A 144,179-nucleotide genomic window follows, 5' to 3' on the forward strand; every position below is an offset into this window, starting at 1 on the left:
TTGGATAATGATGCCGGGTACTGCTTTCGGCCCCATCACACATCATTCAATCCTCTATTTTTCATAAAATTTTAACACTATAATTTATTACAGGACACGCGTAAGGATTCTCACAACTTTTCTTTAATGAACCAGGGTAGGGGTCATCTGCTTTATTAAAGTAGTGAGTGAAGGAAAAGCCTTATCACTGACAGACACAAATATTTACAAACACAGATATTTACACGGACTGTTGTGAATTTCTCTGATTGTTGAAGAGAGGCTTTATCTTCAATAAATTTTGTTTTTTTCCTCTGAGATGCCAATAATTGATGTAGTCAAATGGAGTGAGACTTCAATGCGGATTTACAAAATTTCAAAAGAAAATCTCTGAGACAAAGATACTTCCAAAATATTATGGTGTGTACTGGCTTTTTTTTTTTTTTTTTATCCATACATTCTATCTGAGAGATCGTCAAGATCGGCTGCTGAAAGTTGGTCGCAAATGTGACAACCCTCGCCTCTAATTAATGTTAAACTGTGACTGAGCATGATAAGTGATTGATAGGAATGATATCCTAAATCGATTGTATGAGTGTGTTGTTTTGAATGCATTTCTATCTGTTTGATTTCTGAATGAATCTGTTCATGTTTTAACTTTGAACTGCGAATTGAAGGTCTTATCGGCGACCGAACTAGAAATCGATTAGTGTTATATGCTAATTAGGATTTATGTGATTTTACGGTAGGTTTAATTAAAATTTGATTTGGAATAATTAAATTAGATTAAATGATGCTAAATCACATTGGTTTGAGTAAATTACACTTTTGCCACTTAGTGGCCTAATTCACTAACACTCCTTACACCTTAAATTTGTTGATGCACCACTTCTATTCATCTTCTTGACCCCAAAACCGTGAGCAAGAGAGGGAGAGTAGGAGAAGTTTGGTTTCAAACAGAATTAGCTTGGAAAATTAGAAGACTTGAAGAGTGATTGCAAAATTAGACTTCCATACTTGGAGTTCATGACCTAAGGTAGGGAATTCACCCTCTTGATTATGAATTTAAGTTGTTTCTTGCATGGTTCATGGTAAAATTTGGAGTTAAAGTCAAGAATTAATTTAAAGAGTTGAATTGAGAATTAATTCATGCATGCATATACATATTCTTGAGTTTTGAGGTTGGTTTCGTGAAAATTCTAACATGCATGTTCATATTTTGGTTGTAGTCCATGAATTCACCTTGATTTTGAGCTCAATCCTACATTTGATCATGATTTGGAGCATTGGAGTCCATTAGAACTCATGCATGTTATGTTCTTGCTTAGTTCATGAAAGTTTCTTTGAATTGTGTTCAATTGGCTTACCTTTGGGGTTGATTTTACAAAATTGATCTACAAAATATGTTGTAGTATGAGTTTTCAAGTGTTTTCTAGAAAATGGGCCCAAAAGGTTGAGTTTTGAAGTGTTGAATGCTTAGTTTGAGCTTGGGAGGCAAATCTGGAAATTTCAGATTTTGGTTTCTACGCTCGAGCGACCATCTTTTGTTCAGAGCTCCGCTCGAGCGAAGGAATGCTGGCTCGAGTGTAGATTGTAAGATCTCAGACGCACGCTCAACCGAAGGAACCTACGCTCGAGCGAGGATTGTGTCTCACGCTCGAGCGAGCATCGAGCGAGCGTCAAGCGGAGATTTTCAACATCCAGCACTTTTTGCATTTTTACAGACCGCTCGAGTGAGGAAGTCCACGCTCGAGCGACCCCTTTGTTTTGGCACGCTCGCTCGAGCGTATAAAGCCACGCTCAAGCGAGACCCCTGTTTCAACAAAATTTGAAAAGTGTTTTAAAGTGCATTTTGGCATCCTCATTCCATCCTAGGCATTCCTATGCCAAGTTTAAGGCATCTTAATGAGGATAATGTTATAGAACCACACCATGTATAGTTAGGGGCTAAGTTATTGATCCCGAGTGTGTGTTCGTTCTGTTACTCTGTAGGGTTGGCATCCGAGGACGCTCGTTAGCTTGTCTATAGACAGTGCTCTGTGACTAACAATGTTGTAAAGATATGTTCAATTATGATTATTTTCTGAATGATCAACTGTACTACTTACTGAAATGTTAGTGTTCAATGAATGAATGTTTGTCCTATTTGTAAACTATATTCGTGGCATCCATAGCAACTTACTGTTACTGTTACTGTTACTGTTACTGTTACTGCTACTGCTACAGAGATCTCTGTCGGCCCCAATGTTGGGACCACCACTGTTCACTGTTTGATGGCCATCAACTGACTGTTCGGTCTGTTAAGACCTACTGTACTGCTTTGCTATTGGATGTACCACATATGACTTTATGTTTCCTAAATGACTGTTATGGCATGAAATATGAGCCACTGATTGAATAACTGATATAATTGACTGTTTTAATTACTGAAAGGACATTCATTCTTAACCCCTTTACGCATATGTTATTCACTGGGCTTTAGCTCACTGTTTATATTTATATGTAGGTGTCCAGGTACCGGACCGATGCTAGGAGCGTCAGGTTAAGCTCCCATTTTGTCAAGCCAACCATTGTGCCTCACCTCGAGGTTCATAGTTCATTCAAGCCAAGGCTGCTTTGGGGTGTTCAAGACCACCCTTTTGTCTCTGTTTTGTAATAAATGTTTAAAACTTGACTGTATAGTTATAGTTAGGGATTTGGTCCCTGACATGGATGCTTGTGTATATGTCGCATGTACATATGTTTTGTTTATCAACATGACTTGTGCATGAAGTCTTTTTGCATTCAAACTGTCACAGCTCATTGGACATCTTTTATTTTCTGTTTTGGTTTCCGCCAGCCCCCTTTACTCTATATTACTGTCATTACCGTTAAGCAGGCCTTCGGTAATCACGGATTACTGGCCAGTTACGGTGCTAAACCCATAAGGGTGGGTTTGGATCGTGACAGTAAAAGTCATCCCCCATAGCTGGTTCATTTCCCCATTGGTTATCTTGGTCATTTTCTCCCATTAGTGGTGACTCATGAGAGACGCTATGCTGATAATTAGGATACTGACTTTCATCGACGAATGTTTCTTTGCTGAAGGGATAATATAGCGACCCCCATCTTTTCCCATTTGATTATTGTATCCGGACTTGGGTTCCGTTTATTCTGTCATTGTATATTTGTTGTTGTCGTCCTTTATTTTCTCATTTGGAGTTATAGGATGTGTTGGGCAGGTTTGTTTCAGGTTGGTTGGGTTCGTAAACCAAGTGTTGCTGTCCAGTTTTTGGGTTGGTCGCTCGAGCCAGGTTTTGGTCGCTCGAGCCAGGTTTGTTTTTGTGTCCTCTGGCTCGATCCAGATTTGCTTCGCTCGAGCGAGCGACTGAGTCTGGTATAGACCTGAGGGCAGTGCTTATTCGCTCAAGCGAGATTTTCTTCGCTCGAGCGAGCGAGGTGTATGTTTTCGAGTTCCTTGCTCGAGCGAGCATTCTGTCGCTCGAGCATGCTCCAGGGTTGCAGACCTGAAGCGTTGCATTCTTGGCTCGAGCGAGCTTTTCTTCGCTCGAGCGAGGTTTTCGTGTGTCTGGTCGCTCGAGCGACCAAGTCTTCGCTCGAGCGAGCCTGTCAGGTTTAAATAGGCAGAAGCATGTTTCAGATCAGTTTTTCATACACTTTCAGATTCCAAAACCCTAGTTACGAGTTCTCTCTCCCTCTACACACCTTCTCTCTTAGGATTGATCCACTTAGAGTGAGTTTCTACCTTAGATCCTTTATTAAAAAGATAGAGTGAGTTGAAGGCTTCCATTTAATCTGAACATTTAGTGATTTGGAGCACATTGGAATTTGGGTATTTATCTCTGTCTTCTCCATTCGGGTTATCTTCTTCGAGGTAGGGATTTCCTACTCCATGTTATAAGTTTTGTTCTAAGTTTTGGTATATTGATATGTTGGGGTTACTTTGATAATTTTGGGAAAAACCCTAGTTGTATTAATTAATTAATTTGTATAATTAATTTAAGGGAATTGGGGAATTTGGTTAAATTCATGAAATTGAGGAATTCATTGATTAAATGGTGTAGTTGGATAATTTAAATCACTCGCCTATTGAATTGTTCATATATTTATTTCCAAGTCTAGAAATAACTGTTTTGGGCTATCGGTGGAGGATAGTCGTGATTGTTGTAGACACTGCATGTGGATTAGGGATAACTGAAACTAATCATTGATTAAGTCATCAATTTTGACTGTTGAATTAATACAGACATTATGTGTATTGATTGTGTGTTGTATATGTTATGTGTTTACATACATTGTTTTGTGTGGGAGGAGATAGGGGATGTACTCCACGGTTTAGGGGAAGATAGGGGATGGACCTCTAAACCGGATTTTGTTTGGGAGGAGATAGGGGATGGACTCCATTAGCATCACTTTTATGTGTGCTTATTTATATTGAAGTGTTTTTATTGATACAGTACTAAAATGTGTATCAAATGGGAAGTATGAAGTTTTTTGATTTGAGCCTGAGTCTCATTTGTTTGTTGACATTGGAAGAATGTGAATATGATATATATAGTTCACTGTTGTAAGTTTGGCCAGGTTCTGAGCCATATTGATAATGTTGGAAAGTAAAACGTGTCTTAGACATTAGTGTCATGAAACTATATAATGATGTAATTGGTTATCTTGGTTAACCATCTATTGAATGCTATTGCTTTATTCAATGCTTATATTTGGTTTAGTATATATCTACTGGGCTGTGGCTCACCCTATATGGGAACATCATTTTCAGGTTCAGGTGATAAGCTACCTCCAAGAACTTAGCTTGGAAGGACTTGGATTTTGAAGATTATTTTCAGTTATTTGTTTTTCATTGTTAGTACATGTAAACACTCAAGCCTAGGGCTTTATTTGTATTTGAGTTAGAACTCATACTTTTGTGTCCAAGTGTTGGCTTGGAAAGATGTAAGCCTGTAGGGCATTTAATTTGATGTTACATGAAATGTTTTTATTTGGTAATACTCTGATGAATGAATTAATAAAGTGTTTTCTTTAAATAATGCATGTCAATGATATATATAATGGGTTAATTTTGAGGGCGTGACAGATAACCTGGGATAGCCAAGTTACAGTATATTTTCTGATTTCTATCTTCGCAAACTAGATGTCCATAATTTCCGTTATACGCTAATAGAGGATTATTAGTGAATTTCCTCCATTTATTGAGCTGATCTCTGAGTGAAAATTTTCTGCACGACCAGGGTCTTCGATTGAGAAGTCCTGGATACCCTAAAAATGTTGAGGTTCCTCTAAGGTACATTTTATGCTTAGCTGGGATGCATCTTATTCCTTTCCACTCTGGTAGCTTGCTATCAATTAATGCTTCTACATAGGGATGATGTTCTTCCATTACACAAAGGACTGCATGAGCAAGTTTATTTCCAAAACTATCTGTCTGATCTGGATTTGAGAAAATTATTCTAGAGACAAACCCATAATCTAACAATTATGAGGCTGTTAGATAATGCGTTTTGCTCCTAATCTCTGTCTCCAATGGTTCGAAGGTTGCTAGATTTATCTGGCAAAGACAGATGCTGAAATCTAGATTACACTGACATCAACCAAAACATTCTAGCTTGTCCATACATCTTTCCTCTTCTAAGCAGGGTTGCTCTTCATCTTCATAGAGATAAGTCCATTGATAAGCTATACCAGGGCATTGAACTCCTGCTATGGAGAGGTCTTGAAGAAACTGTTGTGTAGTGACTAACTCATTATTTCTGCTATCTTCGGCTAAGGTGTATATATAGGGTTTAAGGTCCTCTATTTCTTGGCTTTTCTCACAAAAAGATCGAATGACAACATGCCTGAAAAAATATATTCGAGCCCTCAATTGTTCAAATTCCTCACTGGTGAGTTGTCTGATTTCTAGGTTAGAAAAGGAGGCGGTTGCTTTTTCTGGAGCTAGTTTTTTAAGCTGGTTGGTTAGGGTTCGAATGGTTGCTCTCAATTGTTTTTCTTCGTCTCGGAGTTGGTCTAGCTCTTCACTGACCTTTTTGCCTTTAGCCATGATTTTATTGAAATTTCTAGTTAGGCCTTCACAATGTCTACACATTTGGGGAGAATTTTGAGAATCTATCTAAAGGTTAGTACTACTGCTTCCAATTATCTGGCATTTGGGGAGAATTTTGATAATCTATCTAAAGGTTAGTACTACTGCTTCCAATTATCTAGCAAATTGGAACTCCACTAGTAGCAAGAATGGTTGACTGCATCTTGCCCAATGTGTCCAGGTAATCTTTAGCTATTTGGCTGATAAAGTAACTGGTTCCTATTTGTCTTCGGGCATATGTACTGGTTAACTTGAAATCATAAAATCCTTTAAACTGAGGTATGGGAAAATTCTTAACTAAGGGTTCAACTTCTACTCAGTCATGGTAAATACCAGGCTTGGTTCCTTTAGCTACTACATAGAAAGAAAAGCTTTTGGACAAAGGTTTATTCTGGATATTTGAAAAATATATACTAAGAGAGTTTAAGGCTGACAGACGTTTAGCTGGGTAGTTATGACTATGCCAAAGGTTATCTAGAAGACACTGTTGAACTGGGTCTAGCTCAATTTCTGTTAACGGTCAAAATTTGTTTCTGCCTTCATGAATGGGAAGGGCAAATCCCCCAAAGTTCACGGTTTTATTGTTCTCCATTATCTGCTGGCGCATGATCTATTTGTTCTGATGTAATCCTACAATCTTTATTTTTTATATCTAAACTGGCTAAAACTTTATTTCTTTCCCAGTATTTCATGGGCTGTTCACCTAAAATTTCTGTTGTTTTAGCTAATCTTATTATTTTATCTAAATCATTTTCTGTTCTTCTGTACAGTGGTTTTTTCATTAATTTTCCTATTTTTGCGAAGATTAATTCTAGGTTAACAATTTGTTGAAAATCTTCTGGGTTCCAATAATTGCTATTTTCTTCAAAATCAAACTCTTCTAAATCTTCTAATTTTTAATTTTCTATGTCTAAATTTTCTAAAGAAGTATTTGCTATCTCATCAGGTATATACTTTTGGGCTAGCTCGGGAAAAATATTTCTACTAGGAAATAAAAAACTAGCGGGAACTAAATCTACCCCTATGGTACCACCACGCTTCGCACGCAACTCCGAGGAATAGGCAATGGTGCTAAGGGCATATGTTGTGGGTGAATGTACAGTTCGTTTGAAGAAGCCAATGTTATTTTGGCTGATAAACATGCCGCCCTGTAAACGAAGTATGAAATTAAGTCTTAAGATGAAAGGGTGATTTTGTCGAGTATTTCCAATCCAAACTTGAGGTAACGGGAACCATTCTATATGTTGAGTTTGAGAACCTATGTGATGAAAGCTAATTTGTGTTCTATTGATGCAATGTGTATATGTCTGTTTAGTGCCGTCGGCTATACTGACTAAAGCTGGGGTTGTTAAAGCTGTGCTCCATCCTGGTGGAACTATGTGTTGTTCAATATATGACTTACTGGCTCTTGTATCTATCATGGCATCTATACTAAGGGTTTTTTCTACAAATTTAATTACACAAGAGATCTCAACTAAATTTGGTTTGGGTATAACAGGATAATAAAAAGGTAAATATGTATTATCTGACGGTGTTTAGGAATACTGACTAAAGGGTTAAGAATCAACTAGGTTGACTAATTCTAAAGAATTCATATGTTCTTCGACAAGTTTATCTTTTAAAGGGTATTTATTGTGAAATTGTTCTAGCTGCTGTTTGAGCTGTCTATTTTCTACTTCTAAACATTCTATATCAAATTTAGTTTTAGTTTTTATCTCATGTATTTGAAGTTTCAGTTCTCTTACTTGTACTTCTAATTCTCTAATTGTTAGATGTAATTCTCGATTTTCTATACTATGATCTTTTAGCATCTCGTCGTTATTGCCTAATGTTATCTTGTGTGTCATGTTTAATTTTTCTAAACAAACTACACAATAGGTTATACTGCATAATAAACATTGAACTCTCTTATCTTTGGCTGGAAACCAATTACAATAACTGCATCTAGTGGTATCAAATCCTAGTCCTATTTGAAAATTATGCTGACATTCAGTATCTGCATTACATTCCATCATAAAGAAAGTGTCATGAGAAGAGGGTATTCCGATTTCTTGGTTAAGTTGTCCTAAAAGATTATCTACGTCTGTATCACTTTCTGAATCACTAACTGAACTTATGGCTTCTATTTGATATTCATAATTATTGACTATGCTATACACTTCTGAATCATCACTATTTATGCTAACTATATCTTCTTCTAAATCTTCTGTTATATGTAGTTTTTCTATCTGTTTATTAGTATTAGGCCTTTGTCTTTTTGGGCAAGCTTTTGCAAAATGATTGGGTTCTCCACATATAATACAATTGCATTTTTTACTGTTGGGTTTTCTAACATATCTTTGTTTTCTTTTATCTTTTTCTTATTTGGATAGTCGCTTATAATTTATCCTATTAAAAGTTCTACTTTTTCTAATGAATTTCTGTTTTTTCCATGGTTTTCTATATTTTTTCTTTCAATATTTTTCTTTTCTATATTTTCCATATCTTTTGTATTTTTTCCTATTATATTTATCGTCATATTGCTAAGGAGTATATATTACACTACTACAAAAATCATAATTTTGTTTTTTCAAATCTTTTTGTATTTTAACTTCTATACATTTTTCTTTAAGCTTGTGAAATGTATAAACTATTTTAGGTCCTATTCCTAAGGTTCCTCTTATTTTTACTTCCCCTGAGGCTATCTTTGCTTGTAAGTTGGCATAATAAATTGACCATTTATTTTCTATCTCTCTTCCTAGTTCTCCAGGTAATTTTCTAAAATATTTATTTCATATTTCTTCATCAAAACTTGTTCCAGTTCTAGCTGCTATGGCTAAGTATTCTTTTCTAAAAGGTACAATATATTTCTAACTTCTTAATGTTCTGATCTAGCTCAGTTAATGCTATGTTTTGAGTATAATCATTTCTTCTAGAAGGGTCATATCCTATAAGTATTTCTTTTATAAAACTAGTAAAATTCCATGGGTTATCTCCTAGTCCTTTAAGCTGTCTAATTGTCTCCTCATATTTTCCTTTAAACGTTAAATATATATTAAAGGCTAAATTTCCTAAAAGTGTTTCCATATATTCTCACATATAAGTTGATTCAAATGGATTACTCATCCATGCTTTTACCGCATCTTTTTCCCATTTTTCTATCACTTCTTGCCATATCTGAGGGTCGAATCTGGCTAAATCTAAAAGGGTTCCTTGGTTATTGGCTAGCTGTAATTGTATACTCATATCTGGTTGTCTATGCTTTCTATGAAATCTATAACTTTTATTTAGGTCTGCCTTACTACGCCCTGAACTGGCTAATGGTCTCCTTTCTCCTACTGCATAATATATTGGTTCTACTGGATCTTCTACTGTAGGTTGTGGGTTACTAATTCTTGTGCTTTCTTGTTCATATAAAAAGTATCTTCTAAATTAGATTGTTTTGGTATTCTAAATATCTTATCTTCTATGATGTCGTCTACATATTCTATATGAAATTCTTGATCTAAGAATGACACTGCTTCATCATGGGTATCTCATCTAGCTAAATATTCATAATATCTGGTGTCTAGTATTTTGTTCATATCGATTAGGGTGAAATTTTTCAAATCTATCTCGTCAATATTATATATCTTATTTTGTGATTTTTTTTTCCTCTGTCATTATATAAAGCTAATTTATGTCACTATGATTATCTTGATTTTCTTTCCTATCTATACTGCTAAATTCATCCTCTTCAGATTTTTCTGATGCTACATATGTATATTGAGTAAATGTTACTGCATAGTTTCCATCAACTTTTTGATATAATAAATTATCTTGAGGGGCTAACCTTTTTTGTCCTAGAAATCTCCAAAATTCAAATATAGTGCTGTATTTTCTTTAGAACTAAATTTTTTAGCTGGTAGTGCCTTTATTCCTTTTGCGCCTAATAACTTGACTATCTAATCATTTGTAAGTCTATAATGAGTATTACTTTATGAGACTGCTAAGCCTAAAAATCCTATGCAGACTAATAAATTCTTTTCTTCCTTTTTCATTCTGTATCATTTACTCTTTATTCCTATTTTTATCTTTTTATGAAAGGTCGAGGTTGGTAATAGAAAATCTGGTGTAAAATAGACTATTCCTCCTTTTGAATTCATGTCTAATTCATAGCTGCCTAAAATACTTTGTCTTACATCATTAAACCTATCATCATAAAGACATACAAAAACTTTAGTTCCTAAATTTTCTCTTGTTAAAGCCTTAACTCCTACCACAATTAATCCTAAGTGAGTCATTTTGAGGTGTTCTTTTACTGCATATTTATAGCTTTCTCTTTCTATTAAGTTTAGCTCTATTTTTTCATCTTCCTGGGTTACACTAATCATTTGTTCACCGTAGTGTTTAAATAGATATTGTTTTTTATGAACCTTACCTAGCTTATATACATATTTAGCTGGAATTGATTCTAGTTTTTCTTTCTTAAATTTTTCTATTTGTTGTTCTACATCTATAAATTCTTCCATTTTAACATCTTCATTTTCATTACGCTTTTTGCTACTACTTCCTTTTACTAGCTGTTTAAACATTTTTATTTTCTGTAAGTTCTACAGGCGGGTTTCTTTGGTAATTTGAGCTTTTCGAAATATCTAGCTATATCTTCTTCGTTTATCTGGGATTGAGGTTTGTTTGTTTGTCCTTCTACTCCTTTTCCTTTTTGAAGTATTATTCTTTCTAAAGAAGCTAAACGATTTTCTACACCGTGTAATTGTTCTGATAGTTCTTCAAATTTTTCACACAATCTGATTAGAAATAATATTTCTATATTATTTTGTCTTACTGATATTTTATCTGACTGATTTATTTCTTGATAGTTACTGATTCCTTCTGGGTTATTATGAAAGTCTTCTGCTTGTTTTAAAATAATCTGGTAGTCCCTATTAGTTTTTTTTATCACTACTCATGAACGAAGATCTTATTAGTTGTTCTAAAATTTCAAATTTCTGTTTTAAATTATCTTGAATTTGGTTGATTTGTTCTATTTGTTTAGCTATTTGATTTATCTGGCTATGAATTTTTTCAATTAGTTGTTTAAATTCTAACTCTATTTGTTTTGAGCTGCTAGTATTTATAGCTGAAATTAGAGTTTCCATTTCTAGCTTAGTGGAAAATTTTTCTAAATTTAAATCTGTTCGTTTTTTGTAAAATTGAACTACACTGGTCTTGAATATAATCTAATTTTTTATCTTGATCTTTAATTATACTGCGAGTATTACGAAGATGGTCTATAGATGAAGTAAAAAGAATACTAATTTTATCTACGTCCTTTTTAATGTTTTCTGCAAAATTAATCTGATGATCTATAATACTATTTAACTGAGAATTATGTTCACTATGGAGTTGATGTATAAAAGTACCTTCAAAATTACAACAAAATTTACTTTTATCTATGCTAAGACGGTGGTCATAATTGCCGAGTTCTAAATTTAAGTATTCTACTCTTTTCATACACAAAATTAAATCCTATTTTAAAATTGTCAAAAGCTACTATAATATGAAATTTATAACTAAATCGTCCAAAAATAAAAACTACTCTATTTCCATAAACAAAATGCATAAACTAAACTTAAGCTATCCTAAAACCGAACGCTGCTCTGATACTAATTTTTTGGGGTGATAAGTTAGTGGTCTACCACTATTTTGAAATTGGGCTGAGAATTATCTAATTAATTCTACAGTTATGCTAATAGGTCTTCAAGTTGTTGTATGGCTAGCTTTAAGGCTTATTGTTTTACAGTTATCTGTCTATTTATTTGAGAAATTTTTAAACTGTAATTTTCTAGGGATCTACCAGAAGCTAATGATAAGAGAAATTGATATCTTAATTTTTGATCTTCTAATTCTTTTATAAATTCAGTACTGATTTTGATTTTAATCCTAAGTTTTTCTTCTAAGGGCATAAAGTTTTGATTTTTAAATTCCTTTTATGGACAATATTTCCTTAATATTTCTACTCGGGTTGCTCTTCTTTTATTTTAAAATTCTTTTTCCTTGGCAAAACTATTTTTAGGCAATATTTGTTTTCATTACATGTACTCCCACCTTGAAGCTAAGTTTCGTTCAACATAGTATATTTTTATTTTCTATTCCTTACCTTTCCCCTTCTGCCGACAATTTGCCCTCAAATGCCTAACCACAGCTCACACGGACTTCTCAGCTAAGGTCATTCAGTAATAAAATAGAAAACAACAGATACTACGAAGATGAAAAGCATGTAATATTAATGAGCAAACAAGCATTCCATAAACTTAGTTTTTTCCCAAAAAAAAAAGTTTTAGAATAGAAGAGTTACCCTTTTAAAATATTTAAGGAAAAAGAGAGACTACTCACAGTTTATATTAATAAGGAATATACTTACAGAGATTATATTACAGACTTTGAAATTTTGAAAGACTTGGTAAACTTAGAGGTTTTTGAGAGAGGTTGGAAATTTTTACAAAGTAGAGTGAAGGGGAATTTTTCATTCTGCCTCTTCCGTTGGCATGAATGCCAATTTATACACGTGGTTGATAGATACATACAAATCTATACGTCAAAAGCTTGGACTCAAAAGTCTAAAGACTACTTAAGTCTAGGCCATAGATGTTATAAAAATTTCTATGCCATAAATGCATAGACTTTGACTCAAATCACTATTCTAGATATGGATAACAAAATTTTATCAATAAAAGATTAGGATAATGACATCGGGTATTGCTTTGGGCCCCATCGCATATCATTCAATCCTCTTTTTTGATAAAATTTTGACACTATAATTTATTACAAGACACGTGTAAGGATTTTCACAGCTTTTCTTTAATGGAGCAGGGTAGGGGTCATCTGCTCTATTAAAGTAGTGAGTGAAGGAAAAGCCTTACTACTGATAGACGCAAATAATTACAGACACAAATATTTACAGAATCTTTTGTCATTTCTTGGCGTGCATTTCTCTGATAGTTGAAGAGAGGCCTTATCTTCTACGAATTTTGTCTTTTTCTTCTGAGGTACCAATTATTGATGGAGATCCGCAGAGTGAATCTTCAAGGTAGATTTACAAAGGGTCAAAGGAAAATTTCTGAGTGTAGAAAACAAGGGCTTGTTAGGATACTTCCAAACTATTACAATAGTCTAATTATGGTGTGCATGGGGTTTTTCTTTTTTTTTTTTACCCGTACATTCTATCTGAGAGATCGCCAAGGTCTGCTGTTGAAAGCTGGTCGTAGAAGTCATCACCCATGGCTGATTCATTCCTCCATTGGTTATCTTGGTCAAAGATTAGCCCCTCAAGATAACTTATTATATCAAAAAGCAGATGGAAGTTATGCAGTAAGATTTACTCAATATACGTATGTAGCACCAGAAAAATTTGAGGATGATGAATTTAGCAGTATAGATAGGGAAGAAAATCAAGACAATCATAGTGACATAAATCAGCTTTATGTAATGACAGGGGAAAAAACAATATCACAAAATAAGATATATAATATTGACGAGATAGATTTGGAAAATTTCACCCTAACCGATATGAACAAAATACTGGACACCAAATATTATGAATATTTAGCTAGAGGAGATACCCATGATGAAGCAGTGTCATTCTTAGATCAAGAATTTCATACAGAATATGTAGACAACATCATAGAAGATAAAATACATCCTAGCAAGATATTTAGAATACCAAAACCATCTAATTTAGAATATACTTTTTATATGAACACAGAAAGCATAGGAACTAGTAACCCACAACCTACGGTAGAAGATCCAGTAGAACCAATGCATTATGCAGTAGGAGGAAGAAGACCATTAGCTAGTTCAGGGCGTAGTAAGGCAGACCCAAATAAAAGTTATAGATTTCATGGAAAGCATAGACAACCAGATATGAGTATACAATTACAGCCACCCAATAACCAAGGAACCCTTTTAGATTTAGCCAGATTCGACCCTCAAATATGGCAAGAAGTGATAGAAAAATGGGAAAAAGATGCGGTAAAAGTATGGATGAGTAATTCCTTTGAATCAACTGATATGTGGGAATATATGGAAACACTTTTAGGAGATTCAGCCTTTAATATATATTTAACGTTTAAAGGAAAATATGAGGAGAAAATTAGACAGCTTAAAGGACTAGGAGATAACCCATGGAATTTTGCTAGTTTTATAAAAGAAATACTTATAAGATATGACCATTCCATAAGAAATGATTATACTTAAAGCATACAATTAATTGAGTTAGAACCGATAATATGAGGAAGTTGGAAATATATTGTACCATTTAGTAAAGAATACTTAGCCATAGCAGCTAGAACTGGAAAAAGTTTTGATGAAGAAATAGGAAATAAATATTTTAGAAAATTACCCGGAGAAGTAAGGAGAGAGATAGAAAATAAATGGTCAATTTATTATACCAACTTACCAGCAAAGATAGCCTCCAGGGAAGTAAAAATAAAAGGAACTTTAGGAATAGGACCTAGAATAGTTTTTACATTTCATAGGTTCAGAGAAAAATGTATAGAAGCTAAAATACAGAAAGATTTGAAAAAACAAAGTTATGGATTTTGTAGCAATGTAATATACACTCCTCAGCAATATGAAGATAAATATAATAGGAAAAAATACAAAAAATATGGAAAATATAGAAAAGAAAAATATTGGAAGAAAAAATATAGAAAACCATGGAAAAAACAGAAATTCATTAGAAAAAGTAGAACTTTTAATAGGATAAATTATAAGCGACTATCTAAAGAAAAAAAAAGATAAAAGAAAACAAAGATTTGTTAGAAAACCCAACAATAAAAAATGCAATTGTTTTATATGTGGAAAACCCAATCATTTTGCAAAAGCCTGCCCAAAAGGACAAAGGCCTAATATTAATAAACAGATAGAAAGACCACATATAATAGAAGATTTAGAAGAAGATATAGTTAGCATAAATAGTGATGATTCGGAAGTGTATAGCATAGTCAGTAATTATGAATATCAAATAGAAGCCATGAGTTCAAATAGTGATTCAAAAAGTGATACAGACGTAGATAATCTTTTAGGACAACTTAACCAAGAAATCGGAATACCCTCTTCTCATGACACTTTCTTTATAATGGAATGTAATGCAAATACTAAATGTCATCATAATTTTCAAATAGGACTAGGATTTGATACCACTAGATGCAGTTATTGTAATTGGTTTCCAGTCATAGATAAGAGAGTTCAATGTTTATTATGAAGTATAACCTATTGTGTAGTTTGTCTAGAAAAATTAAGCATGACACACAATATAACATTAGGCAATAACAACGAGATGCTAGAAGATCATAGTATAGAAAATCGAGAATTACTTCTAACAATTAGAGAATTAGAAGTACAAGTAAGAGAACTGAAACTTCAAATACATGAGATAGAAACTAAAACTAATTTTGACATAGAATGTTTAGAAGTAGAAAATAGACAGCTCAAACAGCAGTAGAACAATTTCACAATAAATACCCTTTAAAAGATAAACTTGTCGAAGAACATATGAATTCTTTAGAATTAATCAACCTAGTTGTTTCTCAACCCTTTAGTCAGTATTCCCAAACACCGTCAGATAATACATATTTACCATTTAATTATCCTGTTATACCCAAGCCAAATTTAGTTGAGATCTCTTGTGTAATTAAATTTGCAGAAAAAACCCTTAGTATAGACACCATGATAGATACAGGAGCCAGTAAGTCATATATTGAACAACACATAGTTCCACCAGGATGGAGCACAACTTTAACAACCCCAGTTTTAGTCAGTATAGGCGACGACACTAAACAGACATATACACATTGCATCAATGGAGCACAAATTAGCTTTCATCACATAGGTTCCCAAACTCAACATAAAGAATAGTTCCCGTTACCTCAAGTTTGGATTGGAAATACTCGGCAAAATCACCCTTTCATCTTAGGATTTAACTTCACACTTAGTTTACAGGGCGGCATGTTTATTAGCCAAAACAATATTAGTTTCTTTAAACGAACTATACATACACCCACAGCATATGCCCTTAGCACCATTGCCCATTCATCAGAGTTGCGTGCGAAGCTTAGTGGTACCATAAGAGTAGATTTAGTTCCTGCTAGTTTTTTATTTCCTAGTAGAAATATTTTTCCCGAGCTAGCCCAAAAGTATATACCTGATGAGATAGCAAATACTTCTTTAGAAAATTTAGACATAGAAAATTATGAATTAGAAGATTTAGAAGAGTTTGATTTTGAAGAAAATAGCGACTATTGGAACCTAGAAGATGTTCAACAAATTGTTAACCTAGAATTAATCTTCGCAAAATAGGAAAATTAAAGAAAAAACCAGTGTACAGAAGAACAAAAAATGATTTAGATAAAATAATAAGATTAGCTGAAATAACAGAAACTTTAGGTGAACATCCCATGAAATACTGGGAAAGAAATAAAGTTTTAGCCAGTTTAGATATAAAAAATAAAGATTATAGGATTACATCAGCACAAATAGATCATACGCCAGCATATATAGAAGAATTTAGAACACAAATTAAGGAGTTATTAGATTTAAGAGTAATTAGACCTAGTAATAGCCCGCATGGGAGTGCCACATTCATAGTTAGAAATCATGCAGAAATAAAAAGAGGAAAAACTAGAATGGTTATAAATTATAAAAGATTAAATGACAATACAGAAGAGGATAAACATAATATACCACAGAAAGATCAGCTCATAAATAGAATACAAACAGCGAAAATATTTAGCAAATTTGATTGCAAGTCAAGATTTTGTGCAGATAATGGAGAACAGCAAAACGATGAACTTTGGGGGATTTGCTCTTCCTATTCATGAAGGCAGAAACAAATTCAGACCATTAACAGGAATTGAGCTAGACCCAGTTCAACAGTGTCTTCTAGATAACCTTTGGAACAGTCATAACCACCCAGCTAAACGCCTGTCAGCCTTAAACTCTCTCAGTATATATTTTTCAAAAATCCAAAATAAACCCTTGTCCAAAAGCTTTTCTTTTTATGCAGTAGCTAAAGGAACCAAGCTTGGTATTTACTATGACTGGGTAGAAGTTGAACCCTTAGTTAAAAATTTTCCCAGACCTCAGTTTAAAGGATTTTATGATTTCGAGTTAGCTAGTATAGATGCCTGAAGACAAATAGGAACCAGTTACTTTATCAACCAGATAGCTAAAGATTACCTGGACACATTGGGCAAGATGCAGTCAACCATTCTTGCTACTAGTGGAGTTTCAGTTAGCCAGATAATTGGAAGCAGTAGTACTAACCCTTAGATAGATTCTCAAAATTCTCCCCAAATGTGCAGACATTGTGAAGGCCTAACCAGAAATTTCAAGAAAATCATGGCTAAAAGGCAAAAAGGTCAGTGAAGAGCCAGACCAGCTTCGAGACGAAAAAAAACAATTGAGAGCAACCATTCGAACCCTAACCAACCAGCTTAAAAAATTAGCTCCAAAAAAAGCAACCGTCTCCTTTTCTAACTTAGAAATCAGACAACTCACCAGTGAGGAATTTGAACAATTGAGTGCTAGAATATATTTCTTCAGGCATTCTGTCATTCGATCTTTTTGTGAGAAAAGCCAAGAAATAGAGTACCTTAAACCCTATATATACACTTTAGTCGAAGATAGCAGAAATAATGAGTTAGTCACTACACAGCAGTTTCTTCAAGACCTCTCCATAGCAGGAGTTCAATGCCCTGGTATAGCTTATCAATGGACTTATCTCTACGAAGATGAAGAGTAGCCCTGCTTAGAAGAGGAAAGATGTATGGACAGGCTAGAATGTTTTGGTCGATGTTAGTGTAATCTAGATTTCAGCATTTGTCTTTGCCAGATAAATCTAGTAATTTTCGAACCATTGGAGATAGAGATTAGGGGCAAAACGCATTATCTAATAGCCTCACAATTGTTAGATTATGGGTTTGTCTCTAGAATAATTTTCTCAAATCCAGATCAGACAGAAAGTTTTGGAAATAAACTTGCTCATGTAGTCCTTTGTGTAATGGAAGAACATCATCCCTATGTAGAAGCATTAATTGATAGCAAGCTACCAGAGTGGAAAGGAATAAGATGCATCCCAGCTAAGTATAAAATGTACCTTAGAGGAACCTCAACATTTTCAGGGTATCTAGGACTTCTCAATTGAAGACCCTGGTCGTGTAGAAAATTTTCACTCAGAGATTAGCTCAATAAATGGAGGAAATTCACTAATAATCCTCTATTAGCGTATAATGGAAATTATGGACATCTAGTTTGCGAAGATAGGAATCAGAAGATATACTGTAACCTAGCTATCTCAAGTTATCCCTTCAGCAAAGAAACATTCATCAATGAAAGCCAATATCCCAACTATCAGCATAGCGTCTCTCATGAGTCACTACTATTGAGAGAAGATGACCATGATAATCAATGGGGGAATGAACTAGCCATGGGTGATGACTTCTACAACCAGCTTTCAGCAGCAGACCTTAACGGCCTGTCAGATAGAATGTACGGGTAAAAAAAATAAAAATAATAATAAAAATAAAAAAAGAATTCGGTTTAAAAATAATTTGAAACAAAGTAAGATAGGAAAAAACAAAAAAGCGAAGGATTGTGGCAGAACCGAACAGTCATAGTATAGCCGCCGTGGGCGGTTGCCACTCTGCAAATCGATTCGAAAGTTGCCTTCACTTCCATTGAAGGTGAACCTCCACTTCTCTCTTTATTATTATTATTATTATTATTATTATTATTATTATTATTATTAACTCCATGCCCTTGATGTCGATCAGTGAAATTCCAATTCTGATCTGTTAAACTTCAACACGCCTAGGTTTAGCATTGGCCTGTGATTCTGACAGCTATTGCTCTCATGATTTCAGCATAGTAAAAACTTGTAGTATTTATTTAGTTGTCTGCAATTTTATAAAAATTCACAATTTCCCAAAGACAGATTTTTGTCCTGGCCTTTGTGTTCTGTTGGTGGTGGATAATCGTGCACCGTTACCTTTGAATGCTAGTGAAATTATTAAAAAAAAAAAAAAAAAAAAAAAGAAGACAAATTTGTATGGAGTTGATACTGAAAGAGTTCTAGAAGAGAAGAATTGTATGTGCTTTTTTTTTTTTTTTTTTTTTCATGCAATGGATTGTGAGATGATTGGTTGTTAGGATCACACACTGAAGCAAAATTTGTGAACAGTCACAAAATATGTGGAACCCGTGGCAAGAAAATGGAAGTTAATCTTAATGGGGTAAAGGATTAAAATTCGTGCATTCAAATCTCATTCTTTCCAAGTTGTGGCTTAATATGTGGAACCCGTGTTTCATTCCTAGAAAATATTATTTCCAACAAAATTTTGACAAGAAATATCGGCATTCACTCTTTATATTTATTTTTATTTTACTTTATTTGTATTTTCTCAGCAGCCCAAAGGATCTTCTATCTTCACATAGCCTTTCTGGTGCCCCAACTTATGTTTTGTGATTGGTTAGTGTAATCATTTCTTAATCCATGGACATTGAAGCAGCTCCTAATTTGCCCTTGCCCGATGCATTTATCCATTTCCTCAATGAGAATGGACTGGATCCCTCAATCTATACAACGAGTGATCTGACCCCGCGTTATGTAAGGTATGGGGATTAATACCAAATTGTATTTATCTCAATACTAGTCTTTTTTGTTATTTACTTGACTACCACTATGTGGTTTCCTTCTGAAGTGGATACTTTTGGTACTGTTTTCATTGGAACAAAAAGAGTTTCACACGGTTTAAATGAAAAATTGGAGTCCCAAAGCAAAAAGAATTTGATGTGGGTGTTGTTTGTTCTTGTGTAAGGTTAAAACCTGGTTGTGAAGCTTATCTTGAAGAGATTGAAGCTGAGATCGAATGTAAGCTTGGGAAAGTAGCTTGGTTGCCCAATTTCTATTCTCTTCCACCTCATATTCAAATTGCTAACTCAAAAGCATATCAAGAAGGAAAGGTGAAAATTGAAGTTGTCTGCTCATGATATTAGTATAGATCAGTTTTAATGTCTATTAAATGTGGATAATTTTTTATTTATTTTTAGCTCATCTCAGTTTACTGGAATGATAACTCATTATGCTCCACAAAATGCATGTTTGACAGCCTAAATAATCAATGGTTTTGTTTGCAGTAGAAATTACTTGTTCATACTGAGTTTTTACATTAATATATGAACTATTAATTCATTCAACTTTTCTTCCTCATTGCTTCTGCTTTATTAAGTTTTAGTTTCCTTGTGGCTGTTGAGGGAAAAAAAGTTTTATCCTTGTAATCAACCTCCTTTGTCTATAGCATAGACTATATTGCAAAGTAGAGGAATAGATTGCTTTGTGCTCAAGTCACAGTTGTGTGCTTTCCCCCAGTAGCAGAATGCCAATTACTCTTTCTCTTTGTTTTTCCAGTTATTTGGCTTTTCAATATGGAAAAATATCTTTTTTAACCCCAAGGGGTTGGCCTAGTGGCAACGCCTTGGGTCTTGGGAGTGTGCCCCCTCCAAGGTTAAGAGATCGAAACTTTTTAGGTGTTAACAATTCCTTGGGGCCATCGAACTAGGGAAAAACCTTGAATTAACCGTGGTGCTCTTGAGGGAAACTTTTTGCTGAGGGCCTGTGCACTCCTGGAGTCTTGGGGATTTGTCAGGCTTTGATCTAGACACCTCGGTGCCAATGTAAAAAGAAAAAGAAAAAATATCTTTTAATTTTCTTTGCTTTTGTCAATCAGATTTATGGAATTGATGCGGCATCTGGAGCTGCTGTTTTAGCTTTGAATATATCTTTGGGAGATCACGTCCTTGATCTCTGCGCTGCTCCTGGTAAGTATGCTTCCAAAGGTAGTTTAATGGCCAATTGTTAAACTGTTTTAAGCATGCATTCTTGTTTGCTGATATTTGAGCTTAAATTCTAACACCAAAAATTATGAAAAGACAGAAAAATTCTGGTTGCCAAATTCCTCCAGCTATCCTTCATTGTTCAGTAAAGTTAACAGATGAACACAGATTCCACTAGCAATCCACTTGTGCTTGGAAAATTAATGTTACGCACAGCATGCTTAAAGAGAATTTGGATTTTCTTGCAAAGAAGTAGGTTCAATGAACTTGTCATGCAGGACTCTCTCTCTCTCTCTAAACTTTTCAAAACTTCACCAAAAATGGGTTTCCTAGTTAAGTTACAGTTTGATTCACATCAGGGCTTTTGTCTATATTAAAATATAGCTAGTAAACTTTCTTCTTAGTTAGAAGCATTTGAATATCATTGAATGAGAGTGCATTTTTTTTTATCAAACTAATTAATGCAGGGACATCTTGATATTTCTTTTGCTATCACGTGGGAATTATATTATTCACAAACATATCTGACTCAAATGTTTTGTCCCCAGAACTTTTTGACAAAATTTACCTAATTCTACTTTTCATTTACATTGCATGTTCAGGTGCTAAACTTTGTATGATATTGGACCTTCTTGGCAGTTCGGGTTCTGTCACTGGTGTTGATGTTGCAAGACACCGCTTAGCGGCTTGTAGAACTATGTTGCAGAAATACAGTCTTGGGGATCATTGTCGTCTCTTTGTTGCTGATGGAACAACATTCTCCCTGTTTCCCATCAGGGTCCACTCAGATTCTAAATCATGTAATAAATCTGTAAAGAAGCTACATTGGAAGTGCTTCGTTTGGCTAACTTATTTGTCATTGTTTTCCTGTTTTTGAAGTATTATCATTCTTTTTAGTATTAAACAGGTGAGTGTGGTTTGGAAGGAAAGTTGGATGTATACAAGGAGTGGACATCTAGGAGACCGTGGAAAGAAAGGAAAAGGGAAGCTAAAGCAAGAGCAAGTGTTGCTTCACAATTAGCCTCACGGATTCATGATCCAGAGCTTATATTTTATGGACGGAATTCTGGAGTGGTTGGGCTCAGTAAAAGTGAATTATATCAAACTTTGCATTGTAGTGAGGTTTTGCACTGTGGATATGACAAGGTAATTTATATTTTACCTTCATTTCTTTTTTTACTTGCCCCCCTTGAATATTGTTGCTTTCTGTAATTTCTGTTGATATTATCCAGTAACATTATTAACATAATTAAACATCCTCTGCATATTTTCTGTTGGTGTTTTACTTTAGGTTAGATTGATAGTGTTTTGTTTTATTTGTCTTCATTACATTCAGAAGCTAATAACTATTGTAACGTAAATTAGGTCCTCGTGGATGCAGAGTGCACACATGATGGGTCAATTAAACACATCCAGAAATTTGAACAATGGGGCTGGAAAACTCTCCAACATCGTGTGTTGAATGCTGAGAGAACTGATGACTTGACTGTCCTTCAGGTAACTAATTCATTTTTACCAACATTTCTAGCTACGTTTTGGTATCTTGTAGTTATGAACTTAAGGTCCTATTTATCCCAAAATGAGCTGGTTAACAAACCTGAGTCCACATGTGAGCTCATTTCTTTTTATATTTGGTTGGAATTTATGGACAATTTAGGTTTTAACTCTGAATTGTAGAGTGTGGCCTTAAGCACATCAATAGGTAACTAAAGGACATGATTTCTTAAAACTAATGTAAATAGGGCTTTTTGCAAAAAGCAAGCAACCGATCCATGTTGTTGGGCCGAACTAGTTGGAGTTGAGTTGACATTTAGTTTAGGATGATTTGGTAGCTTTGTCGAGAAGCCATTCCTAAGCATTTCTACTGACAAGTCAGAGTAGTTTTAAATTAAGTATAGACCTTTATTTTGGAAACTAGTACATTTTTTAAAAAAAAAAATTAAGGTTACATTTTGGAAACTAATACTTGAATCCATAAGCATTAAGTTCCTTGCAAATTTAAAGTCTTGCACATGTGCTGGCTACTTGATGGTTGCTAGGTACTGACTTACCATACTGTCGTTAAAGACTCTTTATCTCATTCTTTAAACTTTAGTCAAGATCTATGTTTGGCTCTTTTATACTTGTGTCCTTCAATAGGGTGGCGTTGTGTACTTGTGTTGGGTTCGGGTTACTGCATTGGTGCACTCCCTGGTGAACCCATGTTATGGTATTACCGAGAAGCTCTTGAATTATCTTGGTTTGACATTTAGGATTGTGAATAGAGATTTAGTTTTGTTGATTTGGCTACTTGCTCCAGGATATGTCTCTTTTTTGTTTTTTTGCTTCTTCGTTGTAGATTGGCATAGCATAGGGGAAGATTTTGTAGCTCTAGTAGTTTTCTCACAAATTTGTAATTGACTACCTCAACTAATACTTGTCTATACCTGTTTTTTTTTTTTTTTCAAATATATTTTTTTATAGAAGTTCAAACAAACAACTTAAGAAGCACGGACATGAACATAGGGCACAAACACAAACATGTTGACATGACATAATGATTGTTCACTTTTTACATTACAAATACATTTATATTTTATTACATCAAAATAGTAAGAAATCATTTTTGTCATTCTACATATTAGAAAAAAGTGTGAACAATGATATCTATTTTTAAAAAGCTCTATTCATAAACAAATTGGATGTTTTGGGCTTATACAATTTTTAAATTTTAAATATCTAAGTGAGGTGAGGTTAATAAGTCTAAATACACATTGTTTTTATTTTACTGTTGGATTTCAAGTCATTTATTTTTTTATTTTCTAAACTAGCAATATGTTTCATGTATGTCAAAGTGATGGACACATGCCCCCACCAAGTGTTCGAAGCATGTTCAGCTCTAAATATTTAAAAAGAATAAAAAATATTTGGATGCGTGTTTGACATGTGTCAAGGAGTTTTTGATGATAGTCAGTCTCTGACATGGACACATCTTCGTAGACGTGTCTATGTTTCTTAGCAAATAACAGGTGGTCTTTGGAATGATAATGGAAGATTTTGGCACATTGTTTTATTTACTTTTCATATCAGCAATTACAGCCTTAAAGTTGTTCCATGTAGTCCCAAGTGGTCTATGGCTTCCCCCTCTCTTTTCTTTCTTTCCTTCTTCATTATTTTCGATGGCCTTATCTTGCAGCTACAGCTTCTTACCAATGGTTTTAGATTGCTCAAAGTTGGGGGATCCCTTGTCTACAGCACTTGCAGGTAGGTGCATATATGTTGTATTTTCTAGGGTTTCGAATATTCTTTTCTTTTTTTCTTTTTCTTTTCTATTCTTTTCTTCTGCCTCCTCCCCCCCGGGTTAAAACAACTAATGTTTGCTTTGACTTGCTTTTACCTTCTGGTGGAATAGTTTAACAGTTGCTCAGAATGAAGATGTGGTAGAACAGTTTCTTTCAAAAAATGCTTCTGCTGGTAAGGGTCTTTGTGCATCTAAATTTAGCAGATAGTCTTTTTGTTGCATTGACCTTTGTTGTTGTTGAAATATTCCACGATTTTTTTTCTAACAACAATGCAAGGTTTTAAAAAGCGGCCGCAACCGTTACATAATGCCGTTACGTAACGGTTTTGGTGGTTACCGCCACCCGTTACGGCCACTTTTGTAGTGTGATTGAGATTCACAGGTGTGTCGGCCGTAGCGGTCGTAACGGTCCCGTAACAGCCTGTTACGCACCGTTACGTAACGGTTCCGAACTGTTTCTTTCGAAAAAACACACAAAAAAAGTTGAAAATGGGGGGAAGAGGGATAGAGAGAAGAGGGAAGACAAAGAGAGAAGATGGACGAGCAAAAGATAGAAAGAGAGAAGAGAGAAGATGAAGAACATATTATTGATTAATTGAAGCTGTAAGACCTATGCTATTCTATTCAGCTGCTATCACTCAACCATGTTGTTTGTGTGCATCTGTCTATATATTGTTTGAAAATAATAATAATAATAATAATAATAATAATAATAATAATAATAAGTGTGGTCATTGTCTATTTGGCTTGGTTAAAATATGTATATATATAAATTTAGGCTCTTATTTATTTTCTTACTTTTGTCATTATTTATCTTATATATAATAGTTAGTGATTGATTTTTTGTATAATATAAAGTCATTAATTATTAAAATAAAATGTAAAAAACTCAGTTTATAGTGATTTAAAAATATGAAATATATTGGATCATACTTAAAAATTTACAAAAATTGATCAATATTTATTTTAAACCTAATAAATATGACTATGGAAAAAAAATATGCGTATCGGTAAGTTTTTTTCAAATTGTGCGAAAAATAAAAAAATTCACGGTTCCGGTTATCACAACCGTTACGCTACGGCCTTTACACCCCGCAACCGCACTACTGCCACCGTTACGGCGACCGCAACCACTTTTCAGAACCTTACAACAATGCCTTTTCTAGAAACCTTAATGTTGTTTGACCTATGGTGGAAGGTTGGATGGAATTTTGTGAAAGGGACTTGGAATCTTGGAGGGGAAACAATACATGTATAAAATTATGATAAAACTAAAGGAACTTCTAAAATACCTTTTATTTTTGTTGGTAATTCATTAGCCTTAAGACTATAGGTATGAATGAGGATTGAAATGGTTTTGCTGCAATCTAATAGCTACGTTTCAAAGTTAATAAGGAAAGGGATAGCCCCACTAACTGACCCTTCACCATGTGACCTCCCCTGAGTGACGCCTGCAGTTCGTACCCCATCTGTTCCTCAATTGAATTTTGAAAAACCTGACCCATCTCTCCATGACCCACGTGGCCCTACCCCGCTTATACCCCCATCCCCCCTTTTCATGTGTCTGACAAAACCTCTACCCTGTGCCACCTCCTCCACTCCTGATCACTCTGCAACTGTATAATCTTCCAACAAAGCCAACCGAAGACATTTTCTTAGACTGAGATAGACCATAGCTCCTGTGATTGCCGCTGAGAGTTCTTCCCACTCTGATCAAATCCTTCGATGGGATCTTGATTCTGACCCCCACCTTAACATGACCTCATCTGAGACTGGTCTTGTTCCATCGTAGCTTCAATGGCTTCAAGGACAATTTGGGTAAATTGAAGTTCATGCATAAAAGCAACAAATTAGATGGTTTTCGTTCCTTCATCAAACTCATCCAATTGTGAGCAGGTTTATCTAACCTAATCCTTCAGTTTCAATTAAAGTGGTTGGAAGTTAGATCCCAAACCCTTGAATGAGGTAGTTAGTTGCAACCTGCAAACTGATACTTGTAAAAACCTCTCGTGGGACTAGGAATCAACCTCACACGCTCGAGCTCTATTCACTTCAATGATTGTCAATTCTTATCTTCTTTCAGTTTCAAAGATGAGCGTTCGTTATCATCATTTGTGTTTCTGTCTTAGGAGTGCAATATTATCTTTTTCTTTTTGCAGAGTTACTAGAGATAGATGCTGCCAAAATTTGGCCTTGCAAAAGCGGACGGGTGCCAAATACCTTGCGCTTTGATCCCATGACATCCCAAACTAGTGGGCTTTTTATTGCCAAGTTCACAAAACTGGCAATTTAATCTAAGGTTGGTTTTACTGCTCACTAAATTTGCAATTCCCACATGTTATTATTGGTGGGGATGCTGCCATTTGCCACTAAGGTTTGTCATTCAAGCCATAGGGAATACCCCTCCAGCTGTTGTTGAAAATGATAAAGATCTTATCCATGCTTTTATCAGGTGATATTGGACTGTGTACGAAGGATACCCCAGGCAACAGCAATGCTTGGTAAGTCTCATTTAGCTTATTTTGTTAAGAGTAGATTATGTTTTCTGTATGGGTTTGATTGACCACCATTAATGCACAGAACAGATAGAGACATATCATTGATGCCAAAAAAAACTGAAATATTTTTTTGGGGGCTTTTTTTTATGTTAAATTTCATTGATGGTTCATCACAGTTGATGTTCTCCCTCTCGCTTTGTTTTCCATGATTCAACTTCAGATGGGTTTATAAATGAGGGAGGTGAGTTTTTAAGTTTAATATGTGATCTAATGTCTAACACTCCTTACATAGACAACCCAAGGACCCACAAAATTCACCACAGCTTCCGTCCCTCATTCCCTCCCTCCCCAGGTCTGCCATCGCCACCCAAACCCTTGTCGCTTCCCTGCCAACCCTCCGTCACCTCCCTTCCTACCTCCTCAGCCCCGGTCAGTTGATGCTATTCTAAGAACTTTTATGTAAATTTTTTGCATAGAATAATTTAGCTAGTTGTTTATTGATTTCAAGTATGTCCTTAAAATATTATTGTAGATGAGACTGCTGCAAGGAGTTTCTATGCTGGCAGTGCTCAATACCACCATATGCCTCACCCGCACTTTCGGTCTCCAATAGGCTCATTATATATATACTAGTGAGAAAGCGGCCACTTATGCCTAGTACAATTAATTTTAATTTTTATATTTATTTTGTTTCATAAATAAAAATAATATATACAAATAAAATATTTCAAATGGAATTTCTTGTTTAAATATAATTAGTTTCTATAATAGATCATAACATTTATATTAATGATTTGGTTAAAATGTATATGTATATGTATATATAATTTATATTTGGGTAACAGTATTCACCGCTAAATGAGTGTTTGTTAATTTTCAAATAATAATTACAAAATTTATAATTTCAATGCACATTTAACATATTTTCATTATATATTTCTTATTTTAAATACATTTTCATACATCTTTTATACAAATTTCAATCTTAACCATAGCCTATTGGGTTGTCTTTGAAATTTGCCTTTATATTTTTAGAGAACTATAAGTATAAATAAAGTTAAAATGATCTAAGTTTTTCATGTATTTTAATTTAAATTTAAGGTTCCTTTAACATCAAATTTAGAGATTGCTCCACTTGTGCTAATCTAAATGTGATTACTTTGTAGGGTGTTGCAGTGCTTGAGACTCTTCTCTTATTTTTTATTCGAGTCTGTCTTTGGAAGTGTTTGCTCTAAGTGCTACTTCGAATGAGATTGTTGCCTTCGTTTTTTTATCTAGATTTGATATTGGCTTACTTTCCTTTTGATATTGGCTTTTTTTTGTCGTGAACCTGTGTATTTTTTATTTTATTAATATAATCTATTTTAACAGTTTTCAAAAAGAAAAAAAGTGTAAAACTCACTTGGCCCAAAAAAAAAAAAAAAAAAAAAAAAAAAACATTTTAAAATAATTACGACAAAAACTTACTTTTTCATAAAAAATAAATTTATTTGTCATACAAAATAATAATAATTATATGAATAAAAATAGTCTTGAAATATATGATTTCTTTTAGCTTAATTAGGTTTCAATATTTTAATTATGCCAATATAGGTCTCAACTTGTTTATTATTATAGGCAATTTAATGAAAATACTCTTACTCTCACTATCAATTGTAGACTATTAATTTTGTTATTAAGGTCTTGTTTGGTAGGTGATTTTTTTAGTCAAAAAGTCAAAAAGTAATTAAATAGTCAACAACCCATATTAAAAGATTAAAGATTTCTTTTTCTCTTTACTTTTTGCACATCTTTTCGTAAAAAGTCATACTAAACATACTAATTTTTTTTACAGCACATTTTAATAAAAAAGTCAAAAAATTACTAAAAAAGTCTGTTCCTAGACGAGGCCTAAATGGTCTTTATATTCGTTTAAAATAGGGCGCTTGGCCTAAAAATCCAAGCCCTGAAATAGTTTGCTCATAAGGACAAGTTTAGGCAAAAAGACTAAAATACCCACATATATATATTGTATCCCGTCTCTCTACAACCATTTCTCTCTCTCTCTCTCTCTATAAAATATGGCGTCTGTGAACCACCACCTCTCAGTCCACTCAGATCTCAGACCTCATGCTTTCCTACTCTGTCGTCGTCTACCGTCATCCCCCGTTGTTGCCCTAGATCTGCCGTCACCGCCGATCTGCCACCACCTCCACCTCCACCTCCCCCATCTGAACAACCACCACCTCTGCCCTCGTCGCCGCCGTGCGTTTCTCTCTCTCTCTCTCTCTCTCTCTCATCGGATCAACCTTCACTCGGACTCCACGACCCCAATCTGATCGAATCTGGACTCTTTCTCTTTCTCAACAGCAGAGGCGGAGGCGGAGGCGGAGGTGAGAGACTTGTGGTGGAGGTCGATTTGTGCGACTAGAGCTACCCCGATCTAATCAGATCTGGACTCCTTGTTCCAACAGCGGTAGATATTCTATATTTATATATATACTGATTATTTGTGTTTAGTTCAGCCATCTTTGCTTATAGTTCATTTGTACAGATAAAAGAATATTTTGACAGTCCATTTAGTGCAGAGAAATGTGTTTTGAAATGAGTTGAGAAAGGATTGTAAGATATATAGATATATACCTTCTGCCATAGAAGAAGATGAACAGGACTCCTTTGAGTTTGTTGAAAAGGTTGTTGACTCCGAGAAAAAAAGGCTAATTTTGTGCTTGTTAGAACACATTTAAAGACAATAACAGTGTGATTTGGGGTCGATGGTGGTGTTGGTGGTGATGCTCTTGTTATGGTGGGAGGGGATGAGTTTGAGATACTTTACCAAGAGCCTCCTGATAGCTACTTTGGTAAGTTCAAGTGCAACTGGGCTCTGCATTTTAGCGTCTTGATTTTCATTTATGCCTTCATGGTCTCTTCCTCTGTTCTTCTTCTTTTATTAATTATTTGAACTAGCATATTTCATTTCATTTAATTAACATTGGTTAGTTTGGTGGAACATTTGTGTTTTAGAGAGAGAGGAACATAGAGATATATATGATCATGATGTTGTGTTAAATTAGTTTTTTTTTAATTTTATTTTTGAGAATGCAGCAGGCAGGTAAACCACTTACTTTTCATTTCCAAAATCTTGATGAACATGGAATTCAAATGCGTTATGTTGCGCACAATAAAAATGCCAAGATATAGGGAAATTCTATGGGTTTGTTGCAATTATATGTTAATCTGAATATGAATTGCTGAACCTGTTGGGTATGGTGTCTCTCTTTTTGTTTTTTCTCACTATTTCAAAGGGGGAAAAAGGGAGGAAAAAGAGTATGCTTTTTTAGTTTTGATGGTGTGATTGTACAAGCGGTGTTTTTGATTCATCAAGGTATTCATTATGATTGTTCAAAAAAAAAAAAAAAAAAGGGTATTCATTATGAGTTTTTGTTTTGGACTGTTGAGGTTTGGTATTTGTTTATTTTAGAATAAGTTTGGTTCCTCATTTTCTTATTCCCCATTTGCAGGTCAATCACCACTAAATGAAGAGATTCTTCTTAATTCCTTCAAAGCCTGGATAGCAACAGTAGCTTGTTTTCTTTGTTGTTGTTGTTGTTAACAGATAATTTTGTTTCTTGTTTTTTGTTGAATAACATATGTTTATAGATATATATGTGTGTGTGTGTGTGTGTGTGTGTGTGTGTGAATGAGAGCTTCATACAGATAGGTAGCATTTTGAACAGTTAAAATTATAAGACCTTTATCTATCTATCTATCTATCTATCTATCATGTATGTGTGAGAATCTGAACAGATAAAAATAAAAAATTAAATAGAGACAAAATTGAAAGAAAAAAAAAAAAAAAAAAAAAAAAAACTGAACAGATAGAATTTAGGAAAAGAATTGAACAAATAATAAAATTTGGACTGAATTTGAATAGATAAGAAAAAAAAATTGAACAGACAATAAATTTTGGACAGATTTTTGAACTAGATAAGGTGGAAAATTGTACAGATTACGCAAAAAATTTAAACAGATAGCTAACGAAATTGAACAAATAATAAATAATTTGAACAAATAGTTAAAAAAAGTCAACAGTAAAATTAAGAGGTAAAATTAGAAATAAAATGTCCTGCGTTTGGTTGGAAGATTTAAGGAGAGATTTGGAAAGAGAGATGAAAAAGGTAGGTGAAATGTAAATAAAACATATTTAGATTTTACTTAGTTTTAGACATTTTTTTCTTTTGTCTTTTCAAATTCCTCCTTAAATCTCTCAATCAAACATAGGATTTGTCACCAAACTATTTTACAAATAATGAATTTTTCACCAATAAAAAATATCTATTGGACTTAATGTTTTATACCTTCTTTAGATTGGATTTTTTTTATAATTTTTTCTTTAAAATATTATGATTAAATTGACACATTTAAAATATTACAACCAAAATAATATAAAATACATATTTTGAATATAATTTATATATTTAATTCTAAATATCTATATGTATAATGATAATAAGACCTAGTTTGGAAAGACTAAATAAGTGTACTTTTTGATTTTTTATGAAATATGGGTTGGGTTTAGGTTGGGTTTGAAGTGATGTGTTAGAGAGGTGATGTGATTTAAATAAGGTGATGTGATTTAAATAGGATAGTGACTTTTTGACTTTTTATTTTTTTTCAATCATGTCAAATTTGACCTAAATTTGATTTTCTTTGTGACAGAAAAAAATGTGTGGTCTCAATGACAAACACAGTCCACAACGTACGGATGCAATGATGGGAAAAATAATTTTCCGTAATGGACAAAGGAAATAATGAGCTTCATGCTTTATGCACATGTTTGATTGAAGTATTAAATGGGAACCGATTGAAAAGGGCATATGTGGGGTTTATGGAAATATTAATAGGATAAATACTAGTGTAGTTTAGTTGAAGTTAGAAGAATTAATTAGAAAAAAGTTATAAACATTATAAATATTCATAAAAATTATAATTTTTTATTTGTGCTTTGCTTTTTAAAATTTACAATTGACTCATAATTTTTTCTTACTAATATGGTGTTTGATTGTGAGATAAGGGAGATGAGATTGAAGAGAGGAATAAATAATTTTCATAATATAATCCAATTCAGTGTTTGTTTTTTTACGGTGCTAAATTTTGGATAATTTTAGTAATGGTACGGAGAATTCAATAGGAAAAAAAATAAGGGGAGTAAATAATGTCATATTTAGGCTTCGTTTGAGAATAAGTTATTTTAATAATTTTTTAGTTTTTTATGAAAAGATGTGTAGAAAAGTAGAAAAAATGATATGACAATTTATAGTGATTTTTTGACTAAAATATATAATCCAATTTGGTGTTTGACTTTTTGCCTCCTTGATTTTTTGTCCATATAATTTTTTTTATCCAACACTAAAAAATAATTATATCTTTTTATTTCATCATAATCAAATATAATAGCTCAATCATTCTATTCAATTATGTATTATCCTTCATAACCCTATATATGATCTCATCATATATTAATCTCACAATATAACTTTATTCTTACAATCCTATCAATAATCTTATCGCATTTTATCTCATAATTTGTCATTCATGTAATTTCATAGTATAACTTTATTCTTATAATCTTATCAATAATCTCGTTATATCTAATCTCATAGTATAATTTTATCTCTCACAATCTTATCAATAATCTCATCGTATCTTATCTCATAAATAACTAATAATACTACAAATCAAACGGATTTATATAAATTGATAGATATTTATGATATTTTAATTTGGAAATTTATAGTATAAATAATATTAAATCAATTTTAACAATTTGTCTCAACATATGTAATAAAAGCTGTGGTCCTTACATCTGGTCTATCAATTAAAAGAAGCTAATGTTATGGATACCATATGCAGCTTATTGTATATTTTTATGATAAATGTTATGTATTTTTATAGTAAATATTTGGTTTTTTTTTTCATAAGAGTTATAACAATTTGTAGTTAAAAAATGAAAGAACTCATTTTGTGAAAGTGGTGCATATTTTTTATTTTTTTATTTTTGATGTTACATATTTTTTTAATCTAAATGTTTCTAATCATAAAATGTGTAACAATACCACAAAATGCATAATATTGGTATAAAGATTTGTAACTTTGTTTATGAACCATACATAAATTGTCATAACTTTTACAAAAAAAAATAATAATATTTATCACAAAAAATACGTAATATATATCACAAAAATATATATAAAAAATTATATATAGTACATACTCTTAGAAGGATGTATTCCATAGAATTTTCTATCACCAAAACAGTACATGATGGTAACACATAACATAAGGGTTAAAAAAAAAAACAGGGAAAAGGTAAATGAGGGCAAAAAAAAAAATAAATAAAATAAAATAATGATAAATGGTCATTTTCGGGGGACCAACGAAAAGAGATGCATCGCGGTTTTATTAATATTGATATGCATATAGATATGGATATAGTGCACGGATAATCACCGAGTGCCACTATTGCAGAGTACAGAACTTTTTTAAGGAAAATGTTTCATAGGTCAAATTTTGTGGCTCAAAAGTGGCTCAAATGGTCAAAACGACGTCGTTTTAACCATTTTTATGTTGTTCTGTACTCAAAACGACGTCGTTTTGGCCATTTGAGCCACTTTTGAGTCACAAAATTTGAGTTACGTAGCATTGTCGCTTTTTTAAATATATACATATTTTTTCTTTTGTGTGATGCATATATATATTGGTATATAGATAGTTTTTTAGCTTTTAACTTAGGTGGTATTTGATAAAATTAAAAATTAAAAATTAAGTATTAAAAATTGAAAGTTAAGTTTTTTAAGTTAAAAAATTATTTGATAAAAATTAAAGTGCTGAATTAAAAATAATTGATATATATAAAATTAAATTTAAAATTTATTATTTTTAAATTGCATATTTGAAATTTTATATTGTTATGGTGGCAGTGATGATGATATGATGGTGATGGTGGTAATGGTGCGGCAGCATTGCAGTAGTGTTGATAGAAGTAGTGATAGCGATTGTAGTGGTAATAAAATGATAGTAATATTTATAGCAATAATGGTAACAGTAATGAAAATAATGGTAGTAGTTGTGGTGGTGACGATGACATGGTGGTGGTGGTGGTTTAGTGGTGGTTTGGTGGCGGTGATAGCATGATGGTAGTGTTAGTAGTAATGGTAGTAGTAGTAGCGGCGGCGACGATAGTAGCGGTGGTAATAAGTTTATAATAATATATATCAATACTTATATTTAATTTTTATAAATGGAGTCAGAATTAAGTAAATTTAATATGACTTAATTTTTTTGTAAGTTTTATTTTACATTTTAAGAGATACTTAAATTTTTAAATGATATCAATTGTAGTTATTAAATAAGCTTAATTAATGATCACTTAATCAATTCAATTTTAAGTACTAAATCATGTTATCAAATCCTTTCTTATTCATACAATAACTACTATGGTTTTAATGGCACATACATAATGCGTGAATAGGAATGGCCATTTTAGTCCGATCTGCGAGACATGTCTGTACTTGCTCGAACGGAGCAGATTTTACCTTACCTGATACTTATGTGGGGGTGGGGATAGATTATATTTTGATCACTCGCAATGAGAGTGGGGTGGGGGCAGATATCGCCTCCGCCAATCCAACCTTGACCCAATATAATTAATAATATATATGTATATATAATATAATTAGCTATAAGAAAGAAATACTAAAAATCTGTAATTATGTTTAAATATAAATAAATAATAATTCTAAAAATATCACTGTTTATATATATAAAAAGAAGAGAAATTATTAATGTGTTAAAGATTTAATTTTTTTTTTAATTATTTGAAATATGATCAAATATCTGCGAGAATCAGATATCTACGGGGTAAGAATGTGATTGAAAAATTCTACCCGTGGGGCTTGAAACGAGGCAGGAGTGAGAATGATAAACCCGCCCTCTGGCCATACCTACCGTGCCTTTAATTTTCTAAGATTTTGTTTTTTATGGCTGACAGTTTTTTGATTGGAATATATAATAATATAAGGGATACGCGGGGGTCTATATGTTTAATTTTTTTTTATTAGATATATTGTCATCGTCTATTCCATAGTTAGGGGTGTAAAAATGATCCGAGGTCCATGGGCGGCCCGAAACCCGCGGCAGGCCTGGCCCGTTTCGGTCCAGTTAAGCCCGGGCCCGAGCCCAGCCCAGTACCTTGGGCCTGGGCCTTCCATTTTGGGGCCCGGCCCGGCCCGGCCCAAAAAATTTCGGGCCTTGCGGGCGGCCCAGCACGGCCCAACCATCAATCCCTCTCTCTACCAATGATCAAATTTCAAAAAATAAAAATAAAAAACAACTTACAATAGTTAAATAATTAAAAAAATAAAATAAAAGATTAATCTTATAAAAAAAAGAAAAAAGATTGATCTTATAAAAATAAAATAATTAAATAAATAAAAAGATTTATCTTATAAAAATAAAAGCATAAAAAAAATTAAATAAAAATTAATATAATTAAATAAATAACATTAATAATTTAAAAAATAAAACAAAAATTAATAATAATTTATTAAATTAAAATCAAATTACGAATTATTTAATGGAAAAGGATGATATGATGTATCACTGGCAGTGGCAGTGCACAGCAGCACAGTCTGTGTGTGTGGCTGGCATTATTTATTTATTTATTTTAATTTCTTACTTCATTGATTGTTTCATGGGAAAGTGCACCTAACCTGATGGGAAAGTACACCTAAGCCCACGTGAAAGAAAAATATATATATATATATACACTAAGTTGGAAGGTAATACTGGGCTTGTGGGGGCTCACCACGAGTCTCATTTTGATAATCCGAACCGTTCAATATGTAGAACTCTTCCATTACTATATGCCTGTAAAAAATTACGTTAATTGGATATCACTAACTACATGATCAAATCAATTTGGTATAAAAATGCATGGTGTTATAGTTAATGGTTGACAAAAAAAACTAATCCGATTAGATAGTTATAGATATCTGATCAACATGATTTTTTACGAACGTATAATACTGGACGAGTTGTACACATTGAACGGTTCCGATTAGCAAAACGGGGCCCGTGATGGCTCCCACTGGCCAAAGAGCACCGTACAGATGGTTGCTCGAAAAGGAGGCAACCATTTCCTAACCTAGCCTCAATTTTGAGCCGTTGCATTGCAAATTTGCATCTCCTTTACAACTCAAACGGATATATATAAAACGGTTAGAATTTAAACTAGTATAAATATATTTCACAACAAATCATTCTCTCTCTCTCTTCAACTTTCTCAACTCGCAATTAATTTTGAAGTGCCATCCCTAAGTGGCTATTGCAATTGTGCAACAAGAAACTTTTAGCAGAAGAAGAAAATTCCTATATTGCATTCGCCAGTCGGTAACATTAATTAGTTTAATTAAATTTATTAACTACTTATATTAATTATTTATGCACATATATTAATTATTATTTTTTACTGATTGAATTTACACATTATTTAAATTAATTGTTAATTCTTATATATTGTTTTACTTGCATTACTATGGATCCTAATATGCCTAATGTTTATGTCGATGTTGATACATATACTACACCACATGAATCTGTTGATTCTCCTTCTAATATCCCTTTTCCAACAGTTGCATCATCATCTAGGAGCATAAGTAGTAGTGTTTGGGAACGTTTTGAAAAAATATCTATAAATAATCCTGATGGCACAATTACATTTAAAGAAAAATGTAAATATTGTGCATGTTTACTTAGTGCTGCATCTGCAGGGAGTACTAGTCATTTAAAAAGGCATTCTGACAAACATTTACAAAGTAAACAACCTGATATTCGAAGTCAAATGCAATTAGGGGCTTCACATCCTTTTAGTACTAGCGAATGTCCTGATTTTACCGAAATGATTCACGAAAGTTTTGTACCGCAATATCAAAGTTTTTCAAGAAATACTACTAGAAACAGGATTTGAAAGAAATTTGAGGATATTAAAAGTGAATTATTTGATATCTTTAAAAATTTGAATGAAAGGGTTTGTTTAACATCTGATCTGTGGTCAAATAATGGTTTTGAATATCAATGTATCACTGCATATTTTATTGATAATGATTGGAAATTAAATAAGAGAATTATTTCATTTAAATTAATTGAACTTCCATACACTGGTCATTCGCTTGGTGTAGTGTCACGACCCAAACTCACCCCTATGGGTTTAGCACCGTAACCGGCTAGTAATCCGTGATTACCGAAGGCCTGCTTAACAGTAATGCCAGTAATACAGAGTAAAGGGGCTGGCAGAAGCCAAAACAGTAAATAAAAGACGTCTAATGAGCTGTGACAGTCTGAATGCAAAAAGACTCTTATGAACAAGTCACATTCGTAACCAAAACACATTTACATACCAGATATACATACATACAAGTTAGAGATTTAATCCCTATGCCATAACTATACAATAGGAGTCTATAACATCTATTACAAAACAGAGACAGAAGGGTGAATCTGAACACCCCAAAACAGCTGTAGCTTGAACGGACTTGGAACCTCAAGGCGAGGCACAAAGGTTGGCTTGACAGAACAAGAGCTAACTCGACGTTCCTAGCTCCGGTTTGGTGCCTGGACACCTATATATATATATATATATATAAACAGTGAGCTAAAGTCCAGTGAATAACAGTTATGTAAAGAGGCTAAGAATGAATGTCCTTTTAGTAATTAAACAGTCATATCAGTCACTTAGAAACCATAGCAGTCATATATGGTGCATCCCATAGCGAAACAGTACAGTAGGTCTTAACAGACCGAACAGTCAGTCGATGGCCATCATAACAGTAACAGTAGTGGTTTCAAACATGGGAACCGACAGAGATCTCTGTGTCAGTAGCAGTAACAGTACAGTAACAGTAAATTGCTATGGATGCCACGAATACAGTTTACAAATAGGACAAACATTCATTCATTAAACAATAACGTTTCAGTAAGCAGAACAGTTGATCAGTCAGAAAATAATCATAATTGAACATATCTTTACAACATTGTTACTCACAGAGCACTGGGCTATAAGCAGCTAGTGGGCGTCCTTGGGTGCCAACCCTACACAGTTACAGAATGAACACACACTAAGTTACACACTCGGGAATCAACAACTTAGTCCCTATCTTGACTCGGTGTGGTTCTACATCAATATCCTTATTAAGATGCCTTAAACATGGCCTAGGAATGCCCAGGACGGAAAGAGGATGCAAGGATGCACTTTAAAACATTTTTCAAAATTTGCTGAAACAGGGATCCATGCTCGAGCGTGGCTTTCTACGCTCGAGCGGACATGCAGACAAAGGAGCTCCGCTCGAGTGTGACTTCCTACGCTCGAGCGGACTGCAAAACTTCATGAAAAGTACTGGATGCATGCAATTCACGCTCGACGGACGCTCGATCCCCGCTCGAGCGTAAGACTCAGGTCCTCGCTCGAGCGTGAAGTCTTTCGCTCGAGCGTGAAGTCTTTCGCTCGAGCGAACTACAAAACACAAGAACTTCTGGGCATATGCATTTCACGCTCGAGCATGACTTTCCACGCTCGAGCGGAAGTGCATGTACTCAGAGTGCACACTCGAGCGTGAAGTCCTACGCTCGAGCGTGGGTCCAAAATCTGGAATTTCCAGATTGAACCTCAAGCATGAAATTCAACTTTTAAAGCTTCAAATTCGATCCCCTTGGGCTAATTTTCTGGAAAACTCTTGAAAACCTATAATACAACATGTTTCAAAGATCAATTTGTAAAATCAAAACCCATAGGTAAGTCAATTGAACACAAAAATTAAGTGTAAGCACGAAGAACATTGCAAGATCAAACATGCATGAGTTATCATGAACTCTAGTGTTTCAAAACAAGATCAAATGCAATGTTGAGCTCAAAATCACGATGAATTCATGGACCATAACAAAAATATGAACTTGCATGTGGAAATTCTCATGAAACAACTCCAAAATTCAAGAATATGCACATGCATGCAAGGATTAACTCTCAATACAACATTTTAAATCAATTCTTGACTTAGATCACTAATTTACCATGAACCATGCAAGAAACAATTTAACTACATAAACCAAAGGATGAATTCTCTACCTTAGGTCTTGAATTCCAAGTATTGAAGCTTCAATTACACAATCTCTCTTCAATTTCTCTTAAGTTCCAAGCCAAACTTTGTTGAATCAATTCTTTCCTTGCAATTCTCTCTCTCTCACATGTTTGGTCTCAAAGATGAAATGGATGGCATATCAAACATGAGTGAAGTAGAAAAAGAATGGTCTTGAATCAAGCCACTAAGTGGTAATTGTGTAAATATTGCAACTAATGTAATTTAACTTTATTTTATCTAATTTAATCGTCCCAAATCAAATTTTAATTAAACCTACCATAAAATCCTAATTAGCATATAACACAAATCAATATCAGATTCGGTCGCCGATAAGACCTTCAATCCGCAGTTCAAAGTTAAAATGTGAACAGATCAATCAATGGCAAACAGATAGAAAATGCAATTAAGGTAGCATACTCATGCACTCAGTTCAGAATTTCGGTCTGATCAATTACTTGTCATGCTTAATCAGAGATTAGCACTAATCAGAGGGTAGCACTAATCAGAGGTGAGGGTTGTCACATGTAGAAACAAGAAATGTATTATATAAGTGGGCTTTACAAAATAAAATATTTACGATTAGTGTAGATAATGCATCATATTATATTCAAACTGTAGCCCATTTAAAATCAACTTTACAATTACTTGTTGATGGTGATTTATTTCATGTTCGTTGTTGTGCCCATATTTTAAATTTGATTGTTAAAGAAGATATGCATGTATACGAAACTTCTGTACTTGTAATAAAAAATACAGTTGTTACTATTATGTCTTCTGGTAATCGAATTTCAGAATATAGAAAAATTTGTCAACGAGAAAATATGTCATTTAAAAAATTAATTTTAGATGTAGATAGTAGGTGGAATTCAACATATAATATGTTAAAAATAGCTTGTAAACAAAGAAGAGCAATAGATTTATTTTTTGCAACAACATCAATAAGAGGAGTACTGACACCTACTGAACTTAATTGGCGTCAAGTAGCCTTGTATAAAGATTTTTTAAAATTTTTCAATACTTCAACAAAATTATTTTCTTATATATATATTCCTACTTCACCATTTGTTTTACATATGCTAGCAGAAATAATTAAAATTTTCATAAAATATATGGGTAATGAACTTTAATGTAACCATTATTACTTCAATGAAAGAAAAATTTGATAATATTTTCATCCTTTGCCTCATCTATTAGGTTTAGCTATAATAATTGATCCTAGGTGTAAAGAAGTTGGTTTACAAGAATTTTTAGAGCATATTTTCGATGATCAAATATAGTTTGCCCCTATTATGCAAATATGCAACAGATTATTTCAAGAATACAGGGCAACTGCAGCTGTATCTGCATCTGTAAATACACCTACACACACTACACTAGCAGTCCAACAATCTTGAGGCGGGAGATTAAGTATTTTCACAGCAATAAAAAGTAGAAGAATATCTCAACATACAAGTGTAAGTAGTTCTGAACTGCAACGGTATTTGGAAAGCCCGTCAGTGGATGATTCCGATAATTTTGACATTTTGGAATGGTGGAAACAAAATGAATCTATGTGGCCTGTGCTTTCACAGATGGCCCGTGATATATTAACCGTTCCTATTTTTACAGTTGCTTCAGAAACAACTTTTAGTGTAGGTAGACGGGTGCTGAGTGACTACAGGAGCAGGCTTTCAGCCGAAATAGTTGAGGCATTAATGATATCCAGGGATCATATGCACGCGCTTACAAGAAGACAAAATTTTAGTGAAAGGAGCGAATTCAATATGATTTGGATGACATATCATCGGGCAACGCAACTGAAATGTCTGTCTCCTCCGATGATTGATCAACAATTTATTTTTTACTATTTCATTTCATTTTATTTTTTTCTTGGTTATTGTTTTTGTTTTTATTATTTTGTATTAGATTATTGAGGTTTATTGAGGTGAAGTATACTGCAAATGATTGGTAGGCTAGTAGGTGCCAACCTAGTTGGGATGTACTTGACCTATATTGATGCAATTGCTATACCATCATCAGTAATCTACACTTAATTTATTTAATCAATCATGCTACGTAGCTCGAATCCTCCTTTCCTCGATTCCCCCAAATTCAAAACGACGTTGTTTCGTCGTTTTGATTTTTTTTTTTTTTCAAAAACGCAGAAGAAGAAAAATGAAAAAAGAAGAAGAAGAAAGAAAAAGAACAAAGGAGGAGGAAGAGGAGAGTAGCAGAGAGAAAGAGAGAGAAAAAAAAATCATCAATAACAACATCATGATCATCATTTTCAGATCTTCATCAACATCATCATCAACAACCATTCAACACATTTTCATCATCAACAACAACATCTTCTTCATCATCATCATCATCAACAACCATTCAACACATTTTCATCATCAACAACAACATCTTCATCATCATCATCATCAACAACCATTCACCATCAACATCTTCATTAACATCACCATCATCATCATCAACACATTTTCAGAAAAAAAGGGGTTGCGATCAATTGATCGATCGATCGGCGACGGCTCCGATTGATCTGAAAAAAAAATTGGAGGCGGAGGCAGAGGCGGCGGCGATCAGTGATGGCGATCGACCCTCTCTCTCTCTCCATTCCCTCTTCCCCTCTCTTCTCTTTCTCTCCTTCTCTTTCTCTTTCTCTCCCTCTTCCTCTTCTTCTCTCCGTCTTTCTCTTTCTCTCCCTCTGTTTTAGACATAAGGAGAAAAAAAAAGAAAAAAAAAAAAGAACTGCCCAAAACAACGTCGTTTTAGGCAGTCGGGGGATACGGGAAAGAAAAATTCGGGGGGAAAATCATTTTCCTTTACTTAATAATATCAATTTTTGTAATATTTTATTTCATTTTGAAATAAAAATTATTCATTCAATAAATGTTATATAAATAATTTAATATTGTAATATTGAAAGTTTCAATTTAATATATATAAAATAATTCATTTCGAAAGAAAAAAAATTACATAATTATATACTTTTTTAGTTATAAGTTCACAATTAAAAAAATATAAGTTATATATAATTAAATTTAAATATCACTATAAAACATTACATAACCAAACAAAATATCTCATTAATCGTAATTAAAATACTTTAGTATAATTTTTTAAAATTTTTTATTTCTAATATTTAAAAAAAAAAAAGTCCGACTAGGCCCGGCCCGCAGGCCAAATTGGCATCAAATTGGCATGAGGATCTTGTGGAGCATCATCTTTTGGGACTTCATTTTCTGAATCTTCTGAAGCATTATCACTTCCCATTAAATTGGACTGCACCAGCACGGGTCACTGTATACTGATTAATAGGTGAACGGATTTTGATATCCATTTCATCTGCAAGGTAAACCTTAAAATGTTTGAAAATTTTTGTTAAGAGTGCCCCAAACAGTAATGACCGACCTGTGAATTGACCTTGATTTGCCAGTACCATTTCTTTCATAATTATGTAACACAAATCTACCTTCTGACCAACTTCAAAACAGTATAACAAATAGGCATTAAAATATGGGACTGCATCATGGTGTGCTTTTTTTGGAGTGACATTTTCTATAATCCACTGGTGGAGAATCCGAAGATGAGGTTTTAAATGTCTTGCTTGTAAACTAGTCCCAGTAAATCTATTCCGACAAATAGTAGTCAAGACATCAGTAGCATTACCAACGATATTAGCTAACTCACCCTCAGTCTGAAAATGAATATTTTCAACACCTAACTCAACTCCAACAATGCTTACCAAAGTAGGAATATCAAACTGTATACCTTTTCCTTTCACATACGACAAAAGAGTAAAATTTCCATCTTATTCCTGAGTAGCTCTTTGGTGAACATAAAATAGAGCTACCAACCGTGGATATACCTTTTGGGGAAAATTAATTAAGTTTTTCCATCACATTGCTTCAAGTTTACTAATTAATAGTGCATCATATTGAGATGGAAGATTTACCCTTCTCCCTGTTACAATCGGTCGGGCAGAAAAGTTTGGAAAGGCTAGTGCATGACTTTCAGTGAGAAAATCATCAGTAGGATATGACTGCATTTGAGGCTGTTGTTCTTCGCGTCGTGAAGGGTTGGAACTTTCACCAACTTGTGGTCTCGCTCTTTTAGTTCTAGGCATGATGTCAAAATCTGTTGAATTTCAAATGAATATACTTTTAATATTACAATGCATATTAAAATGGAAAAATATTACCATATTTCAGTATGCATACTAATCTAAAAATATCAGTAATCCTGAAAACATCCTATGCCAATACGCATATAATCAGGAATATAACATCATGGGAAAAAGCTGAATAAAATGGATGTAACTTAGAGCAGTGTAGAAGTGAGACTCAAATTCAGAAATCAGTCCTGGTTGACAGAAATCACTAGGAGTTAAGGAAATGAAATAAAAATAGCAGAAGGGAGACTGAAATTTGGGACAATATCAATCCCACATACACCAAAATTGATTTAAAATGTAACTTAGAGCAGTGTAAAAGTGCATCTAGTTGACAGACATTTTCCTCACTAGAATTTTATCCATGTTTCCCTTTTACACCTTTAGTTAAAATATTAAACATGAAGTGCATCTAGTTGAATAGTTTTATGTTTTAAAATATTAAACATGAAGTTTGATTCAAAAATGAATTTCATGCTCTTGAAAAAGTTAAAGTTGAACAAATTAAACATAGAATTAAACAAATACAGCATACACACTTCAAATATACAGCATACACACTGAAAGAAAGAAAGAGAAAAAAAAAAAATAAACAGGGCTAGTTGACCAACCGGTTGACCCGTGCCTTTTACACCTCTTTGGATGTTGCCCTGCCTTCTTGTTCTGGTCCTGCCTTTCCTGATTCAGATGTTTCCCTTGCTCAGTCTGTGGAATCACACTTATTCAGAGTTTGGGATTAGATTTTGGTTCAGCCGAATTTGAAGATAATGGATGGAGGAATACACTGACTGTGTTGTTAGAGGCAATCTGTGGACAGACAAGCAATGGTATTCAGTGAAGGTTGGCCATGTTTTTTGAGCTGATATAGAGGCTCCATTCTTGAGGTAGGTGGTGAGGATATTACTACTCAACAACTATATGCCGTATGAAAAATGAGGCATGGTAGATGGCATGCATTCAATGAATGGTAGGTGGTGTCTGTAAATTGAATGGTAGGTGTCATTGATAGGTGGTGTCTGTAAATTGAATGGTAGGTGTTGAGGAAATTACGTATGCAATGTGTGCATAAATAATTGAAGACATTATGATTTGCAGGTGGAATGAATTTATCTACTGACTAAATGAATGGATTATTATGTATTTTTTAACTATGTATGTTGAATGCATTTTAAGTGAGGTAATAAATGAATGGGAAGATCAATATCAGTAAATCAATGCCACATCAATAAATTTGAATAAATTTGTGGTATTATTAAATTACTTGTTGCTCAGTAATTGAAGATCAATAAATTTGTATCAACAATGCAGTAATTTAAGAATTGACCTTGAGTGAAGAATACATAAATGAGACATTATTAATAAACTATGATTATGCAGATCAACATTAGTAAAAGAAGACATTATGATTATGCAAGTCAACATCAATAATTGAACACATTATGATTATGCACATTTCCATCAGTAATTTAGTATATTATTATTAAAGTACCATTTAAGACATGATTATGAAATGTGCATAAATGGACATGGTATTATCATTTGTGGCACATCAACACAGAATTTAGGAAAATCATTTTTATTTTATTTAGTTCATATACTTAGTTCATACACTGCACAATTTTGAATATTAAAGATTGAATATGATAACAGGACATCATCACATAACTTCTGAATTACTTAGTTCATATACTGCATCATAATAAATATTACAAACAAGAGAACCTTCAATTCCAAACTATAAACCAAAATTACATGTATTGATGTGGTTAATTTAGTGTTCACCAAGAAGATACCACATATGTTCTACTAAATCATTACGGAGGGCATGATACGCATCCTTATCTCTAATACCTAAATGACGAGACAGAAATGATTGGAAGTCATTGGTAGGAGTAGAGGAAAGTTGCACTGGTGTGTTGGTTGATGCAATATCATAATTGAAATCAAGGTGCTCCTCCCTCTCATCTTCGACAATCATATTATATAATATGATGCAACTCTTCATTATGTTGTCAAGCATTTTCGAATCCCAATAACGTACAGCACCACGTATAATTGCGAATCGAGATTGAAGGACTCCGAATGCCCACTCTACATCTTTCCTGGCAGACTCTTGCATCATTGCAAAATGTTGTCTCTTTGCTCCTTGGGGAGAAGAAATTGTTTGAACCAATGTTGCCCATTGAGGGTATATACCGTCAGCAAGGTAATAACCCATATCGTAATTATGTCCATTAATTTTGTAATGGACAGGGGGAGCTTTACCTTGCGCAAGATTAGAAAATAAAGGCGATCAATCCAACACATTCAAGTCATTGTGTGAGCCAGGCATTCCAAAAAATGCATGCCAAATCCATAAGTCATAAGATGCTACTGCTTCAAGAATAATGGTTGGCTTTTTTTGATGGCCTACGTACTGACCTTGCCATGCCTTTGGACAATTTTTTCACTCCTAATGCATGCAATCTAAACTTCCCAACATGCCAGGAAACCCCCGAACCTCCCCAATAGCAAGTAATCTAGCAATGTTAGTTGGCGTCGGGGATCTCAGATATTCTTTTCCAAATATTTCAATCACTGAATTACAAAATTGTTGCAAACTTTGAATTGCAGTGCTTTCCCCAATACGAATGTAATCATCAACTGCATCTGCTGCGACACCATATGATAATATTCTCATCGCTGCAGTCATTTTTTGTAGGGGAGATAATCCAAGTACATAAGCTGCATCTTGTTTTTGAACAAAATATGAATTGTGTGTTTGAATTGCATTCAAAATGCGTAGATACAAAGGACGACGCATTCGAAAACGTCTCCGAAATATTGTAGGTGAATACACTGAATTTGCAGCAAAATAATCTGCGAACAATCTGTTATGACTCTGCCTTCTATCTCTGTGTATATATCTATGACCTACAACAGAACCACCTATCTTCTTTGATCTATCACTTGACTTAAGAATCTGAAACATACTAGTATTATTCTGCTCATAAGCTCCTACATGTGTGACGATATATTCATCATCAGACTCATCATCAGCGGAAGAGGAAGAAGAAGAAGAAGATGAGGATGAAAATGAATTAAATATCATGGATTTCAAGGTATTCATGGTGCTTTGTTTTGTTTAAGGTATGATCGTATTTGTCTGGTATATGGATAATAGGTTTATATGAGAGCATAATCCATATAGCAGACATATATGTAATGGAGGGAAAAAGAAATAGGAAAAACAATTGGGAACAGAAATGGAGGGAAACAAACAAAGAAAGAAAAAAAAAATATATATATATATAGGCTGACCGGTCGACCAACCGATCGCCCCCTTTCCCGGTTCAGAAAGCTGGGTTCAAACCGTTCAAAAGGGTAAAAAAAATAATAGCATTTTACGCATACAGGTCGACCCACCGGTTGACCAACCGGTCGCCCCACGACATTTGATGCACATTTGATGCACCGTTGGAGTGGGTGATATCAGATTTGGTGAAATGGATCATTTTTTTACTCAAATTTGATGAAAAAAGAAGTAAATCGTTGGAGATGCTCTAACTAAATGTTTGAACTGTCACCTAATGCTTCGAAAATATAAATAAGGGAGGAGTAGAATATAAATATTCTGTCCTATTCAACATGATTTTCACACTTTATCTTTCGTTTTTGATTTTAATAATACCCAACTTGACTCTTAAAAAAATTAAATAGATATAAAAAAATATCTTTTTGAATTAATATATATGATGATTTTCTTGGAATCTCTCAAAATTTTAACAGTAAATTCCTTGGTGCTTTAAAATTGCCCTTGAAAACAATCATATAAACGTGTCGGTTCCACTCATTAGAAGAGAAATAAAATAAGAAGGCGGCAAAAATAATTAGGACAAATTTTACTTTATCTTTTTTATTGTGATTTAATCCATTTGCACAGAATTTCTTGTTATTTGAAAATAAAAACCTTTCTGTAATTTGTGTGACAATAATTGTACTGTCAGATCATTAATAGCCATTACTAGGCAATTCAAGTTTATTTTTTTTTTAGCTCTCAGTCTGACGGATAGTGTAAAATGATTTAAATAAATATATTTTTTAATTTTTTTATAAAATATAAGTTGAGTTTGAAGTAATGTAATAGAGAGGTGATGTGATTTAAATAAGATGATGTGACTTATAGGATAGTGACTTTTTAATTTTTTAACTTTTTTAGATTATGACAAATAAAGCCTAAATATTAAAACAAGATATTATTTAACTATATATTTTAATTAAAAAGTTAAAATATCATTATAAATTATCACATCATTCTTTTTTATTTTTTTGCATATTTTTTTTTTGTAAAAAATTAAAAAATTACTAAAATAATTTATTCCTAAACGACATTTGAAACATTTAATAATAAGAATTTTAACTTCTTTTTTTTTTTTTTCAGGCAACAGTCTAAGTTAAGCCAATTCTGTTAACAATAATGCTTGAGACCACTAAAAGTGGTGCTCTAAAAGTACCACTAGTGATGTGGCAGTGGACGGGACCCACAGCTTGTGTCTTGTGTTTTTTTTTTTGGGTAATGATGCATCCCACTAAAAGTGGTGCTCTAAAGCACCACTAATGAGTTGGCAAGCACTTTAACCAAAAAAAAAAAAAAAACACAAGACACAAGCAGTGGGTCCCGTCCACTGCCACATCACTAGTGGTGCTTTTAGAGCACCATTTTTAGTGGTCTCAAGCATTATTGTTTTTTTTTTTTTTTGGTTAAAGTGCTTGCCAACTCATTAATGGTGCTTTAGAGCACCACTTTTAGTGGGATGTATCATTACCCATTCTCTTAATGGCTAAAATGAAAACTAAAATACCCTTATATATAACTAATCTTTATTCTGCGAACCGCGAATATTGTTATCTTTTTTGGAAATAAAATTTACTTTAACCCTTTATACTTATTGTTATGAAGTGTTTTGAAAAGTTAGTAAAAAATTAATTTTTTGACTTTTTTAGTTATTTTGTCTTTTTATGTGTAAAAAATATGAAAGATTATGTGACCCAAAATAAGTAAAAAGTAAAAAAACTGGAGTTTTTAGCTTTTTCCAAAAGAGCCCTATGAAATTTAGAAAAATGAGTATATGGCCTCCTTTTATGTCTTGACATGAGTTTTACACTTGTTGCAAATTTTGATAGAATGTGATTACATTTCAGTTTACAAATTACAAAAGGACTATATGGCTATTTCTAAATGATAAATATACACATGAACTAAACCACAATGGACAAAGTGAAAATTGATTAAATTACAGAAGTCGGAAGTATAATTTAGTCTTAAAAATTTTATGTTCGAAAGCAAAAAAAATTTAAGACCATGTTTGGTTTATTTTTTAGATTTATTTTTATAAAAAAAAAATAGAAACTAATTTGATAAAAATAAATATCAAAAAGATATTTTAAAATTTTTAAAAATTATTTCTGATCTCACAAAAGATAAAATTATATAAAAATAATAAATATTTTGTTTTTTTTTATTTCTTTCACCAATTCGAATTTAATTTTTTAAAAAAATATATAAAAATCAAACTAAACATGGCTTAAAATTTTATCGAGGTGGCTAGAGAGTTAAGCCCATTTACAGAATCTTAAAATTTAAATTGGTGAAAGAAATAAAAACACAAATATTTATCATTTTTACACAATCCTGGCTTTCCTTGGTCTCCTTTGCCTTCCTTCTCTCAATCTCTTCCCACCCTACTAACACCTTACTTATAAGTTACAAATAGATCAAATCAGTCACATTGTGAGCTATGACATGTTTATCACTCGTTAGCATATTTACATTTCTATTAAAATTTCACTTTTGATCTTATATTTTAGAAAAATAGTTAAGAGGACTAAAAGTGATGCTCTAATAGCACCACTAATAATGGGACAATAGGCATGATGTGGCAGTGGGCGGCCCACTGCCTATACCTTGTTTTTTTTTTTTTTTTTTTGGCATTTTCAATGCGTTAGTGTTATTAGTGATATTTTTTTTAGTGGTATAAATTATTATTGTATATTTTATCAAAAATTCCATTTTACTATTTTCATTTTAAATTCCTATCACCCATGTTACAGTAGATAAACAAAAGAGTGATATTAATATTATTAAAGCTTTACTTAAATTATAAAAATTTTAATATCACAACTCAAAAAAAAAGATGAACATGAGATTTGAATGAAGAGTAATGCTAGATATTTTAAAAATTTTATCAAATATTTTATATGGGTGTGAAACCCACACAATGTAGGTCCCGTGTGAGTTTCACACTCATGTAAAACATTGGATAGAATTTTTGATAAAATTTTTAAAATTTCTAGCATTTCTGTTTAATAAAAATTTAAGAATATTTAAGTGTCATTAATCCTGAATACAACGTGGAACATACTACAGTAAGTTCATTCAAAGTATATTGGGAAAATTACCATGTAGTCCTATGTAGGGGATCTATTTCCCTTCTAATCCCAATTTATTTTTAATAGTTTAATAGGTCCACAGTTTTTTTAGTTTTATACCCAGAGGTCCCGTTTTTTATTTTCGTATTTTTAAATGACTGTGTTACCCTTTGTTTTGAGATCTATATGTACGTGAGAAATCAAATTTTTGCTTCGTTGAAAAAAAGGAAATCAAATCTTCGTCTCCGCGATCTTGATTTCTCTTCGTTGTGGCGATCTCATTGTGCTGTGTGGTCGATCTCATTGTGCTGTGAGGTGGATCTGGTTGTGCGATTTGAATCTCTGTGTACAGGCGATATCTTCGTACGTTGTCTCTCTCTCTCTCTCTCTCTCTCTCTCTGGTGATAGATATATGTATGTGTATGTATGTATCTGTCGATACATAGATATACATATATATGTATATATATATATATATGTCTGTGTGTGTATGTGGTTTGTATTTTGTCGACATATATGTATGTATATATATATAAGCAAATTTGCGTGATATGTGGTTTGTGTTTGGCGAATTTTGTTTGTTTGATTTTGATTTTGTTGATTTTGTTTGTCGTATAGTGTAATGTGTTTTGAAGTTGTATTTTGGAATTGTGAATTCTGGTGTTTTGATATTGATATGTCGTAAGTGTATAATTTTGCAGTTTTGGAATTGTAAATTGTGTACTGTTGTTATTGATATGTTGTAACTGCATAATTTTGCAGTTTGGAATCTGTGAACAATTGTTTGTTGGTTTATGATTTTGTAGTATGGAGCGGTGTTTCATGTTAATGTGCAAATACAGTAATTGTTGTGCTGCTATTAAGATTAGTGACGGATGTAGTTATGATGAAGTTGTTGAGAAAATATGTGCGAAGTTCAAGGAGTTGAGTGTTGGTAACTTTTGTTTGTTTTTCTCTGTTCCTGGATATTCTAATTGTATTGTTGAATGTGATGATGATTTGGGGAATATGCTGTCAATGGTAGGTGGTAGTGGTTGTCATGTTGTTGATGTTATTGTGGGGGATAAGAGAGTTGTGGAGGTTGATGATGGTAATTCTTGTAGGATTGATTCTGTAACTTGTGAGAGTTCTTTTGTGAATGATTGTGATGATGTTGGTGGTTTGTTGCGTAGTTTTTATCCAGAACCAGAGAGAGTTTTGTTGTCTGCTAGTTGGAAGGGGATTATACATAGTGTTGGTCAAGAATTTGAAGGTGGAGTGTCGGGGTTCCGCATTGCATTGGCTAAGTATGCGGTTCAGTGTGGTTTTGCAGTGAATTATTTGAAGAATGATGCAACAAGAGTAACCGCTGAATGTATGATGAAGTCGTCTACGGGTTGTAAATGGTTTGTGCATGGAAGGGTGTTGATGGATTCTGGTGTTTTTTTTATAATGAAGTTGGATAATGTGCATACTTGTGGGGTTGTTGCTCGTAGATCTTGTAGCAAAATGGTTGGTTCTAGACTTGTGTCTGATATTGTGCAAAATGATATTAGTGATAATCCGTTGACTCGTCCTATTGAAGTTAAAAAAAAGTTGAAGAAGCAATATGGTATAGATGTTTCTTATCGGGTTGCATGGTTAGGAGTTGATAAGGCAAGAGGTGGGTTGTTTGGTGATTTTGCAACTTCTTTTGACCAGCTTCGATGGTACCTTGAGACGGCTATGAGAACGAATCCGGGAAGTGTGTTTGAATTAGATGTGGATGAAAGTAGTGGGTGTTTTCGGAGGTTGTTTGTGGCATTTCATGGATGTTTGTATGGCTTTCAATTTTGTCGTCCGTTGTTGTTTGTTGATGGTACATTTTTGAAGGGGCGTTACAAGGGGCATTTGCTTGCAGCAACATCAAAGGATGGTAATCAAGGTATGTATTTATTTGCAGTTAGTATTGGTTTAGTTTGTCAGTGTGTTATTGTATTGTGAGTCTGCTAATTTTTGCAGTTTCATGTGGGTTTGTTTGCAGGTTTGTTTCCTTTGGCTTTTGCGATTGTTGACGCTGAAAATCAAGATAATTGGATGTGGTTCTTAAGTCAGTTGTTGAAGGCTGTTGGTTCAGGCCGGAGATTGACTTTTGTGTCGGACCGTCAACATGGATTGCTAGACGCTCTTTCAGTGGTTTTCCCCAATGCACATCATGCTTATTGCTTGAATCATTTGAAGAGAAATTTGATTGACAAATTGGTGGGACTTCGTACTAACTATAAGCTGTGTTTGATGAAAATATTAGTTAAATGTGCTTATGCGCCAACGGTTGCTTCTTTCCAACATTATATGGAGAAATTGAGGCGTATTGTTGGGAATGGTAGAGTTGATAGTATGTTGGATGGTTTGCAAAATGATAAGTGGGCCAATGCATTTTTTAGAGGGAAACGATATGGTGAGATGTCATCTAATGCTGCCGAGTCTTATAATAATTGGATTGGTGGGGCCCGTGAGTTGCCTATTACTTGTATGGTTGATATGATTAGGGTTCAAATCATGACTCAATTGTCGGATAGAAGAGCTGAATCTAGAAGATGGACTACGAAATTGTGTCCAGTTATGGAAAAGAAGTTAGTGGACTCTTTGGAGCTAGCTAAGTCTTGGGATGTGATTGTTGCTAGTGATACTGTGATTGAGGTTCATTCTTCTATTTCTTTTTATGTTGATATTGGTAGACAAACTTGTTCTTGCCATGAATGGCAATTGAATGGTTTTCCTTGTTGTCATGCTGTGCATGCTTTGCGTAGTAGTGGTAGAGATGTGTATGGTTTCATTGATCCTTTTTTTCATGTAGATTGTTTTAGAGAGTCATACAAGGAATCTGTTTATCCAGTGCCTTCAAGTGAGAGATTTGACTTTGATGGTGCCAGTAGTTCGGTTATCAAACCTCCTATAACGAAGAAGCAGCCCGGGCGGAACAAGAAGAAGAGGATACCTTCAAGGGGTGAGAATGTGAAGCAAATCAAGTGTGGGAGGTGCTTGAAATATGGGAATCACAATAAGAAGACGTGCAAGGCTGCTATTTGAGGCCGCAATCTATTCTTTTGGATTTGTAATTGAATTTGAGGAATTATGATAATATAAAATGTGATACTTGGTATTATGGAAGTAATGAATAAAGTTGGTTGAATTGTTTTTTGTTTGTTGATGTGTTTTTTTCTTATTGAAGTTGTTTTCTAATAGTCTGGTTTTGTTTTTTATTTTTATGGAATGCAGAGAAGGTTGTTGAAAATTTCTTATTGAAACAGTATAATATGGAAACGCAGTTCATATTTGATAGCGATAAAACTGTATAATTTTGCAGTTTTAAGAATTATTAGAAACAACCTGATGAAACCGCATAATTTTGCAGTTTTAAAAATTATTAGAAACAAGTTGATGAAACTGAAAAATTTTGCAGTTTGAAGAATTATTAGAATCAACCTTTACTGTATGAAAATATATGCAACCACAAACAGGTAGACAAACAATCAAAAGAAGAACCACAATAATAATAATAATAATAAGAAGAGCAACAACAACATCAATCATTTTCACCATAACCATGATAACCAGAAAAAGATCTCCCAAAAGTATATAAAGTACTTGTCACATGTTAAAAAATAAAAATAAAAAAAAATAAAAAAAAGGTTCAAAGATATGTTCCCTTGAATATTTGTATTGTTAAGAAGTTTGTTCATTGTTTCTATGGTTTGGTATGTTTTGTCAACATTTGGTAGTGCTCGAGTTTCCAAGATCGGTTCTCATCATTGAGGAATTGATTGATGATTTGTGCTCGAAATTTGACCCACTCAGTTGGACGAAGTTTTTTCTGCACAGGTTGCCAGTTGAGATATTGGTTGATAACATTGCAGACGGCAATTGCACAATCATTCCTGCAATGTTTGAGATGAAGTTAATTAGTTAGGTGAAACTGCAAAAATTAGCATATTGGAAGATTAGTTTATGGATTTTGTATCTTACGAGTGTGGGGTTTGTTGTGGGCATTCCTCAATTGATGCAATTTCTGTCTCGCACTCTTGAGATGAAAACATGTTTCCCTGTTTGCTGAGTAATGCTTTATTCCATCTCAGTTGATGTTGTTGCTACAAAATAGTTAGTGGGTGTTTTTGTTAGTTATAGTGATGAGTTGAGATGTTTGTAAAGGGATGGAACTAAGTATGAAATTTTATTTTAACTTACAATTTGCTTTGCAATTTCAAAGTGCTTGTTATGGCAATCTTTTGCTGGTCTCAAAGAGTCATAGTGTCTCCATATTCCATCAGCATTGTCAAAGACCACAATTGTCCAATGGTTGTCGTGGTTGATTGGGAAATGGATATATCTGTTTTTCATTGCTTCTGGAAAATGGCTGTCCATCAGTTTTTCTCTCAGTGCTTGATCTTGGTTTTGTAGTGGAGTCTGTAAGTCATATATATGTTTGAAATATGTCATAAAACTATGTAGTAATACATGTTGATAAAGTAGAAAATTTTGCAGTTGTAAGGTATGTTAAGTTTTGCTTACATTGATGAGTGTTGAGAAAACGTAAGATCTTCCTGCGTATGGATTGCTTGCAAAGACTAGATCGTTTTTCTCAAATTCTTCAATGGTTGGTTGGAGTGCCAATTGCTTTTCTGAGAAGGCATCAATGACCTGAAACATGTTATATATGAGAATGTGTTAGGTTTGTGGAATAGGTTATTGAATATGTACAGAAACTGTAAAATTGTGCAGTTGGAGACCTACATTCCCATATAAGGGTTCCCTGTTGGTCAATCTGCATATATGTGAAAAGTATACGCAGTTTTCATCTTCGCTGCCAGACCAGACACAAGCAATTGATTGTGTGTTGTTGATGAGTTGAATTTGGTCTTGGTCTTTTTTGGATAGGCTATGCCAAACCTTGTTTGTTTTGCGGCATGAAATGGTGAGTTGCTTGTTTGGGATTGATTCTTCCTGGAAATCATCATCACTTTCCAATACTTGAAGATTTGTCTTCTTTTGATTGGCATGCTCTTTTGGGTTTGTTTCAGCAGCAACTGGTTTCTCTTGGCCAATATGTTCTTGCATCTTTTCTTTGTGCTGTTGTTTTGCTTCATGAGCACCCTCTTTTTTGTTGTCATTCTTCTTCTGTTTTTCTTCATTGGTACCCTGTGTTGGTTTGGGTACATCAGCAGCAGTTTGTGTCTTGTTTGTTGCATCTTCTTTGGGTTTGGTCATTGGTTGGTATTCAAAATCTGGGTCATGTGCTTGTTTTCTTGATTTTTGTTTGATTCTCTTGACCATGGATCTTTGTTGGGGACTGCCAGTTTTTTTGGTGGACATTTCCTTCAATTGATCTTCTTTTTTATGCAATTCAGCCATGAATTTTTGTTCCATTTCTTGCATTTGTGCTCTCAGGGCTGATATGAGCTTGTCCTTGTCGTCCTCTTTGGTTGGTGTTTGTGGTTGGTCATGACCTATAAAAATGTTGGATTGTGTTTTGGTTAGTTTAATGAAATTTTGCAGTATGCTTTAGTATTAGACAATAGTTTACCTTGTGCATGAAGTATGTCAGATTTCTCTTGCAGTTCTTCTTGTTGGTTTGTCAGTTCTTGTTCATTGACTTCTTCGTGTTGGTTTGTTTGTTGTTCTTCTTGTTCTTGTTGTTGGTCTTCTTCTTGATCAAGGTGTTCTTCTTCTTCTTCTTCTTCTTCTTCTTCTTCAGTTTCAGTTTCTTCTTCTTCTTCTTCTTCTTCTTCAGTTTCTTCTTCATCAGTTTTTTCTTCATCAGTCACTTGATTTTTTTCATCATCACTCTTTTCTTCTTGTTCATCACTTTGTGGTTCTTGTTGTGGTTTTTGCTTTCTTTTCTTTTTTTTTTGTTGTGCTTCTTTTTCTGATTGTGATTCTGATTCTGAATGATGTTCTTCTTCGAGAAAGTCATCCTCATCACTGTCTAGAAGTGTTCTTTTTTTGTTGCTTTTGTTTTCTTTTTTTGCTTATTGTCCTTTTTGTGGTCTTGTTTCTTTGCTGAAGAGTCTGTTGATGTGCTTTGATTGATATGCAATAACTGTATTTCTTGTTCAGTTGGGGTTAAAGCACTTTGGTTAACCTGCATTGGAACAATGTGGCATATATCAGTAATACTGTAAATTTGGTCAGTTTCATAAGATGAGTTGTACTGTGAGTAATGTGGGTTAAGTGTCGAAATATGTTTTTTGAAACTGAAAAATGTTACAGTTTCATAACATGAGTGATGTTAAAGAAGTGTGTGCTTTGAAACTGAAAATTTTCACAGTTTCATAATGTGATTTGTACTACAATGAATATGAAAGGAGTGTTGAATAGATTTGTGCTAGGATAGTATAGAAGAGTTTGAATACCTTTTCAAAGTGAGCGAGGCTGATGTGTTTCCACTTGGAGTACATTTTGCCAAGGTTCCATTTCATAAACCTTGGGAAGCCTTCTTTGTTGGATGGTCGGAGGAGTTTACTGTGCTCACAGTACCAGTACTGTAAAAAAAAAAAAAAAAAGTTGAAATATGTTAGATAGTTAGAAATAGGTGAATGTCTGATATTTTTGTGGGAAGTAGTTGAGTAATGTGTTTACCAAGAGTAACATGACGCATCCAGTGACATGCCTTGGGTTGTTGTTTGCATTTGCCATTGAATTCATCAGTGTGTCTTTTATTGCCTCAACCCAATTGTACTTCTTGATGTTGTTGAGATTGTCAACATAGTTGAGGAAACTCCAACTGAGTGTATGGCCTGTTGTGGGCATGAGAAGTTTCAAGCACAAGTAAAGGGTGATTACCTTTGCAAGATCTTGACAATCATTGGTTGATTTTCCTTTTTTTGTTTGTTGAAACATTTTGGTCAAAGACTTGCCATCCAATCTCTTGACTGATTTGCATCTTCGTTTGTAAAATGGAAGCTCAAAATCCTTTGGTCTTGCATAGGATTTGGTGGTGATACTGTCTTCTCCACAGTCGATACCAAAAATGAGCTTGACATCACTGGTTCTGAGTTTCATTTCCTTTTTGCCAAGTACAAATGATCTTTTTCTTTTGTTGTAGAGTGTTGTCATTTCTGCTACAATGGAATTGTAGCATCTGCACCAAGAGGCCTTCAGTTGTGTTGAGGAGAGAGCATTTATAAGGGGCCAAAAAGGGGTTTTTTGCAGCTCTGTCTGTTGGGCTTTTGTGAATTTAACCCCCTTCAACAGTTTGATTACCGTTCCGATATTGGAACGATAATTAAATTGTTGGACTCTCTTTGCAGGGACTGCTGGTTTTTTTTCTTTTGATGCCTTGGTTGTTGTTTTGGGAGTTGATTGGCTTTCTTGGAGCTTTCTTTTTTTGGTTGGAGGAGCTTCTTGGTTTTTTGTTGGCTTTCTTTTGTTTGTTTTTGTTGTGGTTGGAGGTGTGGTTGGTGTTTGTTGGGTGGGTGGGGTCTGTGGTGTAGTTCTTGGGCTTTTTCTTGTAGGTGGTGTGGTTGTTTTGTGGGTTTTTTGGTGGGGTCTGTTGGATTTGGTTGTTTTTGGGTGTGGTGGTGGCATTTGAGTGGATACAGGAGAGGGACTTTCAAAAGGGGAGATGGTTAAATCCCTGATTGGATTTGTGGGCATACGGGTTTGTTTCTTCCAATATCTTCCAACAGCTATTTCTGAAAAAATGAAAGTGACAACAGGGTATGAGTAATATAGTGACAAAACTGTATAATTTTGAAGTTTTATATGCAGTTTAATATGAAGTTATATGTATTTTGTTGGTAAGAGTTACGAAACTGTATAATTTGACAGTTTGATTTGCACTTTATAATAAGTTAGCTATTTGTTTTGAGTAGTGGTTAAACTGTGTAATTTTGCAGTTTCATTTGCATTTTGAATAAATTTAGATATGTTGCTTGTATAGTGATGAAATGAAACACTATGATGTTGCAGTTTTTATAAGGAAACAGTATGAACAATAGGAACAACCCATTGTATTTTGTAAAAAGCAACAATAACAACAAGAAGATTAAAAATTCAAAAATAAGAATAAGAGAAGCCAATATTGAACAACAAGAATAAGAATAAGGTGTTGAATGTGTAAAAACAGGGATTTATGTGCAAAAACAGTGTTTAGAATGTTGAAAAACAGGGGACTATATATATATTAAAAGAGGGTTTATACATTTGGAAGTATGTAAAATGTGTATATAAGAAATATTAAAGAATGATGTACAAATGTGAAAAATAATGAATAGGTGAAGAGAGATGTTACTTTTTTTCCCCATTTTTGTGAATCGGAAGTCAGGAACTATGAAATCTCTTCAGAGTGGTGATGGTTCTCCATGTTGTTGAGAGTCGCCGATTGAAGAATATGAACGGCTTGGTGTTGTGTTGAAGTTGAACGGTTTGGTTTTGTGGTTAGGGTAGGGTTTCAGAGAGAATGGAGTCGAACGGAGGAGAGATGGAGGATTGAGAATGCGATTTCGAGCGGCGGAGATGTAATAGTGTACTGATCAGACTGAGATGATTGTGGGTGATGAAGATGAACGGTTACGTTTTCTGGTTAGAGTTAGGGTTTCAGAGGGGATGGAGTTGAACGGAAGAGAGATGGAGGACTGAGGAGTCGATTTCGAGCGGCGGAGACGTGACAGTGTAGTGATCGGACTGAGATGATGGGGACGTGGGAGATGGTTGCGCGCGTGTAAATTAGATGATATATTGTGGGTATTTTCGTCTTATTGTTAATTTGAGGACTTAATGGAGTATTAAATTTGTTTTGGGTCTAAATGGGGTATGATATGTTGGGCTTGGACCTTTGGGTCAGTCTCCCAAGTATATTAATAATTCGGGCCCAGGTCCATCATCTTGGGCCTCCTCTTGCCTTGCCTGGTTAACGGTTGCAATTCAAAGCTCGAAAGCCATAAGGCTCGAATGGCCTCATTTTTTTTATACACCCCCATTTCTTTATACAGCCCATTGACCCACACATTTCATTTGAAAAAAAAAAACAAAAGAGTAGAGAGAAAGAGAGAAGAGAGAAAAGAGGAGAGAGAGAGCAATCAAGGCAAGCAAGAAGGAGAGGTCAGGATTGCTCAGAAATCCAAAAGAGGGTAAACCCAAACCCTTATCCTATCTCTTCAAAATCCTCTCATAAAATTTTCATTTCACTTTTCTATCTCTAAAAGCTCTTCATAGTTTCAATCTCTCCTTTCATTTGTTCTCTCATCATCCTATTTTCTGCTTATGCTTCTCTCTCTCTCAAACTTTATAAGCCATTATCTTCATCATCATTATCATTGGATTCACTGAATTTATCTGTAATCTTACTATTATTAATTAGTAATTATATCTGAAATGGGTTTTTGAATTTGCCTCCAAAGAATCCTTATTTATAGCAAAAAGAAGAGAAAAAAAAAAAGAAAAAGAAATAAGAAAAAAAGAGAGAAATGGCTCCAAAGTCAAGTAGAGCAAAGGGCAACAAAGCTAAGGCAGAGCAAAAGAAGAAAGAGGAGAAAAGTTCGTCCTCTGTCGTTCTCAGTCCGTCGTATGATTCTCCGTTGTTTTCTCTATCACAGCGATGAGAGGGATGACAGAGAGAGTGGGTTTCACAGAGATCGAAAATGTCTCGTAGCTCGAAAGGGTCGAGCTTGAAACGGCTCGAAAATGGAAGAAGAGGGGAGAAAGAGAGGGAAAAGGAGGAGACAGGGAGAAAGAGAGAGGAGAGGGCTCGTCGCCGTGGGTCGTCGCCGATCGTCGCAGCAGACCGTCGCCTCGCCCAGCCGCGGTCGTCTGCCCAGCCCCGCCGACGTCGCAGCACCACCGTCAGCTGCCCAGCCTCCCCTCCTCCTCCAACCGGTTTTTATGGCCCCCTCCCCTCCCTCCTCCTCCTCCTCATCCTCCTCCTCCTTCCTTCTCTTCTTCTCCCTTCTTCTTCTTATTCTTCGTTCTGTAACAAAACCAGGGAAGAAAGAAAAAAAAAAAAAAAATTCGACACCAAAACGACGTCGTTTTGGTGTCGAGCCGCGGTTTCGAGCTACGTAGTATGGTCGCACAAAGATGAGAGATAGAGAGATAGTATATTTTGTTTTTCGCTTATAGACAAAGATAAGGAAGAGAGAGAAAATATTGCTTTTCGAACCAGTTTCGAGTCATCCTTTCGAGCTACAAAGCAATAATCCCTGGCTAAAACGTATTTAATCATTCGACAATGCTACGTAGCTCAAATTTTGTGGCTCAAAAGTGGCTCAAATGGTCAAAACGACGTCGTTTTGAGTACAGAACAACATAAAAATGGCCAAAACGACGTCGTTTTGGCCATTTGAGCCACTTTTAAACCACAAAATTTGAGTTACGAGACATTTTCCTTAATCGTTTATTTCAAAACAACCGACAGTTAGAGAGAGAGAGAGGGAAAAAAATCTCTGTAGCTGCAAACTTCAAAGACGTAACTATCAAGTGAGAGAGAGAGAGAATTGATAACCTCAAACAGAGAGAGATTGATAATCTCAAACCGAGACTCAAGAGATGTTAGAACGAGAAACTTCATAGCAGAGAGAGAGAGAGAGAGAGAGAGAGAATCAAGAAGAGATGACATCTTCCCAGGAAATCTCAGCTCCACTCAGTAAGAACTTGTCTTCTTCAATTCTTCATTCTCTGAAATTTCTCAATGCTTATTTCGCAAACTAATAGTTTGTCCTTTCTTTGCTTGAATGTGCAGTTCAGAAGGAAGAAGAAGACCGATTCGATGCCGCCAGTTCCCAAACATCACCTCACGAAACGTACGGGGAAGAGAACTCTCCGATCGAGCAAGTAGCTCTCACAGTTTCCGTCGCCGACGATCAGACCTTGCCGGTAGTAACCTTCCGTATGTGGACTCTCGGAACCCTAGCCTGCGTTCTCCTCTCATTCCTCAATCAATTCGTCTGCTACCGCAAAGAACCGCTCTCAATCACCTCGATCTCGGCTCAGATCGCGGTCGTACCTCTCGGACACCTCATGGCGTCGACGATCACGAATCGAGTGTTCTTCAAGGGGAGAAAATTCGAATTCACGCTGAATCCAGGGCCATTCAACGTCAAAGAGCATGTTCTGATTACGATATTCGCGAACTCCGGGGCCGGAAACGTTTTCGCGGTTTACATGGTTAGCGCCGTGAAGGTGTTCTATAGGAAGAACTTGACATTCTTGGTGTCGTTGTTTGTGGTGATAACGACGCAGGTGTTGGGATTCGGGTGGGCGGGGATGTTCAGGCGGTACTTGGTGGAGCCAGCCGGGATGTGGTGGCCGGCGAATCTAGTCCAGGTCTCGCTGTTCAGGTACGTCTCCCTCCGATTCACCGATCTTGTTGCTTATGAATCTGATTGGCGCTTTTTTTTTTGTTTGATGAATTTTTAGAGTTGAATTTTTTTTAAGCCGCTGCTGTTCTGTCAAATTTGGATGTTTAACTGTTTGATGTTCAATTATGAGCGAGCGAGAGATGCATTAGTACATATGAATCAACGCAATAAATCCTTATAATCCTTATGTTTTCCTTTCTATCTTCATTATTGTCATTTATTGAAAGAAAAATGATGATGACTGTTTTCCGGCGGTGAATAACATTGATAGGGGTATTAAATGGAGCAGGGACGTTTATGCTGTGTTTGGTTGGGAGATTTGAGAAGGAATTTGGAAAGGGAAATAGAAAAGGTAGGTGAAATGTGAATAAATCATATCTATATTTCACATAGTTTCACACACCTTTTCCCTTTCTCTTTCCAAATCTCTCCCCAAATCCTCCAACCAAACACAGCATTAGAGTTTTTTTAAAAAAATTTTTTTTAGAGTAGTGCATTGTGTGGTTGAGATTTAATGACAAGTCACATCAATTTTTTAACATTAAATCTCAACCACACAATACACCACTTTAGAAAACTTTAGAAAAAAAATACTCTAGAGGATCCTTGGTGTATTAAATGAGTATAGTTATTCTCCCTTAATAATGTTCCGTGTATTAATTAGTATATCAATTGGTAACATGTATAATTTTAAAAAAATTTAGTATTTGTTATGTGATTAGTAAGTGTGATTAATAAAAATGTCATAACTAATGTTGATATATTAATTAATGCATGTAACACCATCGATTTTAATTTGGTCTATTTTGAGAATGAGGGTAAAAGTTAATTTTTTAATTTTTTAAAAAAAAATATTTAATAAAATAAAGAAATGATCAGCCTAAAAAAGTCCCAAAAAAAAAAAATTAACATTTTGACTTTTAATCTAATTGTCAAAATAGGCCAATAAGTAAGAAAAGCATTTATAGTTGTTAAGATTAATTAATATTTTTTTTACATAAAGACCAAAATATTCTCTTAATATTTCTCTCAATTTCATTTATTAATTAATAATTAATTAGCATTGCCAATATGCTATGCCACGACCAAATACTAAAAAATGACACCCAATGCTAGGGCGGTTAATGAATTGAACTATTCACGAAGAGGTTCGGCTCGATTCAGTTTGTTAACGGCTCGGCTTGTTTAGTAAATCAGTCGAGTTCGAACTTGAATATTAGGTTCGTTTAGTAAATAAGTTAAGCTCAAATCCAGTTAGTTATCGAGCCAAGCAAACGAATTGAGTTCGTCTTTGGCTCAGTTCGTTTGCAATCTTACCTAGTGCTGTCTTTTTTCTTATGGTTCTTGTTAACAAACTTATTAATAATATTGAGTAATAAATTTTAAAATAATTTTACAATTTCTTATAGCGCATGTTTTTATATAAAAAAAAAATTGTACAACTAATTAAAATTTCATAGCACATTTCTTCATGTAATTGTTGGGCTTTCAAATTATTCAATTTGATATAATTATTTTTCTTTTATAATTAATTTGTTATCCATTAATAAAATTTAAAAAGTTCATTACGCCTTTATGATACATATTATTATTATATTTATAACCAATAGAAGATTGTTAACAATTGTTTTAAAGATGCTTGTTAAAAAAAAATCTTTCATTTTTATTTAATATTTCGGTTAAGTTTGGCATGTTTAAAAAAAATTAAAAAGTTACTATTTTATTTAAGTCAGATCACTTCTCTAACACATCACTTCAAACTCAACTTATATTTCATAAAAAGTTAAAAAATATACTTATTTAAATCATTTCAAACAACTCCTTAATTATAGAAAAACTACTATATACTACTGATGGGCACATAGGGGAGTGGTTGCCCCGATTTCTTGGCCTGGTATCCTGCACCTCGCATTTATGATATCTAAATTCAATTGTGCCTCGGAGACACGATCGAAGCCCACCCAGTGTGCTTCTTTTGCGACATGCTCTGGTCCTGAGTGTCTCCCAATGGTCTTCTAACCTTAGAAGAAGTTGTGTCCATCCCGAAAATCTACAACGTCCTCCCACGCCTTTCTTTTATTTAAAATATGGGAAAAAATGAAGGAAAAGACTGACCCATGTGCACTGGTGTTCACCTTACACAAAAAAAAAAATTTGTTCGTCACAAATAAAAGAGTAAATTACACGTTATCCCTATATGTTTAGCCAATTTTTTTACTTTGGCTCTTGATTTATTTATTTTACTTTTGGCCTTTCATGTTTTAATTTTTTGATAATTTACTCTAAAAATGACTTATATCTAAAATTAAATAGAAAATGACGCATTGACAATCGTGACTTAAAAATATTTTACTATGTATAACTCACAACTCACACCTTTGACTCAAATTTAAATCTCAATATAATAATATCTTTTATATCATGTCACAACTAATGTAATATTTTTTTGTTTAATTTTGAATAGAAATTAACCTTAGAAATAAGTGAAAAAATAAAATTTAAATAAAAAAATGATCAAACATAAAAAAGACAAAATTAATTTACCTTTTTGTGATAACTTAAGTAAAAAAAATATATATATATATATATATACTTTTTGTATAAGGTGTTTGTCGGTGAGGTATACATAATAGCCTTTCCCGTTATTAAATTATTTAAAAAATTAAACAAATACAAAATTTGAGATATAATTCAATAAAAGTAATGATAATGACAATTCAATGAATTGCCAATAAAAGGGAGAAATGTAAAAAAAAAAAAAAAAAAAAATCAAATCAAAACAAATCTCCTAAAAAAAAAAAATTATACATCTCAATTTATTTATTTTGTACATATTTTTATTTAGTACAAATTTTTTTAAGATTTTGTTAACATGTGTCTTAAGAGTACATGTTAAGAATGTATTTTATTATCCTAACTATCTCCACTTGCGTGGGAGAATTTAAAACATAAATAGAAATAAATACGATGATTTTCAAAAACTTAGGTATTTTTGTACATGAAGGAAAATATCCTCACATTTGAAATAACGAAATTGACTTATTTATAAAAAACATAACCAAATAAAATGATTGAATTAAAAATATTTCATTATAAATAAAAATAATAATTTATGAATCACATAAAATAATATTACTTTCTTTATTTGGAAGCTCATTTAACTTGAAACAATTCTTTGAAATAGATTGATAAATTTCACTTACAATTAGATTTTGATCTATTAATTTTATAATATTAGAATCAAAAAAAAAAAAAATCCATTGATGCTATAATATTACAACAAAAAAAATAAAAATGAATTTCAATTTATTCAAAATAAATAAAAACACTTTATTTAAAATTATATAATGACTATATATGTTACAAATTAATATATATATATATATATGTAATTATAATAAAATAAAATAATAGAAGCCAAATTAATGAATGAAATTGTGAGAAATATAAGGAGGGTACTTTGGTGTCTATGTAAAAAAAATAAAAAAATAAATAAATTTAATCCTAACAGCTTTAAATGCTTTTTCTAATTGGAAATTGGAGTAATTATATTCATTTAATGCATTCCTTAGTATATGCACTTAGGAAGAGGGATCACTGCTGTGGTTAAGGAACAGCAGTGACTGTTGTATCTTAGGCCAAGTTTGGGGACTTTAAAAAAAGTCAAAAAGTCAAAAAGTTACTCAAAAAGTTAAAAAGTTAACACTATTCACCAAAAGTCAACAATTACGACTGCACAACTCCCAATTCAAATTTTTCCCTACAAATCAATTTTTACAATTTTTTATTACACATTTTTCAATAAAAAGTCAAAAAGTTAACCCAAACATCCATATTTTCAACCTCAATTTTTTAGTCCAAAAAGACAAAAAGTGCACTTTTTTAGTCTTCCCAAACTTGGCCTTAATATGAGATGTATTATAAATATATTTTTATGATCTAAACCGTTCATTTTATAGGGTTTGTTGAGTACTTCATTCTTACCAAAAATCATATTAATCGGATATCAATAAATATATGATCAAATAGTATATTTTTTATGCTATTTCTGAAAAGAAAAACTTATTATTTATTTTTTTGATTATCGATCATATAGTTATTGATATCCGATTAATATGATTTTTGGTAGACATGAAGTACTCAACAAATCCTACAAAATGAACGATTCGGATCATAAAAATATGTTTATAATACATCTCAAATTGAAGTACAACAGTCACTGCTGTGCCTTAACCACAGCAGTGACCCTTCTTCCATGCACTTAGGACATATCTTAACAAAAGCCATAAAACATTCGCTGAGGCATAGGAATGGCAACGGGGCGGGGCGGGGCCGGGGATGACCCTCCCCGTCCCCGATCCCCGAAGAATAAAAAGTCCCCGTCCCCGGCCCCGATCCCCGACGGGGAAGGCATCATCTCCCCCACCCCCGCCCCCTAACGGGGATCGGGTTTCCCCGACCCCGATAAATCCCCGACAGACCTGTTCACAACTAAAACATAGATCTGTTCAACCAAAAAAAAATAATAATAATAATCTGTATATGTATATGGAATCAACAACAACAACATCATTTTCATCAAGAACATCATCAACGGCAACATCATAAAACAAAAAATAAAATAAAAATAAAAATAAAAATAAAAATAAAAATAGAGACAGACAGACAGACGGTGGCGGAAGGAGGAGGAGGCCAGAGGGAGGATCTGAGTGGCGGAGAGAGGATCTGCTCAAATCTGAGTGGTGGAGGGAGGATCTGTGCAGATCTGCCATGGCGGAGGGAGGAGGAGGCGAGAGGCGACGGTTCAGCGGTGGCCTAGAGGAGGAGGAAGCGACGGAGGAGGGGTCGGTGAGAGGCGATGGAGGAGGAGGAAGCGGTGAGCAGGAGCGACGACGCCATCGCCGACTGCGTGCGTAGAGAAGAAAGAGAGTGAGAGACTGCCATCTGCTCTGTGTGCGTAGAGAAGAAAGAAAGAGAGAGAGAGAGTCAGTGAGAGAGAGAAGCTGTGTGAGTGATGAATTGAGTTTGTTTTTTTGGTTTGGTTTATACATGGATATATAAAGGGCATGACAGTAATATCACTTCGGGGAAAATACGGGGACAGAGCCGGGGACGGGGCCGGGCCGGGTCCGGGGCTGGGAAGGTTATCCCCGTCCCCGGCCCGAAATACTTCGGGGATTTAATTTTAAATACCATTCCCGTCCCCACGGGGGTATTTTTCGGGGAAAAACCATTCTGATCGGGGTCGGGGGGTCGGGTCCCCGTCGGGCCGGGTTCAAATTGCCATCCCTACTGAGGCATTCAAGAATCATGTCAAAAATATCATAGAATCTAGTTGAGGAATCTCTACAACTCTTAGGTTTTGTATGTTTTCAGACGTAGAATGGAGGAGATTGTTAATGAAGGGATTAAGTAAAATTATGTTTATTTTGATAATAATTATTAGTGTGGGAATTGTTAAATTATTTTTATATAAAATAAATAAAAAAGAATAAAAACCATGGTTTTTACTTAACCAAAAAAAAAAAAAAAACCCAAACATTAATGTTAAAAATGTGCCGCTACACATGTTAAAAAAAAAAAAAATTTGCAATTCGCCAGACAATTGGCTAGACGTCTTCCCAGACGACCGATAACACTCTAATCTGAACGGACTATTTTTGATTACCATATTCTCGGCCAGACTGTTAGTCCGCTCATCCAAGACCCTTCGTAGTTCGAAGGGACTCTCAATCCGGACCTCTATTTTCAAAACAAACATGATATTGATCTATTGTTCACTAACAGTCCAGTCCAGACTACAATATTGGAAAACAAACGGGTCCTTAAGCTTGGCCTCATGCTGAGCCATATGGAAACAAAATAGAGTAATATTGCGAACCACCCTTATCAATTCAAAAATTATCTAGAATTTTTATCTTGTGATTTAGATTTATTATCACATTACATAAATTAATTTCTATCACACAATCACTCCCCTAAAATTTTATAGGTGGATTAATCTAGGTCCCTAACATATTTGAACATGATATTGAGGAAATATCAAAGAAAATAGTAATTTTTAAAAATAATTATAAATTAGTGATTAATTTTATAAATATTAATAATAAAAATTATAATTTTTTTTTTGAATCTGTAATTATTTTTTAAAAGATCTATTAAATTTAATTTTTTTTTAAAATTATATTTAATGGTCATCATCATTACTCCAATTGACATTTGTTTTGTGTCTCTAAAAAATTAACATAAAAAAATAATTTAGAAATACATATATCGGACACAATTTTTTCATTTGAGATAAGTTTTATTTTGTGTAAAAAATATGTGTCTATTTGTATGATTAAATTATTTATAAAAAAAAAAATTGTAAAAACAATGGAGCCAACTCTAGAATATGATATGATCTTACCTTAAGAATATTATATATCTTCTCCCTTCTTTTTCATGATAAAAAGGGTAATATTACGAATTCACTCTTATCAATTCAAAAATTATTCAAAAATTTTATTTTATGATTCAAATTTATTTTATATGTGGATTCTATACTATACAAATTTAATCCAAACCATACAAACAACCATGTAAAAAATTCTAAGTAAATAAGTCTAGATCCCTAGAATTTTCCATGACAAAAAAGAAAACAAAAACACTTGATTGAATACTTCAAATCATTTTTATTTTTATTTTTATTTTTTTATTTTAAGATGGTAAACAAATAGACAGAAACAAAACACAATAACAAGCAGCATCAGCAACAACAACAACTTCAATCAAGGCCTGTGGGACCTCCTCCATCCACACAAGTTGGTGATCCAAACCTCTAGCCATCCGAGCTAGGCCATGCGCCAACATATTGCCCATTCTCCCCACATGGCAAACTTGAAAGCGCCGAAGCAATCTACTAGCACTCATCACTTGTGACACAAGATGACCATATTCCGATAAGAGCTCGACACCTTCCCGCAAAGCTTTGACAATATTTAAAGAATCCCCTTCTAGAATAATATCAGAAAACCCCAAATCTCTCGCTAGCTCAATTGCCATGGCTGCGGCAAATGCTTTAGCACAGTCGGCATCTACCCAGAACGGTAAATGCTCTGACATTGCGGCCATTACTTCACCCATTGAATTTCAAATAACGATACTGTTAGAATAATAGAGAGGGAGGGGAGGAAATAATATGTATTGTAATCAATGAATTGTATTGAATGACTATGTCCTATACAATAGAAGACCTGTCTATATAGGCTGAGAAAGAGTATTTTACTAGAAATCTAATTATGAAAAAGAGTATCCTATAAGAGACCTAACTATGACAATGCCTAATATATCTAAGAAATCATTACCTAATATATATGGAAATATATATTATTTATACATTAACATTCCCCTCAAACTCAAGGAGGATAAACATCTTGAGTTTGGAGAGAGAAACTAAAACATGAAATGAAACTCGATAAAATAAAATAAAACGCAAATAGATTGCAAAATCCGAACGGGAGCGCAAGGGCGCTTGAAATAGATCAGATGCCGGAACTAAAGCCGGGAAACAGTTTATGGTCGTGTTGGACCATTGTAGGAACTGGCTGAAACTAATGCCAGGACAATTTAAGGTTGTGCCGGACCGATATAGAAACTGGCTGGAACTAATGCCGAGAGACAGTTTATGATCGTGTCGAACCATTGTAAGAACTGATTGGAACTAATACAGGATAGTTTAAAGGGGTCATGCTGGATCGATGTAGGAGTTAATCGAAATCAATGTCGGGACGGTTTATGAGGTCATGCTAGACCGTTGTAGAGATTGGCTAATCAGAATCAATGTCGGAACAGTTTAAAGGAGTCGTATCGGACCGATGTAGAGAACTGGATGTTGAACCAACAAGCGTGGCACACATATAACTTATGACGTGATGTTGAACGATGATGGCAATAGATAACTGAGTGCGCCAGGGGACGGCTTGGATTGTGCACCAATGGGGGCGGCATGGGTTGTGCGCTAAATGGAGCAGCTTGGATTGTGCGCCAAAGGGGGCGGCTTGGGTGGTGCGCCATAGAGGGTGGCTTGGGTTGTGCGCCAGAGGAGGCAGCTTGGATTATGTGCCAGAGGGGACGGCTTGGGTGGTGCGCCAAAGGGGACAGCTTGGGTGGTTTACATGGTATATAACCATACTCACCATAATATAGGTATAGTATCCCCCTTTAAATGCAAATAAGTTTAAAGATAGAAGCCTATTTGAGGTTGAAGTAGAGAGAAAGACAGAGTGGGAAAAAAATGGATTACGAGTAAAAAACGAAAAAAATATATATATAATAGAGATATTTAGGTTGGAATAAACCAGTGAATAAAGAAAGAGATCACCACGAAGCTATACTAACAGGAAAATATGACAGCAGAATACGTTGAGGTCTGACGGGCGGCTAAGGGGAGGCTGTCGCCCGCCGATGAAGCAAAATTACTACGTTCTTAACCTAGCTTTGATACCATATTAGAATAGTAGAGAGAGAGATGGGGGCAAATAATATGATTGTAATCAATGAATTGTATTGAATGAATATGTCCTATACAATAGAAGACTTGTATATATATTCTGAGAAATAGTATCCTATTAGAAATCTAACTATGAAAAAGAGTATCTTATAAGAGACCTAACTATGGCAATACCTAATATATCTAGGAAATCAATACCTAATATATGTAGGAATATATATCATATATATTAACAGATGCTAACCACAACTGTTTGCTGTTCTTTGAATCGTGCCCCATCAAAATTAATCTTGAACCAACCCTCCACCGGAGCGCAACAATGAACAACTCTATCCCTTAGCAATGGACCCTGAATTCTTTGTTGCACTTGACCAAAATCACTTATCAAATTGCAAACCATGGCCATTGTTGCCTCAACCGAAGCATGGGTATCACAAAAGATTATTTGGTTGCGCCGCTTCCAAAGATCCCAACACAAAGCAACAAACAAACCCAGATTAGACTCATTCCCATGGAATATTACCTGCAAAAACCACTCCTTCAAGTCCTGATTATGGGCCCATTGTACCAGATTCCTTAATGGACTTAGATTCCACACCTACACCGCAACATCACAATAACAAAGACAATGCATCAATGATTCCCAATCAATCCCATAACTTGAACACATGTCATCAATAGGAATTCTTCGGCTTCGCAACAATGTCTTTACCGGTAGAATATCATTACAAGCGTTCCATGCGAACACCTTAATTTTATTTGGTAGTTTAAGCTACCATAGCTTGTCCCAACATGTACCCACAGAAGACTAGGGATGCAACTCGGGTGGGTTCAGTTGGGTTGGGAGGTTGTCCAAACCCAGCCCAAGTTGTGCTGAGATTTGTCTAGGCCCGCCCAAGCCCGAATTGTAACCCGAGGTTGTATGTCCAAGTCCCGACCCAAGTTGAACTTGAATTGTAATTTATTTATTTATTTTTTTTGCAGCTATATTATTAAATTATTAAAATTTGACTCTATTTAAATTTTTTTATATATAGAAAATTATTAATACCATCAAAACAAATAATTTATATAATGTAAGAGAGGTGCCGCTATAGTAGTCTTTACAATTTATGAGTAAAAATAAAAATAAAAAGTAAGATTTTATGTTATTTGTATATATAATATATATTCAATATGATTTAATAATTTAAATTACTTTAATATCATGTAATGACTAATAATTTATATATATATATATAATATTTTTATATATTTATATTTGTATAATTCGGATTTCGAGTTGCTCGGGTTGTTTAATGTCTTTACCTAAGGCCGTCCAAATTTAATTCGGGCTTTTAAATTTTTGCTCAAGCCCGTACTAAATTTAAAAATATCCTATCCAAACTTTAAAAAAATTCGAACTAGATTCGAATTGCTCGGATTGAGCCCACCCCTACAGAAGACTCCGTCGATTGGGCAGCATTAACAATATCTCAGCATAAGCAATAGGCCGAACGAACCAAAAAAACGCCATGCTTCGTATAGTGCCAAACCAGCATGTCCCTGGGAAAGTCCTGACTTAATGGGATTTGCCGAATAACCTCCGCATCCATGAAAAGAAAATTGCTTTGAATAAGTTCCTCATTCCAACATCTTCGATCACGATCAATAAGCAAATTCGCATTAGAATCAGCAGACAAATTAGTTGGCGGAGCAATTACTTGGAACGCAGTAGGCCTAGGAATCCATTTATCACCAACAATCCAAATACTCTCACCACATCCAACCCGCCAGCGAACCCCTGCTGCCAATAAATGCTGAGAATGGATGATGCACCTCCACGTATGAGACGGGTTTGTACCAACGTTTGCCTTCATAAAAGAAGTATGTGGGAAATGCTTTGCTTTCAATAGTTGTACCAAAACTTATGTTGACACGTTGTTACCAAATTATTGCGTAATTTTATTTTGGCTAAATCTCAGTATTACCCTTGAACATCTACTAAAAAAAATCCACGGCCTCTCATCGAGCCCTTGTGCTATTTTAATTTGGTAAATTCTAACCAATTTTGGATTATGATTATGTTTGATTTATAAATCCAGCGAAGAAAATGGAAAATAAATTTTTAAGTTACCGGTGAGAAAGAAAGAATAAAAAAAAAAAAAGGATGTCATAAAAAAAATAAAAGAAGTTTTATTTTTATGTTCAAAATTTATATTCTTTATTCGTTTACCATTTTTAATCCCTCAACACATATAAGGAAGGGGACAGAAATGGATTTTCCTTCCCCCATCCTGTTCCACTGCCTTTGTCCAATTATATTTATTAAATCCTTTTACACATATATAATATGATATAGTATTTTTTAATGGGTCCTGCTAACACAGCCCAATGGGCATTCATTAAAAGATTGTTGCACCACACGGTATATAGCATGATCTGCTTACAAACCACTGCTGTCCAAATTTTGTGTCTTGGCCTTTGCTAAGGTGGATAAGAAAGGGGTATAAGACACTTGGTTCCATTGAAATTTTGCAAACTGGTTTGGAGTTATATTGATAACTTGGGATGATGCATTTATTGGATTTGGAAGTTTTATTAGTAATTTATATTGATAAATTCATGTGCTAAATTTACTGAACTTTTCAAGTTATAGCATGTAATTTTAAGCACAAATCATCAAGTCTAATGATACAAAATTATTTATCTTCACAGTTCAAAATCAATCATTGTTTCACTATTACTGTCTTCTTGTCTGAGCAGGGCATTACATGAGAAAGAGGAGAGGCATAAAGGTGGATTAACTCGTAACCAATTAACTCGTAACCAATTCTTCCTCATCGCCTTCATTTGCAGCTTTGCTTACTATGTCATTCCAGGCTACCTCTTCCCAATGTCAACTGCATTTTCATGGTTATGTTTGTTATTCCCTAATTCTGTCCTGGCACACCAGCTAGGTTCAGGCCTCCGTGGCCTCGGAATTGGTGCATTTGGATTGGATTGGTCCAGCATATCTGCTTACCTTGGCAGCCCACTTGCCAGTCCTTGGTTTGCTACTGCAAACATTGCTGTCGGATTTGTGTTTTTCATGTATGTTCTTACTCCAATTGCCTATTGGTGCAATCTCTTCAGCGCCAAGACTTTCCCCATTTTCTCAGATGGCCTCTTCACATCCACTGGTCAAGACTACAATATCACAGCTATTATAGATCCAAACTTTCATATTGACATGGAGGGATATGAAAGGGAAGGTCCTCTCTATCTCAGCACTTTATTTGCTATGACCTATGCTATCAATTTTGCTTGCCTCACTGCTACTATTGTTCATGTCTTCCTCTTCCATGGAAGGTAAGGATTGTCCAATTGCTTTCCTGACATAAGTATTTTTGGATTTTGGATGACCAAAATAGCTGTGGTGGTACTGTCGTTAGGCTGATTATTAAACAAGAGAGGGAAACATGGGACATCATAATATAATCTACATAGGCAAGGTCTATAAGTAGTGTTTAAATGGTTACAAAACATAACCATCTAGAAAAGTTGCATCCCTTGGAAGAGTTGTCTTTTTCATACATACCTGTTGAGTTTGATTGGGAATCTACTTATCACAACTCAGAAGATTGTTGTGGGGGAGCAAAATTGAATGGACATTCAACACAATTCCTTTTTATGTATTCAATCTTAGAATCTATCAGAATCTTTTATTCTTTTCTTTTTTTAGAGAAAAAGTTAAAATTGAAATCACTATTCTTGGCATTTAATATCTCGGTGAAACTCTCATTTATCCTTCCTAATGGTTCTCTTTAGGCTGTGTTTGGTTGGATGATTTGCAAAGTGAAATGTAAATAAAATATACCTACATTTCACTTAATTTCACACACTTTTTTCCTTTCTCTTTCCAAATCTCTTCCAAACCAAACACAGCCTTCGGAAATCAAATAAATTGGATCTGTTAGCTGTACGATCGTCAAAACTATAGTGTTACTATTTTCTTCATGATTTTCTGTGTTACAGATTGGTTGTTTTTTCTATTAATTTTTTCTTGAATTGTCTTACACTATAAGCAAGGTTCTGAAAAGCGGTTGCGGTCGCCGTAACGGTGGCAGTGGAGCGGTTGCGGTTGCGGTTGCGGGGTGTAAAGGCCGTAACGTAACGGTTGCGGGGTGTAAAGGCCGTAACGTAACGGTTGCGGTAACCGGAACTGTGAATTTTTTTATTTTTCGCACAATTTGAAAAAAACTTACCGATACGCACATTTTTTTTCCATGATCATATTTATTGGGTTTTAAAATAAATATTAATTAATTTTTATAAATTTTTTTAGTTTGATTCAATGTGCCTGTTTGGCAGAACTTAAAAGCAGCTTATTTCAGCTTTCAGCTTAATTTAAGCTATTTTGATGTGTTTGGTTTAGCTTATAGCTTATAACTTATAACTTTTTGGAAGTCAGAAATCAGCTTATTCTTTGAGTGGGGCAGGAGATGCTTAATTTGTAAGTCAGAAATCAGCTTATGTTCATAGTTATAAGCTATAAGCTGTTTAGGCATAAGCTATAAGCACTTTCTCACAGCTCTACCAAACAGGGCCAATATATTTTATATTTTTAAATCATTACAAACTGAGTTTTTTACATCTTATTTTAATAATTAATGACTTTATATTATACAAAAAAACAATCACTAACTATTATATATAAGATAAACAATGACAAAAGTAAGAGAATAAATAAAAGCCCAAATATATATATATATATATTAATCAAGCCAAATAAATAATGACAACACTTATTATTATTATTATTATTATTATTATTATTATTCTTATTATTATTATATAGATAGGCATACACAAACAAAATGGTGATAGCAGCTGAATATAATAGTATAAGTCTTTCAGCTTCAGCAAATCAATAACATGTTCTTCATCTTCCTTCTTCTCTCTCTCTATCTCTTGTTCCTCCATCTTCCCTCTTCATCTTCCATCTTCTCTCTCTATCTCTCTTCCCCATTTTCAACTTTTTTTCTTCGAAAAAAGCAATTCGGAACCGTTACGTAACGGTGCGCAGCAGGCCGTTACGGCACCGTTACAACCGCTATAGCAGCCGCTACAGCCGATACACCTGTGAATCTCAATCACACCGCAAAAGCGGCCGTAACGGGTGGCGGTAACGACCACAACCGTTACGTAACAGCGTTACGTAACGGTTGCGGCCGCTTTTTAAAACCTTGACTATAAGTGAAACTCACTTTTACAAGGGTACAGAGAATTGTGGCAGCAAAGCAAGTCTGCCTTCCAAGAAAAGAAGATGGATGTGCACACAAAACTCATGAGAAAATACAAACAAGTCCCCGAATGGTGGTTCAGTTGCATCCTCCTAATGAACATTGCATCAACCATATTTATATTCGAGTATTACAACGATCAACTCCAGCTGAAATGGTGGGGAGTCTTGCTGGCATGTGGCCTTGCCTTATTTTTCACCCTGCCCATTGGAGTCATCACCGCCACAACAAATCAGGTATGACTCTGTATGGATTGTAGTGCTTCATGTAATTATCAAATGTATCAATAAAATTTCTTTGGGGCTTAAAAGTCTATTCATATGATCTCAGTATTGAAATTGCCAAATTACTGTTCTAATATAGATATTCTCTCATTGGCAAATAGACACCAGGCTTAAATGTGATCACGGAGTACATCATTGGTTATATTTATCCGGGATATCCAGTCGCTAACATGTGCTTTAAGGTTTATGGGTATATTAGTTTGAAGCAAGGAATCACCTTTCTAGAGGACTTCAAACTTGGCCATTACATGAAAATTCCTCCTAGAACAATGTTTATGGCCCAGGTTCGTTTCATTTGCATATTTTTGCACCAAAAACTTGTGTTCTTTTCAACAAGAAGTTAAAAATCTCTTTGTTATTCTTTAAATTAGGTGGTGGGTACTCTTGTATCAGCATTGGTGCATTTGGGAACAGCATGGTGGCTCATTGAGACCATTCCAGACATATGCGATCGGGCTCTTCTACCCCCGGGCAGCCCATGGACCTGCCCCAGTGACCATGTCTTCTACGATGCCTCTGTCATCTGGGGTCTAATTGGGCCCCGAAGAATTTTTGGGGATCTGGGCTACTACTCAGCTATCAACTGGTTTTTCTTAGTCGGGGCTATAGCTCCTTTGCTAGTCTGGCTTGCACACAAGGCATTCCCAAACCAACAATGTATTAGACTTGTTACAATGCCAGTGCTCTTACATGCAGTAGCCAGTATGCCCCCGGCTACTGCTGTCAACTACACCAGCTGGATAATCATTGGTTTCTTTTCGGGGTTTGTTGCTTATAGGTACTACCGGAGCTGGTGGAGCCGCCACAATTACATCCTTTCAGGGGCACTTGATGCTGGATTGGCATTTATGGCAGTGTTATTGTACTTGTGTCTGGAGATGCAGAATATTGATCTCAATTGGTGGGGAAGTGGGTCGTCCGATGGATGCCCATTGGCTTCTTGCCCTACTGCAGAAGGGGTTGTGATAAAAGGCTGCCCTGGTTATCTGAGTGAAATGTGACGAGCTTGATCATTGCCAAAAAAAAAAAAAGTATGATGAATATAGAGTTGTTTAAATTATTTATTTGTTCTCTTTTAATCTTTTGATGGATTATAGGTTTGTAAAGAACTGTGTACATTTTTCATATTGGAAATTCATAAGCCATTATTGGTTTGCACATTGTCACAAGATAATTATTATGGGATGTGAATCACTGTTTTGATGGTTTGTACAAAATGAAGGCAATTGATGTAAGACACTAATGTCACGTTTGAATTATAAATTTTAATAGAAATTTAAAAAGAAAAAGAAAAATAATTAGGTAAAATATGAATAAATGTTTAATTTTCATTTTACCTACATTTTCATTTCCCTTTTTCTTTCTAAATTACTTTCCAAATTTATGATTCAAATAGAAACCTAAAAAAACTGTAAAGCAAGAACAAAGCAGTGAAATAGAAGAAGAAACAATCTTTTAACGAATGCACATTACTAAAATTTTGGTTGTGGTTTCCATTGCATTAAGTCTTTAGTTAAAAAGAAAAAATGCAAAAGAAAAGATAAAAGGTTAAAGAATTCTACTATTGTCTCCTTATAAAAAATAAAATTATATTAAAATAATAATTTTTTTTATTTTTTATTTCTTTCACCGATTTAAAATTTAATTTTTTTAAAAAAAATTCTAAAACCCATCAACTCTTCTTTTTGAATCCCCGTCTTAATACCAACTATACTTTGGACCTCCAACTCTTCTTTTTCTGGCAACTCCTTTCACTGCTGACGGCCTTTTATTGTCGGCGACCTCCACCCTCACGGCAGCTTCCTTGTAACTCACTGTGAAACCCTTCAAAACCCATCAATCGGTGCCTAGCGCTACCACTGCTCCTTCTCTTTCTCTCGTGATCTCGATCTCAATCTCACCACCAACCACTAGTCATCATTGTCGGTCGTAGCGATCTTTCCTAACCTATCTCATACATGTGCCACCATCACGAGACTCCCTTCTCAATTCCTCCTCTTCGTCGCTGCAAACTCTAGTGCAATTTGAAAACCTTAGCCGTCGCCGCAAGTGATGCTAAAGAAGAAGAACAAGAAGAAGAGGAAGTTGAAGAAGGGGGGTTTGTAATAGTGATGTTGTGGGGTTGAGGAGTGGCGTCGCAGAGTGGTAGTTTTGGTGGGGCGGGTTAGGGAGTGGTGGTTGCGGCGGCGAGGAGGTGGTGGCGGCAGCGACGGTGAAACATCGAAGGGAGTGGTGGCTGCGGCAACTAGGGGTTGCTAGATGGTGGTCGGAGATGGTGGTGCCTGCCAAAGGTGATGGGGATAGGATTAGTGTTAGGATTAGAAGATTAAGGAAGAGGATAAAAATAAAATTTTAGGTTTGGACAAAATTGAAATAAAAAAAAAATAAAAATAAAAAGGTGAAGATTCTTAAAAAAAATAGATAAAGATAAAGATAAATATCAGCACTTCAAAATTTTATCGAAGTGGCTAGAGAGTCAAGTCTATTTACACGATCTTACTTGTGTTGTGATTTATACCAACACAACAAATACATATATATGCCTAACAGATTTGAAAGCAACATATTTGGAAGTTGTGTTGACAATTCATTACCATTAGAATTTAATGTTGATTTGTCATTGTGATTCATACCAACTAGGGGTGGGTGTGGGTCGGTTGCGGCCACAGAATCTCTAATCCGTCATTTGTGGTGGATTGGAAAAAATCAATTCGCATCCGTCTACCAATCTGGCGGATGTATACCAACTAGGTGTGGTGCGGGTCGGTTGCGGCCACAGAATCTCCAATCCGTTATCCGTGGCGGATTGGAGAAAATCAATTCGCATTCGTCTACCAATCTGGCGGATGTAGATTGAGCGGATTGGCGGTTTGGCAGATGGATGCGAATCGATTTAGTGGTTTGAAATTTTATAAATTTTCAACATAATTCAAGTTGTGCACTTCCTTAAAAAAAAAAAGAAAAAAAAGAAAGAAAGTAGTACAGTCAATGACTTGAAAAAGTATTACAATTACTGCATGCCTCATACAAAGAAAGAAAGTTTGAAATTTTAGAATATCACAATCACTGCATGCCTCATCCACATATTACAATCATAACATGCCTCATCTACATAAAGTATTACAAGATGTGGTTCTTAAAATATAAAAATAATTCAAATCACCAAAACTATGAACAGAGCTGTAGTAGAGATTGTATGTCTCTGTATTGTTACATTTATATATGTTTTGGAAAATAAAAACCAACCAACATATATCATATTTTCTATTTATTACTTTTAGAGTTAGATTTAAAAACCAAAAAAAATAAATAAATAATACATTTATTTTTTTTAATTCAAAAAATATATTCAAGTTGAAAACATTTTTTGAACAGAATATTTAAACTCTTTTTCAATTGAAAACACAAACAAAATATTTAAAAAAATTAAAAACACAAAATCTTTTAAATTACTAAGGGTGCTCGCGGTTTGGCGGTTTGGTTGCGGCCAAAGGAACCTCAAATCCGCCATCCGTCTGCCAAATTAGCAGATTGGAAAAAATCAATCCGCAACCGTCTATTCGTCATCACGCATCCGTCCAAAATGCGGCGGATCAATATATCCGTTGTTCATCCCTAATACCAACACAACACATCACATGCATATATACATTAACTTGATATTCATGGAAAACCACTCCATATATAAAAAATGATATGAATTTTACTATCGTCGAACAAAGAGATTTCAGAAATTATGACTTAAAAATTATAAAATTGAAAACCAAGAAAAAGAAAAAGAAAAAGAAAATTATCAACCATAATTATCAAAACACAAGATTTTAGTAATAACAATTAATCCCCACCACATACCAATTAGCATCAATCACTAGTTTAATTTGTATATACCAACAACATATTGTACTATTTTCTTCCCCTTATAAAGTTGTTGAAAACCTAAACTACCTCTACAATAATATTAGTTTATGTTACAATACATACATATATTATGCAATGTTATTATACAACACTCTTACATTATTCATAAACACCAAGGAGTTTGAGACAACCAAATTAAGATTATTATATTCCTCAAATATCAAATGCAATCTTCATTACATATTGGAGCAATAGATCTAAAAGATGAAATGATCTCTTCATCACCATTTTCTCTCAACAGATTGAGGAGCTAAACTTAGAATGATAGATCAGGTAAAAAAAAATAAAAAAAATTGCAAACATCAAAATTTAAAAGCTCAGGGACCTCAGCTGTAGGATCCGAACTTATATAAAATTATACTTAAGGTACCACTAATTTTGCCAAACAATTAATAGGTGTACATTGTAATGTGATTAGTCTGTGATAAAATCTTAGAAATATTTCAGGTGCCGTAAAATTATCCAAATTTTAAATATTAAGGGTTTGAGGTTGTTTAAAAAGTGCATGTTCGGATATGAATGAAGTATAGGAATTGGGATAGCACCTAAATGTATCTAGCCGTGAAGTTGGTATTAATACATTGGCTCATTTAATTCATTAAAGTTGTGAAATGTAACTTTATTGTGCAGTTGGTACAGATTCGATGCCTTGTTTGGCAACAATTTTTACAATAAATCTAAATACACAATTAAAAAAAATATTTGAAATTCCTAATAATTTTTTTTTTTTTGTTAATTAGACCCACAATAATGTATAATGTTAAGCATCTACTTTTAATTTGTCACACACTTACCTATATAAACTTTTCTACTTTTAATTTCACACACTCAACTATATAAAACTCAACATCCTTACTGTTAATGTAAATTGTGTAAATGTAAATTACCACTACCACTCACTCCACCTACCACCTCCACTACCACCCACTCCACCTACCACCTCCACTACCACCTACACCTACTCCTCACCTACTCCCAAATCCTCTCCTATATAATAGGAATCCTTGTAATATACATAATACACAAATCAATCAATAATAATACATACAATTTATTCTCTCTGTATTTCTCTCTTTATACATCAACTCTAATATGGTATCAGAGCAAGGTTAAGAACCTATTCATTCTGCTTCACCGGCGGGCGGCAGCCTTGCCTTGGCCACCCGCCGGACCTCTACACATACCCAGACTGTAACTTCATCTTCCTCTCTCTTACCTCTCGGCTCTCTCAGACCATGACTGTCTGAAGGTGGGTTCCAGGAATTCAAGTTGCTAGAGCGACTCGGGGAAGGGAAGAAGCCAACAGCCATCATTGCTTTGTCGTCTTCTAGTCCAACTCCACCTCCTCTCACTCCATCCACTGGTGTTCTCTCTCCTGTTCTGTCCATTCAAAGCTCAGAAGCGCCGGAAAACCCCTCCGGAATATCACCGCCACAACCGGTGTCGGCCAACTTAACCATCGCAACAGCCAGCGGTTCCTCTAGCTCAAGCGGTAATGGTGCACATTGCAGTAGCAGCAGTGTGTTTGCACGTATATTTGCATCATCAACACCGTCAGGAGTTTCACAACCTTCGCAATCACCATCTTCATTCTCCGATATGCTCTGTGCTGTGGCTGGTCCAGAGCACCACCAAACAGATCTCTCCAACAACAATCCCTCCTCCCTATTTCCAACCACTAGTCAATCCCACTAACCAATGCCCTTTACTCTCTCTCTGGTCATTTTTTTCCCCACCCCCAAGCCCACTCCGATTTCTTTTATTTTACTATATATATATATATATATATGTATATGTTTCTTCTCATATATTACTCCCACTCTGTCAACTACTACTTTTTCTTTTTTACTCACACCCATCCACCGCCCCAATTTTATTTTTTATTATAAAACTTAATTGGTGCTCTCGATTCGTCCTGTTCCCCACTCCATCCTTTATTATTTTTATTCATTATTATATATTCATCATCACCATGCTTATCATTTCATCCCCATCTCCATATTTTTTTTTATTATTCGGTTCCCTTACTTTTCAACAACAAAAAAAAAACAAAAAAAAAAAAAAAAAAAACAAACCACACAAACAACACAACCCTTCATCATTCCACAAACTTGTCGTTTTTTTCATGCCGGGGATCAACCCCGATCAGAATTTTACAACACCAAAAAAAAAAAAAAAAAAAAAAACAACAACAACAACAACAACACCACCACAACCACAACCACACCCACAGTGGGATTTTTTCTTCTCTACTTTGCCGCCGGTCTTTTCTTCTTGCCTCCGTCCTGGGCGGCCCTTGACAGTGCTGCCTCTGTGTTTCCCGCGCCGCCGTGCACGTTCACTCCCTACTGCTCCTCCACTGCAGCATATGGCGGACCTCCAAATCGGAACATCACGGTGGCCTTCCGCTTCAGATCCTTGTTTTCCGCCTTTAGCACACTTATCTGTGCTCGCGCATCCTTATACATGCGTTGGAGTAGAGCCAATTGGGCGTTTAACTGTTGCACCTCATTTGTCCTACTCTGCAGCCGGTTCGACAAGTTTGTGACTGCCGTCATGGTTTCCACACATGACTGCAACGTATACTGATTGGCCTCCACATCCGACTGCACCGCCATTTTTTGCTCCACAGACCGCATCGGAAAGTTCAACGGAGCAAACTCCGGGGCGCTTGGTTGAGGTTCCAGTGCCACCGCACCAGTTTTCTCTCTTGTTGACTCGTTGAGGTCTGGAAAGAGAATGAGTAGACTCCGGGAAGACGAGGCCATTTTCTGGGCAACAGAGTGTTACAGAATATCTCTCGCAACAGAGTGTTACAGACTCTCTCTCTCAGCACAACGAAAAGTTTTTTCAGAGGATTTCGCAAGTTTTTTGCCTCTGCCTCGACCTCAGGCTCCGTCTTGGTTAAATAGCCGAGGCAGCCACACGCATCGCGCGCCTCTTGACGCCAGACAAACTGGGCACGCCTTTTGATGGCACGCCTTTTGAAAGATTGGGCACGACTTTTGAGGGCTCGATATCTACATCCATGTATATCTTTTGGGCAGCCTATATACACACTCATACAGTGTCTTCTACACCGGTCAGCTTTATCAATCCCTTTGTTTCAACCTCAAATAGGTTTCTATCTTCACACCTATTTGAGTTTGAGGGGGGGTTATACACAGTATCATGTATAAGTCGCTCATGGCGCACTCCCTAAGTCGCCCCCTTGGTGCACCACCACAACGGTCCAACATGACCCCATAAACTGTCTTCTACAACGGTCTGACACGACCACACAGTGTCTGCTACAACGGTCCGACATGAACCCGTAAACTGTCTGCTACAACGGTCCGACACGACCCCATAAACTGTCTTCTACATCGGTCTGACACGACCACACAGTGTCCTGCTACATCGGTCCGACATGACCCCGTAAACTGTCTGCTACAACGGTCCGACACGACCCCATAAACTGTCTTCTACATCGGTCTGACACGACCACACAGTGTCCTGCTACATCAGTCCGACATGACCTCGTAAACTGTCCTGCTACATCGGTCCGACATGACCTCGTAAACTGTCCTGCTACATCGGTCCGGCATGACCTCGTAAGCTGTCCTGCTACAACGGTCCGACATGACTCCGTAAATTGTCTTCTACATCAGTCCGACATGACCCCGTAAACTATCTTCTACACCGGTCTGACACGACCACACTGTGTCTCCTACAACGGTCTGACACGACCATACCGTGTCTCCTATCCTGTTTTATTTTATTTTTCTGTTTTGTGACTCTCTCCAAACTCAAGTTGGCTAGTGCTTATCCTCCTTGAGTTTGAGGGGGACTGTTAATGTAAATTGTGTAAATGTAAATTACCACTACCACTCACTCCACCTACCACCTCCACTACCACCCACTCTACCTACCACCTCCACTACCACCTGCACCTACTCCTCACCTACTCCCAAATCCTCTCCTATATAATAGGAATCCTTGTAATATACATAATACACAAATCAATCAATAATAATACATACAATTTATTCTCTCTGTATTTCTCTCTTTATACATCAACTCTAATACTTACTATATCACTTTAGGTGAATTTGTAAGTCTCAATTATGTTGATTATTTAACTTAAAAATCCAAAAAGCACATGCTAGTTTGGATATCCAACTACGATTTCATTACTGCTGCTTTCACATTGCATTTTAAAGTAATTTTTCAAATGTCTAATTTACCCTTTGAATTGAAAAATGATTTTACATCCAACCTCTTATTGTCGAATTGAATTAGAAATGAAAAGTGAAACACTAGAATCGATTTCATTTTTTGCTGTTTACTTTTCATCATTTCAAATAAATTCGTAGACATGGGGCATTCTTCCTCTCATTAATTTTTTTTTTATCAAAAACTTCACATTATTAAAGCTAATAAATATGTTTTCTCTGATTTTTCCTTTTTTAAGCAAGAAATAAATAAGTTGAGTCCTAGAAAGTTCTGACCCAAAATAATTTAGCCCATCTTCTATTTTTGCCCCTTATATTCAGTTGAGTAATTTTATCCTAAACTCAAACATATCCCTCTCTCTCTCTCTCTCTCTCTCTCTCTTCTATTTCTGTCATTGGCACACCATTTCTTCCTCCTCCTCCATCACTAACCATCATCTCCTTCTCCTTCGTTTCCATCACCGTTGCTCCTCCCCCCATCATTTATCTGCTAGCTTCAACACCGTAATCCTCCGTAGCATCTTCGATATCGTCATTGCCACCATCTTCCTCCTTCACCAATCTACCATCTTCAACATCGTCATTGCCACCATCTTCCTTCATCACCAGTTTGGGATGCAAAGTGTCCAATCAGTGCATTGAAAGGTGTTGTTGATTTTCTACAGACATTTAATTGATCTGATAAATTTATTACTTAATTCAGTGATAAATTTGTTGTGATGCCCCCCTTCTCTCTTAAATCAGGTAAGTTATGTGTAAATTTTTTAACAAATTCATCAGTGACATATTTATCACTGATTTATCATTGGTTTAAACAAATTTATCACTGGTATAAACAATATAGAGCTTCACACTCGTCAATGTTGACACACCCATCTTTATTCATGTCGATTTTCTTGACCTCTCTCAGATCTAACATCATCTCTCTTAAATTCAAGAGCTACAAAGACAGTTCTCATGTTCATCAACACTAACGAATTCATCAATAGCTATGAAACTCGTCAATGTCAATGCACCCCATCTCCATTCATGTCGATTTTCTTGATCTCTCTCAGATCTAATGCCATCTTTTTCAAATCCAAGGGCTACAGAGGCAGTTCTCATGTTTACCAACACCAACGAATTTATCAATGGTTCTAGTAGTTCTCATATTCACCAACACCACTAATTCATCAATGGCTAGCAGTAAAACAACAAGAGCAAAATTGGGATAAAAAAATATAACAGAACTTCCTAGTGCATGAGATAGAAACTTAGGACCAAATGGGCGATAGATTCAATTATTGAGATCAGCTGGTAAAAAACCCTTAATTATTTGGAAACTCTATCGGGCTTGGTGTAGGCCCACGTTTTACAAAAAACAATTATATTAAGAATGCGTGGACCAAGCAGAATTTTTCAAAGGCTGGGCTTCCTTTCAATCCGTGATCAGATTGAAAGGTATTGTTGGATCTGTAGGGGCCAATCACAGGTTCCGTTTTGATAATTTGAACCATTCAATATGTAGAACTCATTGAGTACTATATGCTTGTAAAAAATCACATTGATTAGATATCGATAGCTATCTCATCGGAGCAGATTTCTATCAACCGTTTAATTTTTACTATAATTGTTTTTATACAAAATGGATTTGATCATATAGTTATCGATATCCGATTAACATGATTTTTTACAGGCATATAGTACTCGGCAATTTCTACACATTGGATGATTTAGATTATCGAAACAGGACCCATGGTGAACCCCCACAGGCCCAATAGGAGAGAAGCCAACCCCTTTTTCAAATACTCATCCTCCATTCACAAGTTACTTCCCTCATCATGACTTCAATCATCAACTAGGTCCCCAACTTTCACCTATCACATCATGGTTTGGTGTTAAAAAGACAAAAAAAAAGAAAGAAGAAAAGGAAAATTGCAACATAGAGGAATGTTAGGGCAATATGTTGAAAATTTGATAATTGCAATATAGATTAAAAGTTAACTTTTTTATTTTAAGTTCATGGAATCTCCAAATTATTGGATAACTCTATTGTTGTTGTTGCTCTTTTTCTTCACTTTTCTTACTTTTGTAATTTTGACTACTAATCTTTATTCCTTTACGACTCGTAATTTATCTTAAACTTTTTATATTACTCTAAATCTCTCTTTTGTCCTCCTTTGTCCTTCTCAACCATTCTAAAACCCTCCCATACTCTCATTCACCTTCCTCTTATGTTTCAATTCCTTCCACACTACCTAACATCCTACTTGACCAAAATCCTAATCACGAGAACCACCAAAACCCCTATACTCCATTCGTTGCTAATAAAATTAGTCATGTGCAAATCCAATGTGTTTCCCTTGCAAGTCTAACATGTATGGGTGTAAGTCTAAACCGTGCAGAGTGAATATTGAAACTGGACTTATGGAAAAATCGGTCCAATTTTACAAAATTACGAATCTATAATTATTTCTCTACATGAATTGCTATTGAAATTTGAAGATCCCACTAACTAGTAAATAATTGCCTATCATCCCACTGTGATGTAATTTGATTTTCAAAAAAAATCATTCATATAATAAATAGATCAAATAAGTCTTGTGAGCTACGACACATTTCTCACTCATTAACATATTTATGTTTTTATTAAAATTTACTTTTGTCTTTATATTTTATCAAAAATTCAATTTTATTTCATCCATTTAAATTTTTTGTCATCCATGTTATGGTAGTTAAACAGTTATATTAAAACCTAACCTAAATTGTAAAAATTTAAATATCATCAAGCATTTATTCGACCTGATTTGGGCTTCAATTATATTTTCCATTAAACTTATAAAATCTCCAAATCAATAGGATTTTAGTATCATGAGCTCAAAATCTTGCAAAAAGTAAAAAATACATTCGAATATATCAAGTAAGTAAAATTGAAAACTTAACAAATATACTTTAAGAAGGCATAAATGTAAACCTTCAAATATGAGTAAATATAATTGTGATATTATTCACTCTCACTGTTAAGTTCAATATTTATTCCAAGAATAGAGAGGACTATGAATTACAAATAACAAATTGCCTTTGAAGAGATCAATGTGGCTTTTGTCCTACATAACCACTTGTTTTTACCCTTTGAAGAGATCAATGACAAATAACAAATTACCTGTACTATCTAAGAAATTGATCCACTTCACTTTGCAAGGGTAGTCCATCGGCAAGGGTACTACCTAAGAAATTATTTCCGCCCTCACAGAAGATAAAATTATATAAAAATAATAAATATTTTTATTTTTTATTTCTTTCGCCAATTTAAAATTTAATTTAAAAAAAAATTCTAAAAATCAAACTAAACAGCTGCTATTTACCCTTACCTTTTTACTTTGCCCTTTTTTTTTTGAACTCCCACCTAGCAAAATGAGTCTCCTTTATTTTTTTTTTGAATCCCCATCTTAATATCAACTACACCTTTGTTCTTTAGATCTCCAACTCTTCTTCTTCTGGCAACCCCTTTCATTGCCAGCAAACCTTTATCGTCGGCGACCTTCCTTTGAGCGATCTCCACCCTCACGATAGCTTCCTTGTTACTCACTGTGAAACTCTTCCAAACCTATTAATCAACACCTAGCGCTACCACTGCTCCTTCTCTTTCTCTAGCGATCTCGATCTTAATCTCACCACCACCTGCCAGTCACCATTGTCGGTCGTAGCAATCTTCCCTAACCCATCTCATCCCTGTACCACCACCTCCGTGAGACTTCCTTCTTAATTCCTTATTTTTGTCGCTGCAAACCCTAGTGCGATTTGAAAACCTTAGCCGTCGCCGTAGGTGAGGCTAAAGAAGAAAAGGAAAATGAAGAAGGGGGGTTTGTAACAATGATGTTGTGGGGTTAAAGAGTGGCGTCAGAGAGTGGTGGTTGCGGCGATGAGGAGGTGGTTGTGGCGGGGGGGGATGGTGAGACCATAGTTCTAAATCGCGTTATTGGGAAACGTAACGGTATCGATCGCGGAGTATCGGTATCGGTAGTATCGGCCGGTACGTATCGGGAATCGGTTGTCGTGGCCGTGAAATTTTAAAAATCATTAACAATCCCTCTGAAACTCAATTTTATGCATTTTTTTGGCTCTTTTACCCTTAATTTGTCACATTTTAATCAAAAATTTGATCTGTATAAACACTTTTAATTCATTTTCAACTAAGACGATATATATTTATTTTAGTCTCAATTATAACTTTCAATTATCTACCATTTAAAATAAATCCATTGTACACCAACTAGACCCACGAGTTAGTTATGGGCCCAAGATTGCTCAAAACAACCCATAACTCTTCAGCATAATATTCTGGCCCAAAGCTATCAATTTACATTTATATAAAATATAAATATAAGATATATACTCTGCGGCTCCACATCATACATAGCTTGCTGTAGCCTCAAAGCTTCACTCAACGACACATGACCAAGAAAAGCATTCTGAAATACGCTGGAAGTTGCCGATGGATAGCACGACCTCTTCGTGAACCTCATAGTTGCACTCTCACTTTAGCGAAGACCAGCAATCCAAAACCAGAAATAGCATCAGAGCCACGAGTAGTTCTCTGCATTGATTTTCATCTGTACCGGCGAGAATCGGACTGTATCAGTCCTCTGTATCGGATTCAAGCCGCTACGTACCGGGACTCGGACGCTATGGCTGCGAATTTCAGTCTCACCGCTATATTGGTCCATATCCGAATCGATCCTCTGATTTTTTGGTACGAATCGGCCGGTACGTAACTATGGGTGAGACGTTAGAGGAAGTGGTGGCTGCGGCAACTAGGAGTTGTTAGATGGTGGTCGGAGATGGTGGTGATTGCCAGAGGTGATAGAGATGGGATTAGTGTTAGGATTAGAAGATTAAGGATGAAGGTAAAAATAAAATTTTATGTTTGGACAAAATTGAAATAAAAAAATAAAAAAATAAAAGTGGTCAAGATTCTTAATAAAAGAGATAGAGATAAATAGTAGCACTTTAAAATTTTATTGAAGTAGCTAGAGAGTTAAGTCTGTTTAATTACTTGTGATGTGATTTACATATACATTAACTTTATATTCATGGAAAACCACTCCACATATAAAAAAAAAATGATATAAATTTTACTATTTTCGAACAAAGAGATTTCATAAATTATGGCTTTAAAAAAAAAAAAAATTATCAACCATTATTATCAAAGCATAAGATTTTAGTAATAACAATCAATCCCCACCACTTACCAATTAGCATCAATCACTAGTTTAATTTGTATATACTAACATATTGTACTATTTTCTTCCCCTTATAAAATTGTTTGTAAAGCTGTTGAGAATCTGAACTACCACTACAATAATATTATTTTATGTTACAATAGATACATATATTGTGCTATGTTACCACACTCTTACTTACATTATTCATAAACACCAAGGAGTTTGAGACAACCAAATTAAGAATATATTCCTCAAATATCAAATGCAATCTTCATAACATTGGAGCTATAGATTTAAAAGATAGAATGATCTCTTCATCGCCATTTTCTCTGAACGAATTGAGGAGCTAAACTTAGAATGATAGATCAGGTCAAAAAACAAAAAAAAAAAAAAATGCAAACATCAAAATTTAAAAGCTCAGGGACCTCAGCTGTAGGATCTGAACTTGCATAAAATTACACGTACCCTATGTTTGGTTAAAAGATTTGAGAGGAGATTTTGAAAGAGAAAGAAAAAAAGTAGATAAAATATAAATAAAATATACTAATATTTTACCTAATTTCACATATTTTTTCTCTTTTTTTTTTTTTATAAATTTCTTCCCAAATCTTCCAACTAAACACAGAATTAAGATCTCACTAATTTTGCCAAACAATTAATAGGTGTACATTGTAATATGATTAATTTGTGATAAAATCTTCGCAATTTTTCACGTGCTGTAAAATTATCCAAATTTTAAATATTGGGTTTGAGGATGTTTAAAAGGTGCGAGTTCGGATATGAATATAGTATAGGAATTGGGAAAACTGTAGCACATAATGTATCTAGCCGTGAAGTTGGTATTAATACATTGGCTCATTTAATTCATGGATTAATTACACTAATAGTCCCTATAACTTGGGACTTGTGTCACTTTAGTCACTGACTTTTCAATTGTGACACATTTGACTATGAATTTTGAATTTTGTTCCAAATAAGGACAATTGAAAATATCATTAGATTTTTCAAGGATAAAATCGTTAATTTGATAAATTATAAATTAATTTGACAAAAATAAATATCAAAAAAATATTTTTAATTTTTTTAAAATTATTTTTATCCACCAATGATAAAATTATGTAAAATTAATAAAAATTACATGATTAATTTTTTAAAATTAATTTTACATGATTATCATCCAAACACATAATAAAAATTAATTTGGTAAAATAAATAAATAAATGTCTAAAAGATTTATCAATTTTACGTAATTTTATTTTTAGTAGGTAGAAATAATTTTTAAAAATTCAAAAATATTTGTTTGACATTTATTTTTGTCAAATTAGTTTATATTTTATCAAATTGATAATTTTACCCTTGAAAAATCTAATTATATATTCAATTATCCTTATTTGGAACAAGATTCAAAATTTAGAGTCAAATGTGTTACAATGGAAAAGTCAAGGACCAAACTGACACAAGCCCCAAACTGACACAAGCCCCAAACTATAAGACTATTTATGTAATTTGCCCTTAATTCATTAAGGTTGTGAAATGTAACTTGTTGTGCAGTTGGTACAGATTCGATGCCTTGTTTGGCAACAATTTTTACAATAAATCTAAATACACAATTAATTTTTTTTTTTAAAATCTCTAATAATTTTTTTGTTAATTAGACCCACAATAATATATAATGTTAAGTATCTACTTTTAATTTATTACATACTCAACTTACTATATCACAATAGGTGAATTTGTGAGTCTCAATTATGTTGATTATTTAACTTAAAAATCCAAAAAGCACATTCTATTTTGGACATCCAACTACGATTTCATTAATGTTGCTTTCACATTGCATTTTAAAATAATTTTTCAAATGTCTAATTTACCCTTTAAATTGAAAAACGATTTTTATATTCAACCTCTCAATGTCGAATTAAATTAGAAATGAAAAGTGAAACACTAGAATCGATTTCGTTTTTCACTGTTTACTTTTCATCATTTCAAATAAATTCGTAGACATGGCATTCTTCCTCTCATTAAATTTTTTTTATCAAATACTTCACACAATTAAAGCTAGTAAGGCTTCGTTTGAGAATATATATTTTTAGTAATTTTTTAATTTTTTTACTAAAATATGATGTAAAAAAATTAATATGTTTAAAATAATTTTTTAACTTTTTACCACAAGATATGCAAAAAATAAAAAAATAAATAAAATTTTTAACTTTTTAATATAAGTTATTAACTTTTTAATTTTTTTAATAACTTTTTAATCTTTTAACTAAAAAAATCACTTTGTTTTAGTAATTTTTTAATCTTTTAACTAAAAAAATCACTTGTCCAATGAAGCCTAACTATGATTTCTTTGATTTTTTTCCTTTTTTAACCAAGAAATAAATAAGTAAGGAGTGTGAGCTAAGCAGGGCTATATTAATTATGGAAAATGATTGGTGGCCCTAAAAAATTTGCCCCTAATGTCCCTAATTTCCATTTTTGAAAACTGTTTTTTTTTTTCTTTCTTTTTTCCTTTTTTTTTTTTTTTTTTTTTACTTAAAGTGGAATTTCGGGGCATTCGAGCCCCGAAATTTAGGGCCCTCAATCACTTCCGAATAATTATTTGGAAACTCTATTGGGCTCGGCGTAGGCCGAAGTTTTACGGAAAAAGATTATCTCAAGAAAGCGTGGACCAAGCCGAATTTTTGATAGGTGGTTTCTCCTCAACTCGTGATCAAATTAGAAGATATTATTAGATTCGTACAAGATTATGACGGGTTCTATTTTAATACTCTAAATTATTTAATATGGAGTAATTATTGAGCATTATATATTTATAAAAAATTATATTGATCGGATATCTATATCTATCTTATTAGAGGAGATTCCTGTTAACTGTTTATTTTTTTATCGTTTATTTTTTTTTATATACAAAACGGATTTGATAACGTAATTATCGATATCTGATCAATATAATTTTTTTATAGATACATAGTAATCAACGAATTTTATACATTCAACGATTCAGATTATCAAAACAAGATTCCTAATAAACCCCACAAACTCAATATAGGAAAGTCAACCCCTTATTCAAATAGTCGTTCTCCATTCACAAGTTGCCTCCTTCCCTCGTCATGGGTCCCCAACTTTTACCTATCACATCATGGTTTGGTGTTAAAAATAAAAAAATAAAAAAAATAAAAAAATAAAAAAGAGAAAGAAAAAAAAAAAGAAAGGTGAGGGTAACATTAGGGGTGTAATTTTGGCCCATGACTTGCGGGCTGTCTGAAGTCTGCCCGCTGTCCGAGGTGGGCTTGGCTTGTTAAGGTCCGAGCCCAAGCTCATCCCAATGTCTTGGGTTAGGGCTTGGGCCATTGTTTTGAAGCTCAGCCCGGCCCATGGGCCTGGTCCCGTTTGGCCCGGCCCATTGACCTGTCCAAAAGCTCGGCCCGAGGCCCCGCCCGCGCCGGTCTACCCGATACCCATTTTTTTTAATGAAAAATAATAAAATTTTGGTAGGAAAAATAAAAAAAAAATTGTTTAGACCCGCCCAAGACCCGAACCCATGGCCCCGACCCCACTGGCTCGGCCCAAAGCCCGAATACCCCTAGGGTTGGGCTAAGGCTAGGGCCTGGGCCTAGTTTTTTGGCCCGTGGGGCGGCCCGACCCGACCTGATTTTTTTTTTTAAAAAAAACTGGAGCACGCAAGGCCCGACATGGGCCCGGCCTCGACCCGAACTCGAATTGGCCGGGCCGGGCCAAAATTACACCCTTAAGTAACATGTTAAAAATTTGATAATTGCAATATGAATTAAAAGTCAACTTTTTTTATTTTAAAGCCTTGTTTGTCATCTACTATATAATCCATCTTTTTATCTTTTTATCTTTTTTCCATCACATCACCTCTCTACTTTTCTGCACATCTTTTCGTAAAAAGACAAAAAGTGCACTTTTTTAGTACACCCCAAACCAACCCTAAGTTCATGGAATCTCCAAATCATTGGATAACTCTATTATTGTTGTTGTTGTTCTTTTTCTTTGCGTTCCCTACTTTTGTAATTTTGACGACTGATTTTTATTTCTTTACGATTTGCAATTTATCTTAAACTTCTTATATTACTTTAAGGTCAAGTTTGTCATGTTACAAAAAAATAAAAAAGTTAAAAAATTACTTAAAAAGTTAAAAAGTTATCATTATTAAAAAAAAAAAAAATTAAAAAATTAATTTTATCACTATTCACCAACACCTCAATCTGACGAAATCAGATTTGTGTTGCGATTGTGTGACAAAAAGTTGCACAGTTGGGTGCAATTTTACCACATTATTGTTTGGCTCGTGGGGACACATCACGGGTCCCGTTTTGATAATCTGAACCGCTTAATGTTTAGAACTCGTTGAGTACTATATGCTTGTAAAAAATCACATTGATCGGATATCGATAACTACATGATCAAATTAGTTTTGTATAAAAAAAATAAAGATGTTATAATTAACGGTTGGAAAAAAACAAATCTGATCAAATAGCTATCGATATCCGATTAAAGTAATTTTTTACAGGCATATAGTACTCGACGAGTTCTACACATTGAACGGTTTAGATTATCAAAACGAGACCTGTGATGGCCTTCACGAGCCGAATAGCACCGTCTAGTGTAATGCCCAAAAAGTAGACAATTACTTCTTACCATCTATTCCGCCTTTGCAGACATGACAGCCGTACAAGTCACCCTCTAAGCTTCTCGTACACTCTAACTACACACTAATTTATACAATAGTTTAATACATATTTTCCATAAAAAGTCAAAAAGTTAACCTAAACAATCATATTTTTTTCCTTAACTTTTTAATCCAAAAAATCAAAAAATACATTTATTTAGAACACTCCAAACAACCCTTCCGTCCTCCTTTATCCTTCTTATCCATTCTAAAACGCTTCCATACCCTCCTTTACCTTCCTCTTCTGTTTCAATTCCGTCCCACCCTACCTAACATCCTACTTGACCAAAATCCTAATCACGAGAATCACCAAAACCCCTAAACTTCATTCGTAGCTAATAATAGGGCTGAGCAAGTGATCCGTAAAATCTGCAATCCGATCCAGTCTAGTCCAGTCCAGTCCAATCCGATAGGTTTGGATTGATTTTTTGAATCCGCGGTTCGGTTCCGAATTGGAACCGATCCGAACCGTATACAAATAGTCTATATTTTTATTATGCATCATCCCCCATAGTATCTTCTCTTAATTCTATATAAAATCTAAACTCAAACCTAAAACCGTATAATATTTTCTTTTATTACTCTTGTTTGTTGGTTTTTAGTTTTAATTTGTAATGGTTTAAATACTTATAGTGAAACCAAATTTTCTTATGGTTGTTTAAATTTTAGAACAGCATGTCACTATTATAGAAAAATATGTTGTTATTGTGGAACTAATATAGTGCTATGTTTATATTTTTATAAAATTAAAATGTTATAAATATATTTTTGTTATTTAATTATGTGAATCCGTGGTCCCAAATCGATCCAATCCGTATTTTAAATGAATTGGTTCGGATTGGTTCCATGATTTAAACGGATTGAATTGGTTCCAATTTTTTAAGAACCGCAGATAAAGAATTTATCCTGATTTTATCCCAATCCGATTCAATCCGGACCATGCTTAACACTAGCTAATAAAATTAGTCATGTGCAAAGCCAATGTGTTTACCTTACAAGTCTAACATGCATAGGTGCAAGTCTAAACTGTGCAGAGTGAAAATTGAAGCTGGACTTATGAAAAAATCCGTCCATCAATTTTACAAAATTACGAATCTATAATTATTTCTCTACATGAATTGCTATTGAAATTTGAAGATCCCACTAAGTAAGTAAATAATTGCCTATCATCCCACTGTGATGTAATTCGATTTTCAAAAAAAAAATCATTCATATAATAAATAGATCAAATAAGTTGTATGGTGAGTTATGACATATTTCTCACTCATTAACATATTTACATTTTTATTAAAATTTACTTTTATTTTTATATTTTATCAAAAGTTTCATTTTACTTTATTCATTTTAATTTTTTGTCATTCATATTATGGCGGTGTTTGGGAAGGTTTTTTTTGAATTTTTTTTTCACTAAAAGATAAATTGGTTACAAAAAAAAAAAAATCAAACAAAATATCATATCAAACCCCATAATCATCTCATTTTTTCTCTTACAAACATTACATCCAACTACAAAAAGACCCAATCATCTTCTCAAACACAAATTTTTTTTCTCCAATAATATCTTACTACTAAAAAAAACCTACTTTCCAAACACCCACTATAAGAGATGAACAAAAGCGTGATATTAAAACTTAACTCAAATTGTAAAAATTTAAATATTATAATTAAAATTAAAATGATTAAATTGAGATTTTAATGAAAGTATTTGTAATTAATCTTATATCTGACGTAGAACACAGATAGCAAGTAATTGAAAAGTAAATTAATAATTCGGGCCCATCTTCATTTAATCGTTGACCCAAATTTCAAACCAGCCGACAGTTAGAGGAGAGAGAGAGAGAGCTGTAGCTGCGAACATCAAAGACGTAACTAGCGAGTGAGAGAGAGAGAGAGAGAGCTCAAACAGAGAATCAAGGGATGTTAGAGAGAGAAACTTCATAGCAGAGCACAGAGAGAGAGAGAGAGACAGAGAATCAAGAAGAGATGACATCATCCCAGGAAATCTCAGCTCCACTCAGTAAGAACTTATCTTCTTCACTTGTTCATTCTCTGAAATTTCTCAATGCTTATTTCGTAGATTAACAGTACATACCTTCTTTGCTTGAATGTGTAGTTCATAAGGAAGAAGAAAACCAAGTCGATGCCTCCACTTCCGAAACATCACCTCATGAACCGTACGGGGAAGAGAACTCTCCAATCGAGCAAGTAGCTCTCACTGTTCCGGTCGCCGACGATCAGACCTTGCCGGTGGTAACCTTCCGTATGTGGACTCTCGGAACCCTAGCCTGCGTCCTCCTCTCATTCCTCAATCAATTCTTCTGGTACCGCAAAGAACCTCTCTCCATCACCTCGATCTCGGCTCAGATCGCGGTTGTTCCTCTCGGACACCTCATGGCGTCGACGATCACGAATCGAGTGTTCTTCAAGGGGAGAACGTTCGAATTCACGCTGAATCCGGGGCCATTCAACGTCAAAGAGCATGTTCTGATTACGATCTTCGCCAACTCCGGCGCCGGAAACGTTTACGCAATTCACGTCGTTAGCGCCGTTAAGGTTTTCTATAGGAAGAATTTGACGTTCTTCGTGTCGTTGATTGTGGTGATAACGACGCAGGTTTTGGGGTTCGGGTGGGCGGGCATGTTCAGGCGGTACTTGGTGGAGCCAGCCGCGATGTGGTGGCCGGCGAATCTAGTCCAGGTCTCGCTGTTCAGGTACGTCCCCCTCCGATTCACCCATCTTGTTATTTGTGAATCTGATTGGAGCTTTTTTATTTTTTATTTTTGATGAATTTTTATGTCGTTGCTGTTCTGTCAAATTTGGAAGGCTAACTTCTCGATGTTCAATTATGAGCAAGTGACAAATGCATTATTAGAGCATCAGCATCAGGTCGTTCAAAATAACAAAAAAGTTAAAATATAATTAATAAATTATCAAATTTTCTCAACAAAAAAAATTTAAATTAATTTTTTTATTAAATTTACTACAATAACTCTTTTGATGAAGTAAGCAACTGTTCATCACTACAACACGAGAATTAGGTGAAACCGAATGTCTGACCGAGAATCGGGCCGGTCAATCGGTCAATAGCAAATATATATATATATATATATATTTTGTATTTTTTAGAAATTATTTGGCTGCTTCTCATCAATTTAATAAAAAAATAAAGAATAGAAAATACACTAACAAAATAATATTTTAATAAAATTGAATTAGAATAGAGAGTTTAATATAGTAGGTGATTAGCTAAAATAACAAAATAGGTTTTTCAGCTTTAACTTGACTAAAATTTTGAAGAGGTTAGTGCGGATGCTCTTACTGCAGGCATACAACGGCCCTGTTTGGTAGAGCTGTGGGAAAGTGCTTATAGCTTATGCCTAAACAGCTTATAGCTTATAACTTTCAGCTTAAGCTGATTTCCAGCTTATTCTTAAAGCATCTCCTGCCCCACTCAAAGAATAAGCTGTTTTCTGACTTCCACAAAGCTATAAGCTATAAGCTATAAGCTAAACCAAACACATCAAAATAGTTTAAATTAAGCTGAAAGCTGAAATAAGCTGAAATTAAGCTGTACCAAACAGGGCCAACAATGAATCAACGCAAAAAATCATCATGGGCACTTTTGGGACGATTTGAAAAAGTTAAAAGTTAAATTTTAATTTATTTTAAATCATATTATTTTTTATATTTTAAAAAAAATTAAAAATTAATTTTTAATTATTTTCTTAAAATATATATACATATATATATTTGGACAAATTATAAATACCCCTCTCGATGTTTGGTAAAAATATTGATTCTCTCTAAGGTTTGAGAAATTATAAATTGTCCCTGAGGGTCAAATTTCATAACAAATTAGGGAAAATTATGGGGGAATCTATATGAAAATAAAAATCTCAAGGAGCAATTTGTTATGAAAATATAAACCTCAGGTGGCGGTATGTAATTTCTTAAACCTCAGGAAAAAATCTGTATTTTTACCAAACCTCGAGGGGGTGTTTGTAATTTGCCCTATATATTTCTTTCTTTTTATTAGTTATTTAGTTCTCGTTTGGGATGTCTATTAGGGCTAAAATAGTCATATAAGACAAAATATGTTATTTTAACAAAATAGGATAAAATGTCATATCTAACTCATAATTATTCTATTTTTTCTCTTATAAAAGTTAAAAAAATTAAAAAAATTATCTCAAATAAAATTTTTTTGGGCAAATTACATATACACCCCTCCAGGTTTGGTTAAATTACAGATACCCCCCTGAGGTTTCGGAAATTACATCCCGCCCCCTGAGGTTTGTATTTTCATAACAATTTACCCCCTGAGGTTTATATTTCATAACAAATTACCCCCTAATTTCTTATGCAAATATAGCATTCAGGGGGGAATTCGTAATTTCTCAAACCTCAGGGGGTATCTGTAATTTTGTCAAACCTGGAGGGGTGTATATGTAATTTGCCCAATTTTTTAACCCCAAATTAAAATAGTCATAAAAATTAAAAAGTTAACTCACAGTTTACGGTCAGTGAATAACATTGATAGATGCATGAAAAAGTTAGTAATTAATATTACGAAATGAATTCAGAATTTATTTTTTTTAAAAAAACTAATAGTTCAAATTTATTTTATTTGGTATTAATTTAATTTCTATCACATAAACACATTCAGAGTAAATTCTGAGTTGATAAGAATATATTGATAATATTTTTCTAAAAAAATTTATATTAAATAAAATTTTATAAAAAATAAGTAAATTAAAATGTACAATTTTTTTTTTAGAGATTTTATTTTATTTTTAACATTTCTTCTTTTTATTGACAATCGATTGAGTTGTCATTATCACTACTTTTATTGAATTAGAGCATCTCCAACGGTGTACCAAATGTTTCACCAAATCTGAGTCAAAAATGGGTCATTTCCTTAATTTGATACTTCGCGCTCCAACGGTTCAACATCAAATCCGTTTCATCAAATTTGCGCTGGGCAACCGGTTGGTTGACCGGCCGGTCGACTGGCCGGTCAACCGGTAACGGCAAATTTTTTTTTTATTTTTTTATTTTTTTACCGGTTTGAACCTTTTTTTTTTGAAACTTTTGAACTTTTGGTGGTCGACCGGGTGGTCAACCGGCCGGTCGACTACCTAGGCAAATTTTTTTTTTTTTTTTTTTTGACTGGTTTCAACCTTTTTGTGAACTGTCTGAACTTTTTCCGGGGCGACCGGTTGGTTAACCGGTTGGTCAACCGGATGGTCGACCTGTTCGTCTCATCCCAACGGTTAGGAACAGTGATTTGGTGAAATGCTTCGCCTGCACTCAGTTTGGTACCATTTTTGCTGAATTCTGGATTTGATATCGATTTGGTGAAAACGTTGGAGCTTAAAAAAGTGACTTTTTCACCAAAATTTAAATTTGATGCCAAGTTTGGTTCACCGTTGGAGATGGTCTTATATCTCAAAATTTGTCATTGTTTAATTTCTTAATATTTGTGTATACGTTTTTACCATGTGCATCCACATGCATCTATATTTTTTGTTTATCACAAAAAAAGGTAAATTAACTGTCTTTTTTTATGTTTAACTATTTTTTTACTTAATTTTTTTTTTCTCACTTTGTCTCTAATGCCAACTTCTATTTACAATTAGATAAAAAAATACTATGAGGTTTATTTGGAATGTGAGTTGATTTTTTGACTTTTTGATTATTTTAACATGTGGCCAAAAAGTCTCGTTTGAGATAAATTTTTTTGATTTTTTGACTTTTGTAAGAGAAAAAATAAAATGATTATGATTTGGATATAATGTTTGGTCTTATTAGGTTAAAAAGCCTATTTTGTCTTTTTGAGAAGCCAAAAAACCAAAAAACCTGGTATGCCAAATGAAGGCTATGTTAGCTGTCACAAGATATAAGAGATATTATATTGAGATTTAAATTCGTGTTAAAGGTGTGAGTTGTGAATTATATATAATAAAATATTTTTATGTCACGATTGTTAATGTGTCATTTTCTATATAATTTTGAACATAAATTAGTTTTTAAAGTAATTGAGAAAAATAAAAACATGAAAGGCCAAAAGGGAATTTTTTTTAAGGGTCCAAGTGAAAAAATGGCTACACATAAAAGGGTAGGGCCATCTCTAACGTTACACCAAATCCATCACTAAATTTAAATTTGATGAAAAAGTCCATCTTTTTGTGCTCCAATGGTTTCATCAAACCTATATCAAATTGAGAATATATCAAATATTTCACCAAACTGATAATACTTTGTGCCTTTCATCAAATCGCTATTCATTACCGTTGTATTTTCACCACCGGATGTCCCCTCTGTGTGCCCCGGATGACCGCCTGAAGGCAAGTTTTGTGAAAATTTTACATTGGAAGGTCGATCTCCGGGATGACCCCTTATCATTTTGGTCACTGATGTTGTTTCTTGGCTAATTGCGAAAATTTTACATTGGCCGGTCGACCTGGTCTACCAGTGGTTTGATAAAAAGTCAAATCTTTCCGTTGGAACAGGCAATATCAAAGAGAATTTTTACTTAAATTTTTAGTGATGCACCGTTGGAAATGTCATAAAAAGTATGTATATAGTAGCCTTTTTCCATTTTTAAATATTAAATAGAAATGAAAGAATTTTTTAACAAGCATCTTCAAAACATTTGTTAACATATATATAATAAAAATGGGAGAAATTACCATTGTGATTTTTGAAAAGAGTTATTACACATTAATAAAACAGTTTATGATATAATTATTAATATTTATAATGTTTACTATTTTTTTATAAATATTTTTTATTGACACCATTGAATTGTAATTTTTTGATAAAAATATGTATCGTAAAGACTCTATAATCATTTTAAATTTTATTAATAGATAAAAAATTAATTACAAATATGAAAATAATAATATCAAATTAAATAACTTGAAATCCCAACAATTACATGAAGAAATGTGCTAAGAATTTTTAATTAGTACTACATTTTTTTATATAAAAATATTATAAAACATTGTACAATTATTTTAGCGTAAATTACACTTTGCACCCTACACTTTACACAAAATCTCACTTTAGTTCCTACACATCAAATTGTGACATTTAACCCCTTGCACTTTTGGTCAAATGTCACATTGGCCATTCTGTTAATAGTGAGGCTAACAGAAGTTATTCTTTAGGGAGCTAAGTGTCACAATTTTGATGTGTAGGGACTAAAGTTGGATTTTGTGTAAAGTACAAGGGTACAAAGTATAACTTATCCTTAAAAAAAAAACAAGAAAGTATTAACAGAAGGGCCAAAGTAACACTTGACCAAAAGTGCAGAGGGTTAAATTTATAAAATTAATATTATTGAAAATATACCTTTAAAATGAGACTAATATTAAATATATTTAATAAAAATTTAAAATAAATAAAAAGTAATTACTATGTTTAGTTATGTTTTCAAATTATTATTTTTTAAATATAAAAATTATTTTGATGAAAATAAACACACAAAAATCATATATTTTTGAAATTTTCAAAAACAATTTTCATTCAAAAAATAAAATAAAATTATATGTCTTTATTTTCTTTAAAACATAAATTCAATCTGTGCATAGGTACAAATCAAATATGTTTTCATTTCTTTAAAACACAAATTCAATCTGTGCATAATTGCAAACCAAACACAATATGTTTTTTTTTTTTTATTTTCTTTAAAAAAAATTATAAACTCGTTTGGTTAATAAAATTAAATTAAAAGTCATTATTTTCATATGATTTTTTTTGGAATGAAGATTCTTTTTGAGAATTTTAAAAATATATGATTTTTGTGTGTTTATTTCAAAAAAAAAAACTATATTTTCATATAAGATATATATATATATATATATATATTAATTTGATGAAATAAACACACAAATATATATATATATATATATATATTAATTTAATGGTTATCATCATTACTCCAATTGACATTTGTTTCGTCTCTCTAAAAATTTAATATAAAAATAATAATTTAGAAATACATAAATTGATTAAAAAATCGAACACAATTTTTTCATTTGAGACGAGTTTTGTTTTTTTGAAAAATATGTGTCTAATTTTATGATTAAATTATTTATAAATAAAAAAATTGTAAAAACATTGGAGCCAATTTTAGAATATCATATCATCTTACTTTAAGAATACTAAATATTTTCTCCCTTCCTTTTCATGACAAAAAAGAAAACATAAACATTTTGATTGAATACTTCAAATTTCGCAATCACGCATAGCTGTTTCTCAAAATTAAATGGTCCCACCAAAACTTATGTTGAAATGTTACTAAATTATTGCATAGGTAAATCTAAGTATTACCCTTGAACATCTACTAAAAAAAGTCCACGGCCTCTCATTGAGCCTTGGGCTATTTTAATCTGGTATATTCTAACCAATTTTGGATTATGATTCTGTTTGATTTATAAATCTAGTAAAGAGAAGGAAAAATAAATATTGTAAGTTACTGGGGAGAAACAAAGAAAAAAAAAGAAAAAAAAAAAGAAGATATAGTAAGAAAAAAAGAAAAGAACTTTTATTTTTATTTTTAATTTTATATTCTTTTTCTGTTTACCATTTTTAATCTCTAATCACATATAAGGAAGCCGGACAGAAATAGGATTTCTTTCTTCCATCCCGTTCTACCTGCCTTTGTCCAATTGTATTGGAGCTATATTGATAACTTGGGATGATGCATTTATTGTATTTGGAAGTTTTATTAGTAATTATATTGATACATTCATGTGCTAAATTTACTGAACTTTTCAAGTTATAGCATGTAAATTTAAGCACAAATCACCAAGTCAAATGATATAAAATTATTATCTTCAAAGATCAAAATCAATCATTGTTTCACTATTACTGTCTTCTTGTCTGAGCAGGGCATTACATGAGAAAGAGGAGAGGCCTAAAGGTGGATTAACGCGTAACCAGTTCTTCCTCATCGCCTTCATTTGCAGCTTTGCTTACTATGTCATTCCAGGCTACCTCTTCCCAATGCTAACTGCGTTTTCATGGCTATGTTGGTTTTTCCCTAATTCTGTCCTGGCACACCAGCTAGGTTCAGGCCTTCGTGGCCTCGGAATTGGTGCATTTGGATTGGATTGGTCTAGCATATCCGCTTACCTTGGCAGCCCACTTGCCAGTCCTTGGTTTGCTACTGCAAACATTGCAATTGGATTTGTGTTTTTCATGTATGTTCTTACTCCAATTGCCTATTGGTGCAATCTCTTCAACGCCAAGACTTTCCCCATTTTCTCAGATGGCCTCTTCACATCCACTGGTCAAGACTACAATATCACAGAAATTATAGATCCAAACTTCCATATTAACATGGAGGCATATGAGAGGGAAGGTCCTCTCTATCTCAGCACTTTATTTGCTATGACCTATGCTGTCAGTTTTGCTTGCCTCACTGCCACTGTTGTTCATGTCTTCCTCTTCCATGGAAGGTAAGGATTGTCCAATTGCTTGCCTGAAATAAATATTGTTGGATTTTGGAGGACCAAAATAACTGTGGTGGTATTATCGTTAGGCTGATTATCACACACGAGAGGGAAACACAGGACATCATATTATAATCTACATAGGCAAGGTCTATAAATTTGTGTGACTGGTTACAAAACATATCCATCTAGAAAAATTGCAACCCTTGGAAGAGTTGTCTCTTTCATATGTACCTGTGAGTTTGATCGGGAATCAACTTCTTTGAGTTGTGATGTTTGTTGATCACAAAGTGAACCAACAAATATCAAATATCACAACTCCTGAAGATTGTGGGTCGAAAACACTCATTTAATTGCCCATTATAACGAACAAAAATTGAATGGACGTTAAACACAATGTTATTAGCATCTATTAGAATGTTCTATTCATTTCTTTTTTAACAGAAAAGGTTAACATTGAAATCACTATTCTTGGCATTTAATATCTTGGTGAAACTCTCATTTAAACTTCCTTATGGTTCTCCTTACAAAATCAAATCAATTGGTTCTGTCAGCTGTAGGATCGTTAAAATTATGGTGTTACTAGTTTCTGTATGATTCTCTTTGTAACAGATTGGTTCTTTTCTCTATTAAATCGTCTACTTTTCGTTGCACTATAAGTGAAACTCACTTTAACAAGGGTACAGAGAATTGTGGCAGCAAAGCAAGTCTGCCTTCCAAGAAAGGAAGATGGATGTGCACACAAAGCTCATGAGAAAATACAAACAAGTCCCCGAATGGTGGTTCAGTTGCATCCTCCTCGTGAACATTGCAGCAACTGTATTTATATGCGAGTACTACAATGATCAACTCCAGCTGAAATGGTGGGGAGTCCTGCTGGCATGTGGCCTTGCCTCATTTTTCACCCTTCCCATCGGAGTCATCACCGCCACAACAAATCAGGTACGGCTCTCTAATGTACTGTAGTGCTTCATGTAGTATCAAATCTTTCACTAAAATTTCTTTGGGGCTTAAAAGTCTATTCATATGATCTCAGTATTGAAATTGCCAAATTACTGTTCTAACATAGCTATTCTCTCATTGACAAATAGACACCGGGCTTGAATGTGATCACGGAGTACATCATTGGTTATATTTATCCGGGATATCCAGTCGCCAACATGTGCTTTAAGGTTTATGGGTATATTAGTATGAAGCAAGGAATCACCTTTCTACAAGACTTCAAACTTGGCCATTACATGAAAATTCCTCCTAGAACAATGTTTATGGCCCAGGTTAGTTTCGTTTGCATACTCTTGCCCTAAAAACTTGTTTTCTTGTCAACCAAAAGTTAAAAATCTCTTTGTTATATGTTAAATTAGGTGGTGGGTACTCTTGTATCAGCATTGGTGCATTTGGGAACAGCATGGTGGCTCATAGACACCATTCCAGACATATGTGATCGGGCTCTTCTACCCCCGGGCAGCCCATGGACCTGCCCCAGTGACCATGTCTTCTACGATGCCTCTGTCATCTGGGGTCTAATTGGACCCCGGAGAATTTTTGGGGATCTGGGCTACTACTCTGCTATCAACTGGTTTTTCTTAGCTGGGGCTATAGCTCCTCTGCTAGTCTGGCTTGCACACAAGGCATTCCCAAACCAACAGTGGATTAGACTCGTTACAATGCCGGTGCTCTTAGGTGCAGTAATCAATATGCCTCCGGCTACTGCTGTCAACTACACCAGCTGGATAATCATTGGTTTCTTTTCGGGGTTTGTTGCTTATAGGTACTACCGGAGCTGGTGGAGCCGCCACAATTACGTGCTTTCAGGGGCACTTGATGCTGGATTGGCATTTATGGCAGTACTGTTGTACTTGTGTATGGGGATGCAACATATTGATCTCAATTGGTGGGGAAGTGGGTCCGATGGATGCTCGTTGGCTTCTTGCCCTACTGCAGAAGGTGTTGTCATCAAAGGTTGCCCTGGTTATCTGAGTGAAATGTGATGAACTTGTTCATTGCCAAAAAAGAAAAGAAAAGAAAAGAAAAGTATATGTGTGATGAATATAGAGCTGTTTAAATTATTTATTTGTTCTCTTTTGATTTTTTGGTGGATTATAGGTTTGTAAATAACTGCGTACATTTGCTATATTAGAAATTCATAAGCCATTATTGGTTTGCACATTGTCACAAGATGATTATTATGAGACTTGAATCACTGTTTTGATGGGGTGTACAAAATGAAGGCAATTGACAGAGGATACTGTACGGGGAGGAAATAATTCTCCTCGTATAATCCTGTTGACCAAGTCCACGCTCCTCCGTACGACGTCGCTTTGTCACCTGAAAACACAAACGTGAGCTAGCCGGCGGGTGTGTGCCGGAAACCTCTCCGATGCCTAAGTCAGAAAACTTGACAAATAGACAAAGCTCTAAGTTCTCAAAAAGATTGTGTTCAATTACCTCCTCCAAGGTGATGCTTGTGAGCTTTTATAAGTTTCATATGGCACAATCCTAGTAGGACTTGTATTTCTCCATACAGAGTCCTCCTTGGATTCAATCTCTTAAGGATAATGCTTATCCTTTTACACCCTCCCCCACTGCTCAAACCAAGTGGGATGGTTTTCTTTACGGCCGAACTTCCTTTCGACCGAAGTAAACTTGGCTATATCGAGTCACAGAAGGCCGAACTATCCTTAGCTCGGTCCTCTCCTCCAAACCTTTACTTCGGCTGCCCTGTTCAACCTTGATGCGCTTAGATCAGACTTCCAAGTAACAAGTTCTGACCGACCTAACCATTGTAAGTCACGACCGGACTAACTCTGAGATCGGCCTAACTGTGAGTTGCCTCCAGACCGGAGTAGTTTTACTCTTTCTTGGGCCGAAGTAACTTTGTCTTCCCAAGGCCGGAGTAGCTTCACATCCATGAGCCGAAGTAACATTTACTTCTCCCAGCCGGAGTAACATTGCTCTCTGGGCCGGAGTATCCTTTACGGCCTTCTCACTTAGTCCTTCGCGTTTTGGGCCTCAAAGCCCAACTTGCAGCTCGGCCCAATTTTTCCCAAAAATTACCCTCTCAATTGCCCCTTAATTCCATCTGCATAGCATGATTTGGATTACCAGTCCACTGGCCGAGCTAGTGTCGTTTTAAGCTTTTCCAGCCGAGCTAAAAAATACTTTAGCCTCTCCAGCCGAGCTAAAAACTCTCGAGTTTTAAGCCGAGCTAATTTTACTGCTGGCCACGTTTTGTCCGGTCAAAAACGTCTCTTCAATCATAATGTCTGTAACGCTTCCCATTCTTATGACACGTGGCATGTTTTGGTTGGCTAAGGACGGCTGTCACGCCGTCTTTCGTACTTCGTGAAATTTGAACAGTCCCGCCCAAATTTTGGGCTTTCTAACAAAATCAATCCCTGAGGCTAGGGTCCCCTCACTTTTGCCATTTCTCCATCTTCTCTCTCTGTGTTCTTGCTGCTCGTGCTCTTTCTTTACTGCGACAGTCTTCATCTTCAGTCCTTCCTTATTTAATTCTGGTAAGCAAATCCATTTTCCCTTCATGTTTTTGCTTTTACATTCGTTTTGTGCAACTGTATATCTAGTTTTCGTATGCTTTTGCGAAACATTTCTTCCATTTATCTGCTCTGCTTTTGTACTTTCTATGAAGAAACCAGTAGAACTTGTATGTGTATGAACTATTTTGTAGGAATCTTAGATCCAAAATCACCTAGCAACCGGACTAGAAAACTGTTTGTGTTATGTATGTGGATAGATTCTGAACATAACCGAACTAGAACTTGTAGGAATATCAGTAGTTTCTTCTGACCCACTCTAGCCAAGATAAGATCACCGAACAAGCTTGCTCATACCGAACTCGGTACTTCGGTCTATAACCGAGCTAAGATTTTGGGGCCAAGCCGGCTTTCTTAGTTCTCAAACCGAACTCAGAAAGCCGCCCCTGAGAGCTCAACCGAAGTAATTATACTATAACCGTTTTAGGCCTTGGGACTAAACCAGCTTTCTTAGTTTCTTAGACCGAACTCAGGAAAAGCTGCCCCTAGACGTTAAACCGGTCTAAACTGCTCAAAAACCGAGCTAAGAAACCTTCTGATGAGCCAAGGTAGAACCAGCCAACTAAGCCGAAGTAGGATTTGTATATCTTGCTTATAATTTTGTAGCGCGGTCCAACGATCTGTGCTTAACCCCCTTGCTTTCTACTTTGCAGACTTAGGTTGCCCAGGCCCTCCTGCGTGTGCTCAACCGAGCTTACTGAGCCAAATTTTTGTACCGAAATAACTTATCCGTAATTTATACAACAAATGGGTAAGTATAGATATTTAGTCGAAACCCCTGGTGGCATGGCCGAATTCAGGCAGGACTACCAGATTCCTGATGATGTTCAACTGGAGTTGGCCAAGAAAGATGCTACTCCCTGGGACAATGAAGGCTTCGTCCCTTTCACCCTTCAATCAATAATTGAAACCGGACTACGGTTTCCTGTCCAACCGCTAATCTGCGAATTCCTTAGGCAGACTAGGCTATGTCCCACCCAACTATCCACCAACACATATCGTATTATAATGGGGATAGCCGCATTAAACCACCAAACCGGACTGAATCTTGGTCTGGCCGAAATATTCCATCAGTATTCCATCGGTTCAAAGAATGCTGGGTGGGTATATTACCTTAGAATTCGCCGCCGCCGAGAGAAGATAATTAAGCATACTCCGGACAAAGATCTCAATGATGATGATTTCTTTTGGGTCTCTGGGAACTTTGAGGATTTTCAAGCTCAAATTCCTGGCCGACCTATAAATTGGAAAATGGGAGAGCCTGGTAATTTTACTTCGGTCTTCTGCTTTGTATGTTATCTCGGTTGCTTAATCTGCTAGCCGAACTAACACTTGTCTCTCTTTTTTTTTTTTTTTTTTTTGCAGATTTCGCCCATCTCCACTCCTTGTATAGCTATCCTAACCTCGGCGTTTTGCGAGCCGCATTTCGGGTTAAAGAAAGAGATTGGGCCAAGCTTCTAAATTTCGAACCGACCTACCGTTACAGCGGTCGACGGAAGGCAAAAGTAACCGATTTTCTTCTCGAGGAAGCACCGGAGCCGGACCCCACTTTGCCCGAGATAAGACTTGTTCCATTAACCGCTGAGGAAGAAATGGCAAAGAAGAGCAGAGTCAGGGCCCTTCTAACTTCAACAACTAGAGCCGAAGTAACACCAACTACTGAGGTGCAGCCTGCCGTCGTGGCCCTTCCTTCACAACGGCCCTCTTCGTCTCGCCCTTCAAAACGCGCCCGATCTACGTCAGCCGAACAACAACTTGTTGACGAAGTCGAAACCGTCCCCCAAAGTCCTCAACCTGCCTCCCAACCTGAACAAACTGACCGAGCCCGATCTCCGAAGTGGGCTCCGCCTTTGATCTTCAATGACCGAAACATCAAAGTCACTGATTCGGTCGTGGGTGAAAAAGACCACCAACTGGCCTTTAACCTGGCCAAAAGTGTGTGCCTCCCTAAGGACATGGAGCACCACTTGAAGCAACTGAATACCGAAATGAAATCAATTCGGTCTGTTTCCAAGTCCATGGTCTTGGTAAGTAGCTGTCTGCTTTTTCCTGTCTAAATTTTTCCAACTCTTACTTCGGTTCTAAAGGTATCTTTGCTTTGCCAGGCCTTGCAAAAGAACAATGTCACTTACCGGAAAGTCCAAGAGCTCCGCAAAACCACAAGGCAGGCGATGGCGGAAGCCGAAGCGAGGTCGGCCGAACTACAACAAGCCGAAAAGAGAATGGCCGAGCTGGAAGCGGAGAACGGCCGTCTTGCCGATCTAGTTAATTCGGCGGAAGCGGAGAAGCAGAAAGCTGCCATTGTTATGAAGGACAAGTATTTGCGGGAGTTGTTGAAGCTAGAGAAGAGAAAGGACGCCGAAATGAGCGAACTGAAAAAGAATATGGAGGCGGTCGACAAGGGGGGGTACAAGCGAGGTTTCAAGGAGGCCGAGGAGGCCTACGTCAAGCAATGCGATGCCGCCAAGGAGCTTTTCTTCAAGTGCGGCTGGAGGGCGGCTGTGGAGAAGCTCGGTCATGATCAACAGACCGAGGTCTTCAACCCTCCAGAGTACTTTATACCGAAGTCCCTTGCGGGGTACGCGGATGCCATGCAGCAGCAATTCCTTGAAGGTTCAGATACTGACGAAGATTCTGCTTCTGGGGGTACTCCAGTTGAAAACGTGGATCAGACAGATCGGCCGGAGTCCAGAGTGGAAGATCTGGCTATTGAACAGCCGAATGAAACTGTGGCTCCGGTCGATGCCACCGTTGTGACTGAAGGAGTGCTGCCGCCAGAGACCGGTCTTCCAGTAGATGCCGATGCGGTTTTCGATGCTGAAATTGATGAACTTTTCTCTTAGTTTTTTACTTTTTCTTCTTTGTAACCGAACTAAGCCCCCTTGTAATGACTTCTGTTTGAATAAAAATTTCACTTCTCTTATTCCGGTTATTGTGTGTATGCTTGGGTTTGTAATGTCTTCTATTACTCCAAGTGCTATTTCGGTTTTTGGTTGGTTAAACTATACTTACCAGCCAACCACTCCTTAGCCGATATAATTACTTCGGCTGAGGAGTACAGTGTTGGTTCGTTTCAGCCAACCACTCTTCAGCCATACACTTACTTCGGCTGAAGAGCAACAGGTGTTGGTTTATTCCAGCCAACCACTCTTCAGCCTTACACTTACTTCGGCTGAAGAGTAACAAGAGTTGGTTTGCTAACCACTCTTCAGCCTTGCACTTACTTCGGCTGAAGAGTTACGGGTGTTGGTTTATTCCAGCCAACCACTCTTCAGCCTTGCACTTACTTCGGCTGAAGAGTTACAGGTGTTGGTTTGTTCCAGCCAACCACTCTTCAGCCTAACACTTACTTCGGCTGAAGAGTTATGGGTGTTGGTTTATTCCAGCCAACCACTCTTCAGCCTTGCACTTACTTCGGCTGAAGAGTTACAGGAGTTTGTTTGTTCCAGCCAACCACTCTTCAGCCTAACACTTACTTCGGCTGAAGAGTTACGGGTGTTGGTTTATTCCAGCCAACCACTCTTCAGCCTTGCACTTACTTCGGCTGAAGAGTTACAGGTGTTGGTTTATTCCAGCCAACCACTCTTCAGCCTTGCGTTTACTTCGGCTGAAGAGTAACAAGAGTTGGTTTGTTCCAGCCAACCACTCTTCAGCCTAACACTTACTTCGGCTGAAGAGTTACGGGTGTTGGTTTATTCCAGCCAACCACTCTTCAGCCTTGCACTTACTTCGGCTGAAGAGTTACAGGTGTTGGTTTATTCCAGCCAACCACTCTTCAGCCTTGCGTTTACTTCGGCTGAAGAGTAACAAGAGTTGGTTTGTTCCAGCCAACCACTCTTCAGCCTAACACTTACTTCGGCTGAAGAGTTACGGGTGTTGGTTTATTCCAGCCAACCACTCTTCAGCCTTGCACTTACTTCGGCTGAAGAGTTACAGGTGTTGGTTTATTCCAGCCAACTATTTGAAGTTAGTTTTTCCAGCTAACTTATAGTATTTGGTTATTCCGACCAAATGTCCTGCAGCCTGGATCCTTATCCTGGGCTTAGGAAGGATGTTGGTTTAATCCAGCCAACCTCTGAGTTTAGTTTTTTCAGCTAACTTGGAATAGAATGCTCGCAGAAAACTTAGTCTCTAAAGCTAACTTTTACAAAGAATAATTTGTGCTAAAAAGAATTGCTCATTTTATTGAAGGAAGAAAAAATTACACATGTTTGAAAAAGAAAAGCTAAAAGTAAAATAACTTGAGATTGGCCGTATTCCATGGCCTAGGGATTGCCTTGCCATCCTTGTCTTCTAGGTGGTATGCCCCTTTGCCGGCTAACCCAACCACCTTATAAGGACCTTCCCAATTTGGGCCTAACTTGCCGTCTCCTGGGACCAAGGTGTTTCCCATTACTTTGCGTAATACCCAATCGCCAATTTTGAATTGTCTTGGATGAACCTTTTTGCTGTATTTTTTGATTAATTCTCGTTGGTATGCGGCGATGTGGACCAACGCTCTTTCTCTTCTTTCTTCTGCAAGGTTGAGTTCTAAGGCTATGGCTTCTTCATTTAAGTCTGGATCAAAATTTTCGCTTCGAATTGTGGGGAGGCCAACTTCTAGTGGGATCACCGCTTCCATTCCATATGCTAAGGAGAATGGTGTTTCTCCTGTTGATCGTCGAGGCGTGGTGCGGTAGGCCCATAAAACATGAGGAAGTTCATCTGCCCACTTGCCTTTTGCCTTTTCTAGCCTTTTCTTAAGTCCATCCAAGACGACTTTATTTGATGCTTCTGCTTGCCCGTTTGCTTGGGGATATGCCGGTGTGGAATTGTAGAACTCTATCTTGTACTCTTTACAAAAGCTTCTAAAGATCCTGCCGTCGAACTGAGTTCCATTGTCTGAGATCAGTGCTTTTGGTATGCCAAACCGAGTGATAATATTCTGCCAAACAAACTTCTTCACATCCTTCTCTTTGATTGACGCCAGTGCTTCTGCTTCCACCCATTTTGTGAAGTAGTCTGTTGCTGCGAGAAAGAATTTTCTGCCTCCGGGTGCTGTTGGAAGTGGTCCTACTATGTCTAAGCCCCACATTGCGAAAGGCCATGGGCTAGTTAAAGGTAGGAGTTCTCTTGCTGGTTGATGTATTTGGTGTGCGAATTTCTGGCATTTTTCACACTTCTTCACATATTTTTCTGAGTCTGCTTGCATATACGGCCACCAATATCCTTGCGAAATAGCCCTGTAGGCGAGCGACCTTCCCCCTTGATGACTTCCACATACCCCTTCATGTATTTCGAATAGGAAGGCTTCTACTTTGCTGGGATGAACGCACTTGAGGTAAGGCCCAGAGAATGACTTCTTGTATAATGCCAAAGATGGAGATAGCCAAAATCGCTGCGACTTTGCCCTTATTTTGTTGGCTTCTTTTTTCTCTGCTGGTAGGATGCCGTCTTTTAGGAACAGGATGATGGGATCCATCCATGAAGGGCCTAATTCAGTGCAATATACTTCTTCTGCTTCGGGGTCTTCTATACTTGGTCTTGGTAAGAAGTCGATGAGTACTGGATGAGGGATCGATGTATCTGCCATTGAGGCCAGGCCTGCTAGCTCGTCCGCTCGGCTGTTTTCCTCCCTGCCAATTTGTTCTATCCTTACCACATCAAACTTTTTGATCTCTGTTCTGACTAACTCTTGGTACTTGGCCATTCTGTCGTCCTTTGCTTCGTATTCGCCCGAAATTTGGTTTACTACCAGCAGAGAGTCACTGTATACCATTAGTTCGGCTGCTTTCATGAAGTGTGCTGACTTGAGTCCTGCGATAAGCGCCTCATACTCTGCTTCATTGTTGGATGCTGGGAAGCCAAGGTTGATTGCTTGCTCTATAACCAGGCCGTCTGGAGAGATGAGGACTATGCCAAGCCCTGCACCATGTCGGTTGGATGCTCCATCCACAAAGAGCTTCCACATCTCTCCAACAAATAGTTTCCAGCATGTGGAAGGGTCAGACGATGCCGTGGGGTCAAGGATGGTGTTTTCTTCAAAGTCCATATTGGCTGTCTGCCCTTCGTCCTCTGTTTGAACTGCTGGTGAGCCTTTGTTTGGCTCCTCCTTGTCGTTCTTAATGTGGTCTGCCTTTGTGCTTGATGGACTACCTTCCACTAGGGGTTGCGCTATTCCGGCGTCAACTTCCGTCTCTAGTTCGGTCGATGGACTACCTTTCACTAGGGGTTGCGTTATTCCGGCGTCAACTCCCGTCCCTAGTTCGGTTGAGTTAGTCAGGTCGACTGGACAGATATGATGACTTCCAGGAGTAAACTCTGCGACGAAGTCTGCCAAAGATTGAGCTTTTATTGCGGTCTTTGGTTGGAACTTGATATCGAATTGTCCCAACTCTACTGCCCATTTCAAAATTCGCCCACTGAAGTTCGCCCTTTCAAACAGAGCTTTTAATGGAAAGGCCGTAAGGACGACTATGGTGTGGGCATGAAAGTAGTGCGCCAATTTCCTGGATGCCATCATTAATGCTAATGCTAGTTTCTCCAATGGTAAGTACCTTGTTTCGGCTCCCAACAATGTCTTGCTGACATAAAAGATGGGCAAGTGTTGTATTCCTTCTGCACGAACCAACACTGCGCTGACTGCGTGTTGAGAGACTGCTAGGTACAAAAAGAGTTCTTCACCAGGTACTGGAGTAACAAGTAGTGGTGGGGAAGACATGTATTCCTTTAAGCTTTCCAGAGCTCGGTCGCATTCTTCATCCCACTCAAACTTGGCCTTTAAAGCTTGGAAGAACGGTCGTAGCCTGTCCGACGATCTGCTTATGAACCGGTTGAGTGCAGCCGCCATACCAGTAAGATGCTGCACTTCTTTAACTGAGTTTGGTCTCTCCAACTCCTGGATCGCTTTGATCTGAGAGGGGTCGGCTTCTATACCTCGGTTGGTCACCAGGAAGCCCAAGAATTTGCCAGATCCAACTCCGAATGCGCATTTGGACGCATTGAGGCGTAGCTTGTGTTTCTTCAGGATCTGGAACATCTCGCCTAAGTCTTTCAGATGGTCATTCTCATCCTTGCTTTTGACCACCATGTCGTCGATGTACGCCTCCATTGTTCTGCCTAACAATGGTTCAAACATCTTGGTGACCATCCTTTGGAATGTCGCCCCTGCGTTCTTTAGGCCAAAGGGCATGACCTTGTAGCAATATAACCCCCTTGGTGTTGTGAAGGATGTGACCTCCTGGTCTGGTTCATGCATGGCGATCTGGTGGTAGCCTCTGTATGCATCCAAAAAGCTAAGTCGGTTATGTCCTGCCGTTAAGTCCACCAGTTGATCTATCCTTGGTAGAGGGAAGCTATCTTTTGGGCACGCTTTGTTGACTGTTTTGTAGTCGACGCAGACACGCCATTTACCATTCTTTTTTGGCACTACGACGGTGTTGGAGATCCATTTTGGGTAGTGCACTTCCCTTATCGCTCCTGCCTCCAGCAGGTTGCCTACCTCTTCTGCCACTATTTCGGCGTGGTGGAGTGCCGATCTGCGCGTGCGTTGAATGACTGGTCTGGCGGAAGGGTGGACATTGAGTTGGTGACTGATGAAGTTTGGATCAATGCCTGGCATGTCGTAAGGTGTCCAGGCAAACACTTCGATATTGGAAGTCAAGAATTCCATGACCTCTAATCTCTCAGCGCTGGACAATGCTGAGCCAAGCAGGAAGAACTTATCCGGGTTCTTCTCATCTATTTTTACCTCCACCAAGTCTTCCACCGCTTTCTGATTAGCTTCTTTGCCGACGTCAGCGAATAGTTCATTACTCTCTGGTTCTTCCACTGAATGAACGTATCCTTTGGCAGCTCGGCTTCCATTTGCTGTGGCGAAGCACTGCTTTGACATGATCTGATCGCCATAGACTTCTTCAATTATACCGGCGTCATTGGGGAACCGCATTACCTGATGGTATGATGACGCCACCGAACGCATGGCATGCAGCCATGTTCTGCCTAGGATGATGTTGTAGGTGGAGGGGACCTTCAATACCCAGAACTCCACCTGTTTTGATACACTTCCAGCTCTGACTGGAAGGATTATTTTGCCGACAGGCCACTCTGGCATGGAGTTGAATCCAATCAGGGGAGAAACTGCAGGTGCCAAGTCTTTGTCTTGCAATTTTAGTTGTTTGAATGTGTCGTAATACATGATCTCACATGAACTACCCTGGTCAATCAGAATCCGCTTGACGTCAAAATCCTTGACTCGGAGAGTGACAACCAGGGCATCATTATGGGGGCAGTAAATTCGTTCCAAGTCCTTATCCGAAAAGGACATGACGTTTGTTGCCTCTGTCCTCCCCTTCTTGATGGCGGGTTGGGAACTTAATACTTCCCTAAAGTGTTCAGCCTTCTTGATTGAACCTCTAAGCTCGCATACGCGCTCAGGTTCAAAAACTCCATGAATTACATTGATAATGCCTTGTGGTGGTGCGTCGTTTGGCATTCTGTTGGGTTGGTCATGATCTTGGGGGGCCGGTTGCGCTCCTCCTTCAATGTATTCGTCCAAGTGGCCTGCTGCCACCAATTCTTCTAAATGCTGTCTTAGGGGCGTGCAATTCTCAGTTCGGTGCCCCTTTTCTTTGTGGAAGGTGCACCGTGATCTGTCGTCGTAATTCTTCTGAGCCTCCCCAAGCTTGGCTGGCCACTTGACAAAAGGCTCATCCTTGATTTCGCTCAGAATCCGATATATTGGTTTTTTGAACACCGTGGTTATGGCAGTGCGAATTCTTAGCCATCTTTTGTCTGGGTCTTCTCCGTTATCTCGTCTGCCACGTCCGTTTTTGTTACTTCGGTCCACCGTATTAACCTTTGCTGAGGTTTTCTTTTCTGGTACCGTGGCCGCACTTGTTTTGGCTTTAGAACGTGCGCCATCTTCTTCTACCCTGATGTGCTGATGCACTCTCTCCATCAGGGCTTCCATGGTGAGGGGTGGCGTCATGGTAATTGAATCCCTTAGTCGGTTCCCTACTGGTAGGCCTCTTTTATATTGCGCAATGGCTAGATTGGTGGGGCAGTCTCCAATCTGGTTGAATGTCTCCCAGTAGCGACTGTTGTAAGATCTGAGGGTTTCTTTCTCACCCATGTCGATGGAGAGTAGCTGGTCTATCTCCACCGGTGTTTTAGTATTTGTCCGAAACCTTGTTACGAACGCTTCTGCCAATTGGGCCCAGGAGGCTATGCTGCCCTCTGGGAGTTTTTCGAACCAAGTCAAGCCTAAGTCGCCCAGACTTGATGGGAAGAGTATGCACATTAGGGCCTCGTTTCGCCTGTACACAGCCATGACTTGGCGAAAGTGGCTCAGGTGAGAATACGGATCCGTCTTCCCTTCATACGTATTGAACTTCGGCTGAAGGAAGCCTGATGGTAGGGGAGCGTTTTCGATCGCTGGGACAAACGGCGAAGTCTGTAGCCTTGCCAATGCTTTGTCCGCTGGTTCGTAGGCCGGTTGCGGTATTGGCATTCCAACCTCGATGCTTCCATGCGTTCGAGGAGCCAACCGTTGTAGGGCCGAAATTCGGTGTGGATCCCTTGTCCTGGCATCCTCCTTGCATCGTGCTTTTTCTTCTAGCACGGTTCGTAAGTCGGATGACCTGGGTAGCTCGGTTTGTCTGGATCTGGTTTGGTGTGAATGTGAAGGCCAATACGTGCTTCCTTCAGTGTATGATCTTTCGGATCTCGTCCTCTCAGACCTGGAGTGACGAGTTCTTGAAGATAAGGAGTGAGTGTCGCCTGTCCTGAGGCTTCTGCTCTCTCCTTGGGAGGGCGTAGTATTCCTACTACGATTCTCTGAGTGGCGAGGGGGCGTTTTATGCTTGCGCCCCTCTCCTGTCGCCACATCTTTAGTCTTCATCTGGTGTTTTAAAGTCTCCATGTCCGCCGCCATCCTTCGAATTAGTTCATCCTGTTCCTTTACGCGATCTTCCAGGGCTTGTGGATCAATCCTCCTCCTTTGCCTGTCGGGACTTTGAGAGTGACGAGGGCTGCCATTCCGCCTTCCCCTGCCACTCCTCCTGGAATTATGTTGTTGGGGCTCCAAGTCCGCCATGGGAGGGACGGTAGGTAATCCTTCACGCCTTGCGCCCCCTTCTGGAGTTTGTCCGTCGACGGCGGACTGCGGCAAGTCTTCAATGTGTGCCATTGAATGAGAAAAGGAGAAGCTTAGTCAAGAGGTTTTTGTTCTTGTCTGTTCTTCCCACAGACGGCGCCAATTGTACGGGGAGGAAATAATTCTCCTCGTATAATCCTGTTGACCAAGTCCACGCTCCTCCGTACGACGTCGCTTTGTCACCTGAAAACACAAACGTGAGCTAGCCGGCGGGTGTGTGCCGGAAACCTCTCCGATGCCTAAGTCAGAAAACTTGACAAATAGACAAAGCTCTAAGTTCTCAAAAAGATTATGTTCAATTACCTCCTCCAAGGTGATGCTTGTGAGCTTTTATAAGTTTCATATGGCACAATCCTAGTAGGACTTGTATTTCTCCATACAGAGTCCTCCTTGGATTCAATCTCTTAAGGATAATGCTTATCCTTTTACACCCTCCCCCACTGCTCAAACCAAGTGGGATGGTTTTCTTTACGGCCGAACTTCCTTTCGACCGAAGTAAACTTGGCTATATCGAGTCACAGAAGGCCGAACTATCCTTAGCTCGGTCCTCTCCTCCAAACCTTTACTTCGGCTGCCCTGTTCAACCTTGATGCGCTTAGATCAGACTTCCAAGTAACAAGTTCTGACCGACCTAACCATTGTAAGTCACGACTGGACTAACTCTGAGATCGGCCTAACTGTGAGTTGCCTCCAGACCGGAGTAGTTTTACTCTTTCTTGGGCCGAAGTAACTTTGTCTTCCCAAGGCCGGAGTAGCTTTACATCCATGAGCCGAAGTAACATTTACTTCTCCCAGCCGGAGTAACATTGCTCTCTGGGCCGGAGTATCCTTTACGGCCTTCTCACTTAGTCCTTCGCGTTTTGGGCCTCAAAGCCCAACTTGCAGCTCGGCCCAATTTTTCCCAAAAATTACCCTCTCAGATACTAACAAGACTATGAATTTTAGTATAAATTTGAAAAGAAAAAAAAAAAGAAGTTGAAATGTGAATAAAATATATAGTTACATTTAACTTACATGAATAATTTTACCCACCTTTTCTCTTTTATTTTCCTTTCTAAATTACTACTCAAATTTATGATTCAAATACAAACCTAATAGCCATGTAAAAGGAGAACCAAGCAGTGAAAAAGAAGAAGAAACGAGTAACAATCCCAAGTATCTTGATTAATCAATAATCCATTCATAGTCTTCATAACCTATTGTATATAAACCTAATTTATAGGCAACCTGAGGAGTGGCCGAGGTTGAAAGAGGAGGAGAGGAGGGAATGGATAAATAAATAAAATTACAATATGATGTTTTCACATTTTAGCAAAAATTTTGAAAAATGTTCTTCAACAAGCCTGTTTGGTTAAGTCTTGAAAAATGTAAATGAAAATGGTTTGCATGCTCCGAGGTGGTTTTCAGCAGCCTGATATGGTAGTCGAATTGGTGATGAGCAATGGGTTGGGAGATGAGGAAACAATGAATTAATTTTTTAAATAAATTAAACCAATTTTTTTAGTTACAAGAATTTAGTAAATTTGTGAACTTCAAATATGTAAATAGACACCAAATAATTTTTTTGTTTACAGTTTCTAAAATGTTTATAAATTCACTAGAGGGTATTGTTGGGCTGTGGGGGCTTACCATGGATTCTGTTTTAATTATTTGAACCAGTCAATGTGTACAATTTGTCGAGTACTATATGGCTGTAAAAAATGATGTCGATCGGATATTGATATCTACGTGATCAAATCAGTTTTGTATAAAAAAAATAGACGGTAAAAAAATAAACGGTTGACAGAAATTTAATCTGATGAGATAACTATTGATATCTGATCAACGTGAGTTTTTACAAGCAGATAGTACTTGACGAGTTTTACACATTCAACGGTACAGATTATCGAAGCGGGACCCGTAATGAGCTCTCACAAGCCCAACAATATCCTCTAATCCAATCCAACCCCAATATAAAAAACTGTATACATAACTGTACAAAACGGGTCCAAACGATCACTACAAGAAAAGTGGGTTTATGAGGCGGAACTTTTTGCGACGACACATTTGCCATCGCAAAAAGTCATTTTTTGTGACGGCACAACTTGCCGTCGCAAAAAATGTGACCTTTTGAGACGGCACAATTTGCCGTCGCAAAAAATATTACTTTTTGAGGCGGCACAACTTGCCATCGCAAAAAATGTGACCTTTTGAGACGGTACGATTTGCTGTCGCAAAAAATATAACTTTTTGAGACGGCAGAACTTGCCGTCACAAAAAATGTGACCTTTTGAGACGACACAATTTGTCGTCGCAAAAAATATGACTTTTTGAGACGGCACAGCTTGCCGTCGCAAAAAAAAATGTGACTTTTTGAGACGGTACAACTTGCCTTCACGAAAAATGTGCCTTTTTAAGACGGCACAACTTGCCATTGCAAAAAAATTTGACATTTTGTACAGCTTGCCATCGCGAAAAATGTGACTTTTTGCGACGGCACAATTTGCTGTTGCAAAAAATAGAGTATTTGCAACGGCAGAAATTGTTGTCGCAAAAAAAAATAGAGTATTTTTCTATGGTATTTTTCAACATACTATGGTATTTTTCTATTTTTCAAAAAAAAAAAGAGAGTATTTTTCAACATACTACGGTATTTTTCTATCACAAAAAAAAAAAAAACGGTGTCGTCTTACTCTTTTGATATAACATTTCTCTTTTCACCCATTTTTTTCATCTTCCTGTCTCTCTGTCTCTATCTCTATTTCTCTTCTCTTTCTCTCTCTCACTCATCACTCTTCTCTATCTGTCTGTCTCTCTTCTTTTTCTCTCTCTCACGCATCACTCTTCTCTGTCTGTCTGTCTGTCTCTTTCTCTTTGTGTCTTTGTCTCTCTTCTCTTTCTCTCTCTCACTCATCACTCTTTTCTGTCTGTCTGTCTATCTCTCTATGTCTCTCGCCCATCTCTCTTCTCTCTCTGTCTCTCTCTCTATCTCTCTCTCTCGTTTATCTCTTTTCGCTATTTTCTCTCTCTCTCTCTATTTGTCTATCTCTCGAACATCTTTTGTCTGTCTTTTTTTTTGTCTCTTTGTCTCTGTCTCTCTCATTCATCTCTCTTCTCTCTCTGTCTTTTTTTTTTCTATGTCTCTCTCTTGTTAATCTCTTTTCGCTTTATTTCTCTCTTTTTTGTTTACCTCTTTCTCATCTCTTGTTTCTCTCTCTTTTTCTGTCTCCCTCTCTCTCTATTTCTTTCTCTCTTTGTCTATCTCTATCTCTTTCTCTCTCTGTCTTTGTCTCTCTCACTCATCATTCTTCTCTTTCTTTGTCTACTTGTCTGTTTGTTTGTCTCTCTCTCTCTCTCTCTCTCTCTCTCTCTCTCTCCCTCACTGTGTTCGCCTTGCTCACTCTCTCCATCATTTCTTCTCTATTTATTGAGCTCCCTCTTAATTTATCGATTCAACCATGTTGGGGACCCCTAGTGGGGGATGACCCCCAGCAACCCCACCTCCATGTGGGGGACTGTGAGAGCAAGAGTGAAAAAAAAAATAAAAAATAAAAAATTTTGAACCAATCAGAAAATAGTGGAGGTGGTGGGGGTCACCCCCACCGGAGGTCTAGGGCATTTTCCTTATCGATTCACTACAAGAAAATGTACTTTTAGCGACCACTTTGTCTCTTTCTCGGTCATCACTTTGTCTCTGTCTCTCTATCTCTCTTCTCTATCTGTCTCTCACTCATCTCTCTCTCTCACCACCCGTCTCCTCTACCACATTTACCATTACTGCAAATGCCATTCCACTACCACCACTACTACCACTGTTGCCACTCCACCTTTACGATTACCATTAGTACCACCATCGCCACCACTCCACTACCACCACTACTACTACTGCCACTACTACTATCATTACCTCTCTTTCACCACTGCCACTCCATCTCCTCTGTCTGTCTCTCCCTTTCTCTATGTGTCTTTGTCTCTCTTCTCTCTCTCTCTTTCTCACTTATCACTCTTCTCTGTCTGTCCGTCTCTCTGTGTCTCTGTCTCTCTTCTCTTTCTCTCTCTCACTCATCACTCTTCTCTGTCTGTCTCTCTCTTTTTCTCTGTGTCTCTCGTCCATCTCTCTTCTCTTTATCTCTTTCATCTATCTTCTCTCTCTGTCTCTATTCTCTCTCTTCTTTTTTTCTCTCTCGCTCTCTCCCTCATCTCTTTCCGTCTCTCTCTCGTTTATCTCTTTTCGATCTTTTTTTTTTTTCTCTCTCTCTCTCTCTATATATATATATATATATCTTTTCACCCATTTTTTCATCTTCCTCTCTCTCTTTTTTTTCTCTCTCTCACTTATCACTCTTCTCTCTCTGTCTGTCTATTTGTCTCTCTCTCTCTCTCTCTCTCTCTCTCACTCTCACTCATCTATCTTTTCTCTCATCTCTTTTCTCTCTTTGTCTTTTTCGTTCATCTCTCTTCTTTCTATCTCTCTCACCTCTCTCTCGCTCACCACTCTGTCTCCCTCTCTCCTCTATCTGTCTCTCACTTATCTCTCTCTCTCACCACCTATCTCCTCTACCACCTTCACCACTATTGCAAATGCCATTTCACTACCACCACTACTACCACGGTCGCCACTTCACCTCTATGACTACCATTACTACTACCATCGCCACCACTCCACTACTACCACTACCACTATTGCCACTACTACTACCATTACCTCTCATTCACCCCTGTCACTCCATCTACTCTACTACTACCACAATTTCACCACTAATCTCCTTCGCCATCACCACCACCACCACCACCACCACCACCATTATCTCTTATCCACCACTTTCACCACTACTGCCGCTCCCTCTCCTCTATCACAAAATATTACCTCTACTTCTACCAAATAAAAAATAATAATAATTTTTTTTCATTAAAATAAAAATAAAACAAATAAATTTTCAATCTTAATAACTAAAAAAAAATGATTTTTTTTTTAAAAAAAATTCATTAACTACAAAAAAAAAATTATTTTAACAAAAAATATTTTTTTTTGGCGACGGTAACCCCCGTCGCAAAAAAAAAAGAAGGTTAAACCACGTTTTGTTGTTTAAATTTCATTTGTGACCGATTTTTTTTTTTTTTTCATTCTCGCTATGTTTCCTCCCTTTTTTTTTCCATTCCCCTCCTTTTTTTTCCATTCCCGTTCTGCACACCCCAACCCAAACAAAAAATCCCCAATCTCAAACCCCCCCAAACAAAAAATCCCCAATCTCAAACCCCCCGCCCAAAACCAAAAATCCTTATCTCTTTTTACCCTCTCTCTCTCTCTCTCTCTCTCTCTCTCTCTGTCTATAATTCCTCTTTGCTTCTTGTTAATTTTATTTGTTTTATTCAGATTATATGATGAATATTTTCTTTTTGCATCCAAATTTGGCAGTTGAATGTCCCTTTCGGCTTCCTTCCTCCTTCAATTAATCTTTCCTATAATGAGGACAAAAATTCAACATTTTTGAATGATTGGTTGTGACTTGACATTTTCTACATTATCTTGGTATTTGGTTGTGATTGGATTTTGAATTTATTTTGAATGTGTTTGTGTGGTATAAATTGAATTGATGAAGTGTAAGGTTTATATATAAAATAAATTTGAGTTATTAATTTTATAGGTAAATTTTGGATTTCTAGTATTGCTGATTTGAGATATGCATAAATTTGGAATTCATGATCAATAAAACTTGTATTATTGTAAATTTTATGTCTGCACAAATTTAATGACTGTCTCTGAATGGTATGTTAATTGATCAACATTTTTAAAGAAATTAATTCTTTTATAAAATAATATATAGTTGTGTATTCAGTCAAATTATTCATTTATTTGAGGATATAGAACCTTTGTTGTTAATTGGACATGTTTTCACTATATGGTATTTTTGGAAGATGAGGTTATTACTCGGTGCTGAGATGTTTTGGAAACTTTCAAATTACCAGAGAAAGATAACATATGAAACTTATGATTGGCAAGTGGGGATGTAGCTCAAATGCTTTGCATGCTTCAAAATTTTACTTTTATTTTTTTGTAGTTTTGTTTCTAGCTTTACTGGTTCACCAAATTAAACACATCTTATGCTGAGAGTTGGGAGATCGTCACTTTGTTTCTCGTCCTCAACGAAGCTTTCAGTTCCAGAATTAAATTAATTGATTTTTGCTGAAACGTAATCCTTCCATCCATCTCATTGTACGTTCAATTCATTTTTCCATTCAACTTTGTTTAGCTTGAAAAATAAAAAACAAGTATTTTTTGAGAGGTGACTATTGTTTAATTTTACTTTTTTGAATTTTGCAAGTGAAATTCAAAATTTCTTTTATATTGGATTTTGGGCAATGTAAATGATGAAAGTTTAATCAAAAAAAAAAAAAAAAATCTCACATCAAAAGTAGTACAGAATCTTATCATAACAACTGAATGGAAAGAAGTTTGGTTTGATGAAGATGTAATAAACAAAACAATTGACAACCTGTTAAGACAAATAGAATTGTTGGTATTTATTCTGTCCATCTAATCACTTTATGTCAAATAGAGAATATTTATTTATTTCCCAACTTCATCCAAAAAATTGAATTTTGATTTTTTTTTTTCTGATTTTTTAGATAACCAAATAAAAGTTTTAAATTTTTTTAAAAATTGAAGTCAGAATTTAAGAATCAAACAGGGTGATTAGTTTTTGTTACGGTATTAAAATTTGTAATTTTTTTTTTGTATTTGATGCTATAGTAGTTAAATTTTTATTTTTGTATTTGATTGAGATGTTTAATTATCCATGTGGGATTTGATAACTAACAAAAGAAATGTTGTATTTGATGCTATAGTAGTTAAATTTTTATTTTTTTTGTAATTAACATTAACACATAATTATATTGTCATTAATTATTTTTATTTTTATTTTTCAGATATTTCCCATGTAGGAGTGTGCTTCTTGTGGAATGCATGCCTGTGGAGAATGTGGTTAACTTTTGTTTTTGTTATCTACGAAGAATGATGACAAAAACATTTAATTTTGGTTTATGCTATTTTGAATTATGAACAAAATCATGTATTTAAACATTATATATGTATTATGGAACATTATGTAGTGGGATAATTTTGTTGATGTGTAATTATGAATGGAAGAATATTTTATTATGAAAAAATTGTTATTTTTATACAAGAATTTTTATATTATTATGCAATTATTATGGAGAAATTTTAATATTTTTAATAATTTTATCGCAGGATGTTTTTTGCTTTTTTGTGACGGCACTACACCGTCGTAAAAAATAGAAAATTTTAATATTTTTATTGATTTTGTTACAGGTTTTACTTTTTGCGACGGTACTAAACTGTCGCAAAAAATAGAAATTTTAATACTTTATGCGACGACAGTACACTGTCGCAAAAAATAGAAATTTTTATATTTTTAATACTTTTTGCGACGGCACCACACCATCGCAAAAACAGTGTTCTTGCTGTTGCAAAAAAAAGACTATTAGCGACGACATTTTTTGCCGTCTCAAATAACATTTTTAGCGACGGTAAAATAGTGCCGTCGCAAAAAGTCAAGAAATTTCAAACATTATTAGCAACTGCAAAGTGCCGTCGCAAAAGGCAAAAATGCCGTCGCAACACATTAGCTACGGCACTATGCTGTCGCAAAAACTCTTTTGCAACGCCCCCAGTTGCGACCCCCCTCTTGCCGTCGCAAAAAGTCATTTTTTGCGACGACATTAGGAGTATTAGCGACGGCATTTTACCGTCACAAAAAGCTGAAATTTTAGTAGTGGATCTATTTTTGTAAGGAGTTTAACCTAATCAAATGTGTACTTTGTTTACAATTTTCAAATTTTTTAAAAAACAAAAAAGAAATCTGTGAATGCAATCTTTTACGAATTTTTTGATTTATATCATTCTTCACTAACAAACTTAATTTAAGTGTTTGTAAAAATAAATAATAAAAAAAAAATCAGGTGTTTTCCTTTGATGGTTTAGCGTTTATGTGCGTCTCATTTACAATTATAGGGTCACACGGGTCAATCATTTTTTTTTAATACAAATAATATATATATAAATCTACAAAAATGAATTGTTTATAGGGGATTTTTTTTAGGATTCCTAGTATTAAGATTTTATAGAATAAATGACATCTAATGTTTTCATAATATCTAAGATCCCTCAAATCGATTCAGAGAAAATTCGATCTAAAGAATTTCTCTCTGGACTTCTCAGAAAATTCTCTCCAAAGGACTTCTCAAAGAAATTTTCTTCAAACTAGAAAAATTTACCTCATTACGTGGAGAGAGTCACTTTAGATTCAAACCAGAGAAAATTAAAATTTCTCTGACTTTCTTCACAAATTTCTCTGTGAAGAAAGCTTCTGTCTTAGCTTATTCAACAATTCTACTCCAAAATTTATCGCTATCAAAATAATTCAACAATTCACACAATAGCCAACTAATCACAAAATTCAAAGACCATCCAGATAGTGAAACAAATTGAAAATAATATCTTCTAGAACTTAGTAGTATGATCAAAGCCACAATTCAACAAATCAACTTACCCACTAAAAATAAAAATAAAAAAATAGAAAAAAACCCAACTCATCTGATTAATTTCCTCTAAAATTGACTGATGCCCAGAAAAGTTTAGCAAAGGAAAAAAAAGATGAGAGAGCATGCCCGTTTGTTGTTAAATTTGAAAGATCGAGAAAGAGAGATAAAGGGAGAGATAGCCGCAGCTGTAGCAATGACAGACATAGGCTAGAGCTCAAAGTTGACGAAACTCTCGACCAAAGGGGGTGAGAGGAGAGAGAAAATGTTCCACAGGGAGTGAATACAGTGGCTACACACTTGCTCGATGTTGCTAACGGAGAAGACAACGTTGTTGTCGATGGCAGGAGAGGAAGAAGAGGCTATGCCGCCGCCGACGGTGGTGGTGGTGGTGGTTGGGAAATCTATGGTTTCAGGAAATCAATTTTGGGCTTTGGGCCTCGTTTGCACTTGCTGTCTCCCATCTGAGAATGAAGAAATTGAGAGAGAGAGAGAGAGAGAGAGCAATGAGGTTTGATTTGAGAGAGTCAAATTTCTCTGTCATATATGGGTGTGGGTTGATGGACCTTAAATATCACAAAATAATATTGTGGATCTCTTTCATTACTAAAAATGAGATAGAGATTTTAAACTAATTTTCTCTTGTTTAAATCTGTGTTGAGTCTATAAAAGAAAAAAAAGAAAAAAAGTACATAGTAGTAACCCCTTTTACAACATATAAAGACTCCACCATGATTATGATTGCCAATAATTTTCCAAAGAAGAAAATAGATCTTCTCTGGATCAAGTTTACTAGCAATGATTTATGCAAGAATGGATCCAAAGAGGGTGAGAGGGGGTGACTGCTCCCCTTAGTTATAATTCAATTCTGATTCGTAGCTCGAAATTCGGAGGCTCGAATTTGGCTCAACACTAAAACGGCGTCGTTTTGATGTCTCTTTTTTTTTTTAATTTTTTCCGTGTTTTTTCTGAAGATGAACAAGAAAAAGAAGAAAGAAGAAGAAGAAGAAGTCTGGCTGTTGGGTTCATCAACATCAACAAAAAAAAAAAATTTGGTTCTGCAGATCAACAACAAGATCTGGTTCTGCAGATCCAGATCACCATCATCAACATCTTCATCCACAAATTTTTTTATTTTTTTTCCCTTCATCTTCAATCCAGATCAACATCAACAAAAAAAAAAAAAAAACAATCTGGCTGCTGGGTTCTGCAGATCAAGAACAAGATCTGGTTCAACAAGATCTGGGTCGGACTTGTAAATATATATCCAGCATCTAACCCACCAACCGTCTTTACCCGATCCATCATTATCTTGTTCTTTTTGTTGATTGGAACGCTCTATCAATGGAGTCTTCGTCTTCGTCTTCACGAAGATCGCTACTGCACACGCACACATCTACAACCACTCCTCAAAGATTTCTATCAAAGCGAATCGAACCAGCAATTCGAGGCAAATCGTGTCCGATATGCTTGAATCACATCGGCCATCGTAGAGCAGCGGTGATCACAGCCTGCCTCCATGCCTATTCCGTCAATTGCATTCGCAGATGGAGCGATTTGAAGCGAAACTGTCCTCTTTGCAATGCAGTCTTCGATGCTTGGTTCTCCCAAATCAACCTCTCCTCTCGAACCTTCCTCAAACACAAATTACTAGAAATCAGTGAGGATTTCTTTATTTATCTTCTCTCCTCTCTCTCGCCTCCTCTCTTCCTCTTCTTTTCTTCTCCTCCTCTCTTCCTCTTTTCTCATTCTCTCTCTCTTTTCTATTTTGAGCCAAATTCGGGCTCTGAATTTCAAGCTACCGATCTTTTTTCGTTACAATTATTTACATATTATAGAGACTTGTCTTCTCAATGTTTTTCGTTTTAATTTTTTTTTAAGGGATTGTCATTCTCTATGGCCCTGTTTGGTAGAGCTGTGGGAAAGTGCTTATAGCTTATGTCTAAACAGCTTATAGCTTATAACTATGAACATAAGCTGATTTCTGACTTATAAATTAAGCATCTCCTGCCCCACTCAAAGAAAAAGCTGATTTCTGACTTCCAAAAAACTATAAACTATAAACTGTAAGCTAAACCAAACACATCAAAATAGCTTAAATTAAGCTGAAAGCTGAAATAAGCAGTTGTTAAGCTGCACCAAACAGACACTATATATGAAACATAGAATCAAAATATAATATTAAAAAAAATAGACAAAGATAATAATATTTTTTTTTTGTTATAACTATTGTTAATTACAAGTCTAAGTTTCTAAAAAATAAAATAAGATATTAGCTAATTACTTAATCACATTCATTGAGAAAGACATTACACAAAATTTTAAAATCCATTTTATCGTAGACATTTTTAATGACATGAACTAATGTTGAACATAACAATTCAAGATGCCTCACTTTAATATGTAGATTGTTTTATGGGACAGACTTCTTTTTAGTCTGAGATCGGATTGGAGCATGCTAGGGCCAACAACGAGTTCTGTTTTGATTATCCGAACCATTCAGTGTGTAGAACTCGTTGAGTACTTTATCCTTGTAAAAAATCATATTGATCGGATATCGATAGCTACTTGATCGGATCGGATTTCTGTCAACGGTAAATATAATTTTCAAAATAAATTATTGAAAAAAATATGATCCGATCAAGTAGTTATCGATATCCAATTAATGTGATTTTTTATATGAATAGAGTACTCGACGAACTCTACATATTCAACGTTTGGATTATCGAAATAAGATTTGTGATGAGCCTCACAAGCTCAACAGCACTGTCCAGTCCATAAAGTGAATTGGAGACAAGCCTGTCCCTTGTTTTATAGTTGTTATTTTTTGTAACTAAATATGGATATAAAAAAAAGGCAGTGGCTTTGGTCCAGTCCAAGATCGGACTGGACCGTGCTGTTGGGCCCGTGGGGGCCACCACGGGTCCCGTTTTGATAATCCGAACCGTTCAATGTATAGAACTCGTCGAGTACTATATGCTTGTAAAAAATCACGTTGATCAGATATCGATAGCTATGTGAACAAAACAGTTTTTTATCAACCGTTAATTTTTTCACCGTCCATTTTTTTTTATACAAAACTGATTTGATCACATAGCTATTGATATTCGATCAACGTGATTTTTTACAGGCATGTAGTACTCGACGAGTTCTACACATTGAACGGTTCAGATTATCAAAACGGGCCCAAAAAATAGGCTCCATGGGCCAAACTGGACGGGTCCAGTCTTGATCTCAACTTGAGACAAGCTGGACCCTAAAAAAAAATACTATTTTTTATATATTTTTATCTTATTTTCACTTTTAAATTAATAAAAATTGGTATTATAGTTTATATTTTCTTTTTAAAAAATTTATTAATATATATATATACGTTCGCCCACTACATAAAAATCCTGGGTCCGTTTCTTAATTTATGTAAAAATAGGATTTTTTCTTTCTTCTTTTAGTTTTCAAATGTATGTTGCAAAGAAACTTCTTACAAACTTACCTTCTACGAAAATTGAAAAAATATAATAGCTTGGCACAGAGCTGTGATGCAGCTGCAATTGAATTGATACATTGTCCTTTCCTAGTTGTGGTTTCCATTGCATTAAGTCTTTAATCAAAAAGAAAAGGAGAAAAGAAAAAAGTTAAAGAATTCTACTATTGTTTCCTTATTAGATAAATCAGCTTATATGAGTAAATATTAGATGGAATAGTGATATTATGTGACACTATTACTAACCAATGAAAAATTTTACATTGTAGTAATACGGACTGAATGGTTAAATTAGAGAAAAATAAAGAATATCTACCTATAATTTCATTTATCATTTTCTTTTGATAATGTCATTATCGTTCAATATTTAATCCAAGAGTAGAGAGAAGTAGGATTACAAATAATAGCACAGATAACAAATTGCCTTTGAAGAGATCAGTACGGCTTTTGTCCTACCTAATTTCATTTATAATCACTTGTTTCTGAGTACCTGTACCATCTAAGAAATAGCTCCACTCCAATCTGCAAGGGTAGTCCAGGGACAAAGGGGTTGGACCTAGGATGAATTGCAAACTCAAACTTTCCAAGTTGGACTTTTACTGGTATCTTTGTGAGTTTTACCAATATATACATAATCAAAATTTTAAATATCTATAACTATCACACCATATAAATTTTAAAATGGATTTCTGGAATTGAAATGAAGAACGGTCACTCAAAGCATGAACGTCCTGGTTGTGATCTATGAATCACGGATACATCTTATTAAATTTGTAGAAAAATCTGTGAAAGAAAAAACAAATGCAAAGAGAAAAGACAAGAAAAAGAAAAAAAGAACTTGAAGCTACTCTTTCCTTATCAACGGTTAGAAAAATAAAAAGAAAATGAATAAATATATTTGTCAAAACATCCATTAGTTTATTTAGTCACATATAAAAAATAGTACAAGTAACTTTATTTCTCTTTCATTTCTTTTTCTCTTAGACAAATCCAACATCAACATTAGCATTAGAGAATGTTCCCTTTCACATTTCATTTCTACTTGAAAACCTAGTGGTGCATTGGTCCATTACATAGCTTTCTTTTATGTAGTATTGTCTTGAAAAGTAGCTTGCTCAACACCGCTTATAAATGGGTGGTGCAATTGTCTTCTTATCATCAAGGAAAAAGTTGCCAACTAGCTTTGTTTTGTTTCTTTTACACAAGTTGGTTAAAGAATCATATCTCTCAACGCTTGCCCTAAATTGATGTTTGGTGTGGGTATGGATCGAATTGGATTGAACTTAAATTAGAAAAAATAAAGAAATTTTGCATCTAACATGGCCGGACCCTGATATTGGGTTAAAAATTCTATCTAAAGCTTGATTTTTAAATTATATTATAATCTCAAGTCTGTTCAACAACTCATAAATTTAGTAGAAAATAATATTTATAAAATAAAAAATAATAATTGATAACTTTGTGGTGAAGTTGACACAAACATTTGCTTTTATTGATTATATTTTAGGGCAAATTCCACTAACAGTCCCTATAGTTTGGAGTTTGTGTCACTTTGGTCCCTGAGTTTTTAATTGTGACAAATTTGACCCTGAATTTTTGAATCTTGTTTCAAATAAGGACAATTGAAATATCATTGCTTAATTTCAAGGGCAAAATCGTCTATTTGATAAAATATAAACTAAATTTGACAAAAATAAATGTCAAAAAATATTTTTGAATTTTTAAAAATTATTTCTACCCATTAAAAATAAAATTATGTAAAATTGATAAATCTTTTAAACATTTATTTATTTATTTTTACCAAATTAATTTTTATGATATGTGTGGATGATGGCCATGTAATGAGTGGTTATTTTTATTTTCATTAAATTAGTTTCTATTTTTTCAAAAGTCAAATGTGGCGACAATTTTGATATAATTATTAAACCAGTACATTAAATTAAAAAAATCCAAAACCAAAAATATTTTATATATTAAATATATAGATTACACGTTAAAATCTTAACAACCATCCATTACATGATCATCATCCAAACACATAATAAAAATTAATTTAGTAAAATAAATAAATAAATGTCTAAAAGATTTATCAATTTCACATAATTTTATCTTTGGTGTGTAGAAATAATTTTTATTAATTTAAAAATATTTTTTGGTATTTATTTTTGTCAAATTTAGTTTATATTTTATCAAATTGACGATTTTACCCTTGAAATTAAGCAATGATATTTCAATTGTCCTTATTTGAAACAAGATTCAAAATTCAAGATCAAATGTGTTACAATTGAAAAGTCAGGGACCAAAGTAACACGAGCCCCAAACTATAAGGACTATTAGCGTAATTTGCCCTATATTTTAAGTTCAAAACTTGGTAGATATATTTTCCCTCTTAAATATAATTTCTTTACTTAGAAAATAAATAAATAAATAAATAAATCACATATATACATTTATATAATATATAAAATATATTAATAACGAGGTCATTATGGGTTCAATGACTATTTTTAAGCCTGATCGATTAAATAAACGAACTTCAAGTTTAGTTTTACCAAACCCAATGAACTTAATATAATTTCAAACCTTTAAACCTATCATGTTAAAACAAAAGAATCCAGATGGTTTTTAATTGAAAATTTTCCCACTAGTTTTGCAAGCAAACAGACTTTAAAAAGCCAAGGGCCGTGCCAACAATGGCAACTGTTAGATGCACAAATTCAAAACACGAAACTATTACTACAACATATAAGAGTTTTAAATAAATATTTGATCTCTAAAAGTGAAAATTTTGTTGTAAAAGACATTTAGACACTAATTTCTATCGTCACGAGGATAGTCGCTAAAAAGTCGTTTCGAAAAGTAAAAAATAAGGCTTTTAGGGACAAAATTTTAAAAATGTCACTTAGAAATGGACTTTTAAGGACAAAATAATTTAGTCTCAAAATAGTTTATTTTTTGAGATAAAAAATTTGGTCTCAAATGATAATAATTCATCACTAAGAATATTGGTATTTAACGGCGTTTATTTAACGACGTTTAAAAAAATGCCTCTGTTTTTAACATTTAACGGCGTTTTTAGAAACGTCGCATTTTTTATTTAATAATACGACACCATTTTTATATCAGAAGTCGTTTTAAAAACGCCTTCGAATGTGTTTTTTTATTTTTTATTTTTGTAACATATGAGAAGATAAAGTAGCGTATTCACTCTCTCTGAGTCTCCCTCTTTCTGACTAAACCTTGATTTCACTCTCTCTCTCTCTCTCTCTCTCTCTTTTCTTCAATCTCCTTCGTATTTGTAGAACCGCAGCTGAACCCCTTTGTATTTGCAGATCGATTCATGTATTCGTAAATCGATTCAAGTATTATTCACTCTCAGTCTTGCTCTCTCTCCCTCTAAACCCTTGATTTCACTCTCTCTCGCTTCAAACCCCTTCGTTTTAGAGACAACCCTTCATATTTGTAGAATCGTTGCTGAACCCCTTCGTATTTGCAGATCGATTCAAGTATTCATAGATCGATTCAAGCCTCTTCTCTAGTTCGTGTTCGCGTTCGCAGCTCTTTCTTCATTGTAAGTGTTGATCAGTCTCATCTCTATCTTCTTACTGACGGAATCATTTGATTCAAGTATGCTAGGTTTCATCTACTTTATCATTCTTAGATCAGATTGAAGATCTATTGATTCGATTCAAGTATGGTAGGTTTCGATTGAAGATCATAATGTGTATTGTAGATGTTAAAATTGAACACAAAATACATACATACATATATATGAATAGATTGACAAATTTTTAACCATTTACTAACTAGCCTCACTTTTTTTTTTTTTTTAAAATCAATCATCCGTTTCTTATATTATATGCTAACAGGGGATGCATGTTGCTAGTTAGGTTGGCTGCACAAATCTTGTTTCTTATCAGAGCCCACACTTATTGTTAAATCACACAACACAACATGATGTTCTCTCATTCCCTCACCTGTCTTTTTTAGTCATCCTTTGTCCTTGACAAGCCTTCATACTGGTGCAATTATTGGTCTTCACTACATATAGCAAAAAACTGTGAATCAACTTTTCTCTTTCTCCATGTGTGTGTGTATGTACATACATTTATTTTCTGTTATTGATGTCCACTTTTTGAATTTCTTTCTCTCAGATTTTTTCTAGTGCTTGATCTTGTAATCTTTTGGCACAAAACTATTATTTTATACATGGGTAGTAGAAGAAAAGAATTATTTGGAATATGGAAAAGAACATTCATATGGCAATGGTAGAACATTCATAGAATTCCTCTTCATGTGTTCTTTTGCTTTGTAATGATTTTAGGCACTTTGGTTCTAATACAATGGCTTGGGTTCTTTGAATATGTGTAGTTTGTGTGGTGCTATGGAGATTTGGTTGGAAAGGAATTCTAGAATGTTTGAGAGAAAACCAGATAATGTCAGGGCTTTGTAGGATAGAATTTGTTGTTTGGCTTCCCTTCGGGCTTCTTTGCTCCTAGGTCAATGTCTTCTAATTTCAAGGGCATACCCTTATTTTTTATTAGTAGAGTTTGGACAGCTGTGTGTGATATGTAATTTTCTTTTATTAGTAGAGATTGGACAGCTGTGTGTGATATCTCTCTTTTCCTTTTATTGTAATTAATTTTCCTTTATTGCCAATAAGAGTATCTTGGAAAAATTCTTTAAAGTCTGATATATATATATATATATACACTACCCCCATGGAACATCTGTAGAAAGGCCATAAAAATAAGAGGCTTTGCTTATAAGTTATATCGTTTAGGCAGTGGTAAAATTAGTGGTAAGCTAGCAACATTGCCACTGATGAAAACTTGTCAATAATTTTCTTGGTAGAATTCTTACATTTTCCTTTGTAATCTCAGTAAATGGACCTATCAAATGGACCTATCATGAACCGGCAGCCAACCTCGGTTAGAAACCTCACCCCTGCAATTGTCAAAGTTGTAAGACTCATAACTTCTTTATTTATTTATTTTTTGCTTGCTGCAAAAAAATAAAGGTGGTTTGCAAACTATACCCAATTGACTGAAGTTTACAACAAATACAAAAAAAAAGGTATGGAATCTTTCAATCACTCCATTTTTTTGGGGGCTTTTGCTTTTTGTCTCTAAAAGTATATAATAAGCATAGGAATTATTAAGCATAAAAAATAAGCAGAAAACATAATTATGTGGTTTACCTTCTTTACCCACCAAATTGACTGTACTACCAAAATATCCAAACAAAATAACACTACCTACAAACCACAACTTAATAGATATGATACCAAGGCATAACCCTTTAACTTGCTTTTTTAATAGAAATTTCCATTTGGAGTTGGTTTGCAATTTTGACATAGCTAGCGGTTTGTGGTTTACCTAATTACTGTTTTTGGTGAAATAAAAAGGGGGGGGGGGGGGTGTGCTCGCTCTCATTCCATACCACTATATATATATTCTCTACAATTGTGAATTAGAGTGAAAGTCTTTCTAAAAAGTACCTAATTACCTATAAAAACAATAAGTTGGTCATTTTCACTTATGGTTCTTTGGGGTTGACTTTTAATGACATTTGATCATGGTCATATGCTTAGATTCTAAACTAGTGTCTAATTTGAGCAAGATGAGACATCTGGATCTAAGTTATAATAATTTTGACGAGGATGCCTTCAAGATTTTGGGTGCTCTCCCATCTCTTAAGTTTCTATCCTTAGTGTCCAATAGCATGGAAGGACCACTTTCTAACCAAGGTATGTGTATTTTTTATTTCTCAAATTCATGCTGCATAAGTTAATTTTTTTAGCTCCATTTGAGTGTTGAGAAGACTTAAAATAGTTGGAAAAATGAAGTCTTACTGCTAGCAATTTGTGCAAAATTATAGTTCTTTGTCAAATATATCTTTCTGGAATCTATTACTGCCATCAATGGCGTCATTGTCCTTAAATTTTTTTAACATTACATTTTCATTTGAAATTGAGCTACTAATTGAGGTGCCCATAGAATATCGTTCACCACATCAAATTATATTTATCTCTATTTTCTTTATCTCAATCTAATTAACGAGTCTCTTCACTTGGGTTACAGAATTGACTTATAATCTTAGCAATTTGGAGGTCCTCCTCCTCAGAGGAAATCTGCTCAATGGAACACTACCAATGGAAGGCAAGAATTTTGTTATTTAAATTGTCTTAGGATCACCCTACAATCTTGATTGTATTTTGTTGAGTTCTCTTGGCTCTATTTTACCTTTATCATATGTTTTGGTAGGTTTGACATCCTTCCGCCATCTTCAGATCTTAGATTTGAGTGAGAATAATTTCTTTGCAAGTATTCTCCATCCATAGGAGCATTATCTTCTCTGAAAGCTCTATCTCTGGCTTAAAATAATCTTAGTGGTTCTTTACCAATTCAAGGTAAAAATTCTATTCGTTAAGGTTATCTATTATAAACTAAAAGGCCAACAAAATAGAAATTCAAAGGCCAACAAAAATTCTATTGCTTCCTTTCTGTTTTTATTTATTTATTTATTTGGTTCTTGCAAATAAATAAACTAGAATTGAAGAAAACTATGAACTAGCATCATCTTTATGTTTTCAAGAGTTAGCTGGTGTTTGATAAAATTGAAAGTTGAAAACTAAAAGTTGAGGAAAATTCTAATATTCACTCCTTTAAAAAATGTGTATCATATGAACCCCTAATTATGCTATTTTTTCTTTAGTTATGTTATTTTCTTCTTTAGTTATGAACAATTTTCTTCACATGCCAGGATTTTCCCCTTTAAATCCACATATATGTGTTTCTCAGTGTTTTTATGTATATATTTTTGTTTGAAGGGTTATTGAGAGTATGGTGTTTTGAATTGCTGTAGTTCCTCAACTTTATGGGGAGATCCTAGAAGAGAATGGTATTGACTTGGCTGAAATGAAGATTTTGAGGGGGGAAATGGAGGAGCTTGGGATTGATAGCAATATCTGTAAACCAGGGCAGTACAACCACTTAAGTTGCCCAATGGTATGCTTTGTTTGTTCCAAAATTTGTTCCTAGAAGCTATATTGTGTTTGTTTTATCTGAAACCTATGTAATATATGCTGCTACACTTATGTAGTTGTGTTTATTTGATTGTTTGAATTGACAATCTTGTTATATATTAGGAATTATTTAAGTAGTATTTAACCAATTAGTTAAAAGTACATTAAACATGGTGTGTTATATATTTGTTTATTTAACCTGAAGAGAAGTGGGTTAGATCATTCTTTTTTCTTCCAGTATAAATGTTTATTTATGTTTTGCTTTTCTTTTTACTGTAGTGCAAAGGTGGGGATTCAGAGGGGAAGAGCTTATTCATTTTCATCACTGCAAATGGGTAAATTGTCCATATTTCTTTTATTTATTTATTTATGAGTTAACGATGATCGGATTAGATTTATGGTTAGGTTTTACATCTGATTTGAATTCATCATTGCTTGATTGTAATTAGTCGATCGGATTTATGTAGTCTTGAAATCATCTTTGGATTTGTTAATTGCTGCATATGAATAAATAGATAAATGCTTGTTTCTGTTTTAGCTACATTCGCTTTCATGTTATTTTGTGTGGACAAAACAAAATCTTGGAAGCATAGAACATAGAATCTGTAGATGTATCTGCGTATTTTTTGCCTAAAACAGTGTATCTTCTTTAACATCAATTGCTTTGTTAGTTCGCAATCTTTATTTCTTTCTTATTTGGAAGGATCTTCTATGTGTTAGAAGCTGTGTGTTAAATTGATATTTTCTCCTCTTTTTTGGTGGATAAGATTCACTTTTTGTCACTGTCAGGGCTTCTGATGTTGTATGTTTTTTATTTTTTGGTTCAGTTTTAGTAATTTATTTGTTTTTCCCCGTTTTGTTGTCTTTTTCTTTTTTGTATTGGGATGTGATTTGTATGATATGGAAACAATTCTCTTGTAAAAGTATTTGTGCTTCATAGGTTATACTGGAGGAGCTTAATGCTATGTTTCTTCTTTGTTGTGTTAACTCTTACATAATAAGCTTCTAATTTTATTGTCTGATTATTGATTTATAGGAAAGTCATTCTTTTTAAGATTATAGGCTACCATGCAACCTCAGGATTGAGCCCAAGAGATAAGAATGTATTTGATTTAATTTAAAACATATGCACTATGTATTTTGCCGATACTAAACATGGTAACATGTTTTGTATCCTGTTCTTAATTTCTACCTTCCATGATTGAATTCACAGGAGCAATCCTGTTTTGAGGTTGAAGGCCTCGTTGGAACCACCAGGGCTGACTCAGGGGCTCACAAATAGCAAACAAGAGAGCATAATAGGAACTCAAAATGGGTCTGATCTGTTCAATGAAATGAAACATTGGTTTCTGAGTTTCAAAAGCCAGAAATTCCTGTAAGCAAGCTTATAATTCTGACATCTTGTTGTTTAGCTTCACAGAAAATTGAGTTTCCCTGATGTGATGTTTTCTTTGAACAGGGAGAACTTGGAATGCTATGAAAATCTTGCCAAGAGTCAAGAATCAAAGGTATGATGGGTTTTTTAGGGTTAACTTTTTTTTAGTCCATGATATATTTTAGAGCCATCTGGGGATTACATTGGCAATTTACCTCAATTTTGTGCTGAACTGGTTAAGATTTTCTTAACTGACGCTTGCAAGAACAGTTCATGGTCATTGCTTGTGCAGACTCTAGGGTTTGTCCCTCCTACATCCTAGGATTTCAACCCGGAGAAGCCTTTGTAGTCCGCAATGTGGCAAATTTGGTGCCCCCATTTGAGGTACCATATACATTGCATTTGTGTTTTCTTGGCTTTATTTTAGTACTACTAGTTCTTCATTTATTGTAAGCATAAATGTGGGAGAACGGAAATATATGGTTGTGATAAGTGTATTAGAAGCAAAATTCTGAATAGGCCTATGCTATTTTATCTTCTGATGCAGAATGGACCAACAGAAACAAATGCTTATGTTCATCATGTGTCATTCAAAAATCTGAAAGAATTTGACATCATGTGTCATTGAAAAAAAAAAAAAGAGATAAAGTAAGAATAAGTTTGGAGAAAGGGAATTTTCAGCAAAAGTATAGCAATTAGTAACCAATTATGAAGCTTATGTTCTCATTCTGGAGTTGCTTACATTGGACTATGATATAGTTGCAATAATGAATAATCTGGAATTGTTGATTCATGATTAAAAAATGTGTCTCTGTGTTTCATGACTAAGTCACTAATACCGTACACAAATATATTAGATGACTGGAATTGCTGTAATTGACCTCTTGATATCAATGTGTCAAACAAATTGGCCACTCTATTTGGCAACAAACTTTGATGGGAAAACATTTTGGTAAATATAAAGTTTTCTACAGGTTGAAAATATACTAGTCATTGGCCACAGCTGCTGTGGAGGTATTCGTGCCCTTATGAGCATGCAAGATGATGTAAATTCAAGGTTTGGCCAATTCCAATCTTTTCTATTTTTCATCTCTCTCTCACTCTTACACATGCGCGCAAGTAAGCAAGCAAGTGCACATTCCACTGAAGAGGTGTGCTTTCATATTTCTCATTCATTTCATCTATGCTTTCCAGGAAGCCCATCAAATATTATAGGCCTTATTTTGGTAAGCATATGGTGGAACCTGTAACAACCTGTTTGTTTGTGTTCATATTTTTTATTCATTTTTGTTTTTTTGTGTTCTAAGAGAAAAAACAACGGAAATTAACTATTATGACATTTTCTATGATGGTTAGGTAAAAAATTTAATCAAATGCCGCGCTGAAGACGAAACACCAATCAGAATTCTTACCATCAGGAGAATTCCTAGGTATGAAATTTTATAAATGTATTTTGGTCTTGAATTTGCAAGCAATGCCATAAATATTTTCATTTTTTCTTATTTTTTTGTGCGTGATTTTATCTGTGAAAGGGTGGAGGATAGTTTACCACTGTATGATATATTGAACCAATTCCAAAAAGGGCACAGCCACATGGCTGCTGTTGTGAAGAACAAGCACAATGTTAAGGACACTGCAGGAAATGCAACAGACAAAAATGACATGATCATGATAAACATCAATTCAAACTCATCAATATTACAAAAACAAGCAGAGGGAAAAGGTAATTTCTTTCAATATTTTAGGTGCTTTACATTACAATCCAAAATTCCATTCACCTGATCATGTGACTGACATTGCATTGCGTACAAATTTCCTAGATTTTGGATATATTCAGTCCATTTATTAAAATAAAGTCCAATGGAACACAAGGAAACTTGTCGTTATATGTTGGTCATTGCTATTTCCTTTTACAATATATAGGAATTGAGATCAAGCAACAAAAGAGTATTTCTACACATGCACCACCATCTGTGACTTCCAGCGACACTACTGAGAGTCAGAGTCCAACATTACAGTACATAGCGGAGCGATGCAGTGACAGTTGGAACCTGCAACCAAAGAAAGGAGGTGAACAAGGAGATGCAAATAAAACAAAGAAAGTTTTGGAATCACTTCCAGATCAAGAGGAAGAAGTCATTGGTATCATTACTATGGAAGATGTTTTAGAGGAACTCTTACAGGTTAGTAATATATATAACTAATTAACTAGTATTAATAAATACTATGATGTACTTCATGCAAATCTTATTTTGTGTTCCATTATAGTTAATTAATATTGCTACTTTAGATATAACTTATAGAAGTTAATTCTTTCCAAGAACACAAAACTAGCTTCAATATGAACGCTTTTCTTCCATATAGTTGATAGGAAATTTCGTATATGTAAAAAACAAAAATGTGAAGATAAGTTCTATTTAATAATTAATTGTCAATTATTTTCTTGTCTCCACATTGAATATTTTCACATGTGGCAGCTATACTTACTCGGGAGAAGCAAGTGAAGAGTTTGATAGGGATGATAATACTTTGACACTCATAAAACCATCTCCTATGCCTTCAAAGGATATTCGAAGACCACTTGAAGTCGAATCAGTACATGGTGGAAACAACGGGTTATCGAACGGTGATTTGGAAGAAGACAAGACAGAATAATTTGAAACCCAACTTTGTTTGATTGTGAGAAGCTATGTAACTCCGAATGATCATCATGATGGATATGAAGTTGTTACATGTAGAATTTATGTGAGAGGAGAGGGAAAAAGCCATTGGAGGGAATATGATGAAGTTTTTTTTATTTGTTCTTGTTCTTATACTTTTTTCCCCCCTCTAATTCTTTTTATCTTGTTTAATTGAATTATAGCGTACTGTATGGTTCCAAATGTATCATCTGTTGCATATAGTTTAGGCTCATCTTTGGATATAATTGGAAGATAAGTGGTATTTTTAATATTATAAGCCATATTAGTGTGCTTTCTATTCCTTTTTAATTTTTTTGGGCAAATTACACTTCTAGACCATTTTGATTTTAATTGATGTATTTAAAGTCTGAATTGTTTCTATTCTTAGGTATGTAATGCATTGTTTTTTATTTTTAATTTTGTTTTCAAGCTTAGTTTATTTATTTTTTTAATAAACCTTAATTATTAGTTCTTAATAATTGTTGACAGGTATTTTTTTTGTTCAACCATATAAAATTAACAAAATCTAAAAATTAAAAAAAAAGGCTATGGCGGCGTTTAAAAAACGTCACTATATCCCATCCCAACGGTAAGATTTTTAAAATGTATAAATGTCTATGACGGCGTTTTAAAAAACGTCACTAAATGTCAGAGTGACGTCACAGTACACTTAGGTAGGACATTTGGCGGCGCTTTTAAAAACACCGCCTATACTAATATAACGACGTTTTTTAAACGCCATAAAGTTATAGCGACGGCCGCGTCATCGGCGTTTGGTGCTAAACGTCACAAAAAGAATTAGCGACGTTTTGAGTACTTTTAGCGGTGTTTTTTAAACACCGCTAAAAGTGAATTTTCCAGCAGTGTAATATCTAATTTTTGTTACTAAAGATATAATAACAATACTTTTTGTAACAAAATTATTTGGTCCTTAAAAAATAATTTTATCTCTAAATTTTGATCTCTAAAACCTTAATTTTTTTTGTAGTGTATGTATCTACACAAAAGTATATAAATAGTCTATAGACCGCACATGTAACATTTTGGCCACTAATCTTATTTCCTCTCAAGATTCACAGTGAAGAAATTGAAAAGTTGAATCAATTTTCACTTATATCTTCCATTGAGGAATTCGTACATCTTTATACAAGAAGTTCAAGGAACTAAATCTTATGTCAAAGCCTACAATTAATGTATTGCCTTGCTTATGTATTAACAAATATAGAATAAAACAGAATGACTATCTTGACTATACACAATCCTATAATTATCAAAGATTGCTGCAATCAAGTCATTTGATTGTGCTTTCCTTACATTCCCTCTCAAGTTGGAGTGTATGTTAATAACACCCAACTTGCCAAGTAAAGCCTCATATTGCGATGAGCTCAATGCTTTGGTGAATAAGTCAGTTGGCTGATGAAGTGTCCGAATATGAGCAGTTTGAATCATGCCTTCATGGAGTTTCTCATGGATTAAGTAACAATCAATGTCAATGTGTGTTGTTCGTTCATGGAAGACTAGATTCAAAGCAATATGAAGATCTGCTTGATCGTCACAGTATAGTGTGACAGGTTGTGGATGTTTGATCTTTAAATCATTAAGGACATACTTTAGCCAAGTAATCTCACAACAAGTTGCTGCCATGGAGCGGTACTCTGCTTCGGCAGTTGATCGAGCCATCGCGGATTGTTTCTTGGTTTTCCAAGAAATAAGTGAGTGACCAAGCAGTATGCAGTAACCAGTTATTGATCTTCTAGTGTCCTGGCAACGTGCCTAATCTGCATCATAGTAAGCCTTCAATTGGATTGGACTTGAGGCGGAGAGAAAAATTCCTTGGCTTGGTTTTTGTTTGAGATATCTTAGGACTATGGGCGGCATCGAGATGTGGCACTTGTGGTTTATCCATGAATTGACTTAAGACATGCACTGCATATACTAGATCTGGTCATGTAATGGTTAAGGATATGAAGCGACCAACAAGTCTCTGATATGAGGAAGGATCCTTTAAATGTTCTCCATTTGATTGATTAAGAGTCAAATTTTGTTCCATAGGAAATTTTGCAGGTTTGGCTCCTAGAAAACCAGAATCTTCAAGTATTTCAAGAGCATACTTTCTTTGTGAAAGTGAAATTCCCTTGGCTGATCGTGCTACTTCTATTCCTAAGAAATATTTTAATTGACCAAGATCTTTGAGTTTGAATTGTTTACTCAAAAATTGTTTAGCTTCTTGAATTTGTTGCAAGTTGTTTCTTGCCAATATGGCATCATCAAAATAAATGAGAGCTGTTGTGAAACAATTATCTTGGGTCGGACGAAAGAATAGTTTGACTTAAACTGTTTATAACTAGCATCATTAAGAGCTGATGATAACTTCAGGAACCATTGTCTTGAGGCTTGTTTCAACCCATACAAAGATTTGTGAAGCTTGTATACCCGAGTCTCTCCCTTTCGGCCGAAACTAGGAGGTAAAGACATGTAGAAATCTTCATCAAGATCCCCATGTAAGAAGGCGTTATTAACGTCAAGTTGATGAAAATGCCTTCCTTGGGTAGCGGCAACAGCAATAAAAAGACGAACGGTGACCAATTTGGCAACAGAGGTAAAAGTTTCTCGGTAATCAAGACCTTTGACTTGACTGTAGCCTTTGGTTGTTAGGTCTATGGGACACTAGAAATCAATTCCACACAATAACACAAGAATATTTACGTGATTCGACAATTGCCTACGTCCATAGAGAGATATCCACTATAGAATTATTTCGGAGGGAGATTACAGAACTCACACCTCACAACTCTCTATAGTACTCTCTCACTCACAAATTATACTCTCCTCTGTGTATTCTCAGTTTGCTCACTGCATTGTCTCTTCAACCCCTCCTCACTCATCTCAATTTATAACCAAGAGAAGAGGAGTAGGTGAAGTGATAGCCATAATTGGCCAATGTGGTGCCACCCTCACTATCTTCCTTTGGTGAGTTGGTGTTGCCCCACCACCCTTCTTTAGCACATGGTGCCACCCACACAATGTGGAGTGTGGGCTGGAAGCTAACAATTCTCCCCCTCCACGCCCACATGGATAACTGACTTCTCACTTGAAGTCCATCCCGGTCAAATTCTTGCAAACTTCCAGTTTGTCACTGGTGACACCCTTGGTCATCATGTCAGAAGGATTCTTGTCTGTGTGAATCTTCACTAGTTTCATCAGTTGCTTTTCCATCAGTTCTCGTATCCAATGATACTGGACATCAATGTGTTTTGTACGTGAATGGTACATGGAATTCTTGCTTAAATCAATTGCACTATGACTATCACAATGTACCTTGTACTCTTCCTGCTGTAGACCCAATTCATGGAGAAACTGCTTTAACCACAACATTTCCTTTCCAGCATTTGCGGCAGCAATGTACTCTGCCTCTGTTGTAGATAAAGCAACTCACTTTTGTAGTTTGGACTGCCATGAAATAGCTCCCCCTACAAAGGTGAACAGAAATCCTTATGTAGACTTTCTACCATCAAGATCACCTGTCATATCGGCATCTGTAAAACCCTCCAAAATTGGTTCAGCTCCCCCGAAACATAAACACATCTTTGAAGTTCCCTTCAAGTACCGAAGAATCCATTTGACCGCCTCCCAATGATCCTTTCCTAGATTGGCAAGGAATCTGCTCACAACGCCAACTGCGTGAGCTATATCTGGTTGGATACACACCATTGCATACATCAAACTTCCTACTACGGAAGAATAAGGGATTGCCTCCATTTCTTTCCTTTCAGAGCTGGTCGTGGGACACGAACGCTTTGTCACATTGAAATGGTTGGCCAGTGGTGTGCTAACTGGCTTGGCATTTTTCATGTTAAACCTTTCAATCACCCGTTCAACGTATTTCTCCTGTGACAGCCATATCTTCTTGGCTTTTCTGTCATGAACAATCTTCATACCCAAAATTTGCTGTGCTGGGCCTAAATTCTTCATGTCAAAATACTGTGACAAGTCCTTTTTCAACTTGTTGATCATAGTAGTATCCTGTCCGATGATCAACATATCATCGACATACAACCGTAGGATAATGAAGTTTCCATCCGAAAACCTTCAGAAATATACACACTGGTCTGCCACCATTCTTATGTACTCGTGATCCACCATAAATGAATCAAACTTCTTGTACCATTGCCTAGGCGCCTATTTCAGGCCGTAGAGACTCTTCTTCAGTTTGCAGACTAGATTATGTTTTCCTTTAACTTCAAATCCTTCTGGTTGCTCCATGTAGATCTTTTCCTCCAAATTACCATGGAGAAAGCCAGTCTTGACATCCATTTCTTCTACTTCCAGATTCAAGCGAGTTGCTAATCCCAGAGCTACTCGAATGGAAGTCATCTTCACAACTAGGGAGAAGATCTCATCAAAATCAATTCCTTTCTTCTGCCCAAAGCCTTTGGCCACCAAACGAGCTTTATGCTGTAATAGTTTACCGTTTCCATCTTTTTTCAACTTATACACCCATTTGTTCTTCAAGGCTCTCCTATCTCTTGAAAGTGGAACAAGCTCATAAGTGTGGTTCTTCTGCAAAGAACTCATCTCCTCCTTCATGGCTTGCATCCAACAGTCTTTCTCTGTATGACTCTTGGCTTCCGAAAAACTCTCGGGCTCCCCCTTATCAGTAATCAGAATATACTGAGAAGCGGGATATTTGGTTGATGGCACGACAGCTCTTCCAGATCTCTGCAACTGAGGCCCAGTTGCCTCTGGTTAAGGGGGTTGCTTCCCTTGCTCAACACCCTCTTCATCCGGGTCTTTATCTTTTTCCTCCCGATCCTCAATTTCTGACATAGAATCCTGCAACTCTGGCACTTTTTGTTGCACATCATCACATCTAGCATTTTGTGATGGCTCAGGAGATGGAAACAAGTCTGGAGTGATGACATCTCTAGACTGTGCAGATTTCTCAAAATCCGCTACTGTCTGGTCTTCTTGGAACACAACATCTCTGCTCCTGAACATCTTCTTGTTCACTGAGTCGCACACCTTGTACCCAAATACTGCATCTGAATAGCCCACAAATATGCATAGAGTGGACTTGTCATCAAGCTTCTGTTTGTTTTCCTTGGAGATGTG

The 144,179-nt window shown here is 35.2% G+C and overlaps 7 protein-coding genes and 3 long non-coding RNA genes across 22 annotated transcripts; 6 read left to right on the top strand and 4 right to left on the bottom strand.

Annotated features, from left to right (window-relative positions):
• The first annotated feature begins 18,628 nt into the window (after window positions 1-18,628).
• On the top strand, window positions 18,629-30,445 carry LOC114321609 (S-adenosyl-L-methionine-dependent methyltransferases superfamily protein). 5 transcript variants are annotated; one of them, XR_014342405.1, is made up of 12 exons: window positions 18,629-18,774; window positions 19,499-19,702; window positions 19,909-20,053; window positions 20,818-20,908; window positions 21,526-21,723; window positions 21,831-22,069; window positions 22,289-22,420; window positions 24,099-24,166; window positions 24,315-24,376; window positions 26,363-26,502; window positions 26,656-26,704; window positions 30,202-30,445. XR_014342405.1 is itself a non-coding variant. In XM_082891955.1 (11 exons), the coding sequence occupies exons 2-10, from the start codon at window positions 19,584-19,586 to the stop codon at window positions 26,494-26,496; spliced, it is 1,188 nt and encodes a 395-aa protein (XP_082748081.1). In that variant the 5' UTR covers window positions 18,640-18,774; window positions 19,496-19,583; the 3' UTR covers window positions 26,497-26,502; window positions 26,656-26,794. The 5 variants fall into 5 exon arrangements, 1 of the variants encoding a protein (XP_082748081.1); XR_014342404.1 differs by having other exon boundaries at window positions 18,640-18,774; window positions 19,496-19,702; XR_014342406.1 differs by lacking the exon at window positions 30,202-30,445 and adding an exon at window positions 29,051-29,151 and having other exon boundaries at window positions 18,640-18,774; window positions 19,496-19,702.
• A 6,656-nt stretch (window positions 30,446-37,101) lies between these two features.
• On the bottom strand, window positions 37,102-43,899 carry LOC145801236 (uncharacterized). The gene is made up of 3 exons (XR_014342412.1): window positions 43,642-43,899; window positions 42,815-42,996; window positions 37,102-37,359 (listed from the first exon to the last, which is right to left on the bottom strand). It is a non-coding gene; the product is annotated as an uncharacterized LOC145801236 (long non-coding RNA).
• A 902-nt stretch (window positions 43,900-44,801) lies between these two features.
• On the bottom strand, window positions 44,802-46,139 carry LOC114279603 (uncharacterized). The gene is made up of 2 exons (XM_082918721.1): window positions 45,517-46,139; window positions 44,802-45,303 (listed from the first exon to the last, which is right to left on the bottom strand). Exons 1-2 carry the CDS (start codon window positions 46,137-46,139, stop codon window positions 44,802-44,804), a joined length of 1,125 nt encoding a protein of 374 aa, XP_082774847.1.
• Window positions 46,140-50,216: 4,077 nt separating this feature from the next.
• LOC145801239 (uncharacterized) lies at window positions 50,217-52,486 on the top strand. Its single transcript, XM_082891979.1, has 2 exons — window positions 50,217-51,341; window positions 51,441-52,486. The coding sequence occupies exons 1-2, from the start codon at window positions 50,246-50,248 to the stop codon at window positions 52,484-52,486; spliced, it is 2,142 nt and encodes a 713-aa protein (XP_082748105.1). The 5' UTR covers window positions 50,217-50,245.
• Window positions 52,487-53,079: 593 nt separating this feature from the next.
• Window positions 53,080-55,140, bottom strand: LOC145822123 (uncharacterized). Its single transcript, XM_082918726.1, has 6 exons — window positions 54,978-55,140; window positions 54,188-54,900; window positions 53,966-54,094; window positions 53,642-53,860; window positions 53,423-53,544; window positions 53,080-53,334 (listed from the first exon to the last, which is right to left on the bottom strand). Exons 2-6 carry the CDS (start codon window positions 54,827-54,829, stop codon window positions 53,145-53,147), a joined length of 1,302 nt encoding a protein of 433 aa, XP_082774852.1. The 5' UTR covers window positions 54,830-54,900; window positions 54,978-55,140; the 3' UTR covers window positions 53,080-53,144.
• A 28-nt stretch (window positions 55,141-55,168) lies between these two features.
• LOC145801241 (uncharacterized) lies at window positions 55,169-56,288 on the bottom strand. The gene is made up of 3 exons (XR_014342425.1): window positions 56,033-56,288; window positions 55,807-55,935; window positions 55,169-55,535 (listed from the first exon to the last, which is right to left on the bottom strand). It is a non-coding gene; the product is annotated as an uncharacterized LOC145801241 (long non-coding RNA).
• Window positions 56,289-59,769: 3,481 nt separating this feature from the next.
• LOC114321624 (oligopeptide transporter 7-like) lies at window positions 59,770-75,958 on the top strand. Its single transcript, XM_082891988.1, has 6 exons — window positions 59,770-60,035; window positions 60,132-60,729; window positions 71,987-72,571; window positions 74,486-74,741; window positions 74,891-75,073; window positions 75,161-75,958. The coding sequence occupies exons 1-6, from the start codon at window positions 60,002-60,004 to the stop codon at window positions 75,788-75,790; spliced, it is 2,286 nt and encodes a 761-aa protein (XP_082748114.1). The 5' UTR covers window positions 59,770-60,001; the 3' UTR covers window positions 75,791-75,958.
• Window positions 73,244-73,551, top strand: LOC145801249 (uncharacterized). Its single transcript, XR_014342439.1, has 2 exons — window positions 73,244-73,364; window positions 73,395-73,551. It is a non-coding gene; the product is annotated as an uncharacterized LOC145801249 (long non-coding RNA).
• An 18,510-nt stretch (window positions 75,959-94,468) lies between the features above and the next one.
• Window positions 94,469-104,454, top strand: LOC114321333 (oligopeptide transporter 7-like). Its single transcript, XM_082891996.1, has 6 exons — window positions 94,469-94,835; window positions 94,932-95,529; window positions 101,716-102,285; window positions 102,966-103,221; window positions 103,371-103,553; window positions 103,641-104,454. Exons 1-6 carry the CDS (start codon window positions 94,802-94,804, stop codon window positions 104,265-104,267), a joined length of 2,268 nt encoding a protein of 755 aa, XP_082748122.1. The 5' UTR covers window positions 94,469-94,801; the 3' UTR covers window positions 104,268-104,454.
• Window positions 104,455-131,169: 26,715 nt separating this feature from the next.
• Window positions 131,170-139,376, top strand: LOC145801176 (beta carbonic anhydrase 5, chloroplastic-like). 9 transcript variants are annotated; one of them, XM_082891700.1, is made up of 16 exons: window positions 131,173-131,555; window positions 132,356-132,483; window positions 132,868-132,915; window positions 133,005-134,145; window positions 134,251-134,396; window positions 134,852-134,994; window positions 135,291-135,346; window positions 136,225-136,386; window positions 136,471-136,519; window positions 136,657-136,770; window positions 137,361-137,443; window positions 137,581-137,612; window positions 137,743-137,816; window positions 137,919-138,109; window positions 138,310-138,569; window positions 138,864-139,376. In XM_082891700.1, the coding sequence occupies exons 6-13, from the start codon at window positions 134,905-134,907 to the stop codon at window positions 137,769-137,771; spliced, it is 615 nt and encodes a 204-aa protein (XP_082747826.1). In that variant the 5' UTR covers window positions 131,173-131,555; window positions 132,356-132,483; window positions 132,868-132,915; window positions 133,005-134,145; window positions 134,251-134,396; window positions 134,852-134,904; the 3' UTR covers window positions 137,772-137,816; window positions 137,919-138,109; window positions 138,310-138,569; window positions 138,864-139,376. The 9 variants fall into 9 exon arrangements, with proteins under 9 accessions (XP_082747839.1, XP_082747816.1, XP_082747826.1 ...); XM_082891705.1 differs by having other exon boundaries at window positions 131,173-131,346; window positions 131,481-131,555; window positions 132,868-134,145; XM_082891686.1 differs by having other exon boundaries at window positions 132,868-134,145.
• Window positions 139,377-144,179: the final 4,803 nt, after the last annotated feature.

Source organism: Camellia sinensis, chromosome 1, assembly GCF_055761805.1.
Source record: "Camellia sinensis isolate YWXY chromosome 1, ASM5576180v1, whole genome shotgun sequence".
Lineage (NCBI taxonomy): Eukaryota > Viridiplantae > Streptophyta > Magnoliopsida > Ericales > Theaceae > Camellia > Camellia sinensis.

Excerpts from the sequence above, each read along its gene's own strand:
- LOC145822123 (XM_082918726.1), bottom strand. The coding sequence starts at position 54,829 with ATGCAAGAAATGGAACAAAAATTCATGGCTGAATTGCATAAAAAAGAA. Across the intron at positions 53,861-53,965 it reads TTTTCTCAACACTCATCAAT|ACTCCACTACAAAACCAAGA; the intron begins GTAAGCAAAACT and ends TATGACTTACAG. Across the intron at positions 53,335-53,422 it reads CCACAACAAACCCCACACTC|GAATGATTGTGCAATTGCCG; the intron begins GTAAGATACAAA and ends CAAACATTGCAG.
- LOC114321609 (XM_082891955.1), top strand. The coding sequence starts at position 19,584 with ATGGACATTGAAGCAGCTCCTAATTTGCCCTTGCCCGATGCATTTATC. Across the intron at positions 21,724-21,830 it reads CCACTCAGATTCTAAATCAT|GTGAGTGTGGTTTGGAAGGA; the intron begins GTAATAAATCTG and ends AGTATTAAACAG. Across the intron at positions 24,167-24,314 it reads CTTGTCTACAGCACTTGCAG|TTTAACAGTTGCTCAGAATG; the intron begins GTAGGTGCATAT and ends CTGGTGGAATAG.
- LOC114279603 (XM_082918721.1), bottom strand. The coding sequence starts at position 46,139 with ATGAATACCTTGAAATCCATGATATTTAATTCATTTTCATCCTCATCT. Across the intron at positions 45,304-45,516 it reads GGGGAGGTTCGGGGGTTTCC|TGCGCAAGGTAAAGCTCCCC; the intron begins TGGCATGTTGGG and ends ATTTTCTAATCT.
- LOC114321333 (XM_082891996.1), top strand. The coding sequence starts at position 94,802 with ATGACATCATCCCAGGAAATCTCAGCTCCACTCA. Across the intron at positions 95,530-101,715 it reads GTCCAGGTCTCGCTGTTCAG|GGCATTACATGAGAAAGAGG; the intron begins GTACGTCCCCCT and ends TTGTCTGAGCAG. Across the intron at positions 103,554-103,640 it reads GAACAATGTTTATGGCCCAG|GTGGTGGGTACTCTTGTATC; the intron begins GTTAGTTTCGTT and ends ATGTTAAATTAG.
- LOC145801176 (XM_082891690.1), top strand. The coding sequence starts at position 134,905 with ATGAAGATTTTGAGGGGGGAAATGGAGGAGCTTGGGATTGATAGCAAT. Across the intron at positions 136,771-137,360 it reads ATTTGGTGCCCCCATTTGAG|GTTGAAAATATACTAGTCAT; the intron begins GTACCATATACA and ends AGTTTTCTACAG. Across the intron at positions 137,444-137,580 it reads CAAGATGATGTAAATTCAAG|GAAGCCCATCAAATATTATA; the intron begins GTTTGGCCAATT and ends TATGCTTTCCAG.
- LOC114321624 (XM_082891988.1), top strand. The coding sequence starts at position 60,002 with ATGACATCTTCCCAGGAAATCTCAGCTCCACTCA. Across the intron at positions 60,730-71,986 it reads GTCCAGGTCTCGCTGTTCAG|GGCATTACATGAGAAAGAGG; the intron begins GTACGTCTCCCT and ends TTGTCTGAGCAG. Across the intron at positions 75,074-75,160 it reads GAACAATGTTTATGGCCCAG|GTGGTGGGTACTCTTGTATC; the intron begins GTTCGTTTCATT and ends TCTTTAAATTAG.
- LOC145801239 (XM_082891979.1), top strand. The coding sequence starts at position 50,246 with ATGGAGCGGTGTTTCATGTTAATGTGCAAATACAGTAATTGTTGTGCT. Across the intron at positions 51,342-51,440 it reads ATCAAAGGATGGTAATCAAG|GTTTGTTTCCTTTGGCTTTT; the intron begins GTATGTATTTAT and ends GTTTGTTTGCAG.